The following is a 127,992-nucleotide window of genomic DNA, read 5'->3' on the forward strand; positions in this document are numbered from 1 at the left end:
CTTTTACACATGATTGACAGGATAGGATAGGAGACAGGATAGTGTTATCCTATCCTGCTGGCACAACAAACAACAGATAACAACAGGATATGATTATTATCCTGTCCTATCCTATCCTGTCCACCAAACGGGCCCTAATTAACAAAAAAAACATACGCTGGTAGTTGTTTTATTTGCTAGATTATAGACCAGATTATAGACGTGCTGGGTTTCTTTTTTACCTAAGGAGAGAAAACCAGACAAAGCAATAAACTACACTACTGCATCCTGCAGAAGGAATAGGATCAAGCTTGAAGGCGGTTGTCTCTATACGTGTTAGTAATAGACATTGTAAGAATGAGTACACAAATTAAAATTTTAGGAAAGAACATATAACCAAATTCTGAACAGTAGTCACATGTGTAAAAGATTAAAAAAAAATTTGCAAAATGGAAAGTGAAATTAGTAGCAAAACCATTTCACGTGACAGCATATTTGGGCCAGAAGGGAGAAAAACCAAAAATAGGAATGGCTTGGGTTATCACGTGTCATTTTTTTCTTCTTCTTAGGGTCTGACTATTTATCTTGAAAAGGAGTACATGAATTGTTCAATGAATTAACGAAGCTCATCATTACATTGGGCCCATTACAAGCGGTCTCTGCCACCTACTTTCTAGCAGCTGCCCCGTTTTACAGTGATATGAATGAGTCTGTTGGGTTGGGTTGGGTTGGGTTAGGTTAATCCTTTTATTTAAACTATTTTTACACAGTGACTAAAAAAAACTATTTTCAAACTATTAATCTTTCATTAATATTTCCTGATAATTTTTAAATAGTATTTTTTATTTTAGATGACTCAGCTTTTTTAACTCACTCATCTTAAATGTATTGAGTTATGATGACCATTTTCTTAACTCGTCCGGTTAGATGTGAGTTAAATTGAATTGACTCACTTTTTAATCAACACATAAGATATCAACTTAATGAGTTTTATTGATTCGCTATGAGAACTTCAAGTGTGAAGATGTACACACTAATTTGTTATTTCTTTGGTTGAGTCTTTCATGGGAGTTGTAAGTTGTAACAAACATCTTAACATGGTTATGTTGATAGTAGAAGTAGGGGTGGCAGAACCATGTGTAACCTGAAGGGGCGCATGCACCCTAAGGCCTAAATGCACCAAAGTCACTCACTATCTATTTTAAAAAGCAGTGTTAGCCCCCTCTACAATTTATCATCTTACATTGACATGTGTTAATTTTTTATATAACATGTGTTAATGTTTTGCCCGTTAAACCTTTTTTTTTTGTTTTGTCCCTAAGCATAGGTGAACTGTTATTTTATATTAGCTTTACTAGAATGTTAGTTATTTTAAATTTGGAGTCATTATTTTGGTAAGGATTTTTCTCAACTCCCACAAAATCATGATAACATGGTTGAATACATATGCACAATACAAGGAAATGATAGTACATAAACTCTGGCACATACACTTAATCAAAGACATTATGCAAAACACCATATGATGTTTACTATTTTTTCTTGTTAGAGGGTTAAATTTTTAAATACAGATGATGATGTGCTTATGATTATCATGGAAAATATTTTACTTTGAAATTTATAATGACAATGAAAATTGAAAAACGAATATTAGGAATGAGATTTTGCAACTTGATGTTGAGTGCAGGAAGTGCAACAGAGGATCCAGATAATACTTGATTTGTGGGGACCAAATGGCAGTCAACCTTCAGAAGCAGATTATAAGGAGGAGATGGCAAAAATCAGAAAAGCTATTGTTGATTTCCATGGTGAAATGGTTCTCTTAGTAAACTACAGCACCATTAATTATACAGGTACTCTTTATTGATCACTTCACATAAAGTTCCCAAACAAAAATAAAATAAAAGTACAGAATCTGATTCAAATTTCTGGATAGCCTCTCATGTTTTGAATTCTCTAGACAATGTGCATTGATAGTTTTTAATGTTGAGTTTTGTAGGATTGGCTAAAATTCTAAAGAAATATGACAAAAGAACAGGATGTCTCTTGCGTTTGCCATTCATTCAGAAAGTGTTGGAGCAGCCATTTTTCACAACTGAACTAATTTCAAAACTTGTGAGGGAATGTGAGAGCATAATTGATACTGTGTTCCCAGCTGAGGAAGAAGCTGAAAGAGTGAAAGAAGCGACCGAAGCCATAGTAGTCGCCGGAGAAGGGATTTTCAGAAACACGGTTGCGGCTTTACTTACAATGCACCAGATCAGAAACGGTAGCTCCACAGAGAGTCCATTTTCTCTGCCTCCTCTCAGCATGCCAGACTCTGATCTCATTCAGTCAATACAGCTCAATTTTGCAGTGCCCACCATCTAGTAAAATTGAGGATGATGATCATGTCTAGATGAATTAGCCTGTTTGAATTAGCTTACTTTTTCCAGAATCAATTTTAGCATCCAAAGACTACGTACGAAAACTTCTATGCAGAAATTTTGATTTTAGAATCAATTGTAGAAGAATTTTCAAATATGTTATTTATAGTTCTAATAGTCTGATCATAGAATAGATAATTGTAATGGGATGAAATACATTTTGGTGGAAGATACATACTAAGATAATCCTTTTGGTGAAGAAACACCTCAAGTTGCTTGAGATGAGTAGCCATAGTCTTTTTATGAACAAATATTTAGTCATTAGTTGTTAAGATAGTTCCATTGTATTTGAGTGGGTTATGGTCCGTATGTTGGACTTTCTGTTTATTACAAAGGCAATAAAAATCGATATTCAACTGTCACCTTCTTGGGTTCTTCCATTTGGTATAGCATATAGTATTTGTGCTATGAAAGGATAAGCCATTTAGAAGAAAATTCCTCTTATGCAACGGACAAAATTAAAACTAAAATATCTGTTAACTTGACAAAGTTAAAGGTAAATACAGGGAGTTTAGAAAGAGTCAATCATCCACTTAGTATTTTATTGAACAAAAATGGTGATTTTTTTTTTTTGAAATATAACAAAAATGGTGATATTATTCCTCCATTGATCAAGTCACATACCATAGAAAGTTGACTTTGACAACTTTTGATTTTCATGGAGTGGGCTTGGTCACTTACGAACTATAAAGCACATACATCTCTCACATATGGAGTGTCTCGGTGTCAGACACCAATACAACATCAACACTCGTACGATACCTACACGACACTTCTTTGTGGTGTCTGATTAAACATATTTTTTTTCCAGCTCAGACATTGAGACGACACTTCTTCTTGGCTGGACACCTCTTGTGCACTTGTATTTTAAAAAAAATAATTTTTAAGAGTGAAGTATGAAGGAAATTGCTAATTTATCACATAATTGATATTGATATTAATGACCAAAAGCCTAGTCTATCATCCATCATAAATCATAATACATGTATAAGAATTAAATTAATAATTCACCTAATTGATATTAATGACCAAACAAAATATACTATAACAACTTAAATAGCCACAAAATTCATGTGTGTATGAAACTTTTGCGAAGGTTTGACACCACTAGACAAATGTTTTATTTTTTTTTTATACATTGCATTTGGCGGTGATCCAAAATCTCAGCTAAACACATATGTCAATTGAATATTGTGAATCTTTTGGTTCTACATTTTTTATTGATTTCTATTAGATTTACTAATATACCCCATCCATTTCAAAATAAAGGTTGTTTTAGCATTTGTACCATGTTCCAAAATATAAGTTTCAAAGCATTTCTTTTAATTTTTTTTTCCTTCTATACCCTCATTTAACATTATATCTCTTACCTACCACCTTCAATTTTAACCTACCACAACTCTCATTATGCACTTAATCAATAACCATATTTCTCTCTCCTTAATATAACTCAACTTTAAATAGGGGTATTTCAAATAATGAGTTCTTAAAACTTGTACATAACCTTAAATGACTTACCATCCGTTCCTATTTAACTGTCTAGAGAGAATAAACACACATATTAAGGAGTGCAATTAATTTTCTTAATTTTCAGGAAAGTATTATTTATTTTCTTATTTCACTCTTAGAACATATTTTAACTTTCCTCATTTATTGTTCATGCAAGGAAATTTCTTGGAAAAACATCATTTAATGCTCTCTTGGAAACTCTAAGTGGACAAATATATAGGACCAATTTTTTTCAAAGTAGACAGTTAATAAGAAACGAATGTAGTATATATTAAAATGGAGTATGTGAATCATGCACACCGATTATGATCCTCTCATATGGAAACTTTCTCATGTGTCATTATGTGGAATTTTGTGTCTATCTCTTTCTTAATAAACATAAATATGTGACTCTTTAAATATTATGAAGAAAGAGATAGACACAATCACACTTTACATTATTATATTACATGAGAGGATTCAAATCAAGTCTCATATTAGAATCCATCAATTCGGCTTGTTGTAAATAAAATTGAATTTAAAATAATTTTAAAATGTAAAATGAAAAAAATGTGACTGACTGTTGTGTAAAACTCTTCATGTACATCTAAATTAAATTCTATAAATAATAGTAGCGGTCATAATATTATATTTAAATCCTAATCGCATATTTTTTCCCACTAAAATATAAAGAGTTTAACTACTAAGCACGTGAAAAAAATTTACACAATCATTCTCCCTTGTCTCCATTTAGTGACGCACACCCAATCTCCCCGCCAATCTCGCACATTAATGAGAAATTGACACAAATTTTGCACATAGAAGTAAGGAATTGACACATATTCCGCACTTAAAAGTGAGAAATGGACACATATTTTGCAGTTACAAGTGAGAAGTTACACAACTATATTAATTACTCATTTCACACTTATAAGTGCGAACACTGTGTCAGCTTCTCACTTTTAAGTGCGAAGATGAATTAGATAGTGAAAAAAAAATGTATGTGTTTCACACCTATTACGGGCAGGGGCGGATGCATGTTATACCATACGAGGGCATTTGACCGCACTTGATTCTCAATATTTCTTTAGCAAAATATACTGGAACTATAATACTAGTTGGTTAATTGCCCACACACATATTTAATTGCCCCATGACAATGTATTCCTTTTTTCTTTCATGGACTAATATTACACGTGATTCTCTGTGTTTTAACTTATGTTTAATGGCTTTACTTCTAGTTACTTTTATTGAATGTTAGGTTTTCAAAGTTGTCCTACAAGTTTACTATGATTGCTTTTTTTTTTCCTTGCAAAGTTATTTTGTTATCTAAGAGAAAGAGACTATGAAGTTATCCAACGAGTGTTGGTGGCAATTAGGGGTGAGAATAGGCTGAGCCTAGGTAGGCTTTGCTTAAATAGGCTTAGCCTGTTTAAAAATCTTAAGGCCTGAGCCTGGCCTATGGCCTATCAAAGGCTTTTTTTCGAGCCTGGCCTGGGCCTTCCGAAAGCCTGGCTTGGCCTGGTAGCCTGTTTAAAGGCCTGTTTCACAACAAGAGTTTTACGTTTGTTAACAAATTTATCTGTAAAGAAGTTATCAAACTTATAAGCTAACGCATTAAATTATACTAAAATAATCTTTTCAACAATCAGACTTATAATATTATCAGCTAATAGGTCGTGATGAAACTAAACGAGATTATGTTGGTTTCTGAGAGTTGAAGAGCCAATTTAAAATCACACGCCATATTGAGATATTTAAATACGTCATATATTTATTTTTAAAAAGGCTTATAACTTTGAATCGTTATATAAGTCAATTTGCTTAAATATATAAAAATCTCAATAAGTATATAATATCAAGATATTATTATAAATTTCTAATATATAGACATCATCAAGGGTAAAATATATTTATACTTATCATATTTACAATTTACCAAAAAAATACTAATCATATTTACTTAAATAGGCTAGCCTGTAAGGCGTACAAGGCTTGTTGAATGGCCTGAGCCTGACCTTTTTAACTAAATAGACTTTTCAAAAAGCCTAAGCCTTGCCTATTTACCAATTTGGATTGGCCTGGCCTGGGCCTGTGGTAGGCTAGGCCATAGGCCCCTACGAACGCTCTGACCTATTCCCACCCCTAGTGGCAATGGTAAAAAGTAGTTGTTTAAACCCTTAGAATGAGAGTTCAAATCCTATAAGTTGCATTTTTTAGGGAGACTTTGACCTTCACCACACCCGAGTTAGAATTGCAAGAGCAATTTTTTTTAAGAATTTGAAAACTTGTAAAGAATAATTCTAATATTTATTTAAATTTTTGTTATGATTTTAATATTACAAATTTATATTTATATATTGCTCCCACAACGTAAAATTTCTGGATCCGTCACTGACTACGGGTGTGATAAAAGACAATGTACTTGTCCGGAAACGTGAAAGAAACACCACGAAATGAGGAGTATTTGCGAGTCCAACCTCAATGGTGAAATTGGAAGAGACGATGATGATGATGAGAAAGATGATTGTGATTGATGTAGGTGGGTGAGATTTAGAAGATAATTGTAGTGGGTGAATAGGTTTAACATGGGAAGAGGATGGTGGTGAGTGGATGTTATGATTGATAAAGACAAGGAAGAGGGAGGATGATGGTGACAATGGTGGAGATCAAAGGAGAAGAAGGAGAGGAAGGAGGAGAGGAGGAGGAGGAGGAGGAGGAGGAGGAGGAAGTGGATGAGGGTGGTGGTGAGGTTGGTCAAAAATAGGAAGAGAATAAGTAAGGGACAAAAATTATTTTAAGGGTATTTTAGTAAATTGAATAAAAATTAATTTTGGTAATTTGATTACCGGTCTCTACGAAGGAAATGGTGCATAAAAATTAATTAGTTCGTCTTCCGATAATTTTTTTTAATGAATTCTAATTTCCTAAAAATTATAGTAGTAGTAGTATTATTTTTTCCACCTCAAATAAAGGCGATATAATATACTCTCCTTGTTTGTCTAATCGAACGATGTTCCCCTGAATCTCAAGCATACTTCACCGCCCTGCGACTTCGCCAAAAAGTAAAACAGGTTACTTTCCAATCCATTTTCTTCCAATTCGCATATTTATCTTTCAATTTTTTTTCTTTCTGTTTCTCTCTGAATTTCATCGAATCAATTCTTAAACCTTTGGTACCCATGTTTGGTCTTGTTTCTTTTGTGGTTTGACATGGAGTGAGACAGCAAGTGATGTTGTGAAATGCCCTTAATTCAATACTAGCTGTATCTAAAGCTTCTCTACCAAATAGGGGAAAGAAATATTGGGGCATAGCTTAATAGGATGTGTTGCCTGTGAATCAATAGACTGAAATGTGGACTTTGATAACTAATAAATAAGTTATAATTCTGTGTAGTTTGTTTAGGACTGTTTCATTTTGATAGTAAATAGTAAATTACTGAAAATGTGTTTAGATGTTTAGCTAAACAGGCTGGCTACTATGGGGATGGAGTTTGGGGAATCACTTTAGAGGGTAAAGTAAGTCATCGTACCATTAATAGTGATTACCTAATTTGAAAAGTCAATATAAACAACTTAATCAATGGTGTGATGACTTACTTTACCCTCTAAAGTGGGTGAATTAACTTTAGAGGAGCCGGACCCGAAATTTGGTTCTGAACGCTATTCTCAATTTTTCATCATATGATACAATTTATTTATATTAGAATGATGAATACTCCTAACTCTATCCTTCTCATATCTAGTTTTTACCTTTTTGGTTCATTGATTGTCAAGTTTATCTTTCAGATGATGATTTTTGTTTCATGTTATGTGTTACATAAGAAATTCAAGAAGAAATCATTATTGTTTCTGCTGAATGGACTAACAAGACGGTTTGATGGAGTAATATGTGTTTAGTTAAATGCATTTATGTTTTCTTATAATTGGTGCTATTTCTTAATCCTTGAGTAATTCCTGTGGAGCATACCTGAGGCACAAGTGTCAAATAAGTTTGAACTTTAAAGAACTGAGGCTTGAAATCTTCACATTCAGTGGATTCAATCTTCTAGGGCTAGATTGTACTTTGAATTCAGTTGATTTGGTCTTCTGTTGACTACAAAATGTTAATAGAATATTTTTACAGCAAACTTCATTGTCCTTTCAGCTGATTAAAGGCCCCGTTTGGATAAACAGCTTAATTAAGCGCTTATGGTCATAAGCGCTTATGACATAAGCGCTTATTCATAAGCTATTTTTAAAAATTTATTGAAATAAATTAAAAATAAGCTGTGTATAAGCATAAGCTGTTTTTCATAAGCTATCCTGAGTAGCTTATGAAAATAAGCTGAAAATAGCTTATGGCAGACCATAAGCTGTTTGCATAAGCTCTCCCAAACACTGGCATAAGAGCTTATGCTGTTAGATAAGCTCAAATAAGCTCTTCCAAACTGGGCCAAAATCCCTCAGAGACTAAATTAAGATCCTAAGAAGTTAACTCAGTTTTTTGTAGTTCGTGTTTTGCTGACTTGTTTGGTATTTCAGCTAACTGTTCAGTGATTTATTAACATATGAAGAAATTATCTAGTTAATTTAGAAAACCAGTTAACTAACATTGCAAAATGAGACATAGATAAACCAATTGCTTGGTATTCATTTGATACATTGCTAACTCAACACTCCAAATTTTTGTAAAAGATTTCCCCTGCTGTTTTCTTTGGTTGGCTTTGCAAATAGCACCGCCCTTGAATCCTTCACAATTTTATATGCCTTCTTTACTCTGAAATCTGAGCAAGTTTCTGATTTTCACTGGATTGCATCCGTTACACTTGAAATATATTCCACTATTTCCTCTTTGTTTGTTGGGCACTGGTGGGAAAATAAAATAAAAGAGAAGCTGGAAATAGAATTGAATTTTAGTTTCACCTTTTTTGAGGATATTTAGTGCAATTGAAGATTTCCCAACCTCATTTGGGGAAGCAGTCCTATATGTGCGCCACTTTCAGCATTGATGAACAGTGTTACATACTCCCTCCGTTCCAGAAAGTTTGTAGTTTAAGGTTGTGGCACAAAGGGTAAGAAAACAATTATTAATAGTATAATTTGACTAGATTGCCCTTATTTAATTTTACTAGTATGATGTGCAACTATTAAAGTATACTTAGATAGAAAAGAATGTAATTAATAGAGAAGAGTTGTGGTTGGTTAATATGAAAGGTGATAAGTGAGAGAAAATGTATTAAATGAGGGTATAGGTGGAAAAAATTAGCAAAAAATGCATTGGTTTTCGAAAACAACAAACATTTTGGGATATTGAAAAATAGTGCAAAACAACAAACTTTCTGGAACGGAGGGAGTATTTTTTAGCAGAAGTCCTGTAATTCACCTTTTCCATGTCTCTTGAATGACTTATTTGTTTGTTTTTCATTTTTTTTGCATTCATTACTAGGCTTACTCTCTGCTTAAAGTGGCATTCAAGATGTTGATGTATTCTTTCTTTTTGGAGGTTAACAGTGTGTGTCATCAACAGTTTGCTCTTTGTTAAACTTCAGGTGCCAGAGAACAAAGAGCATAAAGCTCTTTAGAGTTTCTGCGATCAAGAATGAGTAGAGGAATGGCATCATTAACTCAAACCCATTATCCAATAAATACCTCCACTCTCAGGAGGGCACATCCTAGAAGCCAAAAATTATTGAAATCTGGAAAACTGTTCCAACTTCAAGGACTCTCTTTTCCTAGTATTCACATTAATCAGTCCCGCGTATGCTGCACAAAGTTAACTCCATGGGAGCCATCGCCTGTCACATATGCTCCTACGGATAAGCAAAGTGATAATTTCTTGCAGAATAGCGCCAATATATTTGAAACCCTTGATTCTAGTGAAACAGCAGAGTCTCCAACAGCAAATGCTGAAGGGCTTAAAGAGACAAAATATCAGCCAGGCCTGCAGCTTCAGTTTTTAAAATGGCCCATGTGGCTTCTGGGCCCTTCCATTCTCCTTGTGACTGGCATGGTCCCAACATTGTGGTTGCCAATATCTTCAATCTTTCTTGGCCCAAATATAGCCAGCCTACTTTCCTTGATTGGACTTGATTGCATCTTCAACCTTGGCGCAACGCTCTTTCTCCTCATGGCGGATTCTTGTTCCCGGCCTAAGAATCCGATGCAAGACTGTAAGAGCAAGGCTCCCTTCAGTTACCAGTTCTGGAACATTGTTGCAACTCTTACTGGATTTGTTGTCCCGTTGTTGATGATGCTTGGCTCTCAGAAGGGCGTTAGCGTTCTGCAACCTCAACTACCGTCCATCTCATTTGCAGTTCTACTAGGTCCTTATCTTCTTCTCTTGTCAGTTCAGATTCTGACTGAGATGTTGACTTGGCATTGGCAATCACCTGTCTGGCTTGTTACCCCTGTCATATATGAGTCTTACCGTGTCTTGCAGCTGATGCGGGGATTGAAGCTTGGGGTTGAGCTCAGCGCGCCAGCATGGATAATGCATTCGATTAGGGGGCTAGTGTGCTGGTGGGTGCTAATTCTCGGTTTGCAGCTTATGAGGGTTGCTTGGTTTGCTGGTTTAACTGCTCGAGCTCGGAAGCAGCAACAATCTTCTTCTGATACTTCTGTTGCCAATGGTGAGTTGGTGATGACTGATTGATATTGTTGTAAACATATTCTGGAAGACACAGATTAAAGGTTAAGTAGACATAGTTTTGTTTTAGCTATGGGTGATTTATCCCATCTGTGGACCATACTGATAGTGATGCACATCGAATTGCCATATATACAACTAAACTATATACAACTAAACTAGGTATAAGGCTTATATGATAACTGGGATTTATAATGAATGGTTGTCCTTGTTTTTCCAGTTGTGAATAAGTTGGTTGATCTGGTTGTTTCCTCAACTTATGTATGGGGAAGAATTACGTACTTGTTGAAGAAAACTTTATGGATTTATTATTTTTGATAAATTGTAGGTGATATATTGGAGCTTAAATGAATCACTTGTTATTATGGCTTTTCCAGCTAGCAAGTGGCGGAACTGGACCATAATATTTGGAGGGGCCAAAGTATTTAAATTTATGTTTTTGTAGATAGCATTTTTACCACCACTTTTCTGACCACTTTCATTTGTTACAATACCTGTTATATATTCTCCTCATCTATCAGTACTATTCTAATTTCTAAATTTCTCTAACAGCCCCTTCGTTTCTCATTGCAATTCTGCTTCCTCTATGTCAGCAGCCTCTTTGATTTGATCCTAACATTCCTCTAAAACAATTGTTACCTCAGAGTGTCTTAATTTTCTCTGGTAGAAACCCAGTTCACCTTTGCCACCACTATTATTAGCATGAGGTTGTGGCCAGTATTGACTAGTATCTCAATCTTCATCTTCTGCTTCTTCTAATTCCACATATGAAATATACCAACACCATTGAAAGTTGAAACAAAAACTCTGCATATCTTGAAATTAAAGCTCCATCTTTATGTATGGATGAATGTATATTGCAACTTATATCAAAACAGAATCACTGATTAATTGGCATAGTTGAGAGGGTGAAAATTTTGTGGGAAAGAAAATAATGAAATCAAGGAAGAGATGAAAGAAGACTGAATAGAAACATGATCAAAATTTTACCTGAGTCCAAGTTAAATAAACTCCTAAACTTTAGAAAGCCATATGCTAATGTGCTTCCCTTTTTTTTTAATAAGAAAAATATGATTGAATTAGAAGTACAAGACCCAATACACCAAGAAGGAAAAGAAAATAATCAGATACATAAAGGCAGTGAGTTGCTTGAAGATGACACACTGCCAAGAAAACCCCGTACCATAATGATCCCACATTTACACCCAACAGAAGAAAATCACATTGCATAACAAAGCAGCAGAGAGGGGCAATTAACATTTTCAACTTGGCCAATTATCTGTGCCAACCAGTGACCAAGATGTCGAGACCAATATAATGAACCATTCGATAGCTCCCAGTGGATACTTAGCTAGAGTTGCTTTTGCTTTAGAGACCCAGTTTCTTATGTGCTTCCCCTTACTTCTCATGCCCCACACCGGTAGTTCAATTAGAGCATTTCCAATGAAGATCTAAAATTGAGATCTTAAAATAAAATATGGATTTTGTTAGATCCCACCCCGTGACGAATTTAAAAATTTTATGTTGTGGGGGAAATATGCTTATGAAATTTTTATAGGAAAAACATAACACATTATCATTAAAATTTTAAAATACATCATAATTGTTTTCTAGGAGATTTTCATATTTTGAAAACTTTGCACATTTTTTATTCTCAACAGTTTCAAATATCTAAAGGAGCCTTGGCGCAAGCTGCTTGTTGTCATGTGATTGAGATCATAGGTTCAAGACCTTGAAATAGCCTCTTGTGTAATAAAAAGGTTAAAGGTGCGTATAATGCATGCACCTTCCTAGACCCTGGGTATGCTGGAGCATTGTGCCTCGGGCTGCCCTTTTGTTAACACAATCAAATATCTTTGTATACAAGCAACTAAACCATCATTTAACCATCCATCTCCCATACAATTTTGTTCGATTCTTGATAATATTCTTAATGGGGAAAACTCTTTCAACTGTTGCAATTTTTACTGGTAGTATATATAGGCTTTCCATAGAGTAGTTTTAAAACTAGTCGTCAATTGCTATTTTTGTAAGAAGTGGCATGAGTAAGGAGAGTGGATGAAAGCGAAAGACACGAGAAATAGCCTTCTCAAATTTGAGTGAGTCTAGGCGCTGGAGGCATCTTTGATTGAGTGGGGGCAATTTGGACTGAGTGGGAGCAAACTACACTTGGTATTCATATACTTAACTATATTATTAGTCAATTTTTTAAAAATCACGTGGGGGCATTTATGCTCTATATGCATCTAACATTGATCCACCATTGGAGGTATCCTACATGATATGAGATCTTTAGTAAAAGCTAAAATCTGTGTCTTAGCTCAAGTGCTTTCAAGTGGGATATGAAATAAAATAATATTTGATTCTCTCATTCAATACTAGAACCAAAGTGAAAATAAGGAGGGAATGAAACTGAATCATTTTAATTAACATGAACAATATACAAATTACAACCAGAGTCAGAAAAATGGAAAAAATAAACCGTAAAAGCATGTATGCCGAGCACCGCCACTGATTTGTCATGCACCATCGCAGATCTGCCATGAACTGTCCTCACCGTCATGACATGGCTGTTGCGGATCTTCCACTCCATTGAAGCTTCAGATCTGCGACGAGTAGGAGTCGAGAGAAGAGAGGAGATGGGTCCAGATCAGGGGTACGATGGATGAACAAAGGTGTGATGGAGGAGAGGATATGTGGTTTAGTGCGTGTGGCGAGAGGACCAGAGAGAGCTTCCCCTTCTTTTTGTCGTTTTTTGCCAAGTTCAACATTATGTAGAAATAAATAATATAAATATATTGGGTATTGTGGGTCCAACCAAAAGTGAAGTAAGATCTCAAACCATTGGAGTGAAATGTGCATCGGGACCTTATGAGTGTCTGAAATCCTATGTGGCAGTCCAGAGCCCCAAAAGTTGAGTTAAGCCCCAAAATAAGATCTCATTTTTTAAAATACTCTTAATTTTTAAAATATTTTTGGGAGGGCAGTGGCACTGCCCTGTCCCAATGATGTTTCGCCACTGCCAACTAGAATGTACTCAGTATATTTCAAAATAATTGTCACTTTGAATAAAAAGAATTGGAGTAAGTACCCTTACTACTTTCAGTTAAAAGCATTTTAGTAGATGCTTAAGGGATACATGTTAAGTTAACTTAAATTGACTTTCATTTCAATGCATGAGTACAGTTTCAATTACTCAAAGTGAGTGTATATGGCTAAAGTGGAGAGGGATACTATATGATTTGTGATTTGTCACTTTTGGGGTTCTTGGTTGTGTTCTGAGTTTTAGGTTTGAGTGTTCTTAGTGATGATGATAGCTAGAGCAAGAAGAAAGGAAGGAGAGTAGGATTTGAGTAGAAGATAAAATCAATGCAAATATTTGGTCCTTGCATTATAGAAAATTATTGGTTTTAGTATCTCTATTTAAAAAGTGGAGAATTGACAAAAATTCCATGTCAATAAAATTGTCCATGTGGTTGCATGAGTGTGCATACACATCATCACTAAAATAGGTGGAGGGACCAAAACATGAATATTTCCATAACTTAGGAATTTTTGTCTATAAATATTTTAAGAGGGACCATAACAAATAATTTCTCATTTTATAGGGGCTTAAACACATTTAATTCTTTAAAGTTTTTATCTACATATATTATCATTTTTAAATATAAAATTTATAATATTTATGTTACGACAAGAGAAAAACGTTTCTTGTTTTTTAACAATTGTGTATACCTACCAAAAAAAAAACAATTGTGTATAATAGTCAAATCAATTTTAAATGAGTAACTGTTTTTTTTTTTTGAAATATAAATGAGTAACTGTTGATATGACTTTTATTGATATTAATTTTTTCTGTTATTTAAAATATCTTGATAAAATTGAATAATAAATATAGGTAAAGACACTTTTTTTTGCACTTTGGAAAGCACTTCATGACCAAGGTGAGAAAGTCAAAATAACTCTAAACATAAAAAAAAAATAGGTAGCTAAATTAGTAGCTAAATTGGTTGGTTTGAGTTGAAAATAATTAATTCAAGGAATTTGCAGGATCGTTTTGGTCATTGTTCAAGAGCAACAGAGGCGGCAATATGGGACATGTGCCTCACGATGTCGTTAAGAGTTCTCAACAACGACTTCTCCTGAACCTTAAACCCTTCCCACATAAGGCACATGTCCTAGGAGCCCTTAATGACGACTTCTTCTCACTCCAGCGACTTCAGCCTTCTTCCATTTGCCTCCCACTACGCTCTTCTCTTCCACCACCTCCTTCCGTCGGGTTCCCCATTATGACCACCTTCAACATATTATGAGCTCCATCAGGGTTTGACGATTTTGCAAGGCTATGCTAGGGTGATTACAATTCTAATATTATCTCTTGTGTGGGGCAAAAATAAAATATAATATTACAATTTCATCAAGTTACTAGATGAAAATTTGAGCCAATTGTTTAAATCTTACGGTGTATAGAAGATCTTTCACCAATAAAAGAGTTAGTAGCTCAAAGTGCAAGGTTAACAATGCAACACATAAACATATTTTTTATAAAAAGCTAAAAGTGCAAGGACAATGCTACACCTAAATAGTTTTTTGTACTATTTAGTCTTATAAGCTTTTTTTTTTTACATAAATTTTGTACAACACTTCTTGCTAAAGAAAGCAATTCAACTTACACAAAACTTTTCCAAAAGAATATATACTTTATTTTAACAATCCAACAACAAAGATAATACCAAACTTGAAAAGAAATATAAAAAAGTAAAATGAAAGAAATTTAGACAAGAATTAAGAAGGAAGATAAACCAAGAAAAGAGAAAGCATATAATGGGTGTAGCCCATCATTATCAATCTACTAAAAATATGCTAATGGGTGTTATATGATTTTATAAAGTATATATACTTTATTTTAACACACCAACAAGAAAGATAATATCAACCTTGGAACGATATATAAAAAAGGAAATAAATTTAAACAAGAATTAAAAAGGAACATAAACAAAGAAACAAGGCAGCACATCATGAGCGCAGCCCATCAAACTACTAAAAAAAATATAGTAAAGGGCGTTCAATGATTACAACATTACATATGTACAATATATAGGATATAGAGATTAAATATGTTTTGGTTTCTCTAGCTAATTATTAACTTTTCAAAAAAAAAGCTAATTATTAATTTTAATCTTTTTTTATTGATTTGGTCTCTAAATTGGTAAATTGTTAATTTTCGTCTTCATCAACTTTTGCGACATTATAAAGTATAAACTGTTACCAACACATTTTGTGGTGGAATGACGGGCTAACAACCGTCACTAATATACAAAATACGTATGAAAGACTATAATATAATAGTTCACTATTTTTTATGAACAAAAATCAACGAAAATTTAAAGAGTGATGAAAATCAATAATCCGTGAAGAGGATAAAAATATATTTAACACTAGATTTTAAAATAGAAAATTATTATTATTTTTTGCTCAAGTGCTTTATTAATAATCTTAATAAAAAGACGAAATTACCCTTCCAAAAGACACAGATATATGTACACAATATCCCACGTTGTTGATTTGTAAGTTGCATCTTTCTGATTCTCTAGTCTCTACCTACGACAGCGGTTTTTCCTCGCCGGAAAACCGACAGTGATCTTTGTCTCCGGCGACTCCCCTCCGATCCCTCCACCATGAGTTCCGGCGAGCTCTTCCACATACACCCTCAGGAGCTTCAGTTTCCCTGTAAGCCTCTTCGATTTGTTGGCTTTTGAGTGTTCGGTTTCTGCTACTGGGTCTTGTTCTAATTTCTTCTTTTTTCTTTCTTTTCTTGGTTTTGGATTTGTGAATAGTTGAATTGAAGAAGCAGATCTCATGCTCCTTGCAGTTGTCTAACAAGACTGATAACTATGTAGCTTTCAAGGTTCCAATCTTACTCTCAATTTTTTCTTTCTTTCTGGCTCAGTTTTGATTTTATTTTTCATTTATTTCCAGAATTTTTTAGTTTGTAAATTTGTTTGTGTGTTATGGAGACCTGTAATTTTGATTTGGGGGTGGAATTTATGGTGTTGATTGCAGGTTAAGACCACAAATCCCAAGAAGTATTGTGTTAGGCCTAACACTGGAGTTGTGTTGCCTGGGTCTACATGTGATGTTACAGGTTTCTTTTTCTCTCTTTCTTTTTACCCTTTTTCCCTTCCTTACTCTCCATGTTGCACACACAAGCATATAAAGCATGTAAAGAGGAACAATCTTTTGTTTGATTATGTGTCCCAGCTTAAACCCTTGTTTGTATGTGTGGTGACTGGTGAGATAATTTGATCTAGGGTGTAAACAGCTTAATTAAGCACGCTTATCCCTCAAATGCTTATTCATAAGTTAATTTGAAACTTATTAAAATAAGTTGAAATGAAGTTATGGATAAACATGCACTCTTATTCATAAGCTAGTATGAGCAGCTTATGAAAATAAGCTCAAAACAGTTTATCCGAAGGCCACAAGCAATTTACATAAGCTCTCCCAAACACTTGTATAAGCTCTTCGGTCTTCGTAATTTTTGGGGTCAATTTTTGGTATTGGTTTGTTATTTTCTCTTTTCCGCATTCCATGTGCGCAACAATTTTGAAGTAATTTTTTATCCCTTTTATTGACTGCTTGTGTCTTATTCATATTTTCACTTTCCAGTAACAATGCAAGCCCAAAAGGAGGCACCTCCTGACATGCAATGCAAGGATAAGTTTCTCCTTCAAGGCGTTGTTGCAAGCCCCGGAGCAACCATAAAAGATATCACTCCGGAAATGGTAACTATTCAGCAAATAAGAAGCTGTTTCTTGATATAATAACTGTGTGACATAGCATACATGGTCGTTTTCATCCACCTTGCTCAAGTTGATGGTTTTTATGTTTAATTTCATATAGTTCAATAGAGAATCCGGCCATGATGTTGAAGAGTGCAGATTGAGAGTTGTTTACGTAGCTCCTCCTCGACCACCGTCCCCAGTTCGAGAAGGATCCGAAGAGGATTCATCTCCTCGAGCATCTGTATCAGAAAATGGCCATTCAAGTGCTTTGGAGTTTCAGGCTGTAAGTAATGACTCTGTTTGTGTATATTTTCATACATAATAATTCTTTATCTTTTCATACTAATTAATTGTTGTGATGAATTTGCACTGCAGGCTTCTAAAGGTTTCAATGAACGAGTTGAGGCTGAGGATACTTCATTTCAGGTGACTTATACATCTCACATCTTTGCTATTTGACACTTTGAAGGATATTTTCTCTTCCACCAAGTTGATTTTTTCCCTCTCTTCTCTGTAACAAGGTTTCTTTTTTTATCTCTTAAAAAAGCAGTTCACCTATCATTTCTATCATTCTATGTAGCAGAGGATATATTTTAATTTAAGAAAAGCTAATGCATGATGTTGTTAATTGGCCCCAACCCAAACATGCCTGCAATAGTATAGCACATTTCGACTCTAACAAAAAAGGACAAGTTTGCTTGTCATTTTAGCGATATCAAGATCATGGTTATTCTAACTTAGTTTAGGAGGTTGGAACCACCCTTTCAAATGTTTTTGAAATGCATAATTTTTTTTCCGAGTTTATGTACCAAATTATATTGCAGCCTGCACTGCCCTTTTATTAATGATCTTTCATATAGAGTTGTTGTACTGTGCTTTTCTGTGGTTTTTTTAATTGAAGTATGTTATTTGGGAATGCCCGGACAGATAAACTGTTCTGAATTTGATTGTGTCCTTTCATTTATTTACATTGGTGAGTCTTGTATTGGAAGATATTTGCTGTAGATTGAGTTTCCTACAATACTTATCTCCACTACCTTGAAGAAGAGCTCATCAGATTGTTCTTGATGACACTTAAACTCAGAAAAATCAGTGCTCATTTTGAATTTCTATTATTTCAGGCAAGAGCTCATATCTCTAAGCTAATTGAGGAGAAAACTTCTGTTATTGAGCATAATATAAGGCTTCAGCAAGAACTGGTATGGAGTTCATACTGAATTAAAAATAAAATCCAACTGATTCTTATATTATGCAAATGTTATCTTGAATGTTCTGCTGGGTGATCTTGATGTTTATCCTATGGTCCTACTTTGTTATTTTCTACTAGCACACTACGGGATGTAATGCTTCTAATTTGTCCATGTCGTGTTATGAAAATAATAGGTTGGACTGAATTAAATATCCACTGATGTTACTTACGCATCAAACAGTGCACACACCACACAAGCACCCCAATTTTTCTTTTCTCTTTCAAGCTGAAATCATACCAGGAACGATGAGACTTGTTTGTTCCCTAATATGTTTTGATTTCTATTTATCGAGTCATTACATGCTTGCACTCTACTAGACCCCGCTTAAATTTCTTCTGAACAGTGAACACATAAGATTATGTATTCTTCTCAGACTTGATCATTTTCCTGAACTGAGTATTACTAGTGCAGACAAACTGTAGCCATTACTTGCCATAATTGTTAAATGTTTGGTGCAGAAGTTGATACTTGTATCATAGTGTAATAATTTAGATTTTTGAATTTATTGTACTCTTAGAAAATTATTGATTATCTTGGAATGTTTCATGCATAGGAGCTATTGAGGTGTGAAGGGAACAAAGGCCGTGGTGGTATACCATTAATGTATGTGGTTCTTGTTGGCTTGGTTGGCATCATTTTAGGTTTCTTATTGAAGAGGACGTGACCTATGTGATTGCCAGCTTCTGATATGTAAAAAATGGCGTCGGCCGTCACTATAAATAAGCTGTCAAAGCCTCTGACAAATAATAATCTGCCAAGGCCTCGGACAAATCATGAGTTCGTCATTCCCGGGTCGCCTCCACCAAAGCACAATGCTCCTTCCCATTCGGAATCGCCTCTTCTTTACATCTGCGTGTGAACTACCCCACCCTCACATTCCGGCAACCAGACTACCATGGTGGCTAACAGAAGCACCGCTGAACCTTTCCCCCTTGTTCCTTTCGGCATGATGGTTTTGCTTGTGACGTATGGTCTGTGCTCCAAATTTCTCTTGCATTTGCACATGAAAACTTCGGAGCACATGGCATACACCACAAGCAGAACCATCATACTGAAAGTGAAGATAATGGGGGAAATATCCCTGTGGTGCCGTTGCCATCTGCTGTCGTGGTCTAGGTTCTGGAATGTGACGGTAGGTTTTCTCCACGACAGTTGTCGAGAAGAGGCGATTTGGGAAGGGTTAGGAAGCATTGTGCTCTGGTGGAGGCAATCCGGGAATGGCGATTTGTCAAGGCTTTGGCAGCTTATTTATAGTGACAGCTTTCGCCATTTTTGGCTGTATGTGGAGAAGAAAAATGATTAATTGTAGAAACCAACGACAAGAAAAATGTGTGATATGTAAAAACCAACTGTTGTATTGCTCATAGAAATTTGGAATGTGTGGTAAAATATAGGCACCTCTATCGGGAGTAGCAATCATGGACAGGTTGATGAAATGAAATTTATATCATGGGAACTGTATTGTTTTTTTCTGTGGTGCGTGATTAATTATTTAGCTACATATTTTCCCGCCTCCACTTTATCTCTTATGCAAATGTTTCCTTAGTCTTTTTTTGTAATTTTGTCAGTTTTCCGAAGCATACAAAAAAGAATTGATTTAGGTTGAGATAAAATTCAAGTCAATCATATTTAATTAAATTGGTCCAATTTTAAGTAATTTTTCAAAATTTTATCTGCCTATTATCATTTTCCAAAATTATTAAGGTAAGAGTTGTTTAAGTTGAAAAATAATAAATCTGAAACTTAAATCATTTTAATTAAATCGGTTCAAGTTTAAATTAAAGAGCATCCACTAAGAAAATTAATTCAAATCAATCAACTTATTTATGTTTGGATTATTCGGTTCATCACGTCAGTCCGTACAAGAGAAAATTTTCAGCAATATAGGAGTAGTAGTGAGTGAACACTCAGTACTCAATTGTACCAAATTACTATTAGTATTTAAAGTGACAATTAAAAAAAATTAGGGGGACAATTGAGAAAAGTGTACTTTACCCAAAATTAAAACAACATAAGGTGTGTTTTTATTTCAATTCAAATCGGTCATAAACACATTCACTTTAGAGACACAAGAAACATCACCAAAAGCACATTCAAACTGCCTTCGAATGTGCGCTAACGCATCATGAGCACATAGTAAGGAAAAACAACATATCGCGCCACAAGTGTTATAATTTACTCCCTCTATTCCAAAATGGTTGTTATAAAACCAAAGCTTACTATGATACAAGGTGTAATACCAAGAATTTTTATCGTTCCACTACAAACATACATTTCCCTGTCTATAATTCTTTGTCGTGGTCATGGCCTCAACCCCACAAAGTGATACCAAAAAGACCACCAAGAATCATAATGTTATATCTTGCCATACATATATACCTAAAAACTTGTACTCTATCTTCTCTCCTCTTAACCATGATTTTATCAAGAATTTTCAGGCCCTTTAATCATGTTGCAACGAACAGCAATCTTCCGGAAATCATCAAGACTTAGCTGCAAGAGAACACATTGTAGTTAGTACTTCATAATACTAATTCAAATTCAGCATACAAATTTACTAGGTAACTTTTCAAAATTCTTTATATAAAGGGATCTAAATAAATGACCGGTTTTAATATTTTTAAGATATAAGAAAGATCCATCTTTTCTGACCTTAGTGTCAGATATGAATAATTGCAACAGAGTGAAAGTTTTTGACTATACAGTACTTGCAATAACCCAAATATATTGGAACTAGTGTATAAATCCTGAAGGATAAATCACACATGGTTTATCTTTTAGTCTAAAAAGTTCTAACAATTATCCAACAAAGTTCAAATTGAATGTTATATTGCTAGAGGCTTACTACATGTTCTCCCCGACCTACAGACTACAGCCAAATAAAATGATGGAAAAAGCTGTCAACGCTTACCTTGCGGTCTCCATCACTATCAAAGCAACGAATCATATCAGCCAACTCTTTGTCTGACCACATAAAATCATGAGCTGTAGCTGCCCTTTCTATATCCCTTATACCTAAACATCCTTTTCCTGCTTCTGCATGCCAGAACATCCCATATGTCAATGACCAAGAGCTTGTCCATGAATTAAAAACAGCAAAAAAAAAAGAGAAGAAGAAAGCTTCATTTCTTCATTTCTATATCAAATCAGTCATTGATCTCAATATATAACTAGATGTTGATAGCCTTACTGAATTTCTAGACTTCTCATTCTTAGTTTGGAGTTAGTAACTTCCCTCTTACTTACTATTTTGTTTTGGTCTAAAAGTTTTATTTGGGGTGATTTACCATCATATTCAAAATGAGAGAACTAGGAAACAACGTTTGGTAAATTATGGTGCACCTATAGGCAATATATAGATGCTCAAGAAGAGAAAAATACCAATTGCTTCTATAATAAAAATTAACTATTGGGAAAAGGGCCAAAAAGTGGCTTCTCAGGCCAGATTGATTAAGCAATTTGGAAAAGAGTTTTGAAAAGCTATTCTCTAACTATCTAAGAAGTTGAAAGTGAAGATAGACCATCCTAAAACGGGAAAATAACATATCCCGATGCATCTTTAGTAGATCATCCTAAAACAGGATGTGTTATTTTCCCATTTTCATACTTTCTAACCGGTATCCAAACGGACTTGAAACTTTCTTGGGGAAACATGGTTCCTCTTTGATGGATGTGTCATGGCTGATTGCCTGATATAACTCTTCGCATTGATCTGTTACCACTATTCCTCACCCTCAACGAACAAAAAAGTAGCAGCAACAGAAGTTATCAAATTACCATCAAGCTGGAAGAAGTGTACAATCAGTTCATCCTCAGTCATTTGCAGCCTACTAGTAAACTGTTGATACAAACAAATACAGAAAAAAGTAAAACAAAAAGAAAACCTCCAATACAAACTAAAAGAATTATAAAGAAGGAAAGATTATTCTATGAACAGGAAACACTATACAAACCGATTTTTTGTTCTTCTTTTTCCCTTTATCTTCTTGAATGTGAAGGTTTTCCTTCTTCTCAGCCTTGCTGACGCTCACCACACTCTTGTCAGAGCAATATGAAACTTCTGCAGAGTCTTGCAGGGAAAGCGCAATTGCCTATCCACAGAAATCATGCAACACACTCAAGATGCTTCCATTCACAGCAATGATAGCAAAATGTTTATGATGTACATCAAACAAAAACATCAGGTTCTAAACATCAAAACTACCTACCTGCCTCAAAGCATCATCATCATCATCATCAATACACTCTGAACCACCACCACGCTTCTTCCTAGAGACACTCCCTTTCATCTTCAAACTTTTGTTCATCACCTGCAGTTAGTATTAAGGAAAAGAATAATGAATGTCCAAATAATTTTCAACCCATAAGTCATAGGGCTATGCTCAATAACTATAAAAAAAAAGCACAATGCCAATGCCAAATCATCTTATTACTCACATCAAACCTAACAATAACCACATTGGAATGTAGAACATTCTACCAACAAAAAATAACCTAATTTTGCAAAGAAGTAAATAAACAAAATACACATCTCAATCAATAACCCAATTTCATTCAAACCAAAACATTGTACTGACACAAAAAAAAAAAAAAAAAACTTCATTCAACTAATAAAAACTTTGGCAAGATGTAATGAATCCAATATTGAAAAAAATGTACCCTTTTGAACTCAAAACCCAATCACATATAAGAAAAGTACTTTGAAAATGGACTTTTCAATAGGATGGCATTCAAACCAAAACATTGTACTGCAAAATAAACACTCCATTGAACTGAAAAAATAAACTTTGGCAAGATATAATGAACCCAATCACTTCATTGAAAAAAAAAAGCACATTGAACCCAATTACATGTAAGAAAAGTACTTCATTGAACTTAATTTTTTTCTTTTCAAAAAGGGTGGCATTTGATTGAAAATTTTCCACTACCCACCTTTCGTTTCCGTGACCCAGAAGCATTTTGAGGAGCAAAGTCATCATCTTTGTCATGCCCATCTTCTTCACTTGAAGAACTTGAACCGGGTTCTTCCTCGTCTTCGGGTTGATACTCTTTATCATCATCTGCAACCTTCTCTTTCCCTTTCGTTTTACTCCGAGTACGAGGTAAGCCCTTCAAGGACGACGCCATTTGAGGCAACCCCAGAGCTTCCAATCTCGCTCTGTTCTCTGCAATCCGGTGCAGTCTCTGTTGCTCGTACTCCGACATGATCGGCTGTTGGGGCTTCCCATTGCCCACGGTCTCTGCCTCCTCTGAGTCTGAGCCTGAACTTGAGGTTCCCTCCGATTCTGAATTGGATGTGTTGCGTTTTGGCATTTCGGATTGATCTGTGTTGTGTTGTGTTGTGTTACGCTCTTTCTGGGTAGAATTGACATTAAGTTTAGTATATATGATAAGAGGGTTTTCTTTATAATATAAATAAAATTTTACCATGAATTTAAGAGTTAAATCATTGACCCTGAAAACAATTTGTATACATGGGTTAAAATTAGCATAAAACATGATTAGAATGCATAATCTTTATCTTATAAAGTTGTACATTGTGTTTTCCGATGGAGAAAAATAAAATAAAATTGTACATTGTATTAGTAACAAAAATCCAAATTGTCTAACTCAATCTCCCTATGAACTTTATGTGAACAAATAGAATCCAAATTAATCACTTAGATATATACAATGCATTTTAGTTATTAAATTTTTTTCTACGTTGCTGAGATTTTGTGATGAATTCAATCATGGTTTATGTCAAAAGGAATCAATACTATTAAACAAGGTAAACATTTTAGAATGCATAATCTTTCTCACAACATTTTAGGTTTCGTGGTGGCAGTCTTATAAAAGAAGAAAAAGAGTGGAGAAATGGGCGTGACACTGAGATGTTCACACAAAATTTCAAAACACCTAATGAATCCCCAGGCATTAGGGAGAAGTTGGGTGCAGGCGACGTTCAAAACGGTTAGAACGTGGCAGACAAAGCGTGAAAAAGGATGTTTCATTCCCAACTCGAAAAAGAAAAAGGCCATAGATGAAAAAGAAATGGGCAGACCCATCATCGGCTTTACGACAAGTGGCGAGGTCGCCCTCCATGCAAGGAGCAACATTTAAGTTGTGGTCATCGTTGCAGTTCGTAGCATGGTTGACCTTATAAAACTAGCCAGCGAAAATACGTCGGTGGGAGTTGGATTGAGCGCTCCCCAAAATTGAGGGAGCTAGCAGTTTCTCGTCCAAAAGATTGGCGTCAGAACGCCAAGCGGGCGAGGGAAAGGTGTTCTCGGTGGACAATACCGAGGACACCGGTTTGGGCGACCTCGACCTAGAATTTTGTTGCAAATTGTTTGAAATTTCAACAACAGATAAGGAAGAAGAAGCATCAAGAAAGGACGAAGAAATCTCGATGGAAGACATGCTTTCAATTCTTGAGTGGACTCTACCAAACCTCATAACAAAGTTAAAATGAATAGGGGAAGGTGTATTCTGGGTAGAGGAAGAGGAACATACACAAATAGGAACACACAAAGAAGAAGTAAAGCAAAGAAAAGAGTGTGAAGACAGAGAACTAACCTGACTGAGGAGGGAATGACGATGTTTGGCCAGAGATAGTGGAAGGAAATGGGAAGCACTGCGCTATTGTGCTGATCGAAGAAACGCAAGAAAAATCTTGAAGTTCTTGTTCGCTAGAGCAAGGCTCTGGTAAGGTGTGGAAATTCAGAAAAAATGAGAGATGGAGTGACTTTTCTAAGCACTGGAGAAGATAAAGAAGTTGAAAGCGACAAACCGACATGCCTATTCACCAAACAAGGCAATCCTTGACATCGCGTGCCAAAAAGGTGCCAGACTTAAATGCTAATGATGGCAACGCACTGGAACTCACACAAGCGTGTGTCAGTGGATGATGTGATGCTTGATTGAGAGGTTATAAGTAATGACCAGGTATCACCTGCCCACAATGAATTAAGTTTATTTAATGTTTGCAATTCTATGCAACAATTCAAATAGTAAATGAAAAATAAAGAAAAGACAAAGGGGCGAGTAGTGAACGACACTAAATGGACGAGCACACATTCGCGAAGGCTCTAGTATTACGAAGGCGAGTAACAAGGAGGCACTCGGAGGTGCTGGTAGAGACCGCCAGCCGATTAGTTATCCTTGAAGCAAACCTTGATATAACTGAAGTAGACAGCGCTTAAGACATCTTCACCCTCACAACGCTCGGACACGATGTCTTGTGGGTTGAGCGAACACCAAGACATCGGAAGCAGGAATGAAATCCTTAAGGAAGTTAAAGAACTTTAGACATTTCATATCTAAGAACATTCGAGCACAATTTTTTGTGGGCTTGTCGACTGAGCAGGTCCTTACATGTGTAGGACCCGCCATAGAAACTATTGGAAGGGCAGAAAAATGTCTAGATCTTGCTCGGGCGGGCGAATTTGGAAAGGAGGAGATCACCATCTAGGACGATCTCAACTCTACAGGAGGGGTCGCTCGTCTTGGCAATGGGCTTGAAGTTATTTATGTTTTTGTATTAGGAATTGGACCTTGAATGCAAGGCACAATTCCCCAATTATCTTAAGGCTTCGGGCCTCCCCCACTATAAAAGGGAGGTTATTTAATGTACTCTCGAGCTTTTACTCATTCTATGATATGGTACATTTATCCATACATCATCTTTCCTTATTTGTGCTCTGCTAAGGTTTACTAGAATATTTCTAGATCTAGTAGGTCCTTGGGATGCGAAGGCTCTAGTATTACGGAGGTGAGTAACAAGGGAACGCTCAGGGGTGCTGGTAGAGACCGCCAGTCGATTAGTTATCCTTGAAGCAAACCTTGATGTAACTGAAGTTAAGTGCGCTTAAAACATCTTCACCCTCACAACGCTCGGACACGATGTCTTGTGGGCTGAGCGGACATCAAGACATCGGAAGCAGGAATGAAATCCTTAAGGAAGTTAAAGAACTTTAGACATTTCAGCTCTAAGAACATTCGAACACAATGTTTTGTGGGCTTGTGGACTAGGCGAGTCCTTAAAAGTGTAGGACCCGCCATAGATACTATTGGAAGGACAGAAAAGCTTCAAGATCTTGCTCGGGCGTGCCAACTTCGAAAGAAGGAGATCACCATCTAAGACGGTCTCAACTCTAAAGGAGGGGTCGCCTGTCTTGGCAATAGGCTTGAAATGTTTTTGTATCGGGAATTGGACCTTGAATGCAAGGCACAATTCCCAATTATCTTAGGGTTTCATGCCCCCCCCACTATAAAAGGGAGGTCATTTATTGTACTCTCAAGCTTTTACTCATTCTATGATATGGTACATTTATCCATACATCATCTTTCCTTATTTGTGCTCTGCCCGGGTTTACTAGAATATTCCTAGATCTAGTAGGTCCTTGGGACGCGAACGCTCTAGTATTACAGAGGTGAGTAACAAGGGAACACTCAGGGGTGTTGGTAGAGACCGCCAGTCGATTAGTTATCCTTGAAGCAAACCTTGATGTAACTGAAGTAGAGTGCGCTTAAGACATCTTCACCCTCAGAACGTTCGGACACGATATCTTGTGGGTTGAGCTGACACCAAGACATTGGAAGCAGAAATGAAATCCTTAAGGAAGTTAAAGAACTTTAGACATTTCAGCTCTAAGAACATTCGAACACAATGTTTTGTGGGCTTGTGGACTTGGCGGGTCCTTACAGGTGCAGGACCCGCCATAGATACTGTTGGAAGGACAGAAAAGCGTCAAGATCTTGCTCGGGCGTGCCAACTTCGAAAGGAGGAGATCACCATCTAGGACGGTCTCAACTCTAAAGGAGGGGTCGCCCGTCTTTGCTATGGGCTTGAACTTAATGTTTTTGTATCGGGAATTGGACCTTGAATGCAAGGCACAATTCCCTAATTATCTTAGGTTTTCATGCCTCCCCCACTATAAAAGGGAGGTTATTTATTGTACTCTCTAGCTTTACTCATCCTATGATATTGTACATTTATCCATACATCATCTTTCCTTATTTGTGCTCTGCTAGGGTTTACTAGAATATTCCTAGATCTAGTAGGTCCTTGGTGCAAAACCATAGTTAACAATTTTTTAAGGTGAGAAAACGCTTTCCCAACTCGAAGCCATGCTAATTGCCAAAGTAACGTTTCTTGTTACACCGCGTGTACGCGTCCCACAAGTCAATGTTAACTAGCCTGTGGAGAAAAAGGAGAGTTAAAAACCTGATTTAATGGTATTTAAATAGTGGGTGAGATATTACATAATCATAGATGCAGTTATGCTGAGATCTTCACCCTCACAACGCTTAAGAGATCTTCACCCTCACAACGCTCGGACACGATGTCTTGTGTGCTTGTGGGCTGAGCGGACACGAAGACATCGGAAGCAGGAATGACATCCTTAAGGAAGTTAAAGAACTTTAAATATTTTAGCTCTAAGAACATTCGAGCACAATGTTTTGTGGGCTTGTGGACTGGGCGAGTCCTTACAGGTTAGGACCCGCCATAGATACTATTGGAAGGACAGAAAAGCCTCAGGGTCTTGCTCGGGCGGGCCAACTTCAAAAGGAGGAGATCGCCATGTAGGACGGTCTCAACTCTACAAGAGGGGTCACCCGTCTTGGCAATGGGCTTGAACTTATTTATGTTTTTGTATCAAGAATTGGGCCTTGAATGTAAGGTACAATTCCCCAATTATCTTAGGGTTTCATGCCTCCCCCACTATAAAAGGGAGGTCGTTTATTGTATTTTCTAGCTTTTACTCATTTTATGATATGGTACATTTATCAGTTTATCATCTTTCCTTATTTATGCTCTGCTAGGGTTTACTAGAATATTCCTAGATCTAGTAGGTCCTTTGGTGCAAAACCATATTTAACAATTTTTTAAGGTGAGAAAATGATTTCCCAACTCGAAGCCATGCTAATGATCAAACTAACGTTTTATTTTTACATCGCGTGTACGCGTCCCACAAGTCAATGTTAACTAGCCTCTGCAGAATAAGGAGAGTTAAAAGCTTGATTTAATGGTATTTAAATAGTGGGTGAGATATTACATAATCATAGATGTAGTTAAGCTGAGATATTACAAAATTCTTGAAGGAAACCTTGATGTAACTGAAGTAGACAGCGCTTAAGATATCTTCACCCTAACAACGCTCGGACACGATGTCTTGTGGGCTTGTGGGTTGAGCGGACACCAAGACATCGGAAGCTAGAATGACATCCTTAAGGAAGTTAAAGAACTTTAGACATTTCAGCTCTAAGAACATTCGAGTACAATGTTTTGTGGGCTTGTGGACTGGGCGGGTTCTTACAGGTGTAGGACCCGCCATAGATACTTTTGGAAGGATAGAAAAGCGTCAAGATCTTGCTTGGGCGGGCTAACTTGGAAAGGAGGAGATCATCATCTAGGACAGTCTCAACTCTACAGGAGGGGTCGTCCGTCTTGGCAATGGGCTTGAACTTATTTATGTTTTTATATCGAGAATTGGACCTTTAATGCAAGGCAGATTTCCCCAAGCATCTTAGGGCTTCGGGCCTCCCCCACTATAAAAGGGGGGTAATTTACTGTACTCTCTAGCTTTTACTCATTCTATGATATGGTACATTAATCCATACATCACCTTTCCCTATTTGTGCTATGTTAGAGTTTACTAGGATCTTCCTAGATCTAGTATGTCTTTGGTACATAACAATATTTAACAGTTTTTTAAGGTGAGAAAACTCTTTCCCAACTCGAAGCCATGCCAATTGCCAAAGTAACGTTTCTTTTTACACCGCGTGTACGCGTCCCACAAGTCAATGCAGAAAAAAGGAGAGTAAAAAGCCTGAATTAATGGTATTTTAATTGTGGGTGAGATATTACATAATCATAGCTGCATTGCTATAGACACAAGAAAAGTCTTGTAACCGCAAGTAATAATTCTAGTTTCGATTCCAACTCAAAGCGAGTCAAGCACGGCTTCACTCCTCCATGACGGATCCTTGGATGCTTGTAGGAGACCTTAACGATACTATGTTTCTCACTGATCATAAAGGTAGGAGCTTTTCCACGTCACGGGCTGCAAAGTTTACAGAGATGGTGGAAGATTGTATCTTGCTAGAAATTTGTTCATCTGGGAATTCCTTCACGTGGATTAGAAGGCGGACCAAGGAGCCTCTATTGCTAAAAAAGCTGGATTGGTTTTTTGTTGACCCTTTTTGACTTACTGTCTTCTACGAGTGGTGTGCTCAGGTTTTTTCTAGAACTTATTCCGATCACCATCCAATTCTGGTGTGTTGTGCTACGGTTCATGCCTCCTACGGGCTTAGGCCCTTTCAATTTAAGGCTATGTGGACCTCTCATCCTGGCTATGAGCCTCTTGTGGCATCCGCTTGAGGGTTGACACTTGATGGTAAGTGTGGCGGATAAGTTGTCTATGTTCAACAGCATTCGCAACAGTTTAATAAGGATACATTCCGAAGTGTGTTTGTTCGTGAAAAAGGCAGCTGGAAGGGCGCATCAAGGGTATTCAACGTGAGCTAGAGAGGGAGGACTTAGCTTCTCTTCTGATTACTCTTGGGAAGCTCCAAGAGGAGCTTAATATGACACTCCGGCAATAGGAAGTTTTGTGGTACCAAAAGTCGAGGGAACATATTGTGAAGTTTGCGGACCGTAATACACGTTTTTTCCACATGCAGAAACTTGTTAAAAGGAAGCGGAGCAAGGTCTATGCGCTCATTCTTCCTTGTGGGGTGTGATGTGAGAATGAAGGCCTTTTGCAGCACGAGACTGTCCGGTTTTTAAAGGATATTTTTTGCTCCTTTGATTTGGCATAGGCTCATCATTTGCTTTCTAGTAATGTTGTTTGCTTATCTGATGGGGGGAGGGGATGGGTTCTAGCCTTGAGTAACAGAAATTAAGAGATTTTGGTCCACCTTATCTTGAATAGCAATAGTTAGCCGCTCCATGCACAAAACAAAAACATACGGAGAAAGACGGTCCCCCTAACACAATCCTCTAGAAGGTGTGAAAGGAAATAATTTTGTGCCATTCCAAAGAGTGATAAGGATGAGGATGAGACGCAAAACGTAATCAGATCAATGTTTTACTTGGGGAACCCAAAGAAAAGGAGTGTCCTTCAAGAAAGACCAAGTAACACGATCATAAGCTTTCTCCAAATACAACTTGGAAACAACATTTTTATTCCGGCTCTGCCGGTTGTTCATGTGCTGGATAGACAATCACCTGCAAAATGATGGCATTATCCACAGTTCTGCTGCTTGGGATAAAACTACTATGAAGCGGCCCAATCAGATCCTGTAACAGAGGGTGAATCCTACCAATCATAACCTTAATAATGAACTTATACAAGACATTACACAAGCTTATTGCGCGAAAATCCTTAAAGGTAGTAGGGACATCTACCTTCGGGATTAAGGCAATAAGAATGTGAGCAATGGAAGGATCAAAGCAACCAACATATAAAGCATTCCGCACAAGGTGCCACACCTCATCACCGACAATATGCCAGTACTATTTAAAGAAGATAGCCTGAAAGCCATCAGGGCTTGGCGCCTTGAAGGACCCTATCAAAGAAAGAGCCACCTAGTTCCCATTTGTGGACGATGTTCTCCTGTTCGCCAAAGTGAAGGTGTCTCAAGTGGCTTTATTCAAGAGGTTCTTGCTGATTTTTGCTTTACTTCTAGTCTTAAAGTGAACCTTGCCAAGTCTAGAGTCTTTGCTGCTGTTGGTGTGTCTTAGCGGTTGAAGGAGAGGATCCTTGGTGTTACGTTGATTCCTTTCACGCCTCATATCGACAAGTATCTTGGGTTCCCTATCCTCAAAGGCCGGCAAAAGAAGGAGGATTTTTTGTTTGTGGTGGATAAGGTCTCGCGGAAGGGAAAACTCTTAAACAAGGCTGGGAGAGCGACATTGGTTAAATATGTTCTTAATGCAATTCAAGTATACCCTATGCAGACTTTATGGATCCCTTAAAGTATCTGTGGTTAGGTGGATAGCTTGGTCCGCCGGTTTGTTTGGAGATTTCAGATTGGAGAGTCATGCATATGGTTTCTTGGCGCACCGTCACGCAACCTAAGAGTCTTGGAGGACTGGGTGTTCCTTATATGCGGAGCTCTAACATTTCCCTTTTGGGAAAGTTGTCTTGGGGCATGATGCATTCTCCACACAAACTATGGGTTTGTTTGCTATCTTCTCTTTATCTCCTTGATGATGACTTCCTCTGTGCGACCCAGAAGTGTGGAATGCCATGTGCAAGGCTCAGGATAAGATTGCTGGTGGTTTCTCATGGCATTTAGGGAAGGGAGATTTGTTATTCTGTTACACTGATTGGTAAAAAAGGGGCCTATATGCTATCTAGTACCCTATGTTCACATCTCCGGTTCTGCTCTTCGGCTTAGAGATGTTTTTCGAGATGGTTCATATGAATTTAGCATGCTCTATACGCCTCTTCCCCCTTATTTGGTGTTGTTTTTGCAGAATAAGTTTGTGTATCTGGACTTAGAGGTGGAGGATAACGTGTGTGGACAACGAATATGGATGGTGTGTATACGGTTGGTAGTGGTTATCAGTGGCTTGTGTCCTAAAGAACTAATCTTTTGCAGCAGCCGGTCCTTCGGCATTGGGTTTGGAGTTTGAGGATGCTAGAGTTAGCTACTGTAGTTAAGCATTGTATATATAATGTACTTTCATCAACATTGAATGATAAGAATTCATTTCCATGAATTCATTTCAAGTAACATAAACCACCACTAAAATCAAGAATAAATAATTTATGACGGTTAAAAATCTCCGCTAATACACAAAAACCGCCACAAAGTGTATGACAATTAATTACTAACTTGACCTATTTTAACAATGTTGAACACTAAAAACTATAATTTTTTTTGGAGAAATTAGATACGATTCACCCATATTTTACATTACAGGACTATAAACATATTTAACCTTGTTTGAATTTTCCAAAGCAAAAGAAAAGTGTGTATACAAATGAAGTAGACATGAAAACACATTTATCCTAACCTATTAAGAAAGTTATATTCACTAGCGCCACCTGTTAGCACTGACACCAATTTAACAACTTTACAGATAAATAGGGTTTCGTCTACCGTGGATCAGTTTGAAACTGACCCACGGTGCTTCCGTTTACATTACACCCTTGATTTAATAGTTTTTAAATTTTAATGGTTGAGATTAATTTGAATTAAGAAAAATCATTTATTAAATATATATTAATTTACCAAAAGACCCATACCACTTATCCTCTACCAACTTACCAATTGACACCATTATTTCCGGTGACTTTCATTGTCCACTCTGGCAACCCACCATTATTTCCGATGGCACCTTCAATGCTTCCCTTCTTCCCCTCACCTCCACACCAAAACAAGCCATTATTCATTTCAATCAAATAAACTAAATGAGGAAGCAAATCACTATCTATTTTCTGCCAAAGAAACTCATTGTACAAGGCTATGCAGGTTTCAGAATAGTGTAAAAAGAAAAAATAATAACTAAAACCAAAACAAATGCAAAAGAAATAAAAGCTGATGAATATAGCGACATCATCACCCCTCAAACCAACAATCATGCCCATATCTCTTTCACTGACTTTCAATTGCAAATATTTCCAGCACAAATCACTACCAAGTTCTTCTCTTTCGTCGCATTTTGGGTTTTTCAGCTCTCTCTTGCGGAGCTTCAAACGGTTCATGGAGATTTTCATTCAGATTTGAGCTGTAAATTACAAATCAAAAGCAAGTCCACTTTTTTTTTTTAGAATGAAACAAGAAAAGCACCAAAATACAAGATTCACATTGAATTCCTATATCTAGATCAAAACCCAGATCGATATTAGAACCCAGATCTGGGCTGAGATGACGTTGAAGAGATGACGAACTTGGGCTTCTCTTTCCGATTCCGGCCAAACCACGAGCCATATGACGGAACCACCACCACCATCATACTCCCCTCGCCGTCCGCAACAAAACCCCCAAGTCAGATCGTCGTTCCGCAACCGCCGGCCGCCGCCACCGCCACCTGTAAATGACTTTTCCGGTCGATTCCTTCAGCCTTTGAAGAAACGAACACGACCACGATGATCCCCACCACGAGAAGAAGAGGTTCCAACTCTCAATTCTTCTCCGGCGACTTCCGGTGGAGGATAAAGACATGCAAAGGTCACCGGTGGTGGCCAGTGGAGGTGACTCTAAGACTAAGGTTGGAAAAGCGGCAGCCATGGTGGATTGCTCTCTGATTTGTGAAAAGTGATGGCTTTTGATGTCTGGAAACTGGAAGGAGAAGATCTGGAAAGCTCAAATCTAGAAGTTCTAGTGGTTAAGGATGAGATCCCGGTCATTGTACGGCAGCAGTGGTGGCCGGTCAGAATTGGTAGTGGTTGTGTGGCAAGGCTTAGTGAGAGGAGAGGTGGTGAGAGAAAAGGAGAAAGATGGAAGATGAAAAGAAAAAATGGACAGTTTTGTAATTATGCTGTGAAACAGTAACTGGTCCACCGTGGGTCAGTTTGAAACTGACACACGGTAGATGCAGCCGATAAATGGCGTGTGAGGGAAACTTTGCTAGATGGGTGGCACTAGAGCTGTCAATATGAGTTCCAACCCACGGGCCAGCTCGACGGGTTGGCTAAATGAGCCGGGTTGGGTTGGTTAAATTCCAGCTCGAAAAGAACTTGGGTTAGTGCAACCCGACTCGTTTAGCCCGCGGGTTAGACGGGCCAACCCGCGGGTCAAGCGAGCCAACCCGTCGGGTTAGATTGATTTTTTATTAAAAAATTGTTTTATTTGTCTTTAATTTCAGGTTTGTTTTATGGATTATTTTTAGATAGAAAAATGGAAATTATTATTTCTTTAAATTTGAGTCGATTTTTTGTGTTTTATTTATTGTTATTCTATTATTTATCTCATTTTAAATGTGACAGTAAAATAATTGTGTTCTCAAAACCTGTAAACTAAATTCTTTTTCTATATTTCAAATGTGAGATAAAAGTAATTGCGTTAATAAACCTCTTTCTTATGAGTTGGTACCAATTTCACTAAGTATTTTTTTGAAATTATTTTTTTAATAACATTTTAAACATTTTCTAATCCAATTTCTCTATTTTTTATATTTATTTCACTCAACCCGCGAGCTAGCCCGCCAACCCGCGAGCTCGTAGCGAGCCGAATTGGGTTCATATTTTCCTGACTTGTTAAGACCCCGGGTTGTCACAACCCAACCCGTTTTCAACCCAACCCATACAGGCTGACCCATATGGGCCGGGCTGGCCCTTATTGACAGCTCTAGGTGGCACCATAAAACCACAAAGTAAAGTGGGTGCAAAAAATACTACTAATGTATATTTTATTAATTTTTTTAAAAATCAAGTGGGGGCAGCTGCCCTCACATTAGCCAACGTGGGTCCATCTATGCTCACATCTAATTTAGTGGATCATTCATGAATTTTAATCGATGACTCGATGAATGAGTGTTTTATTTTTGGTTAATGATGAATAAATGTTGAAAACAAAGTCTTAACATATCATGCAATGGTTGAGGACTCAACCTAGCTCAGCCCATTTATTTGGATTTTGGTTTGGGAGAAACTTATATGCAGTTCTATTTGTGCTGTTTTTGCTGTTCACCAATTAAAAGATGACATGTGTATTAATGAATCCACATCATCATAATTAAGTGTTATTTGGTTCACACCGTTAAACCCTTTTATTTTCTTGGTTATCGCCGTCTTCTCTTTTCTGGCTCCATATCTGCATCTTTCGCCAAAAGGGCTATTCACTGTAGACAATTGACCAAGCTGTCACCTAGGTACTGCTTCTTCAACATAAAACCCACCATTTTGACATCTACCCCACCTTTTTAATTTCTCTTTTTATTGCTATCTTCTCTAGGACCAGTTTCAGTGACCCAATTTCTCTATTGGATTTCAATTCAGCTTGCACAACATCACTGCCAAACATAATCTCATGGATTTCAATTCCTCCTAAACAGATAGATCTAATTCGACCCGATTTCTCCATAAAACTTCCTCCCAAACAATGAGATCTGTTTCGACCCAAATTCAGTTCATAAAGCATCGACCCAGTTTCTCAATTCCTCCATCAAACTTCCACCCACACACCCTTGTTGTTTTTCTTTGACTTGGATCCGTTTCCCGCCGGAAAAACAGTGAGATCTGCTACGGGGAAACGATAAAATCAGAGAATTTCGTTCTCAAAATAAAGCGCAACAGAGATGACGGCGAAGTACAGAGGCAAATCGTTTCTCTGGTTCGCACATCGTTTTTTTTTTGAAAGTGATTTTATAAAAATTAGGCATCAGGAAGCATAGGAGCCAAAACATCCTGAGCCACCACATGGAAAACACAATCCGGAACTTCTTCCACCCACACCATATCAGCGTAAGTAGAAGCGTTCCTAGCCAAATAGTCAGCAGCTGCGTTACCAGAACGTCTTACAAAAGATAAAGTAAAAACATCAAAACCAGAAATTAAAAAACGACATTCACGAACAGTCGTAGCTAGGAACGAAACACCCTCCCTACGAGATTTCCACCAATTGAAAAGCTGTAAGCAATCATTCTGGAATTCAACCCTCCGGAAACCCAACTCAATAGCAAAACAAAGAGCCAATCGGAAAAAACCCGCTTCCGCCAAGAGAGGGGAAAGAGATGCCACTGGATACGCCGTCGCCGAGGCCAAAATTTCCCCTTCAAAGTTTCGCGCCACCATACCATAGCCCGACGGTTGTCCCTCAACAAAAGTGGCATCAAAATTGATCATAAACACCCCTCGACCTGGCCTTCTCCACGTTGTGTGCTGAACCGTGCGAGAGGGTGGGGCTGGCGTGTCCACTCGCGAGGGAGACAGCAGCCTTTGCAAGCGCTGCACCGCTTCCAACGGAGAGAAACACTTGTGATCAAACCTGCACCTGTTCCTAGCTTCCCAAAGAGCGTAACATAAGGTCTGGACCATCCCAATAAAATCTGCATCCCCATCATGAAGCACCGCCACCCATAAGTCTATCAAACCCGTGAACTGGTCTGTCCTCAAAGCTAAAGGAGAGCAAAACCAGAACATTTTGGCAGCTGTACAAGAGAGGAAAACATGCTCCAAAGTCTCATTTTCTTGATAGCACCACACGCACTGCTCATCTACTTCCATATGTCTCCGCTTCAGTTTTGAATTCACTGGTACGAATCCACGAATAAGCCTCCAAGCCATCTCTTTGCACCTGGGCAACGCACTTGAGCCCCGAAACTTCTGCCATTGTTGCTTTGAGAGAGAGGTTTGTGACGAAGAAGAGGCCACATCACCCTCCCAAGCAGTACAAACAAAATGGTAACCAGTCTTAACAGAGTACCTCCCATCCATGGTGAAAGGCCAGCAAAGAAAATCATCACGTGCTTGAGTAGCAAGGGGCACTCCCATGATGCGCCTAGCTGTCCCTGGGTGAAAGATATGCTCCACTAATTCTGAGTGCCATCTGGAAGTGTCTGGCTCAAGTAAATCACTGACCACCTGTATATTAAGCTCATCGACTACATCCTGCCGAAAAAGAGTGGGTGCCCCTCCGGGCAACCAATTGTCTGTCCACAGATTAATTCTCTTACCATTACCAATACGCCATAAACCACCTCTCTGAAAAACCCAAGCCGATTTCTGAATGCTTGACCATGCATAGCTCGGTCGATAGCCTTTTTTTGCTCCCCACATATCACCACTCTGGAAATAAACACCTTTAAAAACTCGAGCAACTAATGCTTCTGGATTGGAATAGATTCTCCACCAATTTTTCGCCACCAAAGCTATATTAAAAGCCTTGAAGTCCCGGAATCCAAGACCACCTTCCAATTTGTTTTTGCACAACTTGTTCCACTTTGTCCAATGCATCCCCTTCTGAGATACATCTCCTCCCCAAAAGAAGTTGGAGATCATGCTATTAATATCTGCACACAGTCCGTCAGGTAAAAGAAAACAAGACATAACATAAGAGGGAATGGCTTGCGCCACTGATTTAATTAAAACTTCCCTCCCGGCTCGTGAAAGAAATTTTTCCTTCCAACCTTTTAACTTTTTCCACACTCTTTCCTTAACAAAATTGAAAATTTGTCGTTTTGACTTACCAATAATTGTTGGTAGCCCCAAGTACTTGTCATAGCTCTCTACGGCCTTTACTCCCAATAGCTGCTTAAGCTCATCAAAACTGGTTTGCTGCACGTTTCGGCTCACTGAGAGCATTGACTTGTCAAGGTTGACTACTTGGCCGGAAGCACGTTCATAAGTCACTAAAATCTCCTTTAGGCATTCCGCCTCCTGTACTGTGGCTCTACCAAAGAGGATACTATCATCTACAAAAAGCAAATGTGAAATAACAGGAGCATTCCTCGCTATTTTAATTCCAGAAAGTGCTTTTGAAGCAATGGATCTATTAATCAAAGCAGAAAACACCTCCCCACACAAGATAAAAAGATAAGGAGAAAGCGGATCCCCTTGTCTTAAACCTCTGTTAGGGACAAAATTTTCCTGCGGATTACCGTTCAACATAATGGAAAAAGATACCGTTGATACACAACTCATAATTAAATTCACCCAATTATGTGGAAAACCCATAGATGTCATTACAGAACTCAAAAAAGACCATTCGATCCGGTCGTACGCTTTGGACATATCCAATTTCAGCGCCATCGTGCCATTCCGGCCATTAGTTCTTTTCTTCATAAAGTGAAAACACTCATAAGCGATGAGAGCATTATCTGTGATGATACGTCCTGGTACAAATGCACTTTGGGATTCGCAAATTAAATCAGGCAAAATAATTTTCAGCATATTTGCTATCACCTTAGTCACAATTTTAAACATAACAGTACACAAACTAATAGGCCTAAACTGGGTCGCATTAACAGCTTTCTTAACCTTAGGAATGAGAACAATCATCGTATGATTGATAATACCTGGCGACACATGCCCATGCAAAATCTGCAAACAGAACTCCGCTACATCGTCCCCAATGACATCCCAAAACCGTTGGTAGAAAAGCGCCAGGAAGCCATCCGCTCCCGGAGCTTTGGTCGGATGCATTTGGAACAAGGCCTCTTCTACATCTTCCTTTGTAAAAGGATCAGCAAGAACCTGCAAATGAGAGTCTGACAGCCTGTTTGCTATCAAAGATGTGGTCTCCTCAATCCTGTCAGGGTTAGAAGTAGAGAACAAGTTCATAAAATAATTTTTTAAAACTCTTGCAATGTCACGATCATGAACATATTCACGTCCTCCATCATCCTCTATTTTCTCTATCATATTCCTCTTTCGCCGCTGAGTTGCTTTTTTATGGAAAAAAAAATGGTATTCTTATCTCCGCACTTTAACCAGGTGGCTCTAGAACGTTGGCGCCACCACTTTTCCTCTTGTTCCAGCAAGCTATCAAGCTCTTTTTCAGCCACTGACGCGGCACTCAGCACCTCCGCTGTTTGATCCTTTCTTTGCAAGTCTTGCAATAGGGCTTTCTGATCAGAAATCTTCCTGGGAATATCACCAAACTTGTCTTTTCCCCAACACTTTAGGGCCCCTCCCACCTCAGCTATTTTGGTGGGGAGGTCATTTCGCAGTCTACACCAAGTCTCTGTCACTATCTCAGCACACTCTTGTCCTTCTTGGAGCCACATCTCCTCAAACCGGAAAATTTTTGCTCGGCCCATCTCTTGTCTATTCCTGCGCACACCACAAGTTAGTAAAATAGGATTATGATCAGATTTATACCTAGGTAAATGGTGAACCACCGTTGAAGGCCACGATTCATCCCAGGTGTCATTTGTAAGCGCATAATCTAGCCTCTCCTCGATTGTATATGGTGCCTCCCTATTATTAGACCATGTATACCTGTATTCTGTAAAATCCACCTCCTGCAAATTGCATTCGGTTCTGACTCTAGCCATCCTCTGTATATGCTGAAGATCAAGGGGGTCTCCTCCCAACTTATCTTGCGGAGAAAGACAATCATTGAAATCCCCTACACAGAGCGCAGGGATAGCAGTGTCAACCAACAGTCTCTTAACCAGACCCCAAGTATCAACTCTCCTCCTCTCATCGGGGAAGCCATAAATCCCCAAAATCTGCATGACCTTCTGCTCCTCCACATGAGTAGCAGTAAAATAAATATGATTCAAAGAACTTGAAATAATGGTAACGTCCACTGCTGGACCCCAAAACAAACATAAACCTCCTGCTCGCGAATGTCCTTGGCCCGCACATTGAACCGGAAAGACATTTGGAAGGCCTCCCAATCCTCTATGACGTTGTGCCTCAGACTCGTACCATTTTGTCTCCATCGCGAACACTATGTCGGGAGCTTCAGACTGAATGAGCCTACCAAGGGCTCGAACTGCCAGGATGCTCCCCAACCCCCGACAGTTCCAAGCTAAAATCCTCATTGAGGTGGGCGAGACTGCTCAGCAGTGCCCGCCATCCCCAATCCATCAGAGTTATTTATCTTCTTCAGTGGGGGAGAGAACCCCGTGCGCTGCTGAGCAAATGTAGAAGATGGTCCACTTGCCCGCTTTCTTGGTAAGCCATGATTTTCAAATCCATCACCACTTTCCCTTATATTACTTCCCATGTTTCTGCCTCTTCTCATATCCCTTGCCACTGGCCCCATTTTGGTCTGGAAGCCACGTGATTTTTGGGCCCCAAAATTAAAAACTTTTCCATCTAAGTGCTGCTTGGTCTCCTTTTGTTTACCTTCACCACCTACATGTGTTTTTTGCAAGTAAACTGTGTTCTCCTTGCTAGAAGTGGCAGCAAGCTCACGGTTTTCTCCCTCCTCGTGTTCGTTCAAATTTTTGTTCCCTCCATCACAATTTTGCACCAAATCTGATTCAGGTTCCAAATCCTCCTCCTCAACATAATCTCCATCTTCCTCATAGGGTTCCTCTCCATCCTCATTGGGATGTATGTATCCTTTATTTTCTCCCCCACGGTAACCTCCGACAGGGTGATCATCCTCAGCTCTCATCCAAGCACCAAAACGGAGAGCACCACCATTCCCCTCCACCGCACAGTTTCGGAGAACGTGGTCGAGTTTGCCACAACGGTAACAAAAATTGACTATCTTTTCATATTTAAACGTTACCCTTAGGGGTGCTCCTCCTCTGGTTGCTACGAGTTGTCCTCGCCGCAGCGGCGTAGTCACATCCACCCAAGCTCTAATCCGCAAGCAGTACCTATACCTGTGTGCCTCATATTTGTCCCAACCCAGGTAGCCGGCGAAAGATTCCCCCAAACTCTTCGCTATCCGTTCTGATCGCATCGTGTACGGGAGCCCATGAACCTGTACCCATAGAGGAACTTTGGTCAAGGGCACTTGCATGGGATCCTTGGTGATGTCAAAAACATCCAGCGCCACCAGGTGACGATCAAAGAGCCACAGACCAGATCGCAGAAACAGATCTCTGTCTTTTGTTTTGCCAAACTCAAAAGCAAAAAGATTAGGGCCAACATGTCGTATCTCCTTCACGTTCCTTGTCTCCCAAAGCCTAAGCATGACGCTTCTAAAAATAGGTGTCGTAACCTTGTTCGGGGACAACACCTTCCCAACGAGCCAGACATCCGCAACGAGCTGCGGGTCAACCTCAGCCTCACCTAGGTCAAGAACGACATTCTCCTCCTCTTCCCAGTTCAGAACAGGAACGTCACCATTAAACGCCATGATCGGCCTTCGTACAGTCTTGATAGCAGAAAAAACCTCCGTTGCATGCAATAGACGCAGAAAAGAATATGGTTCACCAGACAGGGTCAGCGTTTAGTCAAAAGAGAGAAGTAAAACGTGGTGATCAACCTTGGATAAACAAAGCCTTGTTTGGCGGCCGCCTCCCTAACCCTAGGAGAGCCATTTGTTTGGAATGGATGTCTGGTTCGCACAGCGTTGAGAAGACAGAACGGTAGAGTTGAGAGAAAACGCAAAGAGAAAACGTAAGGAGGTGAGGGTTTAACGGTGTGAACCAGATATAACCATTAATTATGGTGAGGTGGATTCATTAATACACATGTCATCTTTTAATTGGTGAACAGCAAAAACAACTCAAATAGAACTGCATATAAGTTTCTCCCTTTTGGTTTTCCCTTATGTTTTTTTTTTGTTCAACTGGTATGTCCACAAAGTAAATGAAGTACGCTGCTTGCGTCTTGGGCTAAGTTTTATTTATGGAGTATAAAATTGTGAAACACTCCAACCCATTATTGGTGTGAGGTGCGCCCCACAAAAATCAAAGGATTTCTAATCTGGTGAGGCAGTGTATAACCTGTATTGTCATGGTCAAAGTGTACGATCTCCTTACATGTTTCATGGCCTAGTATGTGACGATTCATAAGGGAATGGGTCCTAATCCTATATTGGTTGTGTAGTGTATGTAAATCATGGGTCACTGTCCATTCTTCCCGACCGTCCACAACAAATGCAGCACATGAGACAACATGTCACACTCCCTTGTCGAAACACTGGCTAAACTGTGCCCATTTACTCACTCCTTTTCTCATTGGACCCACCCTGGTTCATGTTCTTGTATCTATGGCGTAATTCTGACGCTCTTTTGTAATGCATTGTACCTGCTCGTTTTTTGGACTGGTTTTTCTCTAATGTGCGTGCGTGTCTATACTATATGTGGAGACTAGGGTGGTCAAGTATGAAAATGGTCCACCTAAACTTCATTATCCATTCCCTTTCTTCTCTTTCAATTATATAATTTATCACATCATATATGTCTAAAAAGAGCGTTAGCAACCGAAGGAGATGGAGGTTGTTAGCGACTAGGGGTTATATGTCGAGCTCTTATGCACTGAAGCTCTACGCTTCTATAGGGGCAATGGTAATTTGGCTTGGGTAAGGTGATTTGGGGCGTTAAGATTAGGGTCTTGGATGGTGATGGTGGTGGATTCAAAGCAAAGGAGCAAGAGCACTACAGAAAACTTGTAATTATCGACAGTCTTTTACCGAAACCCTTAGATCCATTAGCAATTCCCATGATTACGGACGGCTTAACCGCATGAAAACTTCATTTCAGCCGATAAAAAGAACCATTATTGACGGTTATGGCTGCTGGTAAGTTGCGGGAAGGTTTAGGTGGCAAAACACCTGGAGTGATTACTAATTGTCTTTACTAACGGTTGAAATCGTCGTTAAAGTAACGACCATTTGCAGTTAGTATAACCGTCAGCAATTCGGCTAACCGAAGTATTTATTACATTGTCCATTGATCAATAGCCTACAAGGTCTGTAAATTTATAGGTTACATACGGATTTACCGATGGCCAAGTGTTGATAACCGATATATAAAGCAACATCACTTCACTTTCTCCACATCTCTCTTATCCATTTGACATCTCTTAGTTTTAGTTCTTGTAATTATGTTCTATTTTTTTTCTTTGTTTTGTAGTATTAATTGCGTGGTCCTTGATGTAGCTTCTTTGTAATGTCTCACACAACACGGAGATTAGTAATTTATAATAATTATATACAACACTGTATAAACTTTATATTTCTTAGAATTAATGATCACAATTGTTTAGAAAAAAATACTTTAGTTAATAATATTGTTAATATATGACTTTTATAGTTATTAATTATATTCATAGGTGTATATTTTTTTTTAAACAAAAGTGACTTCTTACATTGTGATATCTTAATTTACTGAAGTTGATTACATGTATGGCAACAGGAAAAACCCTTCTCAAAATATTTTCAAATACATTTGTGGGGAGCACAAATCTTAACAATCAGTGTACAAAAAAGCATCATGCTCCACTTCGCTTTCATTTGTCATAAAATGTCTTATATATGACCTTGGATGAAGTATTTCTAATGAATGAAGGCCAAGTGAAGTATGAGGCTTTTTTGGTACACTGAGTTGTCAAGGTTTGTGTTCCCTACAAATGTATTTGATCACATTCTGAGAAGTATTTTCCCTATTGTCATACGTGTAGAATATTTTATATTTTGGTAAACTAAGATATCATTCCCAACATAAGAAGTCAATTTTATTTAATTAAAAATATACTGAGATTATCGGCAGCTTTAACCGTTGGTTATGGCCTTCGGGTAATTTACATACAGTATAAATTGTTGGCAATTTACCGATTGTTTTTTAAAGCCCTCAGTAATATTTACTTACGAGCCCAATAACGACGAGTCTTGGGCTGTCGATAAATTTACCTTATCGATAATTTTTGGCAAAAGTCGTCAGTATAAGCATTTTTCTTGTAATGGATAGATTGGGGTTTTAGGTATCTTTTGTGGTATTTTAGTGTTATCTCGATCTAGTATAAGTATTGGAGCACTTGGTTGGATGACCTTTTTTTGTGTTTTTGGTGGTGAAGGGTTATGTGAGGAACCTGTGAAGGACAATCGTTGGATTTGGTAGAGGGTTGCATGGTGTGGAGGTTGTGAAGGGTGGTGGATGGATTTGGGGCTGAGGTTAGTAGTGGAGAGGGCAGTTCTCTGTTTTATTCTATGGGTTTTTGGTTGCGAAAAGAGGACTCGTACTGGCGCTGCGCAGCGTGAGTGGGTGGGTTGCTTTTCAGGAAATCTTATAATAGATTTGAAGATTTGTTTCCGAATATTCCTTTTGCCGTTCATCCAAGAAGAGCATTTCCTCGAACTCCATGAATTTTTTTAGAATGATCTTTACGGTGGATCTCTCGCCATAGACAATGTTGGCCGTGAGAAAAGGAGATGAGGTGAGATCAGAGGTGACAACAAAAGGTAGAATGGTGAAGGAGATAAATTTTATTGGACAAATGTTAGTTGTTAGTAATGTTAATAAATTAGTTCCTTCACCTGGGTTTGAATCCTTACCTCTTCACCCTTCATTTCCTCCTAACCCTTATGTCCCATAATTCTTACCACTTGATCTAACCTTCGGAGACAAATATAACCTAAATGTGATGCATAGAGAGAAAAAGATTTACGCAAGCGTCGATTTAAATTTTATATTGAATGTTAAACAAAGACACCTAAAAGTCTCAATTAGATTTGCATCATGTAGAACTCTCAACAAGCCCTTCCATCCTATTAAGAGTAAAGATATATTAGTACATAATTCCTCTTGCATTCAACACAAAGTCAATGGAAGAAAATGCTAAATTTTTCTAAGGGCATTATGTTTCCTTATGGTTATGCACTAAATAAAAGTCGGGCCATAAATGTATATGAATTTAAGATTTGGAGGCTAAAAAGTCATGATTATCATGTTCTGCTTGAGAAAATTGTTCCTCTTTTACTACAAAGGGGTTGCTTCCCTAGTGGAGTTGTGTTTCTTTGATGATGGCTTATGCTCCTAACAATTAAAAATGGATGACTTGGGCAACTTAAAGAAGTATATTTTTTTCCGGTATTTATCAAGATATCCTCACCGCCGATAACCGCAAAACTAACCACTCGTTTCACTATTAGCGTTTTATGAAGTAGAAGGTTGATCAATGAGTTTTTTTTTTTCATTTGCAAGAGTTGGAAATCGAGCCTCAACCACTTACTTTAGGGATGAAGTGCTGAACAATTACATGAAATCACTTGATTACTTAAACAACTATGGTTACTTAAAGAAGTATATTGAAACTAATGATTGAATTTCATTTTCAATGTTTAAGAATAATGGTCAGTCTACTGGGGGGAGGTTTCTAAGAAAATAAAAGATTCATGAAAATTCAACTAACTCATTTTCATATATTATAAAATTATGTAGAAGTCAAACCGTGGGTTGAGTAAGAATCTTCACTCTAGTTTTCATTAAATATAATTATAATTGGTACACAATTCTATCAATCTTGTATCTTTCTCACAAGTTACACGGAGCACAAGATTGAGATAAGAAATTAAGACAAAAGAAATGGAGAAATGGGGGAACAGAGAGCACTTCAGGTGATGGTTTGAAAGGGAAGTAGAAATAATCAATCTGTGACAAAAACTTAGTTAGTCATAACCATTAAGTTATGTTGCTAACTTGTAACTACTTTTTATTAATTATTAATTTTGATAACAATTATACGTTGCTTGTGCAAATGGTTGTGGTTGATGATTCGAACCACAACTTTTATGAATGAAAAAATCTTTAGTTAGCCCCTACCACAAAAATCTTTAGTTAGCCCCTACCACTTAGTGTGCTGAGTAAGGGACAAATAATTGCTCTCACAACTATCAGCTGTAAGGTAGACATTCAACCATAATAGATAATTGGATATATTCTCATTGGTTTCAAGTTTTGTACACAAGATGTTGAGTAACACTTAAATACCCAAAACAGTGGTAATAATAAATGAAAACAGTTGATCCTTTATCTTAGGTTTTCAAACTAGGTTGGTTTATTATGCAAGGCACAATGATAAGGAAAATTGGCATGTCACTATATTGTAATAATAAGAGTCAAGCCAAAAAATATTTGACTTGGTCACATGACAAATAAAACTTAGAATCATATCAACTCAAGGAGAATTAGAAGGACCATTAGTGAAAAACATGGGAGAATTAGAAGCACAATTAGTGAGAAACTAGATGAATGTACCTTTTGTTAGTGAATTATGATCTGATGGCCATATTGTTCACCATGAACATATTCAGCACCTACCAAATTGTGAATATTAATGAAGATTTTAACATACAAAATCACACAATTTCAATATAAGAGGATCCATTCCCGTGCCAGATTCAGCTCATAACACAAGAATCAAGAAAGACCAAGGCTGAAGCATGGAGATATCAGATAAATATAGAGACAACACTCTATGCTAAATTGCTCATTTCTTCCAAACCAAGAGAGTTTGTCACCAATCTTAGATAATGAAAATGGGCAGAGGCATAATTAATACCCAAATTCAACCCATCTAGCCAATAAAACATTGGGAATTGGGATAGTGGATCTTAATCGTCAAGAAGCCTAAATCACATAAACAGTTACACAAAGTACAGTACTAAGTAATGAAGCACCTTTCAAAATACAAGTTACTCAGATGCTGCTCAGCATCAGCATCTCCAAGTTGAAACTGAGATGAGTTCTTTCTGCTGCCAGCACAGAACAAAAGAGGAGTGCTTCCTCTCTAGCTGAAATCCCCTTACAGGTGCTCTCTGCACTAAACACTCAGCTTGAGATTCTGTGAAGTTACTAAATGTGAATGGAGAGAACCCATACTGAAGAAACATGCTCCTCCAAGGAGGCAATTTTTCATGCGAATGGTTATGACCAAATATGGTTTTCTTCATGTCAGGAAGGATGAAATGCCTCTCAATCTTTTGGAGGATGTCAAGGTTCACATTTACGGCATCAAGTGAGTCAAGTAAGGCTGAATAACATTGAAGAGCATGAGCTACATTAGTGGCAAATGGTACATCAATTCGATCACAATTTCTATCCATGGTGACCACCACTTTTGGCCTAAGCTGCTTTACAAATTGAAGGATTGAAGGAGACAATGATGGATAATTTGCTAAGCAAGATACCGGCATGTTCACAGCGATAGCCTCATCATCAAAGAACTGAAAACTGTTCAATGATTCAATGCTCAAAACATTTAACTCAAAACACATGTTGATGTCTTTTGCGAATTGACTCAAGTTTTCTTGGGTAAGATTGAGCTCCATTTCATCACAAGTGGAGGGTGATACAACAGCAGTAACTTTAAGTGAAGGCACGCCACTACTCCTCATCAGAGCAAGCTCCTGCATAAAAGAAGACCACTGCACTCCAAACCCGATATCAAAATCAATAATGTGAATTCGATCAAATCTTTCCACAGCTTCAATGAGGGCTTGATTGCAAGTAAAGTTGGCAAACTGAAGAACAGGTGATATCTCAGAAAAAGATTTATAAGCTCCAATTTTGAATATGAAACTAATGGGTGAGAAGGTGAGAAAATTGTGACCATTTGAATGAAGCATTGACTGCAATGCCTCCTTCATGTAGAAAGCAGCCCTGTGAAAAGGCTTACCATTAGGGGAAAGCTGGTGATTGAGCCGCGCCAATATCCCTTGGGCATGAACCGGGTTACCAGCTTCTATCAGTTCAGCAGTTTTGTATAGCTGATCAAATATACTCTGCTGAAGCTGGTTGTTCACATCGTCTCCAGTAGAATCCACCTTCTCCTGTTTAGCAGAAGGCACCATCAATGATTGCTGTTGTTGCATATGATGAGGAAACAATGGAAGCTGTGTTTGGTGCCTTTTAACAAACACCTCTTGCCCAGAATCCAAAAGGGGTAACTTTGGAACTTGAGCCTGATAATTGTGCCCAACCGTGTCGAAAGGAAGGCGTTTCGCTTGATTCTGAGACAACACTTGCTGCTCTTGCACTTGAGGGTACCTCAATGGCACAAAGAAAGAAGGGTTCTCAGGGAATTGAACTTGATTCTGGTTTAACAGAAACTGGGGATTGATGACTTGAGGTTTCTCATCTACTTCTCCAATCCCTTGATGCTGCTGAGAATTAAACATACCCGGAGATGATGACAGCAGAGAGTTGTTACCAAAACCAGAAAAGTTAGATTCTGCATTGTGGCTATCTATATTCTCAGCAATGAATGAAAAACCAGGATAGTTCCCTTGCACAGAAGGGTCAACAATACTAACCATGTTCAACCCTTGATCCAGAACACCAAAACCTCCATTGAAATCAACACTGTGAGACCCATAGCCAGTGCTGTGAAAGAGCTTGCTCAATCCTGCAGATGGGGCTTCCACATCACCCATGATTAGTCTCAGAATTGATTGACCTTGACCCTCCCAATCCTCCATTGGCACCCCACATTTTTCTTCTTCCCATGGTGGGTAGTTCTGAGACAAGGTTGGTGCTGCAACACCACCACTACCCTTGCTGGTGGTTGAAGAGGACATGGTGGAGGAGGAAGTAGAATGGTTTGGGCTTCTTCTGGAGTCAAGAACAGAGGTGGGCTCAGTGCTGCCCACATAGCAATTTTCTCTGTCTCTGGTCCACTTTTGTGGATGCAAAAGCAGAGGAAACAATGAATCTGATGCAGCAGAGAAATCCAACACACCACCCTGCCCTTGAAATCCCTCAAAAGGCAAGGGCATGGTGAGAAAAAACAACAACAATAAGGTGCTCAGTGCCCACAAAACCAACCACCACCAAAAGACACAAATTTTCCAAAAGTTAGCACCTTTCTTCCCTCACACTAGCCCAGAACAGATTTGAAAGCAGAAATAGGGACCAGAAACAACAAAACAAGGCTTAGAAGCTAAGCAAGTTTAGAACTCAAAATTTGGTTCTAAATTTTGGAGGGATAACACTCATGCAGTACAAGGTTCCAAAAAGAAAGCTCAAGCACTTGTAAAGCTTATGTTTTTCATTCTGGATCTGTGGCATGTTTGGCTCCAAATTGTTGCAGTAAAGGAATGAAGCCATGAATTAAAAACAATGATGATAGTTAAAAAAAGAGAAACAAACAGAGAACCTCTTAATGCTTGTCTTTTTGTTTGTGGATCTGTGGGTTGTTAAGCTCCAAATTGTTGTTGTAGTAAAGGAAGAAAGCCATGAATATTGTGGTGAGTCTTTGTTTGTTGCTAGTGAGGAACAATCTTTGTTACTTGTGTTTTCTGGGATGGAGTGCGCTATCTATCTCTATCTCACTGTTTCTACTTTTTTATTTTATTTTTTTAACCTTTTGGTTTTTTAATATTGTGTAGGTTGTCACTCTGCATAGTAGTTTTCCCTCTGGTTGGTAAGGTTGCTTTCACCTCAGTGTGTTTCCCCATTCTCACATGCACCAGCGCGTGAGCTGTGAGGCATCAGATATTGCTATGTAGACTGCCAAAATGGGTTCCAGAATACTTTCAGCTTGTGAGTGAGCTCAGAGCTCGGCTCAATCCACTTTTTGGGTGGTTTGGTTGAAAACATAAAGACTCATATTTATGCCAGCATTTTGTGCTCAACATTTTGTGTTCAACTCGCATAATTTTGGAAGAACTTATTTGAACTTATCTGATAGCATAAGCTTTTATGTCGGTGTTTGTGAGAGCTTATGCAAACAGCTTATGGCTTACTATAAGCTGTTTGGATAAGCTATTCATGATAGCTTATGAAAAGAGCTTATGCTTATATATAGCTTATTTTTAATTTATTTCAATAAATATTTTAAAATAGCTTATGACATAAGCGCTTATGATCATAAGTGCTTAATTAAATTGTGTTTTCAAACAGGGCCTAAACGGGTTGAAACTTGCATGAGTTGAACTAGCTCGGATCAATCCCCATTTTATTTAATATTTATTTTTTCAATAACACTATAATTAAAATGATGATTTTTAATATAATAATAACATGAGTCGACTTTTTTATTCATGTAGCATTACACATTTTGTTGTGATATATTGAAATTAAAAAATTTACTCACATTTTTCTAATTTCTAATGCTTTTAAATTTTTTACAATTCTTTACCTTTTTTTCTTAAATAAGAGTAGTGAGTAGGGATGTCAATGGGTACGGGTGGACATGGATAGTATATACCCACCACCCGCTCCACATGTAAAAATTTATATCCATACCCGCTTCATACCCACATGGATATCCATTTAGTGAGTTTTAACCGGATTTTAAACTATCCGTGGATATCCATGGGCACCCGACACCCATGAACATAAATGAATTCACATATAGTTGTTCAAAAGAAAATTATGTTAAATATAAAATTTAACATTGGACTTTACAGTCAATCAATGTGTAAAGGAAAATACTTCTTTTCTACTGTTTTTTGGGTCTAAGGGCTTCTTTTTACCATTTCCATTGTATAAGTTTACTTGAAAGAGAACTATAACTCATACACAAATTCATTAGATATTTAATATACATCTATGTATATACATATAAAAGATATTTTAGTATTTTATATATCGGGTGGGTATCCGTCGGTATGGATACATCAATATCCGTACCCGCCCCATTAATAAATGGATAGTGAAAATATCCATGAAATAAATCTGTGGATACCCGTGGGCATGGGTAATTTTACCCATAGTGGGTTTTTATCCGCGGGTATCCAGATGAGTTGCTGCCACCATAAAGGCTCCCTCATGTGACCGAGCCACCATACCCAATCCTGTGGAGCTCTCCCCTTCCCACCCAGCATCAATATTCACCTTAATTATTCCGCTTGGTGAAGGCTCCCACCTTGTCGTGCTCGTCGAGTCTCTATCAGCCGCTCTGTGCCTTCCATCCTTAGCTTGGCACCAATCCTGAAGAGAGACCATGGTAGCATGCATGCTATCCCTTGGATCGTGCTCTGTATTATTAAAAACAACATCAGTTCTGGCCTACCAAACGGTATGCAACCCATAGAAAATCTTCGCCCCCTGCCTTATCTTCCAGAAAATCGCAAGCCACCCTATTACCCCAGTTGGGAGTGCATCAAATCGGATGGCTAAGGGATGAGAAAACCATGCAAGGTGTGCCCAATTACACTCGACCAGGATATGCTGCTGCGTTTCATCCACTTCAGCTTTACATAGGCCACATTCATATTGAACTTGCATGCCTCATCTCGCTAAGTTTGCCTGGCAAGGAAGAGAGTTAGTGGCAAACCGAAAAACGAAATGCTTGGAGAGTTGCTTGTTGGAGGCTATGAGTTGATCATATGTTTCAACTTCAAGCACTCCTCTTCGTGCTTGGCCTTCATTATTAGAGTTCATGGCTCTCACAACCATCTTTTCAATCAATTCATACCCAACTTGTGGAAGAAGGGCATCGAACTCTCCATTTGAAGTCGCATCCAAACCAAACCTCGAAGAATATTGGAGACTATCATAAAACTTTGCCACTTGCTCCGCTTGGGTGAGGTTGTGTTGTGGACACTTCCTCAAGAGCTTCTTGAAGCGCTCCCAAGCTTCATAAAGATTCTCATCAATAGATTGAACTAATGTCATGATATCATTCTTAAGCTTTCTCAAGAGGGCCCTTGGAACAAATCTTGTGGTGAACTTCTCTGCTAGATCCTCCCAAGATGTAATGCTACCTTGGGGCTGTTAATTCAACCACTCTTCAGCAGTGTTCCTCAATGAGAAAGGAAACAAACTCAAGCGGATTATGTCCGTTGAGACATTTTGAACTCTATATCTAAGTGTTGCAATTGCGGATGAACCGCTCCATATGTGCATGAGGATCTTCAAGAGCACCTCCACCGTACTGATTTTGACTCACCAAGTTGATGAATGCCGGCCTCAGCTCAAAGTTTCCCATGCCATCGGGGAAAACTATGTTGCCGGGATAATCGTAGCTCATGGCAGCCGAGGTGAGGTCTCTAAGAGAACAATTGGCATTATCTGCTTCTTGCTCTTGAAGTCTTTGAGAAATATCCTCTTGCACTCTTTCCTCAATATGGACTTGCAATTCCACCTCCGTCATTTGGACAACCATGGAGGCAATCTCAGCAGCTCTTTGCTGAGCCCGACGACGGTGAAGACTACGTTCAGGCTCTGGATCAAACACCAATAAATCCGTATCAAGCCTACCTTTCATAAACTGAAATCACAAAAACAAGGAAAAGGTTAGTAACACCTATTCAATGCAATGTTTAGCAAAACAAAAAAAAATACTACAAACTCTTAACTTAAACCGAAAACCACAAACAATCCCCGACAACGACGCCAAAAACTTGTTGGTCAATCTGCAAGTGTACAGATACCTCCGGGTTTTAAAATATCGAACCACAAGGATTGTGAGTGAGAATTGTGGATTTAAGCCTAAAGTTTACAAGTTTCGAAAGCAATAAAATTATGAAATTGAGTTTGGTTGTTGGTGACAATGAAATTGCAAAAAGTAATAGTGAAAATGTTGAAATTAACAATTGATTAAAATGTCTTAGGTTATCGATCATATAATCCACTCAAGTCTACCTATCCTATGCATGTGAAACTTTGATTCATTCCTTGTTGCTTTACGCTATATAACTACTTATTGATTCCTCACATAAGCAATTCTCTCAAACTAAAAGTTAAGTCCAATTCCTTGTGTACTTAGCCATTCATTTGAGGTTTATAACATACATATTCAGGCCAACAAAACTCAAACCTTCATCTATTCCTAGTAGCAAGCATAGAAGGATCTATTTCAATTCATGTCCCTAAACTACAACAATCTTCCGTCATGATTATAATCTAGCCTATAACAAGCGTGCACTCAAGCTAAGCATGCATATTGGAATTGAAATACAAGGTAGAATCAAGAACTCATGCATAGAGGTAGAATTTAACAACTAGAGTTTCATAGAATCACTTAAACCCAAAGAAAAAAGAAGACTAGCCACTCATGGCTAGTGAATTCATACAATGAAATGTAAAGAACCTGAGAAAGATAACAAGTTGGAAGCCTCTCACAAGCCCCAAGGTTCTCCTCAGCTTCTAAACTTGATCCAAAGTGTGTAAAATGACTAATTCCTTCAATGAAAATGACCAAAGTCTTATTTATAGGAAAAAAAACACGAGTCTGGGCGCTCAAGCATGACACTCAAGCATGCTTTGTCATGCTTGAGCGCCAATTAAAAACAACAGAACAGTAGCTTTTTAAGCTAATTGGCGCTCAAACGCCAATAAAGCATGCCTGGGCGCCAATTCCATTTTCTGAAACAGTAGCTTTGGTTCCAATTGGCGCTCAGGCGCCAATGGAGCATGCTTGAAACACTACATGAGACAAAGCATTTTGACTTTCTTCCTAACAAAATCAGGCGCCAATTCGCTGGAAAGCCTCTTGATCTTCTTCTTAACTCCTCTTTAAGCCTCCATTCAATTCTCCAAGCCTTTTGGCTTTCTTCCTTCATCAGTTTTCAAACCTAGTTGCTTTGGAACAAAGCAAGGAAAATATCTAGGATTTCCAAGAGTTTATTAGCTCAATGGACCCTCAAATCAAGTGAAAAAGAAATGCAAGTCCTAAACTTACTTAAAATGCAAGAAAGGTCCCTATAAAACTACAAATTTACCAAAACAAAGTAAAAACACAAAGAAAGATAAAAATGCATGAAACACTACATGAGACTCAACACAAAGATTCAAAACAAATAAAGAAATGACCCTAAAAAACACTACTAAAATATGGTCGTCAATAACTCTCTCTTCTCATTGTTGGCAACCCAAACACGAATGCTTCACCTCCCTTGCCTCTGATTATCTATGCCTCGTTTCTCTCCTCTCAAACCATGCTTCAACGAATGATGCGTAAATGCACCCCCAACATACCTAACAAGAAAATCTCCATCGCCTGAGTTCTGAAAGTATCATCAAGTTTTATAAGTTTACAAAATTTTAAATGTAGAACCTAAATTTTCTTTTTTACCTTCTCTAATGTAATTTGCGGCGTTTAGTTTACTTTTTTCACTCTGCAATTTTCAATTTAGGGAAGCTTACAATGTTTCTCACAATATTAGTCCATAATCTTAATTGTAGTATAGTAATTTTCAAACCGCAAACAAAAATCCGGTCTATGTTCTTAGCTATAGAAAATTAATTTTCGATATTGTAAAAATTGTTGAAGTACCAGTTATGAATGAAATAGTCACACATTGGGTTAAGATGCTAAGAGCATAAATGGTTAAGGACATCATCCACATACATTCACATCAAAACTTGGTGAGTGGGTCCTTCCACTTATAAAATCTTTAACTCTTACTTCTATATCCAATGTGAGACTATTTCATTCACAATTTTTTTTTTGAAAGAATTTCATTCACACTTGTTACTTCAACACTTTCCTTCAATTGTGTATCAATTTTAATCTTTTTCAATTTTTTTATTACTCATTTTCAAGTCTAACTGACTTGTTCATATTTTTTTCCATTATTTTACAGTTTTCATTTCTCTTGGGATTTTTTCTGTTCTTTTTCCCATTTTTACTCCCCTTGAGCACTTCATTGTGTACATTCTTGTATCCCCGTTGGAACTCAACACTAACGAGGCTCACTGCCTTCTAATTTCCACACATCATGGTTGCGTCATTAGCTTCACTCTCCATCGACCTTTCACTCACACCAATGTCACTTCATTGTTGCATCATTGGCTTCATTCGGCTGTCGCACACCATCGACTATGAAGAGTCTAGCGTTCCGCTGCGCCACTGTAACAAAAATAGCTTTCAAAATTTTAGTTTTGGGGTACCATGAGAAATTTTCCAGAAAATATCACATATCACAGTAAAAAATAAGTGTCAAATGTCTTTAAAAAAAGTCATATATAATTATACAAAAAAAGTTATGCAATTTCTAAATTATAAAATGTCTAAATCCTCTATGACGTGGATGTGGAAGTGAATGCAGACTTCTTCCTCTATGGTATTTCACATTCTCCATTGTATTATGTGGTACCAAGTCCAAGGCGTTATGTATGGTTGTTCGCACATTTGTGCCCTAAATAAGTTCACCACGTTCCTAGGTAGCAATTATAGTTTGCTATTCTAGGAGCTGAACAAACCTTAAAAACAACAGCTCAATATTATGTAAGAATAAATAAGTTGAAACATGATATAAGAACAATGATGCAACATTAATGTAACCACTATAGAGACTATCTCATCGTATCTAGACTTTGTAGCTACTAATAGGGAACGTGACATCCCAAAATACCACCCGAAGTACTTAAGTACACATTGAGTTGGAAATGAACATTAAATCTCTCGATAAATGACTTAAGTGTGCTATGTGGTATGATAACCACATCTTGTCTACATCTTCACATGTAAACGGTGCTGGAGGTGAACGATAGACTCCGTGCATGTACCTAAACTGTCTAAGCACCCTCCCTGAATGTTCTATGCAGCTAGAAAAAGGAAGGGAAGTTCTCATAGATTCAGTCGTTTAATAAAAACACGAACATGTATTCAATTATGTATTGCAAAATAATGAATTTTTCTAGTGGGAGAGAAATACAAAATTGTAACAATGTCATGTAACTTGCAAATTGCAATATTCTTTGCATCACGGATATGCTCTTATAAAAATTCAATGGCGAAAACAACCCAAGCATATGTCCCGACTGCCTCCATGTCATGGAAGAGACTTAAATAAACTACGTCCACAAAAAAATGTCGTTCTTGTCAGCAAATATTGTGCAACTATCCAGATGAAGTAGAAAACTCTTAGTCCAACAACCATATTCCTCTCTCGGAGAGATGCACCATACACATCTCAGAACCGCTTGCAATCAATGTGGAGATTGTTGGGGTTCCCACATTGCTAATGTTGATGAAGAAAGAAAGAGGTCTAGGGAAGTACTTTAAGCTTATGTAAAGATATCAAGTTCCTTGTTACAACATTGGCTTAAAAGCATTTATTGCCCCTGATGTTTCATGTTTGTGCAACTGACAACCCCCATCTATTTTTGTCCATGTTTGTACCCTCAATGTTATAAAGAAGTGTAGCGAGTACCCCTCCGTTAGAGTGACGTTAAAAAGTTAACGGAAGGGGCTGACGTGGCTTTTATTTTTATTTTTTAGACCTGCCACGTGGAAATAACGTTTAAAATTGGGAAAAAATTGTGAGAGAGATTCGAACCCAAGCTCTGGAAGTGGCAAAACCAACACTAAACCAGTTGAGCTACATAAATAATTGTTATATTTTGCAACACAATTTTATTTATATCATTTAGCCTCCTCTAAACCTATACCCAGATCTTCTTCTCACTGCTAACCAAAGCTCCAAACCTCATATTCTGGCAACAGACATAACCAAAGTAAACAAGAAGAGCCTAAGTGGGATGTGCAAATTTCTTCTCCCCCTTTCCTTTTCACAAATACCTGAAGCAATCCATAATCAAGCCCGTGTGAAGATCCAAGTTGCGATGTGCAAAGATCTCAGATCATCCTTCCCCCTCTCTCTCTCTCTCCTTCTCTTCATCTTTCACCCCCAATTTATGGTAAAACTCCCTTTGAGTGGTTACCGATTGGGTTTCTGGGAAGGGGGTGGGGTGGGTTGCGGTGGTGGTTGGAGGTGAGTGGGTTTCTGGTTTTTGGGGTGGAGGTGGGGTGGGATGCGGTGGTGGCCAGCAGTCGGTGGTGGGGGTTGGGTGATGGCGGTGGAGCAGAGCGGCGCGACGGTGAGGCTGTGGATTAGGTTTCCGATATGGGGGTGGGGTTTGAGAAGGTTTGCAGTTGTGGGTTGCGGTAGGGATGAAGTGAGGTTGGGTGTGGGTGGCTGTTTGAGAAGGTTTGCCGTAGGGATGAAGTGAGGTTGGGCTGCGGTGGCTGTTTGAGAAGGTTTGATTTTGCAGAAAAATGAGATCTATGGGTTTGTTTTTGAGTTCGATTTCTGGTTTTGTTTCCAGATCTGAGAAGAGAAGCACAAATTGATGGAGCGTTGGAGGATCACTTCAAGAGCTCAATGAGTGCCTGAGGTTGTTCCCTGGTTCTTCACTGTATCCGCTAGCTGTTCAAAATCAATCCCTTTTGAGTTTTGTAATTTTGGCTTCACTCTCATGTTAAATTACTGGCTGGTACCATTGTTAAATTACGCCATCGAGAGTGTTCCAGACCTGAAGGCTTACCTAGGTTCCAGGTTCTCCTTGAAGTCTAGCATGAAGCCTCACGAGCTTAAATTCTAGAGGGAAAAGAGTTAGAATCGTTTTTAGAAATTGGGTTTGAGTCTGTGGGTTTTTGAACGGTGCTTTTGGCTGGGTTGTTGGAATCTCATTTCATGGGGTTGTTGTTTATTTTGCTTTTTCGTGTTGCTAAGGAGAGGTAGAAGATTGGAGAAGGAGATGGTTTGGACTATGGAGGTTGGTTCTGATTTTGGGTTTAGTTGGCTATGATGAAGAAGAAGAGCAAGATGTTGAAATCTGGGTTTCAATGTGGTTGGGGATGGAGATGGTAAACACAATGATGAGATAAAGCAGATGATGAAGAATTGAGAAGAACAAGGGGAATAATGATATAAATAAATTTTTGTTCATAATATAACTAATTGATTGTGCAGCTCAAATGGTAAAGTGTGTGTTTTGCAAGTTTGAGGTCTTGGGTTCGAATCCCTTAACCATTTTTCCAAGTTTTGAGTTTTATTTAATGACGTGTCAAATAGGAAAAAAAAAAAACCACGTCAGCCCCCTCCGTTAGTTTTCTAACGTCAAACTAACGGTGTTTCATTGAGGGTACAAACATTGACAAAAATAGATGGGGGGTGTCATTTACACGAACCTGAAACATCAGGGGCACCAAATGCATTTAAGCCTACAACATTCAGTGTGCCAACACCGAGAAACACTTTAAGCTTATGTTTGTATTTTCTTTTTCTCTTATACTCTTGTTTTAGAGTATTATGAGACTAGTTTAAATATTTACTTTTTAGGATTGGGGGGGGGGGGGGGGTATTGGGGCCACGAGGTTATTGAAAGTGAAGTCTATGTATTGTCATAACTTTTACATAGTGATTATTCTCTAGTTGTAAATTTTGATAACGACCATGGTTTTTCTCAGTTTTATAGTTTTCCACATTTTATTCTTGTGTTATTTATCATGCATTTATGCTCTTAAATACTTTTTTTCTTCATATGTACCTAACACAACCATCAAATGGAGAACGAGGTTGACTGCTAGAGATCCATTATTGTGAAGAAAGGGCAAAACCCAAAAAGATTGGGATTTTTGGAGAAAAGAAGCATGGGAAACAAAACCACCCCTCTCCCTCTGTCACTTCCTTCTCTCCCTCCCTCTCTTCATCCTCCATTGTCCCCTCCATCTATTGAAACAAAACAAAAAAGTGAAGAAATAATCAAAATCAAAACTCGTTTATGAACCTCTCATCTTCGACTCTCATTTCCAAACGTCTCAATCTCGTTTTTGAAGTGGAATCAAAATCAAAACCCTATCTTCCTCCTCCATTCTCTCGTTCTCGGTCTCGTTTTACTTTTTTCTTACGGTTCCCATTCTCAATTTTTTTTTCTTGCGATTTTTGTTCCCGCTCTTTTTCTTGCATATAGTAAAATTTATAATATAAATAGTTGGATGACCAAATTACAAATTTTAAAATGACATAATGATGATAGAATTTATATGATGTTTTTAGCATTATTTTCCTATCTTTTTCTTAGGTTTTATTATCTTTATAGTTGTTTTAATAGAGTCTTTAGTTGCATTTAGTGTTTCTACTAGTTAGAGAGTCATCATTTGCATATTAGTCATTTTAGTGTTTTTATTGCATTTTAACCCATTATTATTGAGTCTTTTTGAATTTAGGTCCTTGGTCTAGATTGCTAGAGGAATTAAGGGCATTGTTGGAAGGAATATTGTAACCTATAATCTGAACTTTCATGGCATTATATGCCTTAGTTAGGAGGTTTTAAGTTACAAATGATGGTTTGATGTGTTCAATGTGCAGCCCTTGAGTTAATGTCCTTTGATGATGATTCTCTTGTCCAAGGAATCATATTTAATTATGAGAAATAACCTAGAGTTGATGAAGCATAAAGGTTAGGAGGTTTCATAATGAATAAATGAAGGCCATTAGAGCCATTGAAAGGGGGGTTACAAGCCATTAATGGAGAATTGAGCTGAAGAAAGTTGAAGATTCCCCAGCAAGGTGTGCACGTGCATGCCTGCACGCACATGCATGCAAGCACGCACATGTGTGCAAAGTCAGCAGCTTGCCAGGGCTTGAAGAGGAGGCACGCATGTGCATGCACCTTGCTTGCACGCACATGCGTGCATGATCAGAAGCGTGGCAACCTTGGATGAAGGAACGCATGTGTGTGCACTATGCCTGCACGCACATGCCTGTGAACACTGTTGTTTTTACCTATAAATATGATTTTGTTGCTTTTAGGTTAGGATGTTAGTTTTTCTGAAGTTTAGCTTGCTTAAGGAGTTTAGGAGCTTTTCCAAAGTTCCTTCTCACGTTAGAAACATGTTTACCTTAGTCATTCTTGGCTAAGTTTCTTTTAGCATTTGTGATGTGGATCCTTTACTTGTTGTTGTTTTAACTTTCTGTTTTGTCTTATGGAATAAAAGTAGTTTTCTTTCTTTGATCTTCCTTACTGTGATACAATGATAATATGAAATTTAATGCATGCAAGTTAACTTTGCCTTTCTAAGCATAGAGAGGAATCTTGGCATAGAAATGGGGAACTGGGGGAAGGTTTCTAGGAAGTTATATACCTTAGGAATGAGGGTAACAACCTTTAGTTGGTGGCCGGAACATGATATGAAATGAACTTAATCTTCAATTTAGGCTTCTCATAAGAAATATCATCTAGTTAAGCCGGTTGAAAGCTTTTTATGAACTCGAGGAATCGGCATAGGAAGATTGTAGGTTAGATCAACCATAGAAAGAATTTTAACTTTTCCATAAGCAAATAGACTTTTGAAAGCAACAACTTGTTTTGGTGAAACTGATCCAAATGCTAAGTTTCAAACATTATTTCTTCATCTTGCTTCAGTTTACTAATTTCACAACCAACCATCCAAATTATAATTGTCTTTTACTTTTCTTTGGGTTTAAGCAACCTTTGTGGCTATAAACTGAATCTTCCATAGTCTCTGTGGTTCGACAATCTTTTATATTACTTCGGACATTCTGTACACTTGCAGAACGCGTATCACATAGCACAGTCCTACACTTAGCATTCGTTGATTGGGTACTTGCGAAGGAATTATAACCCCTTGTGAGAAAACAACTTTTAAAAGTTTTTCCCAAAACAAATGTAAAAAGTTCACCCTAAAGCCTATGTGGACAGGTGACGTAAGCTTTATGATGTCATAAGGACTATTTTAAATCAAACAAATTTTTCAGGAACCAAAAAATATAATTTTTTTTACAAACCATTATAGACTTAGATGTATATATAAGTCAGGGACTGGAAACATATTTAACTCATATCAAATCTAGTAGGAGAATGCTACATATTAAATGTTAGTTGTAATCTATTCTCTTTTGGTAACTTAAATAGGCATTGGACTTGCCTTGAAGTCAAATCTAGTAGGAGAAGGGTAAATGTTGTCGTAGAGCCTGAGAAATAAGAATACAAGATAGAGTAACGATATGGAGGAAATTTGAGGTTGAAAATCATGTGAAACACAAAAGATAAATGATGTCCACTATGATTCGTCTCATCATATTTTTGTATTGTGTATCCAAACATGCAATTTGTGAACACAAGCCAGAAGTTTCTCCTCATGATGATATATATTTGCCGATTTAAAAAAACAATTTTGGCACATGCTACACGAGAAAAATTTATATACAATATAGAATAATGAATGAAGTACTTGTGAATTGTGTCAACAAGTCTACTATATTATATCCGTGCTAAAAGATTTCAAAAACTACCTATGAATTATATATCAATCTCTCCTAGTATCTTATGGAACCACTTCAGCCAGAGGTGTTTGGTTTGGAGATGATATGCAGAGAGGACAGGTATGATGCATCCTCAACCAAGAGTCTATGCACTTGAGATGAAAAAAATGCTCACAGTTAGGCAACACCCTAAGCACACCATCATACTTGTAATCTCTCAAACATATGGAACAATATGTTGCTATGGAATCAGCGTACTTTTTTATGAGCTTGGGCTTGGATTCAAGCACCTTTGGGGAACTTGGAATTGTGTCGACCTCATCATGTTTCCTGCAAGATGGATTTGAAAGCCGTGAATTTATTGCGTCAATGCCGGCATATATAACGAATACTAACACTAGTATGAGGCTGCAGAGAAGCCATATGAAGGCTTCTAATCTGTCGTCGGTCATCTTCTAAATTGGTGATAATGAAGTTGAAATCCCACTTGGTTTTAGGACCAAGGAGATGGAAGGAGAGACTTATTAGCCATCGTGAATATGTTTGATTAATTATAGTGTTGGTTGATTAATTTGAGGTGGCACAGGTAATGTGTTATCGGTACCAAGTATTTCAATTGGCAATCTATATATGTTATGTTCAATTTTTATCGGTACCAAGTACGACATTTTTAGAAAATCTTGTTGTCCAAACTTAAATCTTCCTTGGTAATGCATGAAACATGATCGATCATTCTCAACAATTGACCCATGACAGATAATAAATGCTAATTCTCCTTGAAAGAAGGAAAGAGGTAAACTATATACATCAACTTTTAAGACACAAATCGTATTCACATGCAAAGCTCCATTGACTTTTTATATTCTTCTTCCAGCAACACTAAAATTAATCAAACACATTCTCAATGGCTGAAAAAACCTCTCCTTTAATCTCCTTGATACCAAAACCAATTGGGATTTCAACTTCATGATCACCAATTAAGAAAATGATCTACGACACATTAGGAGCCATTGTAGGCATTCTCTCCTTCCTTATACTTTTTATAGCATTCAGTATCCATATCTCCATTGACAAATACGATTCACGACATGCAGATCCATCTTGCAGGCGACTCGATGAGGCTGACACAATTCTGAGCTACCCAAAGATTCTTTACCCTGAAGCTGTAAGGCCCAAGTTTTAACGCTTTGGATAAGTGAATAAAATAAAAGAGTTATTTGATTAAGATAAATTTGGGAAGGAAAGAGGTTCAGGAAAAGTCCAAGAATGTATCGAAAAACCGAAAGAGTTATAGCACGACTAGCATACGCTTAATCCTAGGTCGAAGGTATTAGTGAATAGTTAATTTACGCTTTAGGACACGATGGAAACTAATTCCAAAAATCCTCAAAGAAATGTTAGAACTTCTCTTTTCCGTCCTTAAACAACCATTTCGATGCGAAATCCTGGAAAGTACGAACGTCAAATTCCAATTCTCGGAAGTTTGCCGAAACGGAATCCCTGATAGTTCGAGAAAACCTAAGATCGACAGACGATGAAGACTTTTTCTATTCGGAGCTGCAAAAGAAGATTCCACCCGCGTTCTCCTATTTCTCTCGTCAATTCTGATCTTTCTTCAGAAGGAAGTTTTCTCATCCGACGATCACTGCAAAAAGTAGTTTTTCGGGATAAACCGACTTATGCCGATCTTGGATCTTCTGGTTTAATTCCAAGAATCCTATTTTGAGTTCTGGAATTCTGTCGCCAGAACCTATCTTAGAATGCGCAGAGGAACGCGCAGGAAAAATCGGAATCGCAAAAAAATCATTTTTCCGTTTTTTCCAAAACCTATAAATAGCTTGAAAATTTGATTTTTTGCAAAAAAACTCATTTCCCCACCCCCAAAAACCGCGAGTTCCTAGAGAGAGAGAGAGATCCGGATCTTCGTCGTTTCTTGCCCGTTTGCTTCACCGATCGTCACTAATCGAAGACCTCGAGGTAGGTAATCTATACTCTCCTTCAAATCGTCGTTTCTGTCCATTTCTCCTGCGACTTTCTGAGTTCAAAATTTTGAGGTTTTTGAAAAACTGTTCAAATCAGTTGATTTCAGCGTCTAAACTTCTTCCCTGCATGCTCCTGAGCGTGTTCTGCGGATTAGATTTTGTCAAATGTCGACGAAATGCCGCCGGAATCAATTTCTACCCTAAATACCCATTTTTCGGCAAAGTCGCAACCTTTACGCTCTAATCTATCGACTTGGCTTAGTGCTAGTAGGATTTGTCGTCATAAACGTCGTTGTGGACGTCCCCATCCAATTTGTTTTTCAAAAATTCAGTTTTGAAATTCTGAGCTAAAAATATTGACCAAAATACCCCTGCGACAGTTTTTAACCCGATAATTTTTCTGAGAGTTTCCCTGGCCTAGATATCGCCTAAGAATACCTAGGAATTGATTTAGATCGAAGAAAAAGTTCGAAAACCCTATTTTCCATAGTGGCCGAAACCTATTTGCTTGGGTACCGTGTCCAAAAATAATTTTTGGGTCTCTATGACCTGAGCCATTGCGTAGCTCTTTCAATTGTCGAAATTTTGGCGCCGGTTTCGTGTCATTCCGAGTTCTGTAGCTCGAGTTATGCACGTTTTAGCGAATAAAGTGTTTTTGCACAAAACTTGAATCGAGTCAAAACTCATCCATTCGGGGAAAGCCCTTTCATTCGTGCCTAAGTGTTGTACTCTGAAGTTTCTTGAGCTTTGTATAACTCTAGTTAGTATTGTTTCGATTATGTCGACTTAATTTGATTGATTTCTGCTTTGTTTGCTCTAAGGTTCGTTTGTGGAAACCTTGGGCTTGACTGAACAAGCTTGTGAGCGAGACCTGCACCGCGAGACTAGAACAACTCGAGGTTAGGGCAACTTACTTACTAGCTATTTCCTTGTAGGCGTCGATCAATTCGACTGGGTTATTGTGTTGATATTGAATATTGCTTGGATATTGTTTATCGCTTTATGGAAAAATGTTTTCTGAGAGGCTTCGGCCGTTTGCTGGTTAATCTAGGATGTGTTGGAATATGCTGTTTATGCTTATTGATTGCGCTGATTTAGTTATGCTATTCCACTTATATCTGTGATACTGATGAGTGAGGATAACGGGCAAGTCATGCCGAATTTTATGAGATTTTTGAGAGAGTTCGAAAGGACGAACGGAGTTCGGACCTTGTTATGTTTTAATGGATCGAGACCTTCTCAAGGAATTGTTTGGGATTATGGGATCCCTGAAACTTATAGGAAGTATTATAAGATTAAAAGAAACCTATTTTCTCAAGGAAAACTCATAAGACATTAATCAATCTCTAAAACCATTGAATAATGGTAACAACCTTAGATAAGAGCTTGGAGCTTGAATATTAGTTTGAAAGATGAGAAGGTCGCCGAGTCCAAGTTTAGAAGAAACTTACAAGTTTCCGAGTATGTTGATACTCTTTTGCTCGATGAGCAGTTTATTGTTTGGCTATCTAAAGTTTAGCCGGAAATTATAAGTTTCCAAGTACTTCGGTACTCTTCGCTCGATGAGCAGTTTATTGTTTGGCTATCTAAAGTTTAGCCTGGAACTATGAGTTCCAAGTTCATTCTTTCTTCTTTTGATTAATTCATTTTGTCGCATAATCGACATTATCTTCGGCTTAACGGGCGCGAATCCTTATGTTCAACCCGACGGGTTGGACCGATTCGGCAATAATCGTTTGACACGCGTGAATCCTTATATTCAATCCGAGGGATTGGATCGATTCGGCGGTAGTCACTCGGGCACGCGTGAATCCTTATATTCAATCCGATGGATTGGATCGATTCAGCCATCGCCATATAAACTCGCGTGAGTCCGTGAGTTCAATCCGAGGGATTGGACCGATTCAGCGATAATATTTCGACACGCGCGGATCCTTATATTCAATCCGAGGGATTGGATCGATTCGGCGATAGTCATTAGACGCGCGCAACGTCTGTATGTTCGACTCTAATGAGAGAACCGACTTGGCGTTGTCATTTACTGCGTGTGCGAGTCCTTGTGTTCGACCCAATGGGTTGGATCGACTTGACATGCCTATTTTTGGGATCAACGTTTGAATTGACATTGCATGCATACATGCGCCCAAATATGGAATTGTTGAGATAATGCTTATTGTATTGTTGAGATATTATTCATTGAATTGTTATTAGAGCCTTGATAACATGCTAAGTATATACCTTAGGGTAGGCAATACAGAACATATAAATATATATATACAACATATATATATACATACCCCCTTATTCTTCACATGCTGTTTGTATTATCTACTATATTCCGTGAGTTGACCCTAGCGCCGTGGCTTTGTTTGTATGTTTGTGTTTGGGCGGTCGGCCTGCTGCCAGACGTTCAACAGATGATTCAAGAAGGTTCGTCGTTCGGGGAGGACCCGGAGCGAAATGACTACTACTGAGCCTTCGACGTGGACCCGGACTTCATGGAAGATCAGATGAGGGTCGAAGATAGTGGTGTAGGATATGGGTGGTTAGAGTTACTGATTTTGGTTGTCATGGTCATAGCTCTGATTCATCAGTTGTATTTTGGGGCAGGGTAGGTTCCCGACTATTAGCTTTTTGTGTGATTCTCTTCCATGAGGATCACAGGGAGTTTGTCGGGCGTAGGAAGTCTTTTGGAGGCCGTTTGGGGCTAATTTATTTTCTTGGAGGACTGTAGTTATAAAGCTTGTGACTCTGACTATGAGCCGCACTTATTTGCCCGCGGGCACTACTTTCAATTACTTAATATTACTTTCCGTCACTTGAGGACACTCGTGACGATGTTTTTAGTTGCAGCAAGGGCTGTGCTTATTTTGTATATTAATCGCTGTTAATTGCGATTGGGTTGAGACCTTATTTCGACAAGTCTTTTTATTTAAACAAAACAAAAAAAAAACCTGCTTTTCCGCTTTATTTTATTTTTGAGTTACTAAAGTGACGCCACCGAAATCGGGGTGTTACATTGTGGTATCAGAGCTTGTCGAGTCTTTCGGGAGTCTTTGGGGAATAGGTCTTCTGTGCTAGGTTGTGTGAATCTGCAAAGAGTAAAAAATTGATTGTCTGCCAAGCGATTTTTCGCTTAGAATTGATTGAAGTTAGTACTTAATCATATTGTATAGTTATGCTAGATGCTATCTTATGGTTAGTACTAACTGTTTGTTTAACTAAACAGAACATGGAGAACATGAACCAACTCGCTGGGGCAATGACTGCTATGGCCCAGGCAATGACAAATCAAACTGCGGAGAACGCTCAGTTGCGTGCTGACAAAGCTGAACGTGAGCGACATAAGCGTGAGAGGGAGGTAGCCCTGGACCAGAATAGGGGATTGAATGATTTTAGAAGGCAGGATCCACCCAAGTTCACAGGTGGGACTGACCCGGACAATGCGGATCTATGGATCCAAGAGATTGAGAAGATTTTCGAAGTACTACAGACTAGTGAAGGGGCCAAGGTGGGCCTGGCAACTTATCTGCTGCTGGGCGATGCTGAGTACTGGTGGAGGGGTACCAGAGGAATGATGGAAGCAAATAATGTGGAAGTGAACTGGGCTTCATTTCGTGCTGCTTTTCTGGAGAAGTATTTTCCAGATAGTGCTCGTGACGAGCGTGAGGCACAGTTTCTGACTCTTCGTCAGGGTAGCATGTCCATTCCGGAATATGCTGCTAAGCTGGAATCGTTGGCCAAACACTTTCGATTCTTCCGCAATGGGGTTGATGAACCCTACATGTGCAAACGCTTTGTGAATGGGCTGAGGCCTGACATTGAGGACTCAGTGAAACCGTTGGGAATCATGCGCTTCCAGTCCTTGGTTGAGAAAGCCACAGAAGTGGAGTTAATGAAGAACAAGAGGTTGAATCGTGCTGGAACTGGAGGACCAGTAAGGTCAGGTCCTCAGAACTATAAAGGAAGAGGTAAATTCCAACAGAAGAAGCCGTATCAACGCCCTTTGAGGGAAGGTTTTACCTCGGGGCAGTATAAGCCCATAAATGCTACCGGAGGAACAGGAAACAAGACTTCGGGCCAAGGAGTAACGTGTTACAGGTGCAAGAAGGTGGGGCACTACTCTAACAAGTGTCCAGACGGGGGACCTCTATGTTTCAATTGCAACCGTTCGGGGCATCAAGCCAAGGATTGCAATGTAACCAGGGTTGAGCCATCTGTGCCTACGGTGAGAGGAAGACATCCTGCTGCACGGGGAGGAGTCTATGTCTCGTGCGGCGAGGGAGCTGGTAACTAGTCAGAGGAGAGCGCACGAACGATGGTAACCTTCTAACTATTCCTTCTCATTCTAGGATAACATGCTTTATTACTCTCGTAGAACGTGCAACACACCTAACTTGCCTTTACTGTCGAGCTTTGACTTTATAGTTATTACGCCTAATAATACTTTATTTGACCGTTGCTCGTGTTTAAACTATAGAAGTTACACGAGGTTTAGAATAACACGTTAAGCCTAGAAAGTAGTCTTGCACCGATGCGTTTAACAAAGGAGCTAGAAGCTGAAGAATGAATCTCCGAGAGATTCCGTATGGATAGTATACGTATGGTGTCGAGAGTGTGTAGTTCCGTAGCGGCATCATTGAGGATTTAATATCAGGGTAATTGTGACTACTGGATGATAGGAACTCATTGACTGTTCCAGTGGGTTTTTCTAAATCTTCACCTTCGATGTATTAGGCCTGATCAACTTAATATTGAGGGGGTGATATTCGGAATCAGAACTGGCAATGGACTTTGATAGATGGATTGGTAAGGTTGATTTGATTGGATCGAGGATTAGTTGAGTTGGGAGGTAAAGTTCGTGTGAAGTATTTGTTTGCTTGCGAAGGAGTTATAGTTTTAAGAAAAGGATATTCATTTAAGAAGTATTGAAGAATTAAAGGACATTTGAGGTCCAAACTTGGTGAAAGTTTAGGTTTAAGTCTATAATTCTTGCCTTAAGTGTTTAGGACTCAAAGTTTGTCAGGTCTTGAAACGAGAGACTAAGTATCGGATTGATTGGAGGACGATCTAGTTACAGAAATAAAGAGTTAGTATTAAGATGAATACTTGAGGTTGTTATATGTGGACAAATTTCTTAGAGTCTAAGAGTGAATGGGACTTTGTTATGAAGTCCGATGTTGCATGCTGGGGTTAGCAAGTGATTTTCACTAAGTTGAATGAGGGTCTTAGGGTTAAGATTGACCTTGGGAGGTGAAAATCATGTACGAATAAGATATTTAGTGGTGTTAGCATTAACGATTGTAGTTAAACCTCAGAATGTTGAGGGATCGGATGATAAAATGACTAGTTAAGTTTCCCGAGGTACAGTTATGATTTGATCTTCTAGGGAATAAGTTCGGATTTGGGGGAAGTGTTAAGGATTTTAGGTAATTGTAAAGTGGGTTGTGAATAAGTGAAGGTTGGTTTTATGGTTCGAGTAAGGGAAGTCTCGAAAAAGGGGAGATGACAATGATGGATTGTAAGATATTGATATGATGATTAGCTTATAAGTTGTTGATGAATGGATGTTAAAAGGGATTGGGTCTAGCGATGCACAAGGTATCAAGACTCGAGTCGAGTTTTAATTTGAATGATGACTAAGTAGAAGATTGATTTCATGGTGCGAATGAGGATAGTTACGAAATTGGAATCGACGTTAATGGACTAGTAGATTCCAAGGGAATAGTTCGTCTATGAGTTATAGAGCGATCGAGTTAAGTTTTGAATCATGAGTGGAGGTCACAAAAGCAAGTTGAGCATTCACCCTGGAAGGAAAAAGATGTATCAGGACTTGAAGGTGAATTTTTGGTGGCCAGGGATGAAGAGACAAGTGGCAGGATATGTAGCTGCATGTTTAATCTGTCAGAAGGCGAAGGTGGAACATCAGAAATCTTCAGGTATGCTATAGAGCTTGGATGTACCTCAATGGAAATGGGATAGCATATCGATGGATTTTGTCGTGGCGTTGCCAAGAACTCAAAAAGGATATGATTCGATTTGGGTAGTCGTGGATCGATTGACTAAGTCGGCTCATTTCATACCTGTGAGGACCACGTACAACGTGGAAAAGCTATCAGAGATATATATAGCTGAGATTGTGCGACTTCATGGAGTGCCAATAAGTATCGTTTCCGATAGAGACCCGAAGTTTACTTCACATTTGTGGGGAGCTATTCATAATGCTTTGGGAACGAGGCTGAGATTAAGTTCTGCTTATCATCCACAGACTGATGGGCAAACTGAGAGAGAACTATCCAATCATTGGAGGATTTGCTACGAGCTTGCGTGTTAGGCAACAAGGGCAGTTGGGATACCCTAATGCCACTGATTGAGTTCACATACAACAACAGTTTTCATACGACTATAGGCATGGCACCGTATGAGGCATTGTATGGCCGCAAGTGTAGAACACCTTTATGTTGGTATCAAGATGGAGAGAATTTGTTAGTAGGACCGGAACTTCTGCAACAGACAACTGAGAAGATTAAACAGATCAGAGAGAAGATGAAGGCTTCTCAGAGTAGACAGAAGAGCTATGCAGATCAAAGGCGCAGAACCCTGGAATTCGAAGAAGGAGACCATGTGTTTCTGCGAGTTACCCAGACTACAGGAGTTGGTCGAGCAATCAAGTCAAGAAAGCTGACGCCAAAGTTCATTGGACCTTATCAGATTACTCGTCGTGTAGGACCGGTAGCTTATCAGATCGCACTACCGCCTTTTCTATCACACGTTCACGATGTATTCCATGTGTCACAACTGCGGAAGTATATTGCTGATCCGACGCACGTCATCGAGCTGGATGACATTGAGTTGAAGGATAACTTGTCTTTCGAGACACCGCCAATCAGCATCGGTGACACAAGGATAAAGCAGTTGAGGGGAAAAGAGATCGAGTTAGTGAAGGTTATTTGGAACAAGGACACCGGCGATGCGACGTGGGAGCTGAAGGAAAAGATCAAGGAACAGTATCCAGAACTTTTTACTGACCCTTAAGTTTCGAGGTCGAAACTTTCTTTTTGGAGGGTAGTAATGTAAGGCCCAAGTTTTAACGCTTTGGATAAGTGAATAAAATAAAAGAGTTATTTGATTAAGATAAATTTGGGAAGGAAAGAGGTTCAGGAAAAGTCCAAGAATGTATCGAAAAACCGAAAGAGTTATAGCACGACTAGCATACGCTTAATCCTAGGTCGAAGGTATTAGTGAATAGTTAATTTACGCTTTAGGACACGATGGAAACTAATTCCAAAAATCCTCAAAGAAATGTTAGAACTTCTCTTTTCCTTCCTTAAACAACCATTTCGATGCGAAATCCTGGAAAGTACGAACGTCAAATTCCAATTCTCGGAAGTTTGCCGAAACGGAATCCCTGATAGTTCGAGAAAACCTAAGATCGACAGACGATGAAGACTTTTTCTATTCGGAGCTGCAAAAGAAGATTCCACCCGCGTTCTCCTATTTCTCTCGTCAATTCTGATCTTTCTTCAGAAGGAAGTTTTCTCATCCGACGATCACTGCAAAAAGTAGTTTTTCGGGATAAACCGACTTACACCGACTTATGCCGATCTTGGATCTTCTGGTTTAATTCCAAGAATCCTATTTTGAGTTCTGGAATTCTGTCGCCAGAACCTATCTTAGAATGCGCAGAGGAACGCGCAGGAAAAATCGGAATCGCAAAAAAATCATTTTTCCGTTTTTTCCAAAACCTATAAATAGCTTGAAAATTTGATTTTTTGCAAAAAAACCCATTTCCCCACCCCCAAAAACCGCGAGTTCCTAGAGAGAGAGAGAGATCCGGATCTTCGTCGTTTCTTGCCCGTTTGCTTCACCGATCGTCACTAATCGAAGACCTCGAGGTAGGTAATCTATACTCTCCTTCGAATCGTCGTTTCTGTCCATTTCTCCTGCGACTTTCTGAGTTCAAAATTTTGAGGTTTTTGAAAAACTGTTCAAATCAGTTGATTTCAGCGTCTAAACTTCTTCCCTGCATGCTCCTGAGCATGTTCTGCGGATTAGATTTTGTCAAATGTCGACGAAATGCCGCCGGAATCAATTTCTACCCTAAATACCCATTTTTCGGCAAAGTCGCAACCTTTACGCTCTAATCTATCGACTTGGCTTAGTGCTAGTAGGATTTGTCGTCATAAACGTCGTTGTGGACGTCCCCATCCAATTTGTTTTTCAAAAATTCAGTTTCGAAATTCTGAGCTAAAAATATTGACCAAAATACCCCTGCGACAGTTTTTAACCCGATAATTTTTCTGAGAGTTTCCCTGGCCTAGATATCGCCTAAGAATACCTAGGAATTGATTTAGATCGAAGAAAAAGTTCGAAAACCCTATTTTCCATAGTGGCCGAAACCTATTTGCTTGGGTACCGTGTCCAAAAATAATTTTTGGGTCTCTATGACCTGAGCCATTGCGTAGCTCTTTCAATTGTCGAAATTTTGGCGCCGGTTTCGTGTCATTCCGAGTTCTGTAGCTCGAGTTATGCACGTTTTAGCGAATAAAGTGTTTTTGCACAAAACTTGAATCGAGTCAAAACTCATCCATTCGGGGAAAGCCCTTTCATTCGTGCCTAAGTGTTGTACTCTGAAGTTTCTTGAGCTTTGTATAACTCTAGTTAGTATTGTTTCGATTATGTCGACTTAATTTGATTGATTTCTGCTTTGTTTGCTCTAAGGTTCGTTTGTGGAAACCTTGGGCTTGACTGAACAAGCTTGTGAGCGAGACCTGCACCGCGAGACTAGAACAACTCGAGGTTAGGGCAACTTACTTACTAGCTATTTCCTTGTAGGCGTCGATCAATTCGACTGGGTTATTGTGTTGATATTGAATATTGCTTGGATATTGTTTATCGCTTTATGGAAAAATGTTTTCTGAGAGGCTTCGGCCGTTTGCTGGTTAATCTAGGATGTGTTGGAATATGCTGTTTATGCTTATTGATTGCGCTGATTTAGTTATGCTATTCCACTTATATCTGTGATACTGATGAGTGAGGATAACGGGCAAGTCATGCCGAATTTTATGAGATTTTTGAGAGAGTTCGAAAGGACGAACGGAGTTCGGACCTTGTTATGTTTTAATGGATCGAGACCTTCTCAAGGAATTGTTTGGGATTATGGGATCCCTGAAACTTATAGGAAGTATTATAAGATTAAAAGAAACCTATTTTCTCAAGGAAAACTCATAAGACATTAATCAATCTCTAAAACCATTGAATAATGGTAACAACCTTAGATAAGAGCTTGGAGCTTGAATATTAGTTTGAAAGATGAGAAGGGTCGCCGAGTCCAAGTTTAGAAGAAACTTACAAGTTTCCGAGTATGTTGATACTCTTTTGCTCGATGAGCAGTTTATTGTTTGGCTATCTAAAGTTTAGCCGGAAATTATAAGTTTCCAAGTACTTCGGTACTCTTCGCTCGATGAGCAGTTTATTGTTTGGCTATCTAAAGTTTAGCCTGGAACTATGAGTTCCAAGTTCATTCTTTCTTCTTTTGATTAATTCATTTTGTCGCATAATCGACATTATCTTCGGCTTAACGGGCGCGAATCCTTATGTTCAACCCGACGGGTTGGACCGATTCGGCAATAATCGTTTGACACGCGTGAATCCTTATATTCAATCCGAGGGATTGGATCGATTCGGCGGTAGTCACTCGGGCACGCGTGAATCCTTATATTCAATCCGATGGATTGGATCGATTCAGCCATCGCCATATAAACTCGCGTGAGTCCGTGAGTTCAATCCGAGGGATTGGACCGATTCAGCGATAATATTTCGACACGCGCGGATCCTTATATTCAATCCGAGGGATTGGATCGATTCGGCGATAGTCATTAGACGCGCGCAACGTCCGTATGTTCGACTCTAATGAGAGAACCGACTTGGCGTTGTCATTTACTGCGTGTGCGAGTCCTTGTGTTCGACCCAATGGGTTGGATCGACTTGACATGCCTATTTTTGGGATCAACGTTTGAATTGACATTGCATGCATACATGCGCCCAAATATGGAATTGTTGAGATAATGCTTATTGTATTGTTGAGATATTATTCATTGAATTGTTATTAGAGCCTTGATAACATGCTAAGTATATACCTTAGGGTAGGCAATACAGAACATATAAATATATATATACAACATATATATATACATACCCCCTTATTCTTCACATGCTGTTTGTATTATCTACTATATTCCGTGAGTTGACCCTAGCGCCGTGGCTTTGTTTGTATGTTTGTGTTTGGGCGGTCGGCCTGCTGCCAGACGTTCAACAGATGATTCAAGAAGGTTCGTCGTTCGGGGAGGACCCGGAGCGAAATGACTACTACTGAGCCTTCGACGTGGACCCGGACTTCATGGAAGATCAGATGAGGGTCGAAGATAGTGGTGTAGGATATGGGTGGTTAGAGTTACTGATTTTGGTTGTCATGGTCATAGCTCTGATTCATCAGTTGTATTTTGGGGCAGGGTAGGTTCCCGACTATTAGCTTTTTGTGTGATTCTCTTCCATGAGGATCACAGGGAGTTTGTCGGGCGTAGGAAGTCTTTTGGAGGCCGTTTGGGGCTAATTTATTTTCTTGGAGGACTGTAGTTATAAAGCTTGTGACTCTGACTATGAGCCGCACTTATTTGCCCGCGGGCACTACTTTCAATTACTTAATATTACTTTCCGTCACTTGAGGACACTCGTGACGATGTTTTTAGTTGCAGCAAGGGCTGTGCTTATTTTGTATATTAATCGCTGTTAATTGCGATTGGGTTGAGACCTTATTTCGACAAGTCTTTTTATTTAAACAAAACAAAAAAAAAAACCTGCTTTTCCGCTTTATTTTATTTTTGAGTTACTAAAGTGACGCCACCGAAATCGGGGTGTTACAGAAGCCAAGCACATTAACAAGTGCTCTGATTCAATAGCAACATGTTGTTCGATATGTTTGGGAGATTACAAGGATGATGGTGTGCTTAGGGTGTTGCCTAACTGTGAGCATTTTTTTCATCTCAAGTGCATAGACCCTTGGCTGAGGATGCACCCTAAATGTCCTCTCTGTAGAACATCTAACACCTCAGGCTGAAGTGGTTCCATAAGCTACCAAAAGAGATTGATATATAAGTCATAGGTTGTTTTTGAAACCTTTTTGCATGAATATAATGTAGTAGAGTTGTTGTCACAATTTCACAAGTACTTCATCATTCATTATTATATATTGTATAAAAACTATTCTCTTGTAACCTGTGCAAAAAATATTTGTTTAAAATTGGCAAAAATATATCATCATGAGGAGAAACTACTGGCTTGTGTGCACAAATTGCATGTTTAGATACACGTTAAAAAATATGACAAGACGAAATCATGGTGGACATCCTTTAGCTTTTGTCGCGGTCATCATGATGTTATAAACTATAGTATGAAATATACCTTTTTAACAACTAGTTAGAAATAAAAGGACACTGATTTTCCTACATGATATTATTTTTGTATTCCACAGTATTGTTTACATGATTTTCAACCTTAAATTTTCTGCAAATCATTAATCTATCTTATATTGTTATTTCTCAGGGTGTACAACAATATGTACTCTTCTCCTACAAGATTTGACTTCAAGACAAGTCCAATGCCAATTTAAGCTACGAAATAATTAACAAAGAGAATAGAACACTCCTAACTTTTAATATGTATCCTTCTCCTGCTAGATTTAATATGGGTTAAATATGTTTCGGGTCCCTGATTTATATATCTTAATCTAAAATGGTTTCTAAAAAAAATTCTTTTTTGGTCCTTAAAAAAATTAGTTTGATTAAAATAGTTCTTATGACGTCATAAAGCTTACATGTAAATTGTTTTACATAGTCATCAGTCCACATAGGTTTCCGTGTGGACTTTTCACATTTGTTATGGGGAAAACTTTTAAAATCGGCTCCTCAGAGGGGATTGTAAAGTTAGTTCTCAAGTGCCCCATCAACGAATGCCAAGTGTAGGATTGTGCTATGTCATTTTAATTTATAAAATTCATAATTTGGTTCTCGAACTATTTATTTTACATTATAAATTTTAGGGTTAATCCTCTAATTGGTCCCTGTGGTTGTGTGGCCGTCTGAAATTAGTCCCTCCCGTAAAATCTAAGTCCTCGCGTTTGAAAAAGTGTGTGTAGCAGGTCCTCGCCGGAAGGACTAATTTCCACACACTTTTCAAACGCGAGGACTTAGATTTTACGGGAGGGACTAATTTCAGACGGCCACACAACCACAGGGACCAATTAGAGGATTATCCCTAAATTTTATCATATGTTAAAAATACAATTTTTTGTTATGAAAATTTTTATATTCTTATTTCAAATTGGAGGAGGTGAGCTAAAAGAAAAGCATGAAAGATTCTTTAATTTATTAACTCAATTGGGCCACAACATCAAGGAGATTGTTTTGTGGGAATCTGGTGTGTAGATATAGCACTTTAGCTTTCGTAGAAATATGTGGAGTTATTTTCCGAAGCACAAAAAAAAAAGAAATATGTGGAGTTGAGAAGAAAGCAAGTTGGAGGATCTACGTAGGAAGGTAACTCTTTCTTGACGATTGAAGGGGAAAAGGATAAATGGATATGGACGAAGGAAGAAAAAAGACAATTACTCAGTTAAGTTAGCCTTCATTTCTGCTTGGGTCTGGTTAAATTCCAGAAGATGATATATGTGTGGATTATTAGGGTGACAATAATTTGGTGTATGTGGCATGCAAGAAAATCAGCTAGCTTCAGAGAAGGAGCGGTTGAAGGTTCAGGACTTTTAGAGAAGATCCAATTCAGATGAAGATATGGATGAAGAAAAACAAATGAGGTTTGAATTTTCCTTGGACATAACATCCAATGAACTGTTTGAAATTCTTATAGATTATGGACTAGAAGGGAACTGATTGCAAAAGCTTATGTTTATATTTTGTTGCAACTTGCAACTGCAATTTCACTTGGTCAATAACAGGGATTTGTTTGTCCCTGGGTAAAGTTACCTGCTTATAATTTCTGAGAAACATGAATGGTTGCATCTGATACATGGCTTCATTATATGAGTGGGGAGATGAGAATGACAGTACGCGCGTAGTTGAGTTTTTATAAGGATTTTGAGTTCTATTTTGGAATATAATTAAAGAGTACTTGAAGTTGTAGTTGTGAATAGGCCTCGTGGTATTCTTGGATTTGGGAATGCTTTTGGAAAGGGATGTTGTTGATAGTTTTGGCTTTGGTTAAGTTCATGTTTTTTTAGGGCGGGTTACATTGTATTTTAATTTTTTTTGAAAAAGAAATTATATATATATATATATAAATAAGGATAATCCTTAGGAACAGACTCTTCCAAGTTAGGTGATGTCCAAACATAGGGTTACATTGTATTTTAACAGGTTGTAGAATTTTTTTTTTCCAACTGTGAGTTGTTGTCAACAAAGACAAGTGTTTATCCACTGATTTCTGCAACATACTTTTTTTATCTTGTAATTGAGTTCTAGCACCTATTCCTGAATAAAACCCTAGAGGTAGAGTCGGCTGAGTGAGTAAAAAGCTTAGAATATTATTTCAATAGAAGTGTGAACATGCATGGATTGTACATAACAGGCCTCCCATTATGTAGTTGGTGAGTGTTATCAATACATTGAACCTGGATGACTTACTAAGTTGACTTTGTTACATTGGGAGAAGAAATCAAGGGGAATAATAAATAATTCATTTGACTAGTCTTGGGGATCAAGAGGAGATGAATCTGGACTCCACCTCATGCTTGGTTGTCTTCCTTTTGGGTTTTCTTACTTGATCATTAGTCACTCATTCGACTGGAAGGCACGCTCGGACCAATTCATATCCATAATGGTCCGCGCGTAAAGTTTATTTTAGATCGTCAACCAATTAGATTTCGTGAATGTGGGTGGGAAATATGAATTTTTTATTTAATTAAATTGACTTACATAACAAATCTTTTGATTACTTGACGGTGTAAAAAAAACTTTACACTGTTAGTGCATCAAAATTAAATTCTATAAAAATAATTTTTTTTGTTTTGTGGGAGTATATCTTTAAGATATATTTTCTCAAAATAATTTTGCCTTCGAAAAAAGGGTAAAATTCTATATAACACATTCAAGTTATTGGATCACATGAGATGGGGTGATTTAACCCTATTATTACTTGGGGTCAATTAGGCTCATTACGAGCAGGTTAATTGACCCCAAGTAAAAATAGGACTAGTTCAAAAGTGAAAAAAAAAATGGAATTAAGAGAGCATGTTAGAATAGGAAAATTAACAAAGAATTAATGTGACATGACGAGTTAATTTTGAATGTAATAATCTCTCTCAAGTCGAAAAGGACTAACTCTTCCACACTCTCCCATGTGTGAATGTTAATTTATACCATTTCTCTCTCCTTAAGGACCGCCACGACACTATCCTCTTTAGACTTTTTTCAACCATTCATCACCCACATTATGTCAGCCTCTCTCGATCCCTTCTCATCGTATCGTTTAAACATCACAGTCGTCTTCTTCGTCAAACCCATTGCCGCTAAAACCTATTTTCTTCGAGGAACAAAACCGTCACAAACGCCTTGGAAGTTGTCGTTGTCACTTACGCCCTTCAACGCTATTGTCATCACGCCTTGCAAGCCACTATTGTCACCCACTCTCTTCAAGTTATCGTTGCTTGCGTTTAACTACCAAATGTTTGGTAACCAATCAATCACTTATTTCATGAAACCAAAATTTTGGCAAATATATCGTAGTTTTTCTCTAGTTAAACAATTTTTGCTATCATTATTTTGGCAACTAATATTCACATTTCTTGTTGCGGCTCAAATATATATATTAACTAGAGAACACATGGTATTGTAGCTCACATACATTAATGATCTCTTATATTAGTTATATATATGATATCTATCTTTTAAAAACTGAAATTTAACAGAGGAAAAACCCTTACACAGTTACACATGTTTCTATTTATGATACGCAAAAGTTGGTCAAAAGAACATTGACTTTAATGAGATAAGAGATTTGAATTGGCAAAATGAAAATATCCAAAATTTTAAACTATAAACCACATACCAGCGATTGAGGGATAGGAAGGAAATGTAGAGAGAGTGGCAACGGGAGAGGACTCAGAGAACTCGGTTTGTGAGTGAAGCAGCAGAAAACAAGGAAAGAGAGGAAATGTCATAGTGTCACAAAATTGATGGATTTAGAAAGAAAGAGTGAGAAAAATACTGCAGGGGGTTCAACGGAGATGTGGTAGACCAGTTGGAGAAGTCGATGCAAGAAAAGAGGAGAGGAGCTTGTCTTCTTGATTGGGTTGGACTTGGACTTTGGAGAGAAAGTGAAAGATGAAAGCTGCGTTTGAGAGAAAATAAAGGAGGAGAAAGTACTCGGTGAAAGATGAAACTTGCAATAGATGGTAGTAAACTCCAATGCACGAGAATTCAGTTTCCTCCACGCACGGGTACCGGGTACGCGACGGTGTGTACCCAAATTTGTTTTCAAACAAAAATATTGGATACATTATGGGGTACGTATTTGAGTAAGTAAATGAGTACTTAAAAGCAAAACTACGTCGTTTTGTGCCTTTTGTTAAGCAATTAATTTTTTTTTTTCACAAAATTATGACTTATGTTATCTATATGAGAAATGTGTTCTTATGTGAAAACATGAGAATAAATTAAATCATGACCATTAGATCTAATCATGAACGGTCAGATTAAAACATTAAGTCATGTGAGTTTTTAAGAAAGTCACATGACTTTTTTAAGTGGTCATGTGAGCATTAAATTGTTTTAATTTGGATCGTTCATGATATGATCCAACGGTCATGACTTATTCTCATATTCTCACATAAGAACACATTTCTCATATGATACATCCCCTATGAGATTATTAATATATTTGAGTTGCACTACAACGTATTCTCTTGTTAGTATCTATATATATATATATGTAAAGGAGACTTGAGTTTTTTTACTCTCCTTTACATTAAATGCATTAAATAGTAACTATTTCTTTTATATTAATACCTTTAAATTAATAATAAAATAATAAATTAAATAAAATTCTTAAGTCATAATCTATTCAACTACATAATAAATTGTAAAAGTCACTTTAAACCTTTGTATGAAATACATGAAATTAAAATATTAAAAATGAATAAAATTGTTTAAGTCATTAGCTATTCAACTACCTACTAAATGTAAAACTCACTTGAAAGTTTGTTACAAATACATCAAGAAATTAAAAAAAAATCATTTTGTATTATATACATTAAAATAAAAATAGACCAACAAAATTTACAACGCAATAAGTTAATCAACTACAAACTAATTTTCGTGTTTGTTGTATAAGGTAGAACATGACATAACACTTTAGTTCTTTAAAAAAGTGTGAAACAAACACTAATAAAAAATCACACTGATATTTATCGACAAAAAAAGTACATTAATAAAAGTACTCATAATTTACATGTGAACAATTTTATTAGTTAATATATAAAACATTAATTGATTTAAAAAAATATGTATGGATGCTTGATTTCCCTTAAGCAATGTCTCAGGTTCGTGTTTTGTGAATGCAAATACTTCGCTGAAAGAGTTAACTCTACGATATTGTGAAAATTCTCGACTCGATCAGGATTGCCTATAAAGAAGGATTCATCTAGAGGAGGATACATGTAAGCGAAAAAAAGAGTTCAAAAATATTTGTTTATGGTAAGAAGTTTAATATGAGTTAATATAATGATTTAAAAATATTTGTTTGCTTTAAAAAAACTAAGAAAATATATTAGTCATAAAATTTTTATTTTTTAATTTGATTAACGTAAAAAAATTCATTAAATACATTAAGAAGTAAAAGCGGCATACATTTGTATTAAAATACATGAACCAATAGGAAAGATTTTAACTATTTTTTGATAATCTGATAATAACTTTCTGGGTTTTGAAGAAGAGTGATGAAGATGTGGAAAGAAGAGATAAAAGAATATTCTTCGGGGTTTTCTAATTTTTTTCCCATAAACCTAAAGTTTTTTGACGGAATTGGATGGAAGACCAAAGTTGCTAACGGAGAACAACATTGGGGTAATAAAATGCAATTAAATTTTGTTAAAGATCAAAATCGTGAGAGATGTAAAAATGGGGACCAAATATGCAATTAGACCTAATAAAATAAAAAACCGAAAAAAACTCTATTGTCCAAATCTTTCAACCACCTACATTAATTATTAGCATTTATAAACTTAGAAATTGACTTAAATTTTGCATTAGTGAAAAATATCAAGAATTAAAATCTATTTAGAATAAAATAATAATATCATCAAAAAATAATTTAGATAAAACATGTTAAATTTAAAAATGACACTATGAGGCATTTACTATTAATTATAATGTATGTGTGTCTTATTTGAAAAAACAATCTGCATATAATTTTTTGATTTTTTTATTATATTAAAAAAGACGATTTTGAGGAAGCTTAATAGAGAAAAAAAAAATTATCACAAAAATTGAATAAATTTAAGTTATATCTTATTATAGTTGTAAAAGTTAAAATTATTTTATTGCTCTCGATTTTGACAAGTGTAAAAGGGATAAAAATATGTTCATACAAGTTATTTGATGGTATTAAAAACTTATTGCTCAATATTTTTGTTACAAATTGACTGAATTATTTTTCAAAAAATTATTAAATAAAAAAATCATTATATTTTTAAAACTATTCAATTTTAATTAATAAATATTAATTATTAAATTAGAGTAATATTAATTATTTATACAAATAGAACGCTAATACTATTTACTGAAATATATTTTATTTTTTAAATTATTGAAATGTATAAACACAATTATTATTTTTGTATTAAATTTTAAGCGATAATCATTTTATACAATGTTAAAAATGTTGTGAATAAACACGTACAACATGTTATATCTATTGTATAAAAATATTGTAAGTAAACCCGTGCAACGCACAGGTATTATATCTAGTATTTACTATTTAGTACGACAAGAAATCTAAACATTGGCTGCCAAAAAAATCACAGCAAATTAAATTTGTAGTAAAAAGTGTTTAGCTAGAGAAAAGTTACGATTTATTTTCCAAAATTTTGGTTGCATGAAATAAGTGATTTCTCTAGCTGAATAGTTATTTTAAAACGGAGGAAGTATTTGACAGCTAAATGCAAGCAAACGATAGCTTGAAGAGAGTGGATGACAACAGTGGCTTGAAGGGCATAAGTAATGACGACAGTCACGTTCCTCAAAGAAAATGGGTTTTAGCAAAGGGGTTCGACGCAGAGGACGATTGTGATGTTCAAAGGGTTCGATGAGAGGGAATCGAGAGAGGGTGACATAATGTGGGTGATAAAATAGTCAAAAAGAGATTATATAGGCTGGTGAAGGACCTGAGGAGACGGAAATGGTGGTAATTAGCATTTGAGATAGGATTGAGAGCAAGGTCGTCTCAACCATTAGGCCAGTAAAGCCCTCGCTTTAGGCCCCAAAATATTAATTTTTTTTAACTTGTATATATTTCAAAGGAAATTATCCAAGAATAGAAGAAGTAATTAAATAACATAGTGAGTGCCTAAAAAAATGGACCTATTAAGTGCAGCATTTATTCTTAAATAAATTTAACTTATTGTGTATTTTGAATTGATAAAAGGCAGAGAAGGAGTGTGAATTTTCATTTGATCTCTTTGAATTCGTCTTTTTCTACCCTCTCCAATTCTTCCTCTTTCTCTGATCCTCTTAACCTCTCCCCTCCTCTATTTTTCATTTTCCCTCTCAAGTCTCTTTAAATCTTTATTTTATTAAGTTGTTCTCCTCAAGTCTCAAGTTCTATGAAGCATTGACACCGACATGACACTACGACACGACACTGACAACCTGACACAATTAATCCTCAAAAAGTAGGACATTGGGGCATCACTTATATACATATATGTGTGCGTGCGTGTGCGTGCTACACCACTTACAGGTATGTGTTCATTGTGGTGTATATCTTGAACTATTTATGTATTTGTTAATTTGATTCTTTCGGTTTTCAAATTAATTTTATAAAAACCCAGTTTTTAGAGTTTGCTTTAGGCCTCAATATTGGTTGAGACGGCCCTGATTGAGAGTGTGGAAGAGTTAATCATCTGCGAGTTGGTAGGGATTATTACATTCAAAGTTAACTCGCATATCACATTAATTTTGTGTTTTTTTTTATTCTAGCTTGCTCATTGTTTTATATTTTGTTCTCACTTTTGACATTGACCCTATTTTTATTTAAGGTCAATTAGGAAACTCGTTTCTAATGGGGTGGCCTAATTGAACCAAGTAAAAATAGGACTAAATCACTACATCTCATGTACGTGACCCAATAATTTATTGACATGTATTTCATAAAATTGAGCTTTTTTCTTCAAAAGTAAAAATTTTATGAAAAAATCTATCTTAAAGATACACTCCCGCCAAACAAAACAACATCTACCTTTTTTTTTTTAAACATAACAACATCTACCTAATGTAATACCAATTCAATTATCCACTAGAGTTTCAAAAGGACTACTCAAGATAAATTAACCCACCATAAAACCCACCCAAAATAAAACAACAAAGGCTGACATGGAAATATAATAACATGGCCTAATGTTGAGATCATAATGATTTAGACCCCGTTTGAAAGAGCTTATTTGAGCTTATCTGATAGCATAAGCTCTTATGTCAGTGTTTTGAGAGAGCTTATGCAACCATAAGCTGTTTTGAGCTTATTTTCATAAGCTACTCATGATAGCGTATGAAAAAGAGTCTATGCTTATATATAGCTTATTTTCAATTTATTTCAATAAATTATTTAAAATAACTTATGAATAAGCACTTATGTCATACGCACTTATGACCATAAGCGCTTAATTAAGTTGTTTTTCCAAACAAAGCCAAATTTTAATGAATTTCTGCTTTTAAAAAAAATCACTTAAAATAATATTAATACGAGAGCTTATTTTACTTACCACTAAATTAATACATTTATTATTGGTATGCTTCTCGGTTAATGGGGCTCTTCAAAGAAATTCATTAATAATGTTGACAAAAAATAAACAAATTCATTACAACTATTGTAATACCCTTCACTTCTTATATTGATTTCTTTAGAAACTAAGTTGAAATAAATTTGTCATGCATAAATATCTCAGAAAATTGATATTCTCTGTGGGGCAGTGTTAAGTTCAAACGCCTTCATCGTCTATCTTGTTTTGAATAATAACAATTTTCAAGAGTCTCTAAATACAATCTAATGAATTCTTGTTCTTTACTTTTCAGGAGCAAATCAAATGTGACCTACTTTTTACATTTTGGAACTTCATATGCTTGAATTTCAGGACAAACATGCATAGTCAAAGACTGGGAACTTATGATCTACTAGTTTGTCTTAGATTTCAAATGAATTGAAATTTGGGATAAACAAGGACAGTCTAAGTAATTTGTCTTTCGCTCAGACAATCTCTTTAAATAAAAGCCATATCTGCAAGGATCGTCTACACAAGGAAAAGACAAAGCTCAAGAAGGAATATCACCGTCTGAATCTACGATGATAAAGGAGCTTGGGAAGAAAGTTGAAGATCGTATCAAGAGAAGATATCGCCAAAATCTAAAAGTACGATTCTTCAATGGGAAGATTCTGATCAGAGCTGAAAAGAAGACAAGACAACACACATCAGAAAGAAGAGTTGTCGACAGAAAATCAGAAGACCTTATAGCAGAAGAGCAAGATCGTCTTATGGAGAAAAAATGATCGTCTGCAGAAGGAATGAAGGAGAACTTGCAGAGGAGGATCATCGTCTAACTCAAGCTAGCCAACCATAAAAAACTGTGTTTAGAGAAAGAAAACATCTTGTCAACATGGAAAAGATCTCTGAAGACACAGTAGAGAGAGGTCAAAGTGCATTGCTTCACGCAACCATCAAATATGCACAGTGACCAAGGGAAATCATTATAACTTTCAAAATCAAAGATTTTCCTCCTTCTCTCTCTCCGTCGAAATAGGATGAAGTTTGTCGTCTACTGACACATCTGTAGCTAATCCATTTCCCAAGGAAGACGTCTCAAGTCACTTTTGCCTACAACCATCGTCTGCATCAAAAAGGCAAAAGAAGGATATTTGTTGAAAGATGAAGAGACGGCGGTCCTCACTACCAGGCTACCTCTTCAAGTGGAACACACCTCATCGTCCGATCGAAGAAGCTCCACAAGGAAGCCAGTCAAAGAAGTCTCGACATCTGCAGCTGCACAATGACCAAGGCTGAAGCACAACGCTCCATCCATCAATGAGTTGTTTGGTCACATCAACGGGTAATAGCTCCGACCTATGCTTAAGCTTATTGCACAATTCAAAGCAATAGGTTTGCCTCGAAGTTGTACCCCTTCATTACAACTCGGTGCAACAGTCATATTTTTGTGAAGATCATCCAACGGCTAAATCTGTACTCATAGAAGACTTGGACCTATAAATACCAAGATTTAAAGACTTCACAAGGTGGTATTGCTTCATGAAATGAAACTTTTGTGGTGGCTCTCTAGAAGAAGCCTATGAAATTTCAAAGAAATATTTTAAAATGGATCATTGACACTCTTGAACAGATCCATAGATCAATAATATTATATTTTTGCAAGAAACAACCCAGATGCGGTTGCAATCCTAGAAGTAGTATTAGAGTCAATGGTTGGTGTCACTATGGTAATGACTACTTGTATCGAAAGTCTTCCTGACACAAGGTGGTGGTCAGGCGACGTGCCATATTGACACAGTGATGACACAAATTGCAGTGCAATTTTTTATAGCTTCCGCTAAGGGGGAGCATACTAATATGAGAGTGACTCACACTTAGGGGGAGAATGTTGAGAATTGAAGTGTGAGTTAGAGTCTCACATTGGCGCATGATCTAATGCTTTATGCTCCCCTTATCTCCCCCCTAAATTGGTATCAAAGTATAGAAATATAAGAAGCAGTATAAACACTGTTGTTAAATCAGTAGTATTTTAGACATGTGAAGATGTCAAACCTACTAAATTTTTTCATGCGATAAATATGAGTTAAAGGAAAGTATTCGATGCAATGTTCATCTTGTGACCCAATTGTCATGTGTACATATTCCTTATTAATTTGAAAGTCTTTGAATACTTTATTTACATTTAATTGATGTAATGATAAATTATGGGTCGAAAATATCAAAATCCTTGAAGGATTTAAAATCACAAAAATTTTACTTCAAACATTGAAGTATTATTTTGAATGAGGAAGTTCTATTTATGGAACAAATTGAATGTGATTGGCATGGCCGGTTAGACCCTTCCGAGTCTTATGATGCGAAAGTATATGAATTCATATGAGTAACCATCGAAGAGCCTGAAGATTCTTCAATATAATGAGAGATCTCAAACAGGAATATTAGCATTACATGAGGCAAGACGAGAATACGTTTGGCTGAGATCCGTGATTCAATGCGTACTTGATACTTGTGGTATATCCTCTGGAAAGATGCCGCCAACAACTATATATGAAGATAATACTACACGCACTGCTCAATCAAAAGAAGGATACATCAAGGGAGATATAACAAAGCACATATCACTGAAACTCTTTTTCACTCATGATCTACAAAAGAATGGTGACATTGACATCCAGCAAATTCGTTCAAGTGATAATTTGGCAGACTTATTTACGAAAGTTCTTCCAACTACAACATTTGAAAAGCTTGTGCGAAATATGAGAGTTCGTCGGCTCAAAGATCTCAACTAAAATGAATTGTACTCTTTTTTCCTTAACCATGTTTTTTTCCCATTGGATTTTCCTAGTAGGGTTTCTAATGATGCAATGTACAAAGTCGAACTATAGAATGATGTACTTTTTTTTCTTCACTAGGTTTTTATCCCACTGGGTTTTTCCTAGTAAGGTTTTAACGAGGCACATTCTTAAGGGATGGTCATCCAAGGGGGAGTGTTATGAATATTTGGATGCCCATCAGGATTAGGAGTTAGGAGTCCATGGGCTAGGCTCATATGTATACTTGTTCAACACTCCTAACCTAATATTATAAATACAAGGGAGACTGCACCTAGTAGAGCATCCCCATCAGACTCTTTCTCTCTCTCTCTCTCTCTCTCATACCTCTCTTCTCCTCTCTTTAGTTACTTGCTTACTCTTTATTCACAACACATATTAATTTACAATTAAGTGATTTCAATATTAATGAAATTCTTTTCAAAAAAAATATTAATGAAATTCATAAAATATTTAAAAATTATAAGTGAAAAGTTTTGGCTCTACTTTTGCCGCTAAAAGGTTTTGCGTCTTTCCTATAAACATAGTGCTCAGGCTAAAAACCTTCCTCCAACACTGACCCTTCCATACTTCATTCACACAAGAAACTGTGGTGGCATCTTAAATGGTTTTTTTACTCCATAGCTTCTCAATCTATAGTTGCTTACGGGCAAAGCTTAAGGATTCTATCTTTCCACCAAAAGATTAGAACCCAGTTCTAATATTATACTCATTCATCTCAACTATTTTCTCAGAGAAGATTTTATTAGGGTTTAATTTGTTCTACAAGAGGTAAAAATTCATTGCTTCTTTCCTCTTACTTAGTCTTTAATTATATACCTTAATTGATATTAATGTAAATCCCCATGTTTAAGTGTTGTACTCACGGTGTGTCTTTCTTTAATTCTTCCATCTGCTAGGTCCTTGATTCTCCCTCTTAGCACTTTGTTATTGTTATTTATCGGTGACCAAGAAAAGTTGTTGAGCATATAAACAAGTGGAAAATGTATAAAAAAAAATGAAGTGGAAAAAGATCCAAACTCAACTTCAAAAAGAGTTCAGATGGGGAAGAAATGACTACATACATTGAAGATGGTCAAATACAACTATAGAAGGAAAAACAAATTTAAAGAATAGAAAGATAACATGGAGAAAGAATAAGACTTAATTCCACTTTTGGTCCTTGATATTTGGCCTATGTGCGAAGTTCGTCCCCTTTTTTTTTTTGAGCGGTCAAGGTCCCTAACGTTTATGTTGTGAGTTATAATAGTCCTTCCGTCCATCTCCGTTAGTTGACTAACAGAAATGCTGACGTGACACTCATTTAATTAATCATAAATACAATTTTTAATCAAATAAAAAATACTTAAATTGGAAACCCAAAAGATGAAGCCAATCTAAACAAATCCAGACCCAAATCAGAAAAATGGAGATGAAGCAGAGGTGACAGAGGGATGGATCCAGAACTCGCGGCAGAGGCAGAGAAGATCGCGAAGGAAGCAGACCGCAATGGAGGAAGGGAGGTCGACAGTGAGAAGACCCACAGCCACCGTGACAGCTCTGGCGGAGGCGCGACACCCCTGCCGTGGCGGCGCGGTTGAAGCTCGGTGGTCACGGCGAAGCGATGTGGAACAACAGTGGTAAGGAAGTGGCTCGAGCAGGGATTCATTCTGGTATTGGAGTTTAGAGATGTTCCTCCTTCATCTTTGGGGATTTGGTTGAGGGAATTGGGGCTTTGTTTGTCTCATGCTTATGGTTTTGGTGCGGTTGAGATTTTCTGGCTTAAGGATGGAGGTGATGGCTCTGTGTTCATGTCTAAAGGAGGATTCTTAGAGGATTCTATTCTATGTAAAAGTTGGAGTTCAAGTTTCAATTTTACAAAACAAAATTATTTATTATTATGTTTTAATCTTTTTTATTAGAAAAATGAATTTTTTATTAATTAAATGAGTGTCACGTCAGCATTTCTGTTAGTCAACTAACGGAGATGAACGGAAGGACTATTATCGCTCACAACATAAACGTTAGGGACCTTGACCGCTCAAAAAAAATAAGGGGACAAACTTCGCACATAGTCTAAACATCAGGGACCAAAAGTGGAATTAAGCCAAAAGAATAAATTAGAATCCTGAGAAAATGGACATAAAAATTGTATTATACCTTATTGCAACAATTTTGGTATTCAAAAAATAACTTAATAAAGCAACTTTAATTATTGAGAGAAAATACCTCATCACAAAAACTTTATTCGTTGAGAAAAGAACACTAGTGGTAACAACTTGATTTGTTGAGAAAAATATCTCATCGCAACGACTTTTGCTGTTAGCACATGTAAGGTATGGTAGCAACTAGGGGTGTACAAGGGACGGGTTTTGGTTAACCCTAACTCGTCCCTAAATATTGATCGGGTCAATTCATAGACCCAAACCCGTCCCTAGACCCGAAGCAACCCGACATTATGCGGGTCCAATTTAGGACGAGTCTATATAGGACGGACCGGGTTGGCCCGAGAGACAATAAGTTTAAGACTATTTGATACTAATTGTAAAATTTAAAGATAATAACATACTAAAAGAGTTATAAGTTAAAACTATTTTTTGGAAGAAATAACCTGAAAGGATCCAATTCTTTCATAATCTATTGCACTTGAGGTTTACATTTTGTTTGATCATTTCTTCACCTGTCTCACATATGCATAATACACACACATGATTTTCTCTTGTTAGAACATGAAAGTGTGCATAGTTTGACAAACGTTTATTTAATTCATAAGGTAGATGTTAGATATTTTAATCTCATCTACATGGTAAGATAAATTTGAGCACCATGTATCACATTTTAATCATTATAACAAATTAAAATTTTATAAAATATATATGTGGGACGGGCCGGGTGACCCGAGTGTCAACCCGAACCCGACCCTACCCGAAGTCGGGTAACTCAAAGATCAACCCGAACCTGGTCTCTTTTAATGATCGGGCCGGGTTCAACCCAGCCCTAAAGGCTTGGGCCGAGACGGGTTGGCGGGTAGGGCCGGGTCTTGTACACCCCTAGTAGCAACAATGAGTGGCTACTACAAACTACTTATGACAACAATAAAACTTTTAAAATGGCAACAATAACATTCGTTGCGAAAACATCAACAATAGCAGCGACATCAAATGTTGTTGCAAAACTTTTCGCAACGGGACTATTTGCAGCGACTTTTTTGTCGCGACTTTTTTGTCGTTGGGAAAAGTATATTTACCAACGACTTCCTAATTTTTCCAACGATAAATGTCACTGCAAAAAGTATTTTATCTTGTAGTACCTGCAGGGGCATTTATTGGAAAAACGTCATTTAATTCTCTCTTGAAACTCTAAGTGGACTGGTAAATATGAACAATTTGTTTTTCGTTAAAGTCAACAATTAATAAGGAACATAGGTAGTATAAAAGGTGATAAGTGATATAAAATTCATTAAATGAGGGTATAAGAGGAAAAAATTAGAAAAAAAATGTAGTATTGATTTCTAAAATAACAAACATTTTAAAATATTTAAAGAGTGTCTAAAACAACAATTTTTTTAGAACGGATGAAATATTGGAAAATGTTTTCTTCTCACCTCATTTTGAGGTGGAAGGAGGTGGAGGAGGAGAGAGAGATAGGAAGAAAAGAAAAAGTAAGAGAGAGAAAGTATGAGATTTGATGGATGATAAGATGAGAGAGGTAGAAACAAAAATAGGTGGAAATGAAAAATAGGTGGAAATGAAGTGTTTAAAAGATGAGGTGCGTATATATCATTACCCATGAAATATTTACTTGCTTCGAGAAATCAGAACGGAGGTGGACAATACTTCATCAAATCGTACTAGGAAACCCACTTTTGATGAATGAGGGGGAAATGCACTGGGAGAAATAATGAATGAAAAAGACAATGGAAATTGATTGTGGGTTGACCTTGATTTGATTTTACATTACACAGGAAAAGGGTGGGGATCGGGAAAGAAAAGAAGGATGCGATGATAATAGAAGAAGATTGGATAAGAAGAAGCGTTTCCTAAATTGGAGGCTAGCAATGTGGATCCAAAGCTCCACCCAATTTGTGTATGTATCTTTAGGGAGAGTCTTCTGCATGACGTCTTGACAAGAGGGAGAGACCAATTATAAAACGTTTTATGTTATTGGAGGGTCTACCAAATGTGACATTTGACAATTATGTGAACGAAAGTTACTTTTTTGTGTTTCGGGATAAAATAAAATGTGTGGGTTGCGAAGAATGCGTTGTTTCTAAGCTGACTAACAAAACAAAATAGAAATCAACTAGTTAGGTCTAACACAATTGATAAATAGTTAATTTTTGGGTTAATTACATTTTTGGTCTCCCAACTATGGCCTTCCTGTGAAAATGGTCCCTAAACTTCAAAAATAGCAAAAAAACGACCCTGAAGTTTACACCCGGTTGCAAAATTAGTTTTCCGTCAAACTTCCGTCCAAAATCTAACTGAAAATGATGACATGGCATTTCTAAATTAATTTTAACTGAAAAAAATAATTTTTTAATTAAATAACAGCCAGGTCTTTTAAAAAAAAATCAAAAGTATTTTTAAGAAATTCAAAAATACCTATTTAGTAATTAATGATTAGTGAATTAGTTAATTAAATCTTCTTCTTTCATCTTAACCCTATTCATCTTCAACTTCTTCTTTCAGAACCCAAATTCCAGAATTTCAGATCTCATCATTCATCTTCTTCATCCCTAAATTAAGAAACATAACCCATCTCGCCCTTTCCCTGCACCAGAACCCATCCCTAAATTAATTATATGTGTTACACCCTAAATTAATGATTAGAAACAGAACCCATCTTCTCCATCTTGGTTCTGCTCTGGGTTTCACCCTCCGCCACCTCCCTGAACCAGATCTGCGTGGCGAACCAAAATGACGGCGATGAGATGGTGAAGCTTGTGGCCATGGGGAAAGGGAGGAGCTTGGTGGTTGGCTGTGCAGATCTATGGATGGGCTGACTGGGTTCGATGTGAATTTCGTCACAGCCCTGGGAGCGTTTGATAGCGGCCAAGAGGGAGTTTGACACCGGAGGCTCATCCGCCGTCGGCGAGCTTCTCGACAACAGACAACTCCAGCACACGCAGTTGGAGCTGCGACGGCGAAGAGAACTTCCCGCTGCGTGGTGGGCCGCAGGCGTCGCGGAGGTTGGAGGATGGCATGGGAAGGAGTAGGGGTGTACAAGACCCTGCCCTACCTTCCAACCCGTCCCGGCCCAAGCCTTTAGGGCCGGGTTGAACCCGACCCGATCATTAAAAGAGACCGGGTTCGGGTTGATCTTCGAGTTACCCGACTTCGGGTAGGGTCGGGTTCGGGTTGACGCTCGGGTCACCCGGCCCATCCCACATATATATTTTATAAAATTTTAATTTCTTATAATGATTAAAATGTGATACATGGTGCTCAAATTTATCTTACCATGTAGATGAGATTAAAATGTTTAACATCTACCTTATGAATTAAATAAACGTTGGTCAAACTATGGACACTTTCATTCTCTAACAAGAGAAAATCATGTGTGTGTATTATGCATATGTGAGACAAGTGAAGAAATGATCAAACAAAATGTAAACATCTCAAGTGCAATAGATTATGAAAGAATTGGATCATTTCAAGTTATTTCTTCTAAAAAATAGTTCCAACTTATAACTCTTTTAGTATGTTATTATCTTTAAATTTTACAATTAGTATCAGATAGTCTTAAACTTATTGTCCCTCGAGGCAACCCGGTCCCGTCCTACATAGACCCGTCCTAAATTGGACCCGCATAATGTCGGGTTGCTTCGGGTCTAGGGACGGGTTAGGGTCTATGAATTGGCCCGATCAACAATTAGGGCCGGGTTAGGGTTAACCAAAACCCGTCCCAACCCGTCCCTTGTACACCCCTAGGAAGGAGGGCCGACACGGCGTGGCACCGGAGACGTGCAACTGCCACCGCGTCGTTCAGCGCACGCGCGGCCTCATCCGCATAGGGAGAACCAAACGCACATCGGTCTGTATCTCACGAGAGGTGATGGTTGGCTTCTTGTTGTACCATTGATTCTCATCTCTCCGTGTTTGTGCACCATAGCAGAACCAAGATGGGTTCTGTTTCTCCTAAAATCGAAGATGGAACAGCCAAATCTGGTTCTACCGCCGCCACCGCTCCTTGGTACCACGTTGTGGTCGTAACTCGTCCCTAGTGGGTTTTGGGAGTTGCAGCAGGGATAAAGTTTTGGATGATTTGTTTGGGGTGATGATTCTGGGCTCTTCATTCTGGGTTTTGGGTTGATGATAGAATTCAGGAAAAATAACTTAGATTTTATTTTTATGACAAACACTTATTAATTTCCTTTTAATTGGTCAGGCAATTTCATCTTGTATATATGCGGTGATGATGATGGGTATTTTTATGATGATTTTGGGAAAGGTTTCAATGATGATGGTATTTTGATGATGTTAGGGAAAGAGGTTGAAGAAAATGCTCACTGTAATGTTGAGGAAGATGAAAAAATTTAGTGACTGAATTGTGAATTGTGACGGATTATCTCCGTCACTAGTCCCAAAAATAAAAATTCTACTTCTTAATTAAATTATTAATATTTTTCAATTAAAATATTATTAAATAATACCACATCAGCAATCTGTTAGGTTTTGGACGGAAGTTGGACGGAAAACCAATTTTGCAACCGGGTGTAAACTTTAGGGTCGTCTTTTGCTAATTTTGAAGTTTGGGGACGATTTTCACAGGAATACCATAGTTGGGGGACCAAAAGTACAATTAAACCTTAATTTTTTAAATATTTAATTAATGATTTAATTTTTTGACGGTGTGTATAGATAAATACTCATTTAATGTGGTCATAATGTTTCAAAACTTAATCTCATAGCCGCCTGATATGGACATACGCATTATTATTGCAATAAAAAAATACAAAAGAGAAACAAATATTGTAGGGAAATTTTTAAAAAAAATGGAGAAGATATGGTGGGTAAGTATCTATAAAGACAAAGATGGAGAGGTACATAAAAGATTGTCACAAAAACGAAACTTTTAACACACGCACAACCATGTTGTATATACTTCATCGATCTCTTTTTAGGTTCTTCTTAATATACATCATTTTTAGAGTGGTGTAATTTTACACCACCTATTTTGACCTGATATAGCAGGTCAACACATTATTTTTTTTTAAGAAAAAATATCATTAAAAATTTATCATATATTAAATTTCTTTAAAAAAAATATGTTGACCTGTTATAGACTTATAGCAGATTAAAAAAAGTTATGTAAAATTACACCATTTTAAAAGTGGTGCACATTAGGGGTCACCCTCTTTTTATCCCACAAAAATCAAATAAAATGTATCTCATCTCTTACCCCACCATTTTCCACCTCACACAACCTTATGGCCCTTTTCTTTATTTTTTCCATATGCTATTTGCCTTGGATGCTCGCATGGAGGTTTTAGGAATTTAGTCATGAGTTGTATTTGCATAGTTTCTTGACATGTGTTTTTTATTGAATAAATAAAGAAGATGTTTGTTGTGGTACCTTGAGTCAATTCAAGGAGTGGTACCCAAAATGAGTTTTAATTAATAGTAAAAATTTATATATCCGTTAAAAGTTTGATTTATTATATTATAGTAATGTAGTATTTCATTGTAAGAGACGTAAAATTTATTTGTTGTGTTTTTCAACCTTTGTTATTCCGTCAAATATGGTCATTTGACGCGCATCGCCACCACCATCGTTCATCTTCACTACTCGTCTATTTTTTATTAAAAAATAAATTTTATGGAATGAAGTTAATTGAAAAGTAAAATAAAATTTAAAAATGTAAAATTTATGTTGAACAACATAGTAATAATCTATTAAATAACATAATGTGGGTATCACACCCAAAAAAAATTATGGGTACCACAGAATTTGTCAATAATGAAACTAAACAAATTAAAGAACAATATATTGCATTAGTGTTTTTCTTTTACATGCAAACATTAACATGTTATTGATGCAATGCTAGTGAAGTTTTATATTTAACCACTACAAGAAAAAATAGCATTTTACCGCAGGCAATTTGCAGTGGGTTTAATGAAACTGCTGATAATTTGAGACAGATTTTGTGGCGGCTAAAGCCATCGCTGCAAATCACTCACACATATAAGGATAGTTTTTAAATTAATTAAAGAAGGTCCCTTTTTAAGTAATTCGAAAGCATTTTATTTTTAACCTTAAAGGTTTCGTTTAACCCTTTTATGAGTTTATCACAATTGATATATTTTTTTTGAAACAATTGATATATTCTTGAAGTACACAATTTTGATAGGTTATTTTTTTTTTCTTTTTGTTACATTTGGAATATATGTGAAGGTAGTGTATACGTGATTGTGCCTATTATTAGTGATTAATTAATTCTAACAAATTGTGTAATTTTGATTCAACAAATTGTGGATAGAAACTAATACAAGTTTGGGTAAAGTTCTCATTTCGTAGAAGTAATTCTAGCTAACATTTCCTCGGAACTGATTTTGAATTGTAGAATAATTTTCACAAACATGCATTAAAAGTTATAAAAAGTAGTAACTTCTATTTTATAATTTTAACATATAATGATTTTAGCGATGGAAACTAAACTTATCATTAATAGGATGAAAAACTTTATTTTGTGCCACCTCTATAATTTTTTTCAAATCAATTTAAATATCGATGGCTGACAAAATGCTAGAAAAGCTGCCAAATGTCCAAGTCTTTATAGCATATCTTTGATGATAATAATATAACTAAATCCCACACTCCTAGGAGGTGGCTTCTTCCAGACAAAAGGTTCTTATTTGAATTCCTTAATAGAAAGGTGTTTATCATTATACTTTTCAAGGTAGGGCAATTTTGCAGAACTTGCAAAACCAAAAATAAAATAGTGACACTTACCTTATGTGGCTTAATTTCCATATCTAGAAGATGCCTTGGACGTTTTTCTCTTGCCCTGAGAATCTGCTTTCAAATAAGTGAGGTGACTAAAGGTAACAATGGCAACAATGGCAGGTCACTCTGTCAATGAGGCCACTGAGTTTTGTTTGGGAAAATAATAAATATAGAAGCCCTCGTTTGCTTTCTCTTGTTTATGTTGTTTCCCTTTCTTCTTCCAATGTTGCCAAAAGGTGCCCCTAAAAAGGCACACTGTTTGAGGACATAATTTTCGCACTCTAGTCATGCCATTTACCAAACTTTCCACACATATCCCTCCCAATTTGGGGCTCAATATGTGTATGAAATTTGGTTATAGAAATTGGGACGAAAAACTTAGACTAAATCTCAAAATTCATTCTGACATGTGATTATAATATATTTAATCAAATTTTAGATATAAATTAAATTAATTAGATTTCATTAATTTAATGAGGATATTGCCTAATAATTTGCGGTGGTGGCAGTGGTTACCTAGTGGAGAGGGTGGTGGATAGGTGGTGGTAAAGGCGGTGGCAACAACGATGATGGTGGTGCCAACGACAGTGGTGGTGGCGATAATGGAGTTGTCGGTGGTGAGATGGAGCTGATGGTGTGGTAGTAGAGGTGGGTGTTATCATGTGGCGATAGTATTTGTGGCAGTGACAGCAATGGTGGTGGCAGTGGAGGGCGGCGGTGACAGTGATATGGTAGATGTGTTGGTGGAGGTGGCAATGAGGCAACAATGAGGATGATGACAATGGTAGAGGGTGGTGGTGGTGGTGGAGGGTGGTAGTTGTAGGGGGAAGGGGGTGATGATGATGGAGGAGGTGGTGCTAGTGATGGTGGAGGAGCTGACGATTATGGCAATTGTGAAGGGCGATGATGGGGATGGCGGTGGCGACGATGACAACAACGATGGAGATGATGGTGATGGAACATGTGGTGGTGGAGATTGGTGTAACCTGGTAGCGACGATGGTCATGACGGTGGTAGCAACGATGTTGTTGGTGGTGGAGGGTGAAGGTGGCAGTGGCGACAATGAGAGTGATGGCAGCGGTGAAGCTGGTGGCGTTAGTGCAGGTGATGGTAGAGACACTGTGTAGATGAGAGCACGACATTGTAGCCTCCATAAGAAAACAAGTTACTTTTTCTAAAAAAGTTCTCAATACCTTTTTTTTTAAAAAAATCCTTAATTATTATATTTTCTTCAATAAAAATAAGAATAAGTTATTTATTTTATAAAGAGCTTTTCATAAATTGTGTTTTGTTCAACGTGTACATTTAACGAGAAGAGAAGAAAAAAATGGGTCAAATGGTACTGAATTGTATACTTGAAATAAGAGTAAGATCATTTTTATTAGAGTTTGATAAATACAATGGTATTTATAAGGAAAACTAGCAGCAAATGCAGGCCTCTTCTCCCCATCTTCAGTACTTCACATGTCCAAACCCAGTAGGAATGAGCAGCCCAATATTTAGTTGGCACAATTTGTCAATCAGACAGCTTTACCCTTTCGGGACCCACTTAACAGTCGAATCTTCACAGTAGTTCTTCATAAAAGTTTCAGCTCTTCAAGTTAGCTTCATGTGGATTCAAGCATAGCTCAACTCGAAGTTTTGTAGCTCAAGATATGATCATTTCGATCCAGACTGTTCATGTTCGCCAGTTCTAGTGGTAACAAGCTTCCAACTACATTTTGACCACCTTAGAGATTGATTCATCAATCGATATTTCTTCTATGTTTCCAACTACATATTATGCATCTCATTCCGATCCCTGGAGCTCTAGATTGAACCGGTTCTAGTGCAAAAGGTCATAGAAGCTAAAAATAAAGAGTTAAGTGCTTTTCCATTAAAAAATCCAAGTAAGTGTAAGAAGTCAAAACTTAGCTAAGTCATCAGAATAATGCATAAAATCAATGTAATCAAGCTTATCATGTCACAAATAATGTGCATAAATAATGTGTTGATCAGCACGATAAGTGGTTACACCTTCCCTACGCACAGTGTGTTATACCAGCAGAAATCGTACCAGTAAAATCTGCTTGAGAAGGATAGTGAATGAATTTTTGCTGGTAGTGATGCATCAACGATTTCTAGGTTGAGGGTGAGCAGAAATAGTACCAGTTTGATGCATTCCACCCTTGACCAAGACCACATGAACCCAAATAGTACCAAGAGAGGAATTGGCGCGCGAGAGCGATTTTTGAAAGGTTAGGTAATCTTCGTCGCTATTTGGAGGGCCAAATAGAAAAACAAACGGACAACAAATGTGTGTTTGAAATGAGTGAAAATACGAAGAAAATAAAATAAATTATAGAAAACACAACTCCCAAAGTTTTTTTCTTCAATTTTAAAGGCTAGAAAACTGAGAGAGAAAGAATCAAAATATGTGGACCTCCACTGATTTTTTTTCTCCGCTCACTGACAATAATATTTTTTATACATTTATCAAAAAAAAAAACCGCCAACACAAATATATTTTTCATTATAAAAAGTTAATTATCACAATTTTTATTTGGTCAATTATGTGATACTCACATTTTTTGGGTATGACAATACCCACATTAGGTGATTCAATTACTAATTAATAACATGTGGTCATTGAAATTATAATTCTCAAAGTTATAATTCTAGTGCAATGATGCTCTCGTTCACTAGGCAACTCAACTATCATCCGGTGACATTTGTTGATGTCCACCGCAAACTTGAAGCGATTGCCGCGAATCTTGATCCTAGCATAGGACCTAAGCAACTTTCTCTCTTCTCATATTCTCTCTTCACATTTTCTCTTCTACAACCAAACACACCCTAAATGTGAGTGTTCCTTGAAAATTGAAAGCAATGCAAGTGATTCCACGCTCTCAAAATGGGAGGTGTGCTATAGCTTTGAGACTTGAGAGCTATTTTGCTTTTTATATCTTAATTTTATTTTAAAAGAGACCAACGAGACAGAGAAAAGGTGAACTGGGGCTCACTGGCTTTTCATAATTACTTTGATTCCAATTTTACCCTCTTCTTTCATTGTTCCCTCGAGTAAAGCAAGGTGAAAATGGTAACAATATGGTAATTTAATGAGCAATGTGCAGAATAGGTGTCTCTTTTATTGGGTCAGCAGTTGGCCTGTTTATGAAACTGAATCTGACGACACGACATAATGAAAGCTTTTTAGAGGTTCGAATAAATCGAGGCAGATTTTGACGGACCTGATTTTCTGTTGGAGAATGAAAACGTGTGGCTGAGATAATGAGTAATATTTTTCACACTTTTTGTTATATTTACGAAATCAATTTATATATGGATTCAATTAAATATCAACTTTTTTTATTTTAAATATGTAATTAAAATTTATGACATAAAAATTTGATTATTTTAATTGGATAACTTTCTAAATCTTTTTTCTGTAGTGAATAATAATTCAACTCTACATTTTACTTCATTAAAAACTCTTTAAAAAATTATAATGTTACTTATTTTCAAATTAAATTGTTATATATTATTCATTTAGTAATAAAACAGATCAAAAATTCATAAAAAGTTATTTTTTTAATATAAATAAAATGTAGATTAAAAACTTTAGATAATTGTGAAATTAGTCACTGATTTTGTAAGTCAGATTGATTTTAATCCTTAAGTAGAAAAATGATATTTAGTGACAGTAAAAAATAACCAGTAATTATAAAAATGACTGCCACTAAATGTCATTTTTCAGTTGAGTGATTAAAATCAAACTCACTTTCAAAATTATGGAATAATTTAACCATTGGCCCTAAAATCTTTAACTAACTAACTCGGACAAAAATATCGCACCACCACTCTTTTTCTATCGTCGAGCCAACTCCATCCCGAAATGGTCACCAAGCTTAAACTTTTTCTCTAATATGAACCTCACACTTGCACCCCTACAAGCAAAGCCCTGCATCAATCTGTGTTGAGAAGAGGGCATTGCACCCCTCCGATCTGGTTAGGATGAGGTGGTGGTGGGAAAGGCTCCGATATAGGTTGAGAAAGGGGCACTGCTTCCCTCCATCGTCTATGAATCTCTTACGATCTCTTCCTCTTCGTTTTATCTTGATCTCGTCTTTATGAGGCTTGGAGTTGCAAGTTGAACTTTTAGGTTGAGAGATGGCACTAGCTTTGAAGGTTGATGTTGCAGGGTCGAGGGAGTACCGAGGGGTGAGTGGCAGCACGCTCGGTGACCAATGTCGTCCACCGATGATGGCACCACCACAGTTGTCATCAGCTAACGCCTTTCTTGATCAGAGTTTCAGAAGAGAGCTGTTATGGTGATATTACATTTATACCTTTTAACAATAATTCAATTCTTACCAACCACTTAAACAATATTCTTAAATTCTTCAATTTAACGGTTCTTAGTCCATGGTAAACTAAAATACTAATGGTCCACCCTAAATAAATTGTGTGTATATTATTTCTCTTTTTAATCAATCTATAGCCAAGCGAGCTTGGTTTGATATATCTGTTGTTGTTTTGTTATCTTTGAAGTATCACGGTGTCTCTCAAGCCCTCCTTTTGCATTTTATATTTGGTCTTATGTTTTCATTCAGGACGTTGATTCCTTGCGCAGATGATGAACCAATATACTTGGCTTTGGAAAGCTGGCGAGGCAAGGCATCTTCTTTCTTCCCAAGTTGTTGAGGATGTCCTACATACCTATTTCTCATGGATGGCACGGTTATAGGGTAAATAGTCATCACAAGTGGCTGAGCAGATAGAGTTAGCACAATTAATGAAAAGTAGTTGTTATTAACACTCTCTCATCTAATTCTACCTCCCCTCTTAAGTGCGTGAACTAGCACTTTCAAGTGCGTGTAAAAAAAGGGTGGAATTAGATGAGAGAGAGATGTCATTAACAATTACCTTAATGAATAAGTCATTGTGTCTATAAATGTAGCTAGGTTTGATTGTTCATTTATTCAAAAGCATTACACATTTAACTAACTTATTAATTTTCATAAATTTTGAGGTTCTCTCTAATCTAGTTAACTTGAGTATGAGAGTATAGTTTGCAAAAGTACACTTCCGTTGTTCCTTATCATGTTCCATCATTGACACTGACACTGCAAACAAAACGTTCAGCCTACAACCACTACACGAAGATTAGAGGCACATTGTTCAATTTGTGGAAGAACAAAACATCTTTGTAGGAGTTTGTTTAAAAAAATATAAAAAGCTTAAGGTAATGCCCAATTTAATGTGCAACACAGACCAGAGCAAATCCAACGGTTTTCTGATTATTCATTTAATATTTTAATTCTTTCGTAAAAATATAAAACAAAGAGTCAGCGTAACTACGTAAGTGATATAAACAGATTTCTTAAGCTTCATTAAAGTATGAATCCATTGCAGGAGGAGCTGCATCCAGACAAGGCCAGAATAAAAAAAGTTCATCTGCTTTTATCTGTCAACATTTGAAACAGAAAGGAGATTGTTTTATCAAATCATTTCTTAAAATACAAATTCATTAATCAGGGATGCAGTTTTTGGGGTGTCTTTCCCTGTGAAGTCAAAATGATTCAATTATTTTCCTTCCCAATTTTTACTTTAATGATCTAATCAAGCACACAATTGAATCTATATCAATTGCAACCCCTCTAACGCGTTTGTAAAAGAGTTCTGTCGGGCCTAATTGAAAATAAACCGACTTTTAACTCTACTGAAATAGTTTTTTCTTTAGCTTTTGGAATTTTGTTGCTTTGGAAATTTCGAGCATACGAAAAATCCATGTTTAGAGGTCTTGTTTGAATACCCGTTGACATCGGTGCTAACTAGTGCTAACACCCACTTTAAGATAAAAAATGAACTTAACTTATTCTTATGGATTGAATTGAATGTGCTTTCACATTAATTCAACCGGTATTAGCAGCTGACTTTGGCATACAAGCTTGTGCCATCAAATTCTCATGCCAATTTAATTATGTGTATATGCAATGTGTATATGTAAAATCACGAACATAAAGTGTCAACAGAAAAAGTAAGAATTTGCCACCCTAAATTCAACACGGATGGATCGGAGAAGTAAGATTTTACTGCGTGAGTTATTCAGTTTAGCGGAAATCAAACAAACTATGCATGTTTGAAAATTAATCTTCTCACAACTTATGACAGAATTAATTCTTATTCTGAGAAACAACTCCTTGGAGCTTTTAAGCAATAGAATCAATTCCGACTTATCATAAATAGAAGCATAAAACCAAACAGCACTTGTTCATCTGTTTGATTGTGTTGGAAAGTTAAATTTGGCTTTCCAGTACAAACCATGATAGGAGAATTTAAGGTGGGTTGAGGTTGACCTGAAAGAAAGCGAACTCAAACACACAATAAAACATGAAGATAAAGATAGAGACAGCATACTTAGCTAAATTGTTCGTTTCTTACTAAGCAATTTGCTTGGTGTTCAAGATAACAAAGAAACAGTTACCCATCTTAGATGATTAAGTGGGGAAGAGCATAATCAGTTAATCAGCACCCATATTCAAAGTCACATACTACTATTAAAACTATAGAATCGTAGACTCCAACCCATTTAGTTAAGAAAACATTTGGGTATGGATCACCTCAATAAGCCTAAATTACACAAACAATTACATAAACTGCAAAGTTACCAAGCACCTTTAAAATACAAGCTAGTTGCTGATCAGCATCTCCAAGTCGAAACCGAGATAAGTTCTTTTCTCTGCCAGCACAGAACAAGAGAGGAGGGTTTTCTTTCCACTTGAAATCCCCGCACAGGCGCCCTCTGTACCAAACACTCAGCTTGAGCTTCTGTGAAGTTGCTGAATGTGAATGGAGAGAATCCAGATTGAAGAAACAGGTTCCTCCATGGAGTTAATTTCTCCTGCGAATGATGGTGGCCCAGTACGATTTTCTTTATAGCTGGTTGGACGAAATGTCTCTCGATCTTTTGAAGAACATCTTGGTTCACATTTACAGCATCCAATGATTCAAGCAAAGCTGAATAACATTGAAGAACATGGCCTATGTTGTTGGGAAGTGGTAAATCGATACGATCACAGTTTCGGTCCAAAGTGACAACAATTTTTGGCCTGAGCTGTTTTACAAACTGAACCGCTAAAGGAAACAATGATGGGTAATTAGTGAAACTTGAGATTGGCATATTGACACCAATAGCCTCATTTTCAAAGAAATGAACAGGCAGGGGACAAGTAGGAGAGTTCAATGATTCAATGTTCAAAACATTGAACTCAAATGACATGTTAATGTCTTTCGCATATTGATTCAAATTGTCACAGGTGAAATTGAGCTCAAACTCATTGCAAGTTGTGGGCGAAACAACAGCAGTGACTTTAAGTGAAGGTGCTCCACTACTTCTGAAGGCAAGCTCTTGCATAAAAGAGGACCATTGCACTCCGAACCCGATATCGAAATCAATAATATGAATCCGATCAAACCTTTCCAAAGCCTCGATGAGGGATTGATTGCAAGTAAAATTGGCAAACTGAAGAACCGGTGATATCTCAGAAAACGATTTATAAGCACCAATTTTAAATATGAAACTAATAGGTGAGAAAGCCATCAAATTATGAATGTTTGAATGAAGCATTAACTGCAAGGCCTCCTTCATATAGAAAGCAGCCCTCTGAAAAGGCTTACCAGTAGGGAAGAGCTGGTGATTGAGCCGCGCCAATATCCCTTGTGCTTGAACCGGATTACCAGCTTCTATCAGTTCAGCAGTCTTGTATAGCTGATCAAAGATAGCCTGCTGGAGCTGGTGATTTGCATCGTCTCCGGTAGGATTCACCTTCTGCTGTTTACCAGAAGGAGCAACAACCAATGATTGCTGTTGTTGGATATGGTGAGGAAACAGTGGAACCTGTGTCTGAGGCCTTTTAACAAACATCTCTTGTCCAGAACCCAAAAGGGGTAACCTTGGAGCCTGATAATTGTGCCCAACCATGTGCTGAGAGAAAACTTGCTGCTCTTGCACTTGAGGGTACCTCAATGGCACAAAGAAAGAGGGATTCTCAGAGAATTGAACTTGGTTCTGGTTTAACAGAAACTGTGGGTTGATAACCTGAGGCTTCTCACCCACTACCCCAAACTCCTGCTGCTGAGAACTGAATCCACCAGGAGATGATGACACCAAAAGAGGATTGTTCATATTACCTGAAGAAGAGAACATGGATTCTGAAACCTTAGCATTGTGAGCATCCATGTTCCCAGAATTGAATCCAAAACCAGGGTAATTGTAACTCTCTGGCATAGAAGAGTTGATATCACTTTCCATGTTCAACCCTTGATCCACAACACCAAAATTTCCACTGAAATCAACATTTTGAGACCCACAACCAGTGCTTTGCAAGAGCTTGGTCAATCCTGCAGATGGGTCTTCAACATCACCCATGATTAGTCTCAGAAGAGATTGATCTTGACCATCCCAGTCTTCATGAGGAAGATTCTCTGAGACAGTTGGCACTGCTGTGGCGGTGGTGTTGGCTGAGCCACCACCACCACCGTTGCCGGAGCTGTTGCTGCTGCTGCTGCCAAGAGAGGAGGACATTGTGGAGAAGGAGGTAGGAGAGGTTGGGCTTCTTCTGGAGTCAAGAACAGAGTTGGGCTCAGTGCTGCCCACATAGCAAAAATCCTCCTTTTTGTCACTGCAGGTCCACTTTTGTGGCTGATTCTGATGATGATGATGATGTAAAAGCAGTGAGAATGAATCTGAGGATGAGGTGAAATCCAACAACACACCCTTCTTCCCTTGAAATTCCTCAAAAGGGGACAAGGGCATGGCCTTCATCTAATCTGAGAAAAGTTACAGAGAAGAAGAACAATAATAAGGGGTGCCCACAAATCCAACCACACAAAAAAAGAGAGACTCTAGTTTTTCAAAAGGTAGTAGCACCTTTGTGATTTGTTCCCCCCACACAAACCCAAACTGATAAGAATGATTTTTTAGACTAATGGACTTGGTTTTTTAGAAACCCAGAAACAAACAAACAAGGCTTAGAAATTAAGCTAAATTAGATGCTAAATGAACCATTAAGAAAAAATAAAGGGGTGAACTTTGGTGGGATATTCAAATTGTTGAGTGTCATAGTGTGTGTGAGAAATGAATGTAAACATGAGAGAGCACCTCTATGGATTTTTTGTATTTGGCTCCAAATGGTTGTGGTAGTGAAGAGAGAAAGCCATGAATGAATGAATGTGATAAATCCTTGTTGGTTTGTTTGGTTGTGTTTTCTCTGTGTGGAACACTCTTTGTTTGGTTGTGTTTTCTCAAGATGGATGCGTGCAGCGTATAAAAGTGGTAGAGTGCTCTCTCTCTCTCTCTCTCTCTCTCTCTCTCTCTCTCTCTGTTTCTACTTTTTTTTTTTTTTTCTGTAGCTTGTCTCTGCATACGTACTTTTCCCTCTGGTTGGCAGGAGTTGCAGTCGGGGGCCCATGCATTTCCCCCATTTCAAATGTAGCGCGTCAACTTCAAATTTGTATTTAAGAGATTAATTTATTTCTTTGGACTCGTTTAACCGTATTAGACATAATTGTATAAGCTTATACAATACATTATGAACTTATCCATTGTTTGAAGCTAGCATTGTATTATATAAACTCATCTATCAGCTCACCCTTATACACCAAAATGATGTATTATTTAATCAACCATGTTGGTGATAGATAATGCTTGATAAAATTTGATGTATAAGCCGCCATCACCACCACCCTCCACTTCTTCTACCATTCACCCTCCACCACAACTACTGTAAATGCCACCATCCATCACCGTCGCTGCCACCAACACCACCACCTACAACCACCTCATTCCAGCACTACCACCAGCAGCCACCACAACCACGGTCCTCCTCTAGCACCACCACCCTCCACCACCGACACCACCACTGCCATGCCGTCAATACCACCACTATCCATCCTCCACCATCACCACCACCTTCCACCTTCGCCACCACCACCACCACTACCATACCGCCACCTACACCACCACCCAACCACCGTCCTCCTCCACCACCATCATCACCACCAACACCCTACTGCCACCACAACTAATGTCCTCCTCCACTAACATCACAACCACCACCCTTACCTCCGCCATCACCACCAGGCCACCGACACCACCTCCACCTCAATCACTGCGCTATCGCTGCCACCACCACTGTAAGACCCGGTTTTAGGGCATATTATTTTAATGATAATATTGAATAATATTCTGTGAACTATTTGTGTTATATGTGATACTATGCCTTTAGAAAGATAAATTATTTTATTAGGGACATTATTAGACCTTAAGAATATCTAGATGACGATGTACTCCTCATTGCGATCGTTTTGACTGTAATATCGCTAGGGTTATTTTCCGACGACTTTGAGGTTAAAATCGGCCAGACAACGGTGATGAGTTGGCGAATCGAGTCGGCGAGGAAAGTTTCGTGGGCCACACCTTATGGGGAGGTGATGGGCATGGTTTTAATAATATTCCATGAGGGAATATTACTTTGTTTTATTTTTGGAGGTTTTATTTAAATAAAATAAGTTTTTATTTAAATAAAATGTATTTAATTATTTTTAAACCTATGGTTTACTAAATAATTAATTCTGAAAAATATTTTTGAGTTATTATGAGAGTGGTGCACGAAATATTTGAGCCAAAATCATTGATAAAGTTTTTGAATTTAAATTTGAAGTTTTGATGCATTTAGGAGGGAAATTGTGTATTTAATGCATTAATTATTTTGGGTTTTTATTGAAATTATTATTTTAAATATTTTTTTGAGAAAATATGAGCATGGTGAAGGTGGTGGACGGCCAAGGCATGAGGAGGAGGAAAAATAAGTCTTTTGCAAGTATTTTCCTTTTCTGGCTAGGTTTTATGAGTGAGGAATTTTAGGGATTTTGGTTCCTTGACTTTCAATTAATGAAGGATCAATATTTGAGTTTTTAAAACCCTCAAGGATCTTCTCATATCTGATTGAAAACCTTTTGGACTCAGATTTTAATAATTAAAAAGATTAAGGATTTAAATGGTATTTTTAAGAGGGTTTAATTAGGAATTTTTTTGAAAAACCTTAGTTTGTGTTTGTGTGTGGCCGCCGGCCATTTATAGGGAGAGAAGGAGAGTTTTTATTTTTTTTTCTTTTCAAGCCAAGGGATTGTTGGAGATAGAAAACCACAAAGCACTTCTAGATTCACAAACTACATACACAAAAAGAAAGATTTCACATGAAAGAGGCTAGGAAAAGGTTTTGGGCGTGAAGAAGGCAAGGGGGAGGAAGGATTTGTGTGAGGCTCAAGAACAAGAGGAGGATTCGAGACTCACCACCATCATCCATCTTCCTTTCTTCTAAAATCTAGACAAAGGTGAGGGCTTTTCCGGTCTTGGGTAGAGTCTAGGCTATGTGCTACATGAATCTTGTCCTATGAGTGCAAAACCTTGTATGATTAATGATAGGTTGTCTCTCTAACATGTAAAACCTTTGTATGATGAGTAGAAACTTTTCTTGAACATGTCTTAGGACCAAAGTTTCTGTTTTTACTTTCTCTAAAGGTTTGACGCCATGATCTATGAAAATTCTTAGGCGAAATCATGTCAAACTTGATGAATATCCTTGAATCTGTGTTGATAGTCTATACCATGCGTTTTGAATGTATTATATGATGATGATCATGATGTAAAGCTTGCTAGATTTTGTATGAGAAGTATGATGAGGCATGATAACAAGTCTTTTTGATGCCCTAAATTAGGGTATGGCCGAAACCCTAACTTGTCTAGGGTTTAGGCGTGTTCAATCTTCTTGTCTATGGATATATGTGTTGATGGTAGTTGCTGGATTTTGTACTTGATGTGTGAAGAAGCATGTTGCCATGATTACTTGATGAATTGATGATGTTTTGGCCGAACCCTAATGCTCTCTAGGGTTAGGCGTTTGACTCTGTTTACATGATGAAAGTTTGCTTGATAATTTTCTGCTTTTGTGAGGAATGAGACAAAACCCTAAACCTCTTGTTGATTATGCTATGCATGATGACTTATTAATTTACCTCTAGGTTATGATATTAGTAACTAAACCTAGAGATGCAAACTTCGCTTGCAAGTAGTGAATGATATGGTTATAGTGCTAGGGTATAGGCTATGGACCATGAGAACGATGGTGCCGTTAGAGACAAACGGTGACTTGCACGCGAGGGAGTTTTGTGGATTGACTGTGTGGTCCCCACGTGATAACCATGATTTAGTCATGGGATAAGGATTGACTGTGTGGTCTCCACGTGACTTGGGTCGACTGTGTGGTCCCCTTGTGTTGTTCATTTGCAGATGATTGAGATTGGATCCAAGGTGTTGATGTGGTTGTGTGATGGTGAGGACGTTAGTCTAACTGAACTTTAGGGTTGTTAACTTTAGATATGAGAATATGAAACCGATAGTTCATCGTATGATTATTATGAACTGTGTTTATATGTGACTTATGCATGGGAACTGACCCTCTATTATCTGTTATTTGTTTGTTCTGGAGGGGGGGGCAGATGACTTTGACGAAGAGTGCGGTGCATTCTTGGGAACTGACACTCCGTGACGAGCACAAGGATGAGGCTTGGGTGACCGACGCGCACCAGGTCCGCCGGATCTACGTCGGGAATGCTACTCTTCGGTGCGCCGACAAAAAGGGAGAATAAATTGAATCTCAACTGCTGACTGGAAGGGTGCAACATCGGACTTGGAGTCATATCGCTTCCAAACACCATCGGACTTGGAGTCAGAAAAATCTTCCAACTTAGTATATGAGCCGGAGTCGGATCCGTCTGGAGACATGTCAGTAGAGAAGAAGGAACATTCAGAGGAACCCGAAAAGATGCCGGAGACTGTGCCGGAAGAAGAAGACCTTCCACCTGTGCAAGGAGAGCCTTGGAACTGGGAGGATCCATCTGATGACGAGCTGAGAGCCATAACCTTTGCCATTGAGGCAAGACTTCAGTATCGCGCGGAAGCGGGTGGGATCTACCGAGGGCTGAGGAACCACGTGCTGGAGAAGTTCACGGATGAATCGATACCGGATGATGACCTTACTTCTGAGGAAGAGAACAAAGAAGAAGAAGAGGAAGAGAACGAAGAATAGGGTTTTGGGGTGAGGGATATGCATTTTCTGTTTGGGTTGAGAGTTTTCGGGTTTGGGGGTATTGAACATTTTATTTCCTTTAGTTTGAAATATTCGAAAGTTTTGATGTAATTTTCTTTAGTTTAGACGTAAGTCTCACACTTATTTCAGATGGTTTATTTAGTTCAAAAGTTTTGCGATGATGTTTACTTCCGCGAGATTTGTAAAGGTTAATTTTCAAGAGTTTTCGTAAAACGAACGATTGCCATTAATTCAGGATTAACAATTGAACCGACGAAAATTCTTTATGAAATTTATGACGTTTGGTTACTGTGTGACACTCGAGAAATCGGGGCGTTACAACCACTATCACCACCGTCACCGCCACCAACATCCTACCGCCACCACCACGACCGCTATCACACCTCCACCATCATCACCACCACCAACCACCCTTCACCACCAGTACTGCTACCAATACCCGCAACCACCACCCTCCACTATCACCACCACCTTCTCCACTGCCACTACACCCACATAATGTACTATCACCGCCACCACTGCTATAACCACATTTATTATCTATCATTATTGGATACTTCACCAAATATGAGATTGCATTAATTTAAACGTTATGGTAAATCATACAGTGTATGACCAAACGTTGGATAATATAACAAACTTATGAGGGCTTACACTATCAGGTCTTATACTATCAGACCTTATACTATACGACACACCAAACATGTCGACCCTTAGAGTACTTAACTATATTTTTATTTTTATTGACCTAAAATGACACGACAAATGATTTAAGTAGGGATGAGAATGGGTCTCGGACCTATTGGGTACATGCTAAAAATACTCACAATGGGTAGGGTAAAATTCCGCTAAATGAGTATCGAGTTGGATAATTACTCACAACAATAGTGGATACGGTGCGGACATGGGACTATAGTACCCAACTCGCCTCATACCCATACTTTATTAATCATTTTTATTATATATATATACACACTTGGAAGTATATATATTAACAAACTTAATTAAAAGTATAACTTTCTAACTTACTCTTTTAAAAATGAATGATTTTACATATTAATAATTGGATGGTCTTTTGTATTTTTAATTAATGTTCTTTATTTAATAATAAGATCTAACAATTTTGGGATAATTTGTTACTTGACATGATATTAGAGTTTATGGCCAGGTGGTTTAGAGTTCGATCCTTACCGCCCCCATTATTTGATAAAAAGGTGAAATTTTAAGCACATAGTTTGTGAGCCTATGCATTATCTACGCTTCAAGTCTAAAGTGGACTCTTACATGAGGAGATATATTAGAATAATAATATAAAACCGTTCAAGCCCAAAGTGAACTCTTACAAGAGGGACATGTTAGAATAATAATATAAAATCATTCATGTGTCTCTAACCCAACAATTTAAGCTTTTGTGATAATTGGTTGCTTGAATAAATGTACTAAATATTAGATCCTGAGATTTTCAAGCTTTTCACGTGGAACTTTGCCAATTTCACGTGGAAACTTGAGATTTCCTTCCTTTTCACGTGAGGGTAGAAGTGTAAGGTGAGTTCTAACAAAGACTCACTTTTCAACATTTTTAAATTAATTGCTTGAAATTTATGTATACTGCCACTATAAAAATGAGACCCATTCTTTTAATGAATCTCATATATATTTTAATCAGTTATTGAGAGTATTAAAAATACTTTAAATGAGTGTTGATAATATTTTGAATATAGAATATTGACAAACAACTCCTCCCTTTTTCACACCCCTGACTCGAAGAAACTGGCATCAGTAGGTTCCATGTGTTTTTTCAATTTTTCATCTATTTTCTGATTCACCAAAACAAATATATATGATATGTTAATCTCCTTTTTCATGGCTATTCACTCCTTTACTTTTCCATCCATCTAAATATCATGTGAAACAAATAGAGTGTTAGGTGATGCAATACAATGTGGATGCTTCTTCCATGAAGCACAAAATGACTCGTTATGTGCTGTAATTTCATCATTTGGAAAAAACATAACTAACATGAATAATAGGCACTTTCGATTTCTGAAAATGTGGGATTTGGCCCATAGCACCTGTGTAAGTACGTAGTCTTTGTCTCTTCTTCCTCAGAAACTCCCCTCTAACCTAATCAACCTCACTTGCAGGGTTGGCGCCTGCTAGGCAATTCTCCATGGAGAAATTTAACATTAATAATACAGGGAATTTGAGAATTTCATAGGAATACCAATATATCCAATGATCTAGAAAGCTGGTTCAGCATGAATCACCAAGTGATTCACACATCTTAGAAGTTAGAAGGAACACTCTCTTTGTAATGAAAATGTTATATAAACCTATGCACTTAAGTGACATACAATTAATTATCAATACAAACATTAACGATAAGTTTTAACTACCACAAAAATTAAGACGATTAAAAACCGTCGCTAACTTGTGTGTCGATTGTACGCCACTGAAAAAGTGGTTGTCTACAATAGCTGAATAAAAAATCTTATTCATATGCGTAATACACACATAAACACAACCTTTTCATAACTTGTTTAACTTTAATATGTCGTTGATCAATAATTGGGCAATCAATAATAGATTATGGTGACAACGATGGGAAGAGTTCAATTCATCAATATATTTTTTATTTTCCTGTGAAGGAGCTTGCCACTTGATATTTTCTACTAAGTTTAATATATAATGGTTTTTTTTTTATTAAAGAAACACCGTGTAGTTAACATCTGAAGTATTGTGGGAGATTGAAAACAAACCCTTACAAGCGAGACATACTTTTTGAACCTTTGCTTTGTTCAGTTGTTTTTATACACTTTTTTTCCACTATATTGCTTCAACAGACTTACCTCACAGCCTTGTTTGACGTGTTCTCTTAACCAAGTTACTCTGTTTTGCCATAATTTTTACTAGATCTATTGGAAGCTCCAAGGGATTTTGTCTAAAAGTGCAAAAGGGCCAAACCTTAAGCAAGCACAGTCAATGTCCATCATTTTCCATCCAATGTACTTCCCCATGAATAAATGAATAATTGAACGTGGACATGAGCATGTTTGCTTGGTGGAACAATAATGGAAAACCTATACGGTCATGATAGGAACTTAAATAGAAATAAGTACTTTGGTTGTCTTAGACAAAATTAATGAAATCCCCAAACAAAAAATTCGTATACTATGAAATAGAGGCATACATATGATATATGATACTTGCAATTTGTGGTGGTCAGAATGTGTTTACATTTATTTATGTGGTACACAAATTAACTTAAATGAAAATAAAATTTTGATTTATTCACATTTTATTTTCTTCTTCACCAATTTTTATCAATTTCTCTTTTTATTTATTTATATCACACTACTTGTTATATTTCTGACTCTCTTGACATGAGTGAGATTGCGGTGTGAATCAAAATTTATTAATATCAATGTGGGAAGAAAGAAGGGGGACATGCTTAGGTTTCCTGTGAATTCTTTATGGAAACTATGATTTGGACATGTCAGGGGGACAAGGTTTAATAGTTCATCTTCGTTCCCCCATGTGACGTCTAGCAACAACTCCCATATGAAGTGTAAAGTTGCTTAAACTTCAAACCCGTTTGCTTGCCTCCCTTTCCTTACTTGAGTTTTAAATTGTTTAGTTTCTTAATTTCCTTCTCTTTCTCATTTTGCTTCTTTAATTTTTTCCTTTATTATTTGTCGGTATGTTCTTTTCTCTTTTCTTAAGACATCTCAGACCTCAAGCAATATTCAAAGAAAAACCTATTCCAATATAATAGTAAAATTTAAAACAGTAATGATAGGCAAAGCTCAACCTTGGTACCATATTAATGACATACATGTTTAGCTGCAATCTATCATTTGACTTAATTGCAACTTTGGTCCCCGACGTTTATCAATGCCACAATTTTGGTCCCTCACCTAATTTAATTACATGAATGGTCCCCGACGTTGTAGGTCGTGTGCAACGTTAGTCCTACCGTTTATTTCTTAATGGAGGAGACTTACGTGGACATCTAGTTGGAGAGAAAAAGGAGGTATGAGAAGAGAGGGAAGCACGTGAGTATCACGTGAACTCACGTGAACCTTATATGAACCCATTATACCCAAATCTGAAACCCTAGGGATCTAAATCGTGTTACCTTCTTCGTTCTAGGGAGGTAAGGGATTTGGGTATAATGGGTTCAAATAAGGGTCACGTGATACTCACGTGCTTCCCTCTCTCCTCATACCTCCTTTCTCTCTCCAATTGGACGTTCACGTAAGCCTCCTCCATTAAGAAATAAACGGTAGGACTAACGTTGCACACAACCTACAACGTCGGGGACCATCCATGTAATTAAATTAGGTGGGGGACCAAAATCGTGGTATTGATAAACGTCGGGGACTAAAGTTGTAATTAAGCCCTATCATTTTTATCGCTGTTAAAGGTTTTAAAATCCTACAAAATAAATGTGTTTTTAAGAAGCAACAACACTAATTTTATGAAAAACAAGTCAAAAACTTGAGAATATCTTTCTCAAGTGAGAAAAGGTATTTACACATGGAAATTTCTTGAAAACCCCAAATACTGGGGGTCATATTTTAGCAAGGTAATTCACTCAATCTTGTATTTCTCCCTAATAGTATACACCACCCTAATACATTTAATAATCCTTTCCTAAATTAGATATATATTGTTAACACGTCTACGTAGTTCTCACGATCTATTTTTCTTCTTGTCAACTGACCCATAATAAGAGAGGAACCACTCTCAATAATGATATTTTTGATAGAAAATCCCTCGCAAAATAAAAAAGCATGAAGTATGGCATGAATTTCTACTTCATAATGAAGTTGATCAGAGTAGAACAAGAAGAGGGAATTGAATTGTGCCCATAAAAAAACTTGGTTTTCCAAACGATATAAAGATTCTTCATCTTCGTTGGTATCGTTTGGTGCAGCGGAAATATGTAAGCAGAGATGCACACCAGCAATTTTATCCTGATTCACCGCCAAAACGATAAGGCTACGTCATGTCCTTGCGATCGCAATATTTCACTAAGCTCAAGTATCAAGGACTTCTCCATACAAGTATTGTTTGGACCCTGCCTCTTCAGGAAACTTGAGTATTCTTTGAACACTGCCTCTCCAGGCAAAACAATTATTCTTTGTCCCTACCTCTTCAGGAAGTTGAGTATTCTTTGACCACTGCCTCTCCATGTATTGTTGAGTATTCTTTTGCCCCTGCCTCTCCAGGCACAAGTATTTGAAGGACCCCTCCTTACAAGTATTATTAGGACTCCTCCTTACCAAGTATTAGAAGGACTTCTCCTTTACAACAAGTATTACTGAAGACTTCTCCCAAAATAATCTGTCTTAGGATTGCTTTCTTATACTCTAAAATCTCTTCTTCTAAGAGGGATAATAGATCAATCAAGCTTAGGAACAATAAAATATTTTTGGAGGTTTTGACTCTAGGCATATACTTTATGTTCAATTACATGAAGGAAGTAGAGAGGATATATCAATGATGAAAATCTATTCTTCATGTTGAAGCAGACGATAATGTAGAATTGTTCATTGAGGTGTATCATCAGGATCTCTCATGATGAGCTCTAAAGGCTTTTGGGCTTGATGACTTGTGAGCCTGAGAGCTGAATGGGCATCGCCAACTTTTCAAAATCTTCAGTTCTTCCCTTTATACTTCTGAATCTTCTGTGTGGTAGATTGTAGCCGTTGGAACTTGTTCATCACAAAGATTCTGGTCGTTGGATGAAACAGTACAAAGTGTACTTTCGTTAGAGCGTAGTACTCTTTGATTGAGACCTTTTTCCGTAAAGATGTATTCTTTCAACGAGTAGGTAGCATATGTCTGAGTTTCTATCCGTTTGTGTAGAGATATGGAAATCTGATAGTGACATCACGACACCTTTCTCTTCATCACAACATTTGTGACAGACAAGTGATTTCTTCTTTGAGACTTCTACACAAAGCTTTCTTGACTTCTTCAACGGAAAGTATATTGATTTGACGTGTGGATTTCTTTGAGTATAAGTTTTTTTGTTCATATGCTCCTTCTGCTTCTATCGTCTTTCCTTTCATTAGACGATCTTTCTTCATCGTTTTTCATTTCTTCAGACGATGACCTTTCTTAATCATTATGCTTTCTTCCAGATAATCTTTTGTTGAGCTCATTCTTCTTTTCTTTCCTCTAATACTGCAGTCTTCATATGATAAACGTTGGTTGCTTGACACGTTCTGCACTCATCTTTCTTCTTTTTAACAGACGATTTCACTTGCTTCAGTCATTCTTCTTTCAAAAGATCTATCAGTTCATCATAAGCTTCATTCCTTCTTCAGTTGGTCATTCAATAGTTGAGGCTTTCAGCTTTGACCAAATCTTCTTCTTCTTCAGAAATTGATTGTCTTATGTTGCCTAAATTAGATTGATGTGTGTAGGCATAGACGTGAAGCTTTGCTCCATTTCTTCATTCATTTCATGAGAGAGAAAAAGGAAACTTTTGATGTGGACATTCCTTACTTGTTTCCTTGGTCAGCGTGCTTTGTAGAGTATCATGTGACGCATATCACTTGACTTTCTCCTCAAGAATGACAGAGATATTTCGATTTGAATATGACGTTCTTTTCTTTGAACATTTCATCCTTTAATCAACCTTGAGATAGACGATGTAGTAGACGTTTGAGTACAATCTTCTCAAACGATCCAATAAGTTGGACTGCTCTTACATAGTTTTCCCTTGACACTTTGATTCTTCTTTAGATGAGTCTTGAAGCTTTTCTTGATCTTGCATGTGTAGTTTTGAAGCTTTGACTATCTCCCCAAGTGGATGTGCTTGAAGCTTGAGTTTTTCCTTCGTGAAGATGATCTAGATGATTTGACTATTTTTGTGTCTTGATCTTGTTAAGCTTGAGTAGACTAGCGGGTTTGACATTTCCTTGCTAGTGTTGTTGCATTGTAGCTCTGGTCATCCTTAGCTTATTCATGATGTGCATTGAGGTTCTGATCATTCTTCTTCTTCTGGTCAGACTATTCAGTAGATATGACATTCCTTTGTTTGTATAGTCTTCCTTGATGCTTTGATTCTTCTGGTTGATCTATTCAGCATAATCAGCATTCCTTTTGTTGTTCATCTTATCTTGCAGCTTTGATCAATCTCTTCTTTGTTGATGCTCAGGCGATGTGACATATTTGACCTTCTTTCACTGTGTCATCTGCCCTTGTAGCTTTGTTCAATCTTCTTCTTTGGAGATGGCGTCTTCTTGTCATCTTCATGCGTCGCTCCTTTAGGCGATATAGCCTGAAGGGTGTAAGAGTGATTTCCTGAAAATGCAATTCACGTGATATATTTAGTCAGTTCATTTGCACTCATGAAAATTGTTATCATTCAAAATATGATAGATGATGCATTCAGCGTTTTAAACTTAACACAGAAGTCCATTGTCATGCCTATTTGTTTGAAGAAATACCCAATACGTTCTTTATTTTCATTCTTTAACACACCACCTATATCATTGTCCCATGAATTATTTTTAGAAGACTCATCAACATTAAATTTGAACCATTCAATTGTAGGAGGTGTTAGAAATGAACAGGCTTGATCGTGATGAAATCACTTTTCTTAAAGTATTTCAAGCACTCTCTGAATTTTGTCTTAGAGTTTGGATGCAAGAATACCCAGGATAATCAGCCTTGTTTCGAGTTTGTACAAGACTAATGAAAACTCGAAATGAAGCGAAGTGGTTTTTCTGGAAAATCAGAGGATATGATTGTGTATCTTGAATTCTGAACATGCACTATATTTATAGGCCAAACAGAACAATATATAAGGTTGCGACCCTTCATAAATTGTGTCTGTTACCGACAGATATGTGTGCCAACTGTCATTTCGTGAACAGTCTACAAGCCGCCACTAGCGCCTCTACGCCCACGCCCATGCCGGTGGCGACACCGGCGAGGGGTGGTGTGAGTGGAACATGTCACATAAAATCTTGGGACCACCAAACCATGCACATGTGGCACTATATCATCTCTTTGTCCCTTTGTTAAATGGTTGACATTTAATGATATATAAATGCTTTGAAAAGTTGCTCCACTTTCTATGTGGGACTTGTTTCAAATCCATTCAATGTAAAATCAACACACTTGTCATTTTGGAACACTATGTAATTATTACTACTTGAGTAATTATTACAACAATCCCCCACCTTTTACATAAATGACAATGCCAATTCCAGAAATAGAAACACTTGAGTGTTAATACAGTTTAGTATCTTTCGATTTGAACTAAACCTTAGTAAATATTGTGCAGAGTATAATCGGAATATTAGGTAGATGTGCGTTGAACCTATATTCCTAATGATCATACCGGCATAAAAATACACACACTCGTTTGTGATCCTTCGCCTACATTTTCCTCGCCTAGAACTTTTTATGGCCATGTGCTTTCCTGTTTTCGTGAATTTTATGAGAGAAACTCCAACTCTCATTTGAGACGGCACCATCTCGAAATTCATATAGGTGAAGTTCATATCGTATGTAATTTTCGCAAAACCACATATTTTTGATCATGAAGTTCATTAAGAGTATATTAAAACTCAACCCTCAATATCTAATAGTCAACATTGTTGCTTAATGTTGCATTGTCATCCAAATCAACGATTTGTTGTTACCAATTGAATCTTAGGTTAAGGTTTTCTTAACTTCAGATTGGGTTGCCACCGTTGCTGGAACTCTTACTCAAGGAGTTTTAATCCCATACCTCTCGAGGTATTCTTTACTAAGTCTCTGGCCAATGGCTTAGTAAAAGGATATGCTAGATTATAGCTTGTTCGTATATAAGTCAGTGAGATAATTCCATCTTTAATCATCTTTCTCACGAGATAATGTCTCAGACCTCTGTGTCTAGATTTCCCATTATATACTTCACTGTATGCTCTGGCTAGGGTGGCTTGGCTATCACAATGTATCAACACTTTTGAAACATTTTCTTTAGCCAATGGAATTTCCAATAGGAGATCTCTTAGCCATTCAGCTTCTTGTCCTGCAGAAGCTAGAGCCACGAATTCAGTTTAATGTTTAAGAATTGTTCATCAAAAATCTTAGTTTTGTCATCATCAAAAAGGGGGAGATTGTAAGATCAAAGTTTTGATCTAGTAGTACAACTCTATGTTTTGATGATTACAAGTTAACCTTTTGATATGAACAATTGTGGTACTCTAACGTGTTTTTCTGAGTGTGCTATTTACAGGCTCTGACCTCAACTCAATCTCACACAAATCAGAAGCACTGTGTATAAAGAGCTACCCAAGCAACGCTTTCGCATTCACCATGTTCAGTATGAACAGTGGAAAAGCTTCAGAAGTTCTAAAGTTATACTAACTCTGATGTGGACTCAGTCACTAGAAGTTCTGAAGATCCAGAAAGTCTGATAACCAAGAAACACTGAAGGCTCAGATGTTCTGATGGTGTAGAAGACTCTGAAGATCCAGAAGCTGATTAGTGAAGTTCTTATGTCCAGAAGCAAGATACTCTGAAGACCATGTTCTTCCCTCTGAGTTCAGAATCAGAAGAAACAATGGTCAGAGGATCTGGGCTTTCCCTCTGACTCTGATCAACCGGCTTCACAAGTTCCAATATGAAGCATTCCCCTGATCAGAAGTCTCCTAGGTTTAAAGGTCGCGTCGCTATCCAAGTACAAAAGCATATGTACTATCCTGACGACCTACCTAACAGTCTCAGACACAGCAGAAGCTGGATTTTCCAGAACTGCCCTCCAACGGTAGCATTTCCCATGCAACGCTCAACCCTAATCCTTGGAGTATATAAAGAGGCTGAAGACTGAAAGAAACAGAAAGAAGAAGCATTCACATACGCGCAAGACAATCTTAAATTCTTCTAAGTTTTTCTTTCATCTGAAATTCATTGAGTTTACTATTAGCTTTTTAGAAGCAAATCTCTTGTAAACAATTCTTTGATAAACAGTTTGTTTAGTTCCTTTAGGAGATCAAGGTTGATCGGATCCTAGAGAAGACTAAGAGAGTGAATCTTAGTGTGAGCTAAGTCAGTGTAATTGTTAGTCACTTGTAGGTTTCAAGTGCAGTTGTAACTCTTACCTGATTAGTGGATTGCCTTCATTCTAAGAAGGAAGAAATCACCTTAACGGGTGGACTGGAGTAGCTTGAGTGATTTATCAAGTGAACCAGAATAAAATCCTTGTGTGCTTTTCTATCTCTTATCTTTAGCACTTAAGTTCTCGAAAGATTTGTCAAAATCTTTAAGGTGGAAGTTTTATACTGAAAACGTTATTCAAACCCCCCCCTTTCTACCGTTTTTCATACCTTCAATTGGTATCAGAGCGCAAGTTCTGATTACCACACCTAACAGTGTTCAGTGATCCGGGCCGGTGTGAAAAACAATGGCTGCCACCACCAGTGAAACTCAAAGAGATGGTTACAATGCAAAGCCTCCTATGTTCGACGGTCAAAGGTTCGAATATTGGAAAGATAGACTGGAAAGTTTCTTTCTGGGTTTCGATGCAGATCTCTGGGATATTATTGTGGATGGCTACGAGCGTCCAGTTGATGCAGATGGCAAGAAGATCCCAAGGTCAGAGATGACTGCAGATCAAAAGAAGCTGTACTCACAACATCACAAAGCAAGAGCAATTCTTCTAAGTGCTATTTCTTATGAAGAGTACCAGAAGATTACAGATCGTGAGTTTGCGAAAGGCATTTTCGAATCTCTGAAGATGTCTCATGAAGGAAACAAGAAAGTCAAAGAATCAAAGACATTGTCTTTGATCCAAAAATATGAATCCTTCATCATGGAGCCAAATGAGTCCATTGAAGAAATGTTCTCCAGATTTCAGCTGCTTGTAGCTGGCATACGACCTCTCAACAAGAGCTACACAACAAAAGATCATGTCATAAGGGTCATTAGGTGTCTTCCTGAAAGTTGGATGCCTTTAGTGACTTCAATAGAGCTCACGAGAGACGTTGAGAATATGAGTTTAGAAGAACTCATCAGCATTTTGAAATGCCATGAGCTGAAACGCTCAGAGATGCAAGATCTGAGGAAAAAGTCCATAGCCTTGAAATCTAAATCTGAAAAGGCTAAGGTTGAGAAGTCAAAAGCTCTTCAAGCTGAAGAAGAGGAATCTGAAGAAGCATCAGAAGATTCTGATGAAGATGAGCTGACTCTGATCTCCAAGAGACTCAACCGCATCTGGAAGCACAGGCAGAGCAAGTTCAAAGGCTCTGGAAAGGCAAAAGGAAAGTATGAGTCCTCAGGCCAGAAGAAGTCTTCAATCAAGGAAGTCACATGTTTTGAGTGCAAAGAATCTGGGCACTACAAAAGTGATTGTCCAAAGTTGAAGAAGGACAAGAAGCCAAAGAAGCACTTCAAGACGAAGAAGAGTCTGATGGTGACATTTGATGAATCAGAGTCAGAGGATGTTGACTCTGATGGTGAAGTCCAAGGACTCATGGCGATTGTCAAAGACAAGGAAGCAGAGTCAAAGAGAGTTGTTGACTCTGACTCAGAATCAGAAGGAGATCCTAACTCAGACGATGAAAATGAGGTATTCGCTTCTTTCTCTACCTCTGAACTGAAACATGCATTGTCTGATATTATGGATAAGTATAACTCCTTATTGTCTAAGCATAAGAAGCTGAAAAAGAACTTATCTGCTGTTTCCAAGACTCCTTCTGAACATGAGAAAATTATTTCTGATTTGAAAAATGATAATTATGCCTTGATCAATTCTAACTCTGTGCTTAAGAACCAGATTGCTAAGTTAGAAGAAATTGTTGCCTGTGATGCCTCTGATTGTAGAAATGAATCTAAGTATGAAAAGTCTTTTCAAAGATTCCTAGCTAAAAGCGTGGATAGAAGCTTAATGGCTTCAATGATCTATGGCGTAAGCAGAAATGGAATGCATGGCATTGGCTATTCTAAACCAATTAGAAATGAGTCCTCTGTGTCTAAAGCTAAATCCTTGTATGAATGCTTTGTTCCCTCTGGTACCATATTGCCTGATCCTGTACCTGCTAAAGTTGCTAAAAACCCTCTTAAAAAGGGATCTTTCTCTATGACTAAATATCATGCAAATATTCCTTTAAAATATCATGTTGAGACACCCAAGGTGATCAGAACCTCTGGGGTAACTAACAAGAGAGGACCCAGAAAGTGGGTACCTAAGGACAAGATTATCTATGTTGCAGATATCCTTGATAGCTCCACTAAAACACCAATCATGGTATCTGGACAGTGGATGGTCGCGTCACATGACGGGAGAAAGGCGTATGTTCCGAGAGCTGAAACTTAAGCCTGGAGGCGAAGTTGGCTTTGGAGGAAATGAAAAGGGTAAAATTGTTGGTACTGGTACTATTTGTGTAGATGGTAGTCCATGCATTGATAATTTGTTATTGGTAGACGGCTTAACACATAACTTATTGTCTATAAGTCAATTAGCTGACAAGGGTTATGATGTTATATTCAATCAAAAGTCCTGCCGGGCTGTAAGTCAAATCGATGGCTCTGTTCTGTTTAACAGCAAGAGGAAGAACAACATTTATAAGATCAGATTATCTGAGTTTGAGGCTCAGAATGTGAAGTGCCTTCTGTCTGTTAATGAAGAGCAGTGGGTATGGCATAGACGGTTAGGGCATGCCAGTATGAGAAAGATTTCTCAGCTGAGCAAGCTAAACCTTGTCAGGGGCTTACCCAATCTGAAGTTCGCTTCAGACGCTCTTTGTGAAGCATGTCAGAAAGGCAAATTCACAAAAGTCCCTTTCAAGGCAAAGAATGTTGTCTCAACCTCAAGGCCGTTAGAACTTCTGCATATCGACCTTTTTGGACCAGTGAAAACTGAGTCTATAGGTGGCAAGAGATATGGGATGGTTATCGTTGATGACTATAGCCACTGGACATGGGTAAAGTTTCTAACCCGCAAGGATGAGTCTCATGCTGTGTTCTCTACCTTCATTGCTCAAGTGCAAAACGAGAAGGCTTGTAGGATTGTGCGTGTCAGAAGCGACCATGGTGGAGAGTTTGAGAATGACAAGTTTGAGAGTCTGTTTGATTCCTATGGAATTGCACATGATTTCTCTTGTCCCAGAACTCCTCAACAAAACGGTGTTGTTGAGAGGAAGAACAGAACTCTTCAGGAGATGGCTAGAACCATGCTCCAAGAAACTGGCATGGCTAAGCACTTTTGGGCAGAGGCAGTAAATACAGCATGTTACATTCAGAACAGAATCTCTGTGAGACCAATTCTGAATAAGACTCCTTATGAATTGTGGAAGAACATAAAACCCAACATTTCTTATTTTCATCCTTTTGGCTATGTTTGTTATGTTCTCAATACTAAGGATAGATTGCATAAATTTGATGCTAAGTCTTCTAAGTGTCTATTGCTCGGTTACTCTGAGAGATCTAAAGGTTTTAGATTTTATAATACTGATGCTAAGACTATTGAAGAATCTATTCATGTTAGATTTAACGATAAGCTTGACTCTGACCAGTCAAAGCTAGTTGAAAAGTTTGCAGATTTAAGCATTAATGTTTCTGACAAAGGCAAAGCTCCAGAGGAAGTTGAGCCAGAGGAAGATGAACCAGAGGAAGAAGCTGGTCCCTCTAACTCAGAAACTCTGAAGAAGAGCAGAATCACTGCAGCTCACCCTAAGGAATTGATTCTGGGCAACAAAGACGAACCAGTCAGAACCAGATCTGCCTTCAGACCCTCTGAAGAGACCTTGCTTAGTCTGAAAGGATTGGTGTCCTTAATTGAACCCAAGTCCATAGATGAAGCTCTTCAGGACAAGGATTGGATTCTGGCCATGGAAGAAGAATTGAATCAATTTTCCAAGAACGATGTTTGGAGCTTAGTGAAAAAGCCTGAGAGTGTCCATGTTATTGGAACGAAATGGGTATTCAGAAACAAGCTGAATGAGAAAGGAGATGTAGTCAGAAACAAGGCAAGGCTAGTTGCTCAAGGCTACAGCCAGCTGGAAGGAATAGACTACACTGAAACATTTGCTCCAGTAGCAAGACTGGAGGCAATCAGACTATTGATCTCTTTCTCGGTAAATCACAACATAGTTCTACATCAGATGGACGTGAAGAGTGCCTTCCTAAATGGTTATATCTCAGAGGAAGTCTATGTTCATCAACCCCCAGGTTTTGAAGATGAGAAGAAACCAGACCATGTGTTCAAATTGAAGAAATCACTCTACGGTCTGAAGCAAGCTCCCAGAGCATGGTATGAGAGACTTAGCTCATTCCTTCTGGAGAATGAGTTTGTAAGGGGTAAAGTAGATACAACTCTTTTTTGCAAGACTTATAAAGATGATATCTTAATTGTGCAAATTTATGTTGATGATATTATATTTGGTTCTGCTAATCAATCTCTATGCAAAGAATTTTCTGAGATGATGCAGGCTGAATTTGAGATGAGTATGATGGGAGAATTAAAGTACTTTCTGGGAATACAAGTTGATCAAACACCAGAAGGAACATATATCCATCAGAGCAAGTACACTAAAGAACTTCTGAAGAAGTTCAATATGCTGGAATCTACAGTGGCCAAGACTCCAATGCATCCTACATGCATTCTGGAGAAAGAAGATAAAAGTGGTAAAGTATGTCAGAAGCTCTATCGTGGCATGATAGGTTCACTTCTATACTTAACTGCATCTAGGCCAGACATACTATTTAGTGTTCATTTATGTGCTCGTTTCCAATCAGATCCAAGGGAAACCCACTTAACTGCTGTTAAGAGGATCCTAAGGTATCTGAAAGGCACCACTAACCTTGGCTTGATGTATAAGAAAACATCAGAGTATAAGCTTTCAGGTTACTGTGATGCTGATTATGCTGGAGACAGAACAGAGAGGAAAAGTACTTCCGGAAATTGTCAATTTCTGGGAAGCAATCTAGTCTCATGGGCAAGCAAGAGGCAATCAACCATTGCACTATCAACTGCAGAGGCAGAATATATCTCAGCAGCAATATGCAGCACTCAGATGCTCTGGATGAAACATCAGCTGGAGGATTATCAGATCCTTGAGAGCAATATCCCAATCTATTGTGATAACACTGCTGCAATCTCATTGAGTAAGAATCCTATCCTGCATTCAAGGGCAAAGCACATTGAGGTAAAGTATCACTTTATTAGAGATTATGTACAGAAGGGCGTACTTCTTCTGAAGTTTGTTGATACTGACCATCAATGGGCAGATATCTTTACAAAGCCCTTAGCAGAGGATAGATTTAATTTTATTCTGAAAAATCTAAACATGGACTTTTGTCCAGAGTGATGATGGATCAGAACCTCTGACTATGATACTTCTTGATCAGAAGATGTCTAGTCCAGAAGGTAACTCAATCAGAGTGTGTGTACCCACTGGTACTGACTCTGAAGCTGAGACAGCAACACGTGTGTCAGTATTTCTGATGCATAGTTCCTTGTGCCCGTGTGACAGTCTGTTATGATTGCGTGTAGATGTGCTTCTCTCCTGAGTGTGATTTGTGTATTTACTGTTACTATCTATCTTTAATTTTCAACCGTTGATCTTAAATTGCTTTTTGAATCAACAACGGTTATCTGTCAAACCCACTATACACACACGATCTCTTTCACTTTCGGTTTTTACTCTCGCTCTCTCTGCTTTTCAAAAACCGTTTATCCTCGATTTCTCTCTCGATCTCTCTTCATCTTTCAACCTTCATCTTCTACCTCAAACCTTCAACCGCTTCAAAAATGGTGAGTCAAACCAGAAGATCTACTGCAGATGCACCTCAGTTCCCTCACATGGTAGTCGGTCTAGCAACGGGTCAAAGGGGCCCTGAGAATCCGACACAAGATCAAAGTCAAGCTCAAGAGCAGATTGTTCCAATTGCAGAACGGGGCTGTGCCGTTCACTGCGTATTTGCTCCTGAGGAACTCCAAGTCCTGGCAGAATGGAAATTCGACCTCGACAACCTGGCTACAAATGGGTATGATCTTCGTCCTGAAGTCCAAGTTCAAGGTTGGGGAAATTACTTCAACAGACTTCGAGGACCGGTGTATGATAGACTGGTAAAGGAATTCTGGAAGCACGCCGACTGTGATGATACTCAGGTGGTATCTCACGTGCTTGGAAGAAAGATCATTATCACGGAGAAGTCTTTCGTGAATTTGCTGGGTGCAGACACTGCTTTTGGGTATCGTTTCCAACTCACGGAATCGAAGCTGAAACCCAGCACCAAGAATACAATCAACGAGGCCCTGTACACCAATTACAAACCGGGCAAGACGAATTACAAGGTGATGGACCTTCATCCTAAGCTCAGAATTTGGCACAAGATCCTGCTCCACTGCATAAACCAGAGACCAAAAGGCAGTTCTCCAGACTACATCAACTTCAACCAGAAGGTGATGTTGTTCTTCATCCAAGACCAGAAGAAGATCTGCCTTCCCTACTTCCTGTTCTCCTACTTGAAGGAATGTATCCGGAAGTCTCGCACCACTGCCTCCATCAAGTCAGCAATCAAGTACATCCCCTTTGGGAGACTGCTCTCAGACTTTTTCATTGAAAGCAACCTGGTGCAAGATCTGGTCCATGCTGGATGTGTAGAGGATCTGACCACCATTGTCAGTGATGTCTTCACTGCAAATTCTCTGAAGAAGATGGGCTTGGTCCAGAAGAAAATCGCCCCTGCTCGTGAAGACACATCTTCTGAAATCAGAAGTAGAAGGATGCCTCTGAATGACTACCCTCTGTGGACTCAGGCAGACAATCCTGACGCCATTAGGTGCTATGTTGAAGACCTAAGGGCTCAAGGATTCGAAATTGATCTTGATGAATTATTCAGCAGACTGCCGCCAGCTCCAGAGTTTCCTTCTCCTCCCAAGAAGAAAGCTCAGAGGAAGATGATCCTAGAAGAATCTTCTGAGGAATCAGATGTCCCTCTGGTCAAAAAGAAGAAGAGAAAGCCTGATGATGGTGATGATAGTGATAATGAGGATGGTTCTCCTAAGAAGAAGAAGAAGCAGGTCAGAATCGTGGTGAAGCCTACTCGGGTGGAACCAGCTGCTGAAGTGGTCAGAAGGACTGAACCTCCTGCCTGAGTGACTAGATCATCAGCACATTCAAGTAAGTCTGCACTTGCTTCTGGTGATGATTTGAATTTATTTGATGCACTCCCTATATCTGCCATGCTCAAACACTCCTCAAATCCCCTCACTCCTATTCCTGAATCCCAACCAGCTGCTCAAACCACCTCTCCACCACAGTCTCCAAGATCTTCATTCTTTCAACCTTCCCCTACTGAAGCACCTCTCTGGAATTTGCTTCAGAACCAACCCTCTAGGTCAGAAGAACCTACCTCTCCCATTACCATTCAGTACAACCCATTATCTTCTGAACCCATCATTCATGCACAACCAGAGCCTACCCACACAGAACCTGAGCCCAGAACCTCTGATCACTCTGTCCCAAGAGCATCAGAACGTCTGGCTCTCAAACCCACGGATACAGACTCTTCCACAGCCTTTACACCTGTATCCTTCCCAACCAATGTTGCTGATTCTTCTCCCTCCAATAACTCTGAATCCATTAGAAAATTCATGGAGGTCAGAAAAGAAAAGGTGTCTACCTTAGAAGAGTATTACCTCACCTGTCCAAGCCCTAGGAGATATCCTGGCCCTAGACCTGAACTTCTAGTTGACCCAGATGAACCTATCTTGGCCAATCCTTTACAAGAGGCAGACCCTTTGGCTCAACAAGCTCACCCTGCCCCAGACCAACAAGAGCCTATTCAACCAGAACCTGAACCCGAACAATCAGTGTCTAACCAATCCTCGGTTAGATCACCCCATCCTCTGGTTGAAACTTCAGAACCTCACCTTGGAACCTCTGAACCCAATGCTCAAACGTTTAACATTGGCTCTCCACAAGGTGCCTCTGAAGCTCACAGCAGCAATCACCCAGCCTCTCCTGAAACCAACCTCTCCATAATCCCTTACACTCACCTCCGACCCACATCTCTCTCTGAGTGCATCAATACTTTCTATCATCAAGCTTCTTTGATGCTACGCAATGTGCACGGTCAGACTGACCTCAGTGAGAATGCTGAACGTGTGGCTGATGAGTGGAACACTCTGGGCACTTGGCTAGTGGCTCAAGTTCCAATTATGATGCAGCTCCTGCATGCAGAGGGAAGTCAGAGCATTGAGGCTGCAAAGCAAAGGTTTGCTCGAAGGGTGGCTCTTCATGAACAAGAACAGAGACATAAGCTTCTTGAAGCTATTGAAGAAGCCAAGAGAAAGAAAGCTCAAGCAGAAGAAGTTGCACGTCAAGCAGCAGCTCAAGCTGAACAAGCCCGATTAGAGGCAGAACGACTTGAGGCTGAGGCTGAAGCTCTTAGATGCCAAGCACTTGCACCAGTAGTGTTTACTCCTGCTGCTTCTGCTTCCATTCCAGATTCTCAAGCTGCTCAGAATGTTCCTTCCGGTTCTGCTCAGTCAAGCTCATCCAGACTCGACATCATGGAAACAGCGTCTTGACATTCATGAATCCATGCTGATTGAGATGAAGCACATGATGATGGAACTTCTGCGACGAACTGATAAACCTTAGTTTTTAGGATCTCTTCGTTTTTCTTTTTCTTTAACGTTGTTTTCTTTTTGTTAAACTCTGTTTCTTTTTATTTACTTATTCTACTTTGTTCGTTTGTGATTATCTATGCATATCTATATATATTTGTGTCACATATGTTTGCAAAAAATCCTTTTATTCATAATATTTTTCTGTTTACATCATACATTCTTTATGTTTACATCATCCATTCCTTCCCTAAGTCTAGAATGGAGGATCCCTCCTCATTCTTCTGCACTCCTGGCGCTGCTCTGACCTATCCTTCTCCAGACGCTCCAGTGCATGCTGGATGTTGTTGAGCCTGTCCTTTAGCTCATTCCTCTCCAGAATCTCTTCTGCGGTCTTGAGCTTCTCTTCCAAACTCTCTTTTTCTTCCAGCAGCTTGAGTTCAAGCCGGCTGAGTTCTTGCACCTCCTCCACGAAGGCAAGAAATTCCCTCAGGTCTCTCTTCACCTCTGGACGCAGGTCCTCTTCCAGCAGTGTCCGTGTCAGCTCCGCGATGGTCGTTGTACCCCTCTGGATGCCTGATGTTAAGGAACAAGTCCTCCTCAAAGGCCTTCTTCCTCAGCTCTTCTAGTGCTACGATGTATGATGCCATTTTCTTACTGAAACTTGTTCGAGGTGTGAAGCTTACCTTTCTCTCCAACACTTTATATAGGCTTCACTTTCTCTCTGAAAGTTAATGCTCCTATGGTTTCTCGAGGTTAAGTTCTTGGTAACTGACCCTTCTCTTTACTCACTTGACCGGTGGTAAACGTTCTTCTCTTGCATTAACTCTTCTATTTATTTCGCCTAACTCTGATTCTTGCATCATTTTCTTTTCCTTTAAACTTAGACCTTCTCTAAGGGGGGAGTACCTTGTACTTCAAGCTAAGTTTTTCACACCCCAAGCTTTTTGCTTATGACAAAAAGGGGGAGTAAACCCAGTTTTTGATGTGTAAGATGTGTTAGTGTGATTTATTTTTTTTCTTTTGGAGAATTTAAGAGTTCCACCTTCATGACCATAGATGTGTCACTGGGCAAATACAAGGAATACATTTCACTTCTTCTGAAGTGATTATAAGTTGACTCTGTTACCCAAGACTCTGATACCCTGTCCGTGACTCTGATTACTTATGCGCTCTGATTACTCGATTTTCATCTATGTCATAAGTTTTCTCTCTGAACTCTTATATCATTTAGCTCAGAATCTAGACTTTACTAACGTTTTCATCAAGTATTAGATTCAGGGGGAGCTAAGCTCAGAATCAAGCAGTGACTTGAATTCAGAATGAGCAAGATAAACTATTCACATCAGGATAAGTATTATTCTATATCTCTAAACTCTGAGTGAATTCAGTTTAATGTTTAAGAAATTGTTCATCAAAAATCTTAGTTTTGTCATCATCAAAAAGGGGGAGATTGTAAGATCAAGTTTTGATCTAGTAGTACAACTCTATGTTTTGATGATTACAAGTTAACCTTTTGATATGAACAATTGTGGTACTCTAACGTGTTTTTCTGAGTGTGCTATTTACAGGCTCTGACCTCAACTCAATCTCACACAAATCAGAAGCACTGTGTATAAAGAGCTACCCAAGCAACGCTTTCGCATTCACCATGTTCAGTATGAA

At 37.9% G+C, this 127,992-nt stretch overlaps 7 protein-coding genes and 1 non-coding gene across 9 annotated transcripts in view; 4 read left to right on the forward strand and 4 right to left on the reverse strand.

The window, feature by feature from the left end:
• Positions 1 to 2,767, forward strand: part of LOC130749463 (SPX domain-containing protein 3-like) — a 4,737-nt gene extending 1,970 nt beyond the window's left edge. The window contains exons 2-3 of the mRNA XM_057602829.1: positions 1,667 to 1,832; positions 1,979 to 2,767. Coding sequence (XP_057458812.1) covers positions 1,667 to 1,832; positions 1,979 to 2,349 — 537 coding nt within the window. The 3' untranslated portion in view covers positions 2,350 to 2,767. The remainder of the gene's footprint in view (positions 1 to 1,666; positions 1,833 to 1,978) is intronic.
• A 4,044-nt stretch (positions 2,768 to 6,811) lies between these two features.
• LOC130749121 (uncharacterized) lies at positions 6,812 to 11,061 on the forward strand. 2 transcript variants are annotated; one of them, XM_057602417.1, is made up of 3 exons: positions 6,812 to 6,967; positions 9,425 to 10,504; positions 10,850 to 11,061. In XM_057602417.1, the coding sequence occupies exons 2-3, from the start codon at positions 9,475 to 9,477 to the stop codon at positions 10,870 to 10,872; spliced, it is 1,053 nt and encodes a 350-aa protein (XP_057458400.1). In that variant the 5' UTR covers positions 6,812 to 6,967; positions 9,425 to 9,474; the 3' UTR covers positions 10,873 to 11,061. The 2 variants fall into 2 exon arrangements, with proteins under 2 accessions (XP_057458400.1, XP_057458399.1); XM_057602416.1 differs by lacking the exon at positions 10,850 to 11,061 and having other exon boundaries at positions 6,854 to 6,967; positions 9,403 to 10,740.
• A 5,012-nt stretch (positions 11,062 to 16,073) lies between these two features.
• Positions 16,074 to 20,028, forward strand: LOC130749122 (vesicle-associated protein 1-2). Its single transcript, XM_057602418.1, has 8 exons — positions 16,074 to 16,251; positions 16,359 to 16,429; positions 16,585 to 16,666; positions 17,191 to 17,306; positions 17,425 to 17,589; positions 17,682 to 17,732; positions 18,428 to 18,505; positions 19,110 to 20,028. The coding sequence occupies exons 1-8, from the start codon at positions 16,200 to 16,202 to the stop codon at positions 19,218 to 19,220; spliced, it is 726 nt and encodes a 241-aa protein (XP_057458401.1). The 5' UTR covers positions 16,074 to 16,199; the 3' UTR covers positions 19,221 to 20,028.
• Positions 20,029 to 20,713: 685 nt separating this feature from the next.
• Positions 20,714 to 23,929, reverse strand: LOC130749555 (uncharacterized). The gene is made up of 6 exons (XM_057602930.1): positions 23,489 to 23,929; positions 22,765 to 22,866; positions 22,510 to 22,647; positions 22,334 to 22,394; positions 21,468 to 21,592; positions 20,714 to 21,049 (listed from the first exon to the last, which is right to left on the reverse strand). Exons 1-6 carry the CDS (start codon positions 23,867 to 23,869, stop codon positions 20,981 to 20,983), a joined length of 876 nt encoding a protein of 291 aa, XP_057458913.1. The 5' UTR covers positions 23,870 to 23,929; the 3' UTR covers positions 20,714 to 20,980.
• An 11,939-nt stretch (positions 23,930 to 35,868) lies between these two features.
• LOC130743933 (uncharacterized) lies at positions 35,869 to 39,986 on the reverse strand. Its single transcript, XM_057596144.1, has 2 exons — positions 38,926 to 39,986; positions 35,869 to 38,743 (listed from the first exon to the last, which is right to left on the reverse strand). The coding sequence occupies exons 1-2, from the start codon at positions 39,984 to 39,986 to the stop codon at positions 35,869 to 35,871; spliced, it is 3,936 nt and encodes a 1,311-aa protein (XP_057452127.1).
• A 6,338-nt stretch (positions 39,987 to 46,324) lies between these two features.
• On the reverse strand, positions 46,325 to 49,163 carry LOC130749125 (scarecrow-like protein 6). The gene has a single exon (XM_057602420.1). It carries the CDS (start codon positions 48,620 to 48,622, stop codon positions 46,562 to 46,564), a length of 2,061 nt encoding a protein of 686 aa, XP_057458403.1. The 5' UTR covers positions 48,623 to 49,163; the 3' UTR covers positions 46,325 to 46,561.
• Positions 49,164 to 51,378: 2,215 nt separating this feature from the next.
• On the forward strand, positions 51,379 to 51,485 carry LOC130709594 (small nucleolar RNA R71). The gene has a single exon (XR_009010071.1). It is a non-coding gene; the product is annotated as a small nucleolar RNA R71 (small nucleolar RNA).
• A 49,504-nt stretch (positions 51,486 to 100,989) lies between these two features.
• On the reverse strand, positions 100,990 to 103,934 carry LOC130749130 (scarecrow-like protein 6). Its single transcript, XM_057602426.1, has 2 exons — positions 103,733 to 103,934; positions 100,990 to 103,401 (listed from the first exon to the last, which is right to left on the reverse strand). The coding sequence occupies exon 2, from the start codon at positions 103,394 to 103,396 to the stop codon at positions 101,273 to 101,275; it is 2,124 nt and encodes a 707-aa protein (XP_057458409.1). The 5' UTR covers positions 103,397 to 103,401; positions 103,733 to 103,934; the 3' UTR covers positions 100,990 to 101,272.
• Positions 103,935 to 127,992: the final 24,058 nt, after the last annotated feature.

Source organism: Lotus japonicus, chromosome 3 (assembly GCF_012489685.1).
Source record: "Lotus japonicus ecotype B-129 chromosome 3, LjGifu_v1.2".
Classification (NCBI taxonomy): Eukaryota; Viridiplantae; Streptophyta; class Magnoliopsida; order Fabales; family Fabaceae; genus Lotus; species Lotus japonicus.

Coding starts and splice junctions, on each gene's coding strand:
- LOC130749121 (XM_057602417.1), top strand. CDS start 9,475: ATGAGTAGAGGAATGGCATCATTAACTCAAACCCATTATCCAATAAAT. Junction 10,505..10,849: donor TGATACTTCTGTTGCCAATG/GTGAGTTGGTGA, acceptor GATAAATTGTAG/GTGATATATTGGAGCTTAAA.
- LOC130749122 (XM_057602418.1), top strand. CDS start 16,200: ATGAGTTCCGGCGAGCTCTTCCACATACACCCTCAGGAGCTTCAGTTT. Junction 17,307..17,424: donor AAGATATCACTCCGGAAATG/GTAACTATTCAG, acceptor AATTTCATATAG/TTCAATAGAGAATCCGGCCA. Junction 18,506..19,109: donor TAAGGCTTCAGCAAGAACTG/GTATGGAGTTCA, acceptor TTTCATGCATAG/GAGCTATTGAGGTGTGAAGG.
- LOC130749555 (XM_057602930.1), bottom strand. CDS start 23,869: ATGCCAAAACGCAACACATCCAATTCAGAATCGGAGGGAACCTCAAGT. Junction 22,867..23,488: donor CTGGGTCACGGAAACGAAAG/GTGGGTAGTGGA, acceptor TACTAACTGCAG/GTGATGAACAAAAGTTTGAA. Junction 22,395..22,509: donor AAAAGAAGAACAAAAAATCG/GTTTGTATAGTG, acceptor TTGTATCAACAG/TTTACTAGTAGGCTGCAAAT.
- LOC130743933 (XM_057596144.1), bottom strand. CDS start 39,986: ATGAGGATTTTAGCTTGGAACTGTCGGGGGTTGGGGAGCATCCTGGCA. Junction 38,744..38,925: donor CAACGTTCTAGAGCCACCTG/GTTAAAGTGCGG, acceptor TAACCCTGACAG/GATTGAGGAGACCACATCTT.
- LOC130749125 (XM_057602420.1), bottom strand. CDS start 48,622: ATGCCCTTGCCTTTTGAGGGATTTCAAGGGCAGGGTGGTGTGTTGGAT.
- LOC130749130 (XM_057602426.1), bottom strand. CDS start 103,396: ATGAAGGCCATGCCCTTGTCCCCTTTTGAGGAATTTCAAGGGAAGAAG.